The sequence below is a fragment of the Anolis sagrei genome, chromosome Y (genome assembly GCF_037176765.1).
Source record: "Anolis sagrei isolate rAnoSag1 chromosome Y, rAnoSag1.mat, whole genome shotgun sequence".
NCBI classification, from domain to species: Eukaryota; Metazoa; Chordata; class Lepidosauria; order Squamata; family Dactyloidae; genus Anolis; species Anolis sagrei.
Genome location: NC_090035.1, coordinates 64731724 through 64875902, shown reverse-complemented (window position 1 = coordinate 64875902; position 144179 = coordinate 64731724). Strand labels below are relative to the sequence as shown.

General features: G+C 41.5%; 6 protein-coding genes and 1 pseudogene across 7 annotated transcripts in view; 4 read left to right on the top strand and 3 right to left on the bottom strand.

Moving 5' to 3' along the window:
- Positions 1 to 3026, top strand: part of LOC137095655 (synapse differentiation-inducing gene protein 1-like) — a 4420-nt gene extending 1394 nt beyond the window's left edge. Inside the window, exon 2 of the mRNA XM_067462418.1 lies at positions 2850 to 3026. Coding sequence (XP_067318519.1) covers positions 2850 to 3026 — 177 coding nt within the window. The remainder of the gene's footprint in view (positions 1 to 2849) is intronic.
- Positions 3027 to 7810: 4784 nt separating this feature from the next.
- LOC137095654 (dispanin subfamily A member 2b-like) lies at positions 7811 to 15827 on the bottom strand. Its single transcript, XM_067462417.1, has 2 exons — positions 15531 to 15827; positions 7811 to 7972 (listed from the first exon to the last, which is right to left on the bottom strand). The coding sequence occupies exons 1-2, from the start codon at positions 15825 to 15827 to the stop codon at positions 7811 to 7813; spliced, it is 459 nt and encodes a 152-aa protein (XP_067318518.1).
- A 35558-nt stretch (positions 15828 to 51385) lies between these two features.
- LOC137095314 (transmembrane protein 91-like) lies at positions 51386 to 54977 on the top strand. The gene is made up of 2 exons (XM_067461792.1): positions 51386 to 51858; positions 54487 to 54977. The coding sequence occupies exons 1-2, from the start codon at positions 51505 to 51507 to the stop codon at positions 54682 to 54684; spliced, it is 552 nt and encodes a 183-aa protein (XP_067317893.1). The 5' UTR covers positions 51386 to 51504; the 3' UTR covers positions 54685 to 54977.
- A 7246-nt stretch (positions 54978 to 62223) lies between these two features.
- On the top strand, positions 62224 to 96540 carry LOC132780244 (potassium-transporting ATPase alpha chain 1). Its single transcript, XM_067462123.1, has 23 exons — positions 62224 to 62235; positions 66542 to 66676; positions 69536 to 69595; positions 70325 to 70528; positions 71488 to 71601; positions 73156 to 73290; positions 74485 to 74602; positions 75183 to 75451; positions 75893 to 76091; positions 78156 to 78265; positions 78835 to 78969; positions 80586 to 80778; positions 83121 to 83296; positions 84128 to 84264; positions 85184 to 85334; positions 87090 to 87258; positions 88311 to 88465; positions 90551 to 90674; positions 91038 to 91183; positions 91361 to 91494; positions 93942 to 94043; positions 95633 to 95724; positions 96149 to 96540. The coding sequence occupies exons 1-23, from the start codon at positions 62224 to 62226 to the stop codon at positions 96175 to 96177; spliced, it is 3099 nt and encodes a 1032-aa protein (XP_067318224.1). The 3' UTR covers positions 96178 to 96540.
- Positions 95046 to 95152, top strand: LOC137095741 (U5 spliceosomal RNA; annotated as a pseudogene).
- A 2909-nt stretch (positions 96541 to 99449) lies between the features above and the next one.
- Positions 99450 to 109938, bottom strand: LOC132780243 (BOS complex subunit TMEM147). Of its 2 annotated transcripts, none has more exons than XM_067462134.1 (8): positions 109837 to 109938; positions 106179 to 106336; positions 105545 to 105614; positions 104938 to 105003; positions 103545 to 103681; positions 102372 to 102456; positions 101363 to 101484; positions 99450 to 99755 (listed from the first exon to the last, which is right to left on the bottom strand). In XM_067462134.1, exons 2-8 carry the CDS (start codon positions 106253 to 106255, stop codon positions 99635 to 99637), a joined length of 678 nt encoding a protein of 225 aa, XP_067318235.1. In that variant the 5' UTR covers positions 106256 to 106336; positions 109837 to 109938; the 3' UTR covers positions 99450 to 99634. The 2 variants fall into 2 exon arrangements, with proteins under 2 accessions (XP_067318235.1, XP_067318236.1); XM_067462135.1 differs by having other exon boundaries at positions 109749 to 109837.
- Positions 109939 to 122443: 12505 nt separating this feature from the next.
- Positions 122444 to 143963, bottom strand: LOC137095168 (glyceraldehyde-3-phosphate dehydrogenase 2). Its single transcript, XM_067461518.1, has 11 exons — positions 143916 to 143963; positions 134986 to 135189; positions 133421 to 133517; positions 131167 to 131273; positions 128936 to 129026; positions 128597 to 128715; positions 127411 to 127492; positions 126128 to 126279; positions 125183 to 125345; positions 124676 to 124773; positions 122444 to 122859 (listed from the first exon to the last, which is right to left on the bottom strand). Exons 2-11 carry the CDS (start codon positions 135012 to 135014, stop codon positions 122784 to 122786), a joined length of 1014 nt encoding a protein of 337 aa, XP_067317619.1. The 5' UTR covers positions 135015 to 135189; positions 143916 to 143963; the 3' UTR covers positions 122444 to 122783.
- Between the last annotated feature and the right edge of the window lie 216 nt (positions 143964 to 144179).

Here is a 144179-nt window from a genome sequence, read left to right as displayed (position 1 = left end):
TTCCACAGATATATAAACCCCACTTGTTTAGTTTCCAACAGACCTCACAATCCGGCTACCAGCATTAAATCTGGCTACCAGTATTAAAAAAATCTCTAAAATTACAACAGCAAAACAACAGAGAGGAAACAATCAGGGACAGCTAATCGCCTCTCAACAAAAGATTCCCCCAGGCAATAACAAGCCACACCAAAAAAACTGCCAGGCCGTCAAATGCTAATCAAGGTGGTCCGTTGAAACATTCACATCTAGCTCCAACAGACAAGAGTTCTTTGTCATTCCACAGATATATATAAGCCCAATTTTCCTAGTTCCAACAGACCTCACAACCTCTGAGGATGCTTGCCATAGATGCAGGTGAAACGTCAAGAGAAAATGTCTCTAGAATATGGCTATATAGCCCGAAAAACCTACAACAACCCAGACCTCGCAATCTCTGGGGATGCCTGCCATAGATGCAGGTGAAACATCAGGAGAGAATGCTACTGGAACATGGTCATACAGCCCAGAAAACACACAACCACCCAGGGATTCTGGCCATGAAAGCCTTTGACAATACATAGCCTTTGACAATACACAATGGGGCAAAAGTATATGAAATATACATAAGAACTGGAGACAAAATAGTAGAAGTGAAAATATTTATATGGCTATTTATATGAAATATTTATATGGCTTATATACAATATTTATATGGCTATACTGGCAGCCAGATTTGAGAAGCCATTGAAATCCACAAGCATGCGGACAATTTCAACAGAAAGGAGGAAACCATAAAAATGAACAAAATCTGACTACCAGCATTAAAAAAAACCTCTAAAATTACAACAGCAAAACAACAGAGGGAAAACAATCAGGGACATCTAATCACCTCTCAACAAAATATTGCCCGGCACTGCCAGGCCATCAAATGCCAATCAAGGTGGTCAGTTGAAACATTCAAACCTAGCTCCAGCAGACAAGAGTTCTTTGTCCTACCCTGGTCATTCCACAGATATATAAACCCATTTTCCTAGTTCCAACAGACCTCACTACCTCTGAGGATGCTTGCTATAGATGCAGGTGAAACGTCAGGAGAGAATGCCTCCAGAACATGGCCATATAACCCGAAAAAAACCCTACAACAACCCAGTGATTCTGGCCATGAAAGCCTTTGACGACTCTAATAATGGTCAGAAGTAATTAACACATTTAAAACATATCATACAGTTAACAATAGGCCATCAGGATGAAGGTAAGTGTCCATGAGCTGAGTCAAATTTAGATAGAATGCTAACCCTCCTCCTCCCCATATGTTTGAGTACACAAGTAAGTTATGTAAGTTTATATCAATCCTCTTGATCTTCAGCTATAATTCTGTTCTAGTACTTCCTTAATTTTCAGCAGTAGTCTTTACAAATATATCAGTAGTCATTACAGTGTTCATATTTTACAATTTTTAATGTTTGTTTGTTTTTTTACTTTGAATACATTACAAACACATCCCACAGAGGCACACCTAACAAAACACATAGATCTTTCACAAAATATATACAAAGTATATATTTAACAAACTAACATATATACTAACGCGTATACTAAGAACATATTTTTTATAAAAGGTGACTTCCCGCTTTCTTACAGAAAAGGTAAATATATGATTAATCTAACTTTCCATAGCTACCTAGTGCTCTGTGAAACCCCCAATTTATGTGTTTTTTCTTCAAAGTCCTTTTAAAAACTAATTTAGTCTGCAAGCATATTTGTCTCCATACATATTTGCCCCTGTACAACAGGAATATGTTTCAGCATAACATAAGACTAGTGATAAACTGTGCATAGTTGCAATCCTCTACAACAGTGGTTCCAAACTTGCGGTCTATGGTCCACCACAACTAAAATATGGTCTGTGGCCTCACTGTTACTACACCGTTGCAATGAGAGCAACTGGTCTCATGAAACCCTCTTAAAGAGCCAAGGTTTATTAGATACGGTTTTTTGTGGGTGAGCAGATGGCAACTACTGGATGGCATATGTTCTGTATCAGAAACTAGAGCTGATGTGGTCCATCCAATGCAGTTTTCTGAATCAGCACCCCAAATAACCAAACCAAATCTAAAGTTGACCAAAAATTGATTCGCAATCCTTTTGGTACTAACATTGGAGAGTGGTCCCTGGTCAAGTGGTCCCTGGGCAAAAAAAGGTTGGGAACCACTGCTCTACAAGGATGAAGTAGTGCAACCAGCATAGGGTGGTGCAGTGAGTTTTACTACACAACCCCAACCTAACATCTTGATCAAAATCTATCCAAAATGACAACCAGAAACAATCTTGTGCCATTTCTTGTTGCCATTTTGTGAAGGACAATGGCGGATATATTTGGGGTGTTTTGAGGTTATGGAATATGTTTTGCATGTTTGTGGGACTCCATGTAGTTTGAGGTTGACACTGGACAGGTGTGAAAACTGATGCAATTTGCTTGTCCTTTTGCCCCAAAACTGTAAAACCTTCAAAATATGCAACAAAAGCAAAAAATAAAAGCAAAAAATGAGGGCTTTGAGGACTCTTGGAGATTGACCGGGAAGGGGGGGGGGGGGTTCAGTACACTTAAAAATAGAGTTTAGAGATAGCATGTGGCCTACAAACTGCACTTTGCTCTACCTTACTTCAAATTGGAATTGGGAAAGTTGTACTGTAATACTGTTAATGAGAAGAATGTTTGACATATTTCAAGCAAACTTGTAGGTCTATGTCTGCACAGAAATACTGTATTTTTCAGTTGCATTCCTCTCTCACACACTGTCTTTCTCTCTCACACACACATATATATACACACACATTAATTCATCACCTAATCTCTTTCTCTCTAGACCCGAGAGGCCTACCAACGTGGAGACATTGCAGCTGGTCAACGAAACAGCAGGCTTGCACTCATCTTGGCCACCACAGCGCTTGGGGTGGGGCTTGTATTTATAATTGTGTACATTGTCTTAGTAGTGATCATGGTTAATAAGATACATAATCAACAACCACCTACTGGCCAATGAAGGTTGCACTGCATGACCAAAACCTGAAGCATATCCAGCTCTTCTAGTCCTTCAACCTGCAGAGACTTTTCTACTTGCCATTTTTTTAATTATCCAATAATGGGATGTACTACAAAACTAGATTGATGTATGTGGGAATATTTTACGAAAAGATTAGCAAGGGGATGTATAATCTACAAAGAGTTGGCATTTCTGGCAACATCTCTTGATCTGAATACTCAACTTAGAAATAAAAATATAGGCAATGTCTCACCTGTGTCAGAAGGTGTCATGTACGAACCAGCTCTACAATACGGAATTATCCCAAATTAAACTAAATTAAAATTAAGGACTGGTAATGAAAGTCCTACAGGAAACACTGGTCTATGCATTCACTGAGAAAGTCGATTTTATTTGTCTTAATGCTGACGGTAATCAAAAGTCAGGATTTATCTTCACATGATGAGATGGTTTAGAGCAGGAATGTTCACAGTCTGGCCCAGGGGTCAATTGCAGCATCTGTTCAAATTTTCACTGGCCTCCTATCTCCAAGCCCCATTCCCTCCCTTGCGTCATTCCTTCCTCCCTCCCTTTACATCTTTCTTTCCTCATTTTCTTTAAGTCCTTCTTCTCTTCCTTCCTTCCTTCCTTCCTTCCTTCCTTCCTTCCTTCCTTCCTTCTTGGGGATCAGGGCCCTGGAAAAGGCAAGTTCCTCACACAAGGAGAAAAAGTGCAATGGTAGCCTCTTGTGTACCTTCACCCCAATTAAGCATCACTTGGGTGGCTCCCAGTGGCTCGCCCTCTGTCTCTCTCTTCCCTTGTAATGTTTATTTCCTTGCAAAGGAAGCCTCCCCAATTGCCCGGCTTGCCCCAGGCACTCATTGCTGCTGCCATTCCTGCTGCATCACAGTTGCCTCAGAATCCAACAGACAGGGAGATGGCTTTTCCCTAGTTGTCTCATAGCAACCCCAGATAAGGAGTTGGGTGGGTGAGAAAGGTCACCTGATAACACACCTGCCGTTAGCAGAAATCTTAGTCTTCATATTAGGGAAGAAGCAAGCAAATTAAGAAAGTCACAGAGACTGTGAGAAATCTCACAGGCAAGGCAGGTAAGGTCACAGGCATGACTTCATGGCTTGTGGACCTCAAATCAGAGAATTTTTCCCTTTAGATCAAGCAACGCTACAAAGTAGTGAGGATCTTGAGCCATGTTTCCAGTTCATGTTTTGAGTCTAAGATCTTGGGCATTTGAATTCATGTTTTAAGAAGTTTCTATAGTCTTGCTTTTGAATTCATGTTCATGTTTTGATTCTTGTTTTCCTGGATTGTGCTCATGTTTTGATTCCAGTTTTCGTGTACCTTGTTTTATGGAACAGATTTGAACTGTTTTGATTATTGCCTTTGGGGTGTTTTCCCCTATTGCTGGTTTCGATTAGCCTATTACTTCAGTTCTTGTGGGTTTTTTCGGGCTATATGGCCATGTTCTAGAGGCATTTCTCCTGACATTTCGCCTGCATCTATGGCAAGCATCCTCAGAGGTGAGGTCACCTCTGAGGATGCTTGCCATAGATGCAGGCGAAACGTCAGGAGAAATGCCTCTAGAACATGGCCATATAGCCCGAAAAAACCCACAAGAACTGAGTGATTCCAGCCATGAAAGTCTTCGACAATACAGCCTTTTACTTGTTTACTATTTTTTCCCATTACCTATTGAATTTTGCCTTTCTTATTTCTTAAAGCAACTTTTCCTTTTTATATGTACTTTTCTCAATAAACTATTTTACCATTCCTTTTGGATTCCTGGCTGGCGTTGAGTGCAAGGTGAATTCTGGCTGGGGTACAACAGTACACATTTCGACTTTCCTTTCACCTCTGTATGGAGGCCCTATCACAGCTCCACTGTGCAGTATCCTAACTACATTTAACACTCTTACTGCCACACACATCTATTTTACTCTAAACTGAAATCAGTTTGGAAAGCCTCATGGGATGTCCAGCATATAACCACATCAGAATAAGGCATTAGTTCAACTATTTGTTCGTCATAGTGATTTATGGTTAGTCATATGACAACCAACTGCCAAAGCTGCAGGGAGATTGTTAGTTCCAGCCATACATGCCCATATTGAAACAGCCTTTCTGTTTTTATTGACATTCATATCTGACCATGCACCTCCATTCCCATGGCATTGGGTGCCCACGTTGCTGGATACCTCAATTCTCACATGTGTTCCTTTTGCTACCTCTAATTTGCACAAATGTCAATGACACACGCAACCAAAGTGTCTACAAAATTGCAGTCCTAGTAGATGCATGCAATGTATGTCTGGATGACCTTGGACAAGTCACATACTCTCTGTCTAAGGAAAGCAATGTCAAAGGTCTTCTAAATAAATATTTCCATGAAAATATTTGCGTGGGGAGGTGTTGCCATAAATCAGAGTTGATTTGAAGATGCATCAAATCAAAACCCAAAGTGTGATTAGTAAAAACCCTCTGGTTAAAAACTGTAGTTCAAACCTAGTGATTAGTTTTACTAGGAATCAATGTAAAATAACCAAGTTTGGGCCAACAATGATGATGGAAGATGTGGTTTGAGGGATTTGACTCAGAGGCCGCAATACTTCAGAAATGAGGAAAACAGGTCACGTAGCATCCTCTCCCCCTCCCTTCTTTAGCTACTTTAGTTCTGATTTTAGAGTGAAAAGGTGAGATATAAATAAATATAAAACTATAATAATCTTCCCTTTCCCTCAGCAACTTAACACCCTGGCTGACAACAGGGCAAATGACAGAGAGCTCTTAGGTCCCATGTAAGACCAAGGGATGGGAACACCTTCATTGTCAAGACATCTGTATCAGCTTTGCACCTCTCACTTCCTCGTTCTTTTTTCCTGGGATGTGAAACCCAAATATGTTTTCCTGACCACAATTCAAATCAAAGGAATTTCTTAAGCAGAGAAACACAGAGGTCTGTTTTATGAAGCCTAAGGATCAGCAAAAGATGCTTTGCCATCACAGTAACAATATCTCTATGGCCCCTCTGGATCAGGCTCCTACAAGGGTCCAGCCCTCCAGCTTCCACAGACAGTCACAATCCACCAGTGTGCTTAATTACATGGGCTACTCCATCTTCACCATGCTTTGTTGCCTTCACCTGGGTATTGCAACTTTGGTGCACTCTATACAGGTATGTCTGTGGGTGAAAGGAAAGAAGGACTGAGTTGGATGCAAGTGGTCAGATAGTGCAATGTAGAGAATGGGTCTGCTCTTTTTTTTCTAAATGCAGACTTAGCAACCATTGTTGAGCAGTCAAGGGAATGGCAATAATTTGGCTAGAATTTGGAGAGTATGTAACAGAACAATTGGCTTGCTGGAGCATGTGATCCTTTTGGGCAGAAAAAAAATATGTATGCTCTATTGCTATGGGACTTCATCCCATGGGCTTCAGGCTCCGTCTCCATGCGCTTAGGAGCCCCACAGAGGCCATGACATGACCTGAGGTCACTTCTGGTGGGAATTCATGGGGCTCGGTTTCTGCAGCTCATGTAAATGCAGCTTGAAGTCCAGCTTCAATTCTGACTCCAAACGGCTTCCAGACAGTAGAAAGTGGGGAAAAGATGGGGGAAATATGAGTAAGGACATGGGATGACTGTCCATCCCTCAAAATGGGAAAAGACAGGAGGGAATAGGTTAAGACAGTTCCCTCTGCTATCCCTGCTTTCCCCCATTTTCTCCTCAGTCCTTCGGATGAAATTCCACTAGATCAGGGATGTCAAACTCATTTTTATCAAGGACCACATTGGCATTATGATTGTCTTCAAAGGGCTGTTTGTAATTGTAAAACTGTATAAATGGTCACTACTCCTTGGCATATTGTTAAATAACCCAAGGTACAATATCAAAACCCATATCATTCATTGATCATGTTCAGAAGATAACAACAAACACAAAATGTTGATGTGAAAATACTGCAGTCCAGTGGCAGAATGCAGGATGCAGTTACAGAAGTTTTGAAGGAGGCCATGGAGCTTGGCTATATGCACTATAATGGTGTTAGTTTGTAAAGCTTGAAAATGAACAAAATCTGGCTCCCAGTATTTAAAAATTCTGAAATTACAACAGCAAAACAACAGAAAGGAAACAATCAGAGACTTCTAATCACCTCTCAACAAAAGATTGCTCCAGGCACTAACAAGCCACACCAAACAACTGCCAGGCCATCAAATGCTAATCAAGGTAGTCAGTTGAAACATTCACACCTAGCTCCAACAGACAAGAGTTCTTTGCCCAACCCTGGTCATTCCACAGATATATAAACCCATTTTCCTAGTTCCAACAGACCTCACTACCTCTTAGGATGCTTGCCATAGAGCAGGCAAAACATCTCATTTGCTGTGAAAGACAATCTTTGTAACCTGAGCCACGACACATCAGGAGAAAATGCCTCTAGAACATGGCCATATAGCCCAAAAAAACCTACAACAACCCAGTGATTCCGGCCATGAAAGCCTTTGACAATACTATTTCTGTATTGTAGGGCTGGAACACACATGTTCCCCACTGGGCATGAAAGCGCAGTTGCGTATCTTTTTTCTTTCTAAGTTAAACAATCAGATCACGAGAACTTGCCTCAAATGCAACATGTTCACTTGCTGATCACCATGTCAAATATTTACATGAGCACTCACCCATAAACCAGCCCTGCAGTACATCTCATTATTTATTCAAAAATGACAACATGACAAAGTGGGACTTCTCTGTGTATTGGGGGACACGGAGAGTTGCAATTATATAGTGTATCTTCACTGGCCAATACGTTTCAGATTAGCATAAAGCACGATTATGCCAACATACACAATTATGTATACAGCCCCCGTCCCAAGGGCTAAATCGGCCAAGATGCGTGCAGTTCTGGAGTGTTGTCCAGCAGCTTCATTGTCTCCACGGAGGTTGGCTTGTCGAGTCTACACAGAAAGAAAAAAGTAGATGATGGATTAGTGCAGGGGTAGAGGGGAACAGAGGCAACTGGAGATTATCTGTTTGTAGAAGTAGGAGGTTGTGAAACAGCTTGCCCCAATTTCTGATGGCTTCCAGGTTTATGATAGATGGATCTGCCTTGGATGCTAGTTTAAACTGTAAAAAAAATTTTTACATGTTTCTGAACCTATTTGGGTGATGGGCTTCATCCACTGAACCTCAACAGAACACAAAGTGGATCCACTGCTCAACTGACTTCGAAGCCACAAGCTGCCATAAGGTGCCCCTATGCTGGCTGTCAAGGGAAACTTCGGTATGGGACACACTCACAAAACACAAGAGGGGAGCCTTTCTTTCCCAGCTGACACACCTGTCATACCTCACTGTGCCTCCATGAAGGCAATTTATTTATTTATTGTGTCAGAAGCCGAGTTGAGGGTACAGTTAAAATTCATTTAGAAACAAAGTTAAAAAAGAACTTGGCATTATACTAAATGTCCTTTGACCAGAAGCTGGCCACTTGGGAGTGCCTCTGGTGTTGCTGTGAGAAGGTCCTCCATTGTGCATGTGGCAGAGCTCAGGTTGCATTGTAGTAGGTAGTCTGTGGTTTGCTCTTCTATTATTATTATTATTATTATTATTATTATTATTACTTTATTTGTACTCCGCTAGCATCTCCCGAAGGACTCGATGCGGCTTACATGGGCCAAGGCCTCAAAACACAACAATGAACATCTAAAGCAAAATTAAAATTAAAATTAAAACAGATTAAGCAGTATAAACAACAACAATAAACAATAACATCGGGACACTATAAAACTGGGCCGAGCCAGAGTAAAGGGTACAAGATTAAAAGTGCTGATATGGCAGGAGGTATGTAGGATTATAAAGTAAGTGCAGTGTGCAGTGTGCAGCAGTCTTAGTTCTACTAAAGTGCTTCTGGGACTTGGTAATGGAGATTCCTAATCTGGGAAGGCACATCGGGACAGCCAGGTCTTCAAGTTCTTTCTGAAGACTGCCAGTGTAGGGGCCTGTCTTAGATCTTTTGGGAGGGCGTTCCAGAGTCGGGGGGGCCACCACAGAAAAGGCCCTGTCTCGAGTCCCCACCAAGCGCGCTTGCGACGCAGGTGGGATCACGAGCAGGGCCTCTCCAGATGACCGAAGTGAGCGTGTGGGTTCGAAGATGGAGATGCGGTCACGCAGGTAGGGTGGTCCCAAACCATTCAGGGCTTTGTAGGTAAGCACCTGCACCTTAAATTGGGCTCGGGAGATAAACGGCAGCCAGTGAAGCTCCTTGAACAGGAGGGTTGACCTCTCTCTGTAAGGAGCCCCGGTTAACATCCTGGCCGCTGCCCGTTGGACCAGTTGGAATTTATGAGCCGTTTTCAAGGGCAGCCCCAAGTAGACCGCATTGCAGTAATTCAATCTAGAGGTGACCAAGGCATGGCCTACCCCGGCCAGATCAGCCTTCGCGAGGTACGGTCACAGCTGGCGCACAAGTCTCAATTGTGCAAAAGCCCTCCCGGACACCGCCGACGCCTGAGCCTCAAGCGTGAGTGATGAATCCAAGAGGACTCCCAAACTGCAGACCTGTGGCTTCAGGGGGAGTGTAACCCCATCCAGCACAGGTTGCCACCCTATACCCCGATCCGGCTTGCGATCGACCAGGAGGACCTCTGTCTTGTCGGGATTGATCTTCAGCTTGTTCCTCCTCATCCAGATAGACACAGCGGCCAGGCACTCATCCAGCACCCAAGAGGCCTCCTTGGAATTAGGTGGAAAAGAGTAGTAGAGTTGTGTGTCATCTGCGTAAAGATGGCACCCGACTCCAAAACCCTGGATGACCTCGCCCAGCGGTTTCATGTAGATGTTAAAAAGCATGGGAGGCAGAATAGAGTCTTGCGGGACCCCACAGGTCAAAGGCCAGGGGTCCGAGCAGGTGTCTCCCAGCTTCACCATCTGGGTTTGTCCCTCCAGGAAGGACCGGAGCCACAACAGAACCGTGCCCCCGAGACCCATCCCAGAGAGACGACCCAGAAGGATACCATGATCAATGGTATCGAAAGCCGCTGAGATGTCCAAGAGACCCAACAGAGTCACATTCCCCCTGTCCAGTTCTCTACGGAGGTCATCCACCAAGGCGACCAAGGCTGTCTCGGTGCCGTGACCAGGCCTGAAACCAGACTGTGACTGATCCAGGTAGTTGATGTCATCCAAAAAGCCCTGAAGCTGGGAGGCGACCACCCGCTCCAGCACCTTACCCAAAAAAAGGGAGGTTGGAGATTGGTCTGTAATTGTTCAGCACCGTGGAGTCAAGGGAAGCCTTTTTGAGGAGTGGGTGGACCACAGCCTGTTTCAAATTAGATGGGAAAATCCCTTGCTCCAGCAATGCATTAATGATCAACCCAAACCAATCAACCAACCCCTCCCTGGCCGATTTAATTAACCAGGATGGGCAAGGGTCTAGAGCCGAAGTGGTCGCCCTCTGCACTTGCATGTTGTGGACTCCACTTTGTAGCCTCATTTCTTAAGGTTAGCTCTGCGCCTTGTGCCAGAGCACAGCCTGTTCAGAGCCTTCCAGGTCATCCACACTTCGATGTGCCCAGGAGGGAGTTTCTCATCCGGTCTCAGCCACTGATTGAGATACTGGATTTTAGCCTACCACTTTTGGACTCTCAGTTGCTGAGGTGTTCCTGCAAGTATCTCTGTAGATCTTAGGAAGCTATTTCTTCTTCTTTTTTCTTTTTTTTAGGATACTTGAAACCAACTTTTATTGAAACGCACAAAACCAAGAACTCTTTGCAATTCATTAGATACACAAAAGGACTTTTCCCCATTTGCCAAACTTTTCCCAGACTTCAGAATGTTCAAGTTGGACTCTCTTCTTCTTCATCTTCTTGCAAAGCCCCCCCCCCCCCCCCCAAAATTAAACTTGAAGGGAAGCCGAACAATACTGTCTTTTTCACTAGGGCTGGATCTATATTCCCATATCATGGAGTGACACTGACAAGCTCCAAAACTTATATGGTGGTTGTGTATCTGGGCTTTGGAAAGTGTCACTCCAAAAACTCTAAAGTCTCCAAAACTTAGTACTCAAACTTAGATGGGGGTTGTGTATCTGGGAAAACTTAGATGGTGGTTTCTGGCTTTGGAAGGGGTCACTCCAAAACCTCAAAAGTCTCCAAAACTTAAACTTGGATGGTGGTTGTGTATGTGGCTTTGGAAGGTATCAGTCCGAAAACTCAAAAGTCTCCAAAACTTAGGATTCACATCAAAAGAAGGTATTTTAAGGTCCCCAAAAACTCAAGTAGACTCAAAGGAACCTATTTCTTGATTTAAGGCTTTGGCTGATATCCGAACAGAGGATCGGCCGAAGATGTCTCTGCCTGGGTTCTTTCACTATTGGCTGCTACTTCCCAGCGGATGTCAGGTCATGCAACACCAGCTAAATAGTATAATTTCTCCAGTGGTGTGGGGCGTAGACATCCTGATGGAGGCAATTAATATTGGGGTACAGTTGATGAAAACAGAATCTGTGCATTCAGACCCAAATTACACAGCTGATTCCAAGATCTCATTGGAAGAAATGAATGGATGATTTCAGCCCTTGCTCTTAAACCTATGTTGTTTTGTACACAAATATTACATCTTTGTGTGAAAGAACAGAACTGTTTATAGCATGGAAAGTGCAGTGGGGTAGGGTAGGCATGCTGGACTGGAACTGATGGGGTGCAGGAGAAGTATCCAATCTGCAGTCTGTTGTGGTCAGAAAAATGTTACTTACTTAGGCGATCCCTCGTTGCATGATTAAGATTGTCCTCCACGTGCGGTGTCCTGGCGGTGGGTACATAGGTCACTATGGAGCCCTATTCTTGACCTGAATGTTCTTCAGCAGTGAGGGCATTGGTTTCCAGGTGGAAGGTGGTCCCGGCCTTCCTCTTTGCAGATTTCTCTCTTTCACCCTCCATTTGTGCCTCTTCAAATTCTACAGCACTGCTGGTCACAGCTGACTTCCAACTGGAGCACTCAAGGGCCAGGGCTTCCCAGTTCTCAGTGTCTATGCCACAGTTTTTAAGGATGGCTTTGAGCCCATCTTTAAATCTCTTTTCCGGTCTTGAGTTCGGAGTTGACTAACTGCTTTGAGAGATGGTGATTGGGCATTCGGACAACGTGGCCAGTCCAGTGGAATTGATGGCGGAGGACCATCACTTCAATGCTGGTGGTCTTTGCTTCTTCCAGCACACTGACAGTTGTCCACGTGTCTTCCCAAGAGATTTGCAGGATTTTTCGGAGGCAACGCTGATGGAATCGTTCCAGGAGTTGCATGCGACGTCTGTAGATAGTCCACATTTTGCAGGCATATAGCAGGGTTGGGAGGACAATAGCTTTATAAACAAGCACCCTAGTATCCCTACGTATGTCCCAGTCTTCAAACACTCTGTAATTCATTCAGAAAAATGCTGCACTCGTAGAGCTCAGGCGGTGTTGTATTTCAGTGTCAGTGTTGACTTTTGTGGAGAAGTGGCTGCCAAGGGAGCAGAAATGGTCAACATTTTCTAATGTTATACCATTAAGCTATATTTCCGACATTTAGATGGATTGGCTGGTGGAAGATCACTTTGGTTTTCTCAATGTTCAGTGACAGGCCGAGCTTCTTGTATGCTTTGGCAACGGTGTGGCTTGTAGGTCTTCTTTTGAATGCACACAGAAAAATGTATTTGTGTTTTCACAGCACAAGAAAAAGGAAGCTGCATTGTCAACTTGACAATAAGAGTGGAAAATGCTTTCCTCTTCCACATTGCGAGGGATGGATAAATGCACTGGGAAAAACACACTGTTTGGCTTTGCTTTTCTCTCTTTTTCTCTCTCTCCATTTCTTTCTTTTTCTTTCTTTCTTTCTTTCTTTCTTTCTTTCTTATCTAGTTTTTTGTCATATTACCTGTATTTATTCACAATTTCTACCAAGTCTTGGGCAGGTGTGCATTCGGAAACGGAACTAGTATGACTGTCAGAAACCAGAGTGATTGATTGGTGTAAAGAAGCGTTTAAATCTCTGAAGCGCTAATCCCACTAGATGCCACCAAAAATGTAACGAAGCCTCCCAGCTGCTGGCACCAAATTATGTAAAGAAGTACTATTTCCACTGAATGTGAGGAAGTACTAATTTTCCTTGATGCCAACAATATTTGTAAGGAACCTTCTTTTAGATATCAATTAAGCTGCCACCAATATGTTTAGAGACGCTGGTTTATGTCTCTGTTTATCCTTAGTTGTGTTGTGAGGTGACGTTGGTAGTGTGAAATGCACCAAGCATAAAAGAAATGGAGGAGGCAGGTTTGAAATACAAAGAGAACAAGTTTTATTGTTAACAGAACGTAATTGTTGCAGTTTTGAGAATTTGAACTTGGCACAAGGCTTGATGTTACAAAATGGTTGGTTTGAGATACATTCAAGCTTCTGATGTTACAATTCTATAAACTCCTTCTTTAGTGAAGTGCTTTTATTACTTCAGAGTTCCCTATTGTGAATATTCCACACTGTTTGTCCTATACTCGGATCAAACCACTGATCACCAGTCTTTCCTTTCTGGCGATCCTTAAAACCCCTTCTGTTAGATTCTTTTAACCTAAGCAATCTAACAAGGTAACACCTTCAGCTCTCTTGCTGAAGAAATATTCACAAATCCTAAGAACTAACTGAATTCTCACAGCTTCACAACCCAGAGCCCTAACTGACTCTGATCCTCTTCCCCGGGTCTCATCCACCGGACTGAATATTAACTGTCGCTTTCAAACCTTTTATTCCTTAAACTCCGCCCACCTCCTCTGAGGCCTTGTTACCATGGCAACCTATCTCTTACAGTTAGGCCATAGCAACTAATGTAAACCCTAAATACAGTTTAAACACAGTACATTAAACACTCTATAATAAACATTTCTCTACAATTGGCATCACCAATCCAATCATTTAGGAAGGAAATTGCCCCCATTAACTCTCACAGCTTCAAGACATGTAAGAATCCTACTAACATTTTGGAACATTTCCAAAATGTATTTATTTTCTACTAGAATGACATCCTTGCTGTTGATTTAAAAATATTGTGTGTATGTGGACAGAGCCATCACACTAACGCCATTAGGTTTCTGCCCTCACTTGATGCACTGAAAGTTTGTTTTTAAAAGAGAAAGCACCCTTTTTGTTTCCTTCACCATAAATGCTGGTCTGTTTTGTTTGGATCCCATTGCACCCTAGAGTAATAATAGCAGCTATTTTGGTCATAACCAAAGAAACTGGTAACAGATATTGGTGTTATCAAGCTTATCCCAAATTAGTACCTGACTGAAAAGATCAAAATCAGTAAAATGAACAAGAAAAGTTGAGAACAATCTTTTTGGAATGTTCTGTACTGCCAGGTAATGCACTTCAAACTTCATTATTTGGCAACATGGAAGAGGGTTTGGAATAGGGTTTTTTTGTGACACCATGGTGCAAAATAAAATATTATCACAATGATTTTTTTAAAAAAAATGTGTCAGAAGTGACCTTTGAAATTTCCGAGAAGAGACCAGAAATCGCTTCTGGTGTGAGGGAATTGGCCATCTGCAGGGACGTTGCCCAGGGGAAGCCCAGCTTCTGCCAACCTAGCAGTTCGAAAACATGCAAATGTGATCAAAAGGTACTGCCCTGGCGGGAAGGTAATGGCACTCCATGCTGGCCACATGACCTTGGAGGTGTCTACGGACAACGCCAGCTCTTCAGCTTAGAAATGGAGATGAGCACTAACCCCCAGAGTCGGATACAACTGGGCTTAATGTCAGGGGAAAACCTTAACCTTTACCTAGACATTCTATTAATCATGTGAGTCATCTTTATTCCCTTTTTCATTTTTACATATCTTCACTGCTATGCCAGAGGAGCCACCTAAAGATATATTGAAATCAATTGCATTTGATTTTTATTATGTTATTTAGCACTGTTTATTTTATTTTGTTACATTATGTATTTTGTTGTGTTTAATTTTCTGTTGTTTTCTATCTTATTTTGCTGTACTATTTTTGGGCTTGGCCTCATGTTAGCCGCCCCGAGTCCCTTTTGGGGAGATGCTGGTGGGGTATAAATAAAGATTATTATAATATTATTATTATTATCTTTTACAATTTGGCTAGAAAAGACACCCATCATTCCATATTTCCTTTGAATATTTCTGGAAGTAAAATCCAAACATCATCAACCTGTAGTCGGCTAAAAATAGTTGCTTTAAGTAGGCTTCAGTCATGCCCCTGAGCCCTGCTACATGCACGATGGAGGACCTTCTTGCGGCAACACCAGAAGCACTCCAAGTGACCAGATACTGGTCAAAGGACATTTAACCAACTACCAAGTTTGCAAAATCTGTCTGTTTTTTTTCCTTTTTTCCTTTTTCTTTTTAATCTGTGTGTTTGTTTTGTTGTGTTAGAATTGTAACACAATAGTATGGTTGCTGATGACACGATAAATAAATAGTCATGCCCCCCCCCCCCCCGCCCACTTCATACACATGCTCACCTGTATGGAGAAAACCAAGGCAACAGCTCCCAAAGGAAAACAACAGCAAAGCATGGTGAAAATAGAGTAACACAGGTGATCAGGTTCTTCATCTCCTTGGAGGGGAGATGGAAGCTCTGGAGTTTGATTGGATCTTGCTCCAGGTGTGTCATAATTAGGCCGATATCCAGGTGGTATTGGAGTAGTGGCCCCATAGCCCATAGGATCTTGTAGACCAGCATGATGTTTCAGTGGCTCAATCTCTTCGTAAGTGGGAGACTCATTGTCTTCAAGCTCATAATATTTAGATTTGTTCATGGTACTGGTCTGCTCTGATGTCCTCCTGCCTTACAATGTTGCAAGTACAGCCTCAAATCCGTTTCCAGTTGCCCACATTCTTCTTTTATGGGCATGTGTGACACTTGTTCTCTTTTCCCAGTGGCCCATCTGCATTTTCTCTGTTCTTTGACATCCTCTCCTTGTGGACTTTGTCCAAATTGTTCTTTTATAATTTATTTGTCCAGAAGTTCTATATTCCTGCTGCTTTGTTTGTTTGGATCACGTGTCTCTCGTGAGTTCTTCCACCACTCAAAGAAGGCAGCTTCCCTTTCTGTTAGCCCAGAGAAAGAAAGACTTGGGCAATGAATTACCAAGCATGTTGATTCTGGCAAGGTAAGTCAAGGTAAGAATTATATTTCACTTGTTCTCACCATAATAAGAAACACAATGGATACTGACATGTACACAGTAATAAACTCTGCCTTCATCATTCTATGGTGAAGATGGGGTGTATATTGTTATATACACTTCAGACTTTGGACTGGAAAGCATTGATAGATCCAAAGGTATTGTTACTTACCCTCCTGCACTTCACAACTGAAAACTGGGACACAAATGGATGAACCAAATGAATTATTTATTGGAAATTCCATAACCTATTGGAAATAAGTGCACCATAACCTTATCGAAAAGGTAAAAAAGATGTAAATGTGAATCTCCCTGAAACCACTAGTCAAGAAAAGCATGATCTTGTTAGAAGTCAACTCTTTGAACAAGTGATATTCATAAGCATTCATGTAATGGCACACAGGTAACTCAGCTGTTAAACTGATGGACCATGTCTTTAAACTGCCAAGGATAAAGACATGCCACTACAAAAATATATTGCTTAGCAGAGGATGGTTGTTTGTTTGAATTAGAATTTGGGGTTGCAATTGCCCAAAAGATATACACTTCCTTGAATCCTTTTAAGATGATAGTATGATAGCTGGGTCTGGAAACTCCGAGTGTTAAGTACATTCTGCAACGGTGGTTGTGAATAAGGGAAGGGGAGAGCGGCACACTGAGGATGGGAATATACTTCGTAGTTGCATTTGGTGGAAGGATAGAAAGGAGGGGAGGGTTAGGGTAAGGTTTAGGGTTAGGTTTAGGGTAAGGGTTAGGGTTAGGGTACATTTTAGGTAAGGATTAGGGTTTGAGTTAAGGTTAGGATTAGGGTTAATGGTTAGGCTTAGGGTTATGGTAAGGTTTAGGGTAAGGGTTCGGGTAAGGGTTTTACCATTAAAGAACTCTTACATTCCTTCTATAATATCTGTGTTCCATTCTGCGTTGCACAAACAGCGATTCCGAAGGAGTGAAGCAGAAACAGCATAACGCTCAGAGCTTCCGGACCCAGCTTTCATACTATTACCCCTTTTAGTTTAAAACATACACTCATGAAACAAAAACAAAGTTTGTTGTTGTTCATTCATTCACTCGTTTCCGACTCTCTGTGACCTCATGGACCAGCCCACACCAGAGCTCCCTGTCGGCCGTCACCACCTTCAGCTCCTTCAAGGTCAATCCAGTCACTTCAAGGATCCCATCCATCAATCTTGCCCTTGGTCGACCCCTCTTCCTTTTTCTTCCATTTTCCCCAGCATTCTTTAAAAATAACATCTCAGGTTTACTAATAAACTTCCTGTATATATTCAGCATGCAGGCACATTTCTTATTAGAGTTCTGTTAGAAAAGATGTAGTTTCTTCTCTGTGTTATATGCACAGGGTATGATAATCAATTGTCCATAGTCTTTAAGTATAGCTGTATTCACTGAAGTCTGAAAATAGACAAACTGCATCCACCTCCATTGAAATCTAAAAGCATATTACTCTACTAAAGTCCAAAAGGCAACATGCATCCACCTCCACTGAGGTCTGATGCAAAATGAATACAAAATGGAGTCCTGTGTGTACACTCAAACTGGCAAACCAAAGTGTACGTACAATTTAGGTTAACAATTATACACATTTGCAAACAGTTAGTGGAGGCTTGGAAAGTTGCTATTTCCAACATTATTTAAGTTGTTAGTGAGAAATAATACATAAGCGAGGTGAGGCTAACCGTTTTTTATTGTCTGAAAATATTAGCCAAACTCAAATGCTAAAGCAAAGAATTTAATCCAGTATTATCTAATACAGGAAATTAGCTTTTGGGCTTTTGGCTAAGATCAAGTTTAGTATCAAGTGTGTGAAAGTCAGTGAAAATCTGGCTGCATCTTTCATGTCAGCCTGAGAAGGAAACAGATACTTTTGTATGTAAACAGATAAATACCTGCATGATGGCACTCAGGAACCACACTTCACAAGAAGAAGACATCCACTATCTCTATTATTAATTTCAATTGGATAATCGCTACAGCACACCTCAATTGTGGTTTATTTCAATTGGCCAACTAATTAGGTGTGTGGGAGTGAGGGATAATAAAAAGAAACCCAAAAGAAGCCAGGATCAGGCTGCCTTTGGCTGACTCCATTGCAGAAGGTGCTGTCCAGCAGACAGCTCGGCTGATAGTCCAGTATTTAGGTGAGTGGTTCCTAAGCTGTGGCCCATGGATCACCAGTGGTCCACAAGAATGAAAATATGGCCCATGGCCTCACCATTACTACACCATTGCTTCAAAACCATGCAGCAATGAGAGCAACTGGTCTCGTGAAACCCTCTTATAGTTCTAAGGCAACTGAGATGTTGGGAGGGGAAAGGCTGACTACACACAAAAGATAACTACTACCACATTAGCTCTAGATTATTAAATATGGTTGACTGTGAGTAAGCAGATGGTGACTTCTGGATGGCATGTTCTGTATCAGAAACTAGAGCTGATGTGGTCCATCCAATGCAATTTTCTGAATCAGCACCCCAGATAACCAAACCAAATCTAAAGTTGACTAAAACTGATCTGTAATCCTTTTGGTACTAATGTTGGAAAGTAGAAACAATGGATCACATAATCAGCTGCTGCAAGAAGATTGAGCAGACGGACTATAAGCAGAGGCATAATACTCTTGCTCAGATGATCCACTGGAACTTGTGCAAAAAATGCCACCTGCCTGTGACAAAAAACTGGTGGGATCACAACCCTGAAAAAGTTCCACAAAATGAACATGTCAAATACTCTAGGACTTAGAATCATAGAATCATAGAGTTGGAAGAGACCTCGTGGGCCATGCAGTCCAAACCCCTGCCAAGAAGCAGGAAAATCACATTCAAAGCACCCTCGGCAGATGGCTACCCAGCCTCTGTTTAAAGGCTTCTAAAGAAGGAGCCTCCACCACACTCCAGGGCAAAGGGTTCCACTGCTGAACAGCTCTCACAGTCGGGAAGTTCTTCCTAATATTCAGGTGGAATCTCTTTCTTGTAGTTTGAAGCCATTGTTCTGAGTCCTAGTCTGCAGAGCAGTAGAAAACAAGATGACAGAATTTTGAAGCACAATCCTCCTTACCTCACGATCATGGGAAAAAACCAAATTATGCATTGACGATGTTGCAATTCCAGGTGACAGCAGAATTGACAAGAAGCAACTGGAAAAGCTTACACAATATGAGGATTTAAAGACAGAACTGCAAGGATTCTGGCACAAGCCAGTCAAGGTGGTCCCAGTGGTGATTGGCACACTGGATGCAGTGCCTAAAGACCTTGGCCAGCACTTAAAAACAATTGTTGCTGACAAAATTACCATCTGTCAGCTGCAAAAGGCCACGCTACTCAGATCTGCACTCATCATTCGCCAATACATCACAGAGTCCTAGATACTTGGAAAGTGTCTGACATGTGATTGAATACAAAAGCAAGCATAGTGATCTTTTGCTGTGTACCAATCTTGTTATGTATCTAATAATAATAATAATAATAATAATAATAATAATAATAAGAAGTATTATTATAATAATAAGTATTATTATAATTGCAAAGACTCTGGCACAAGCCAGTAAAGGTGGCCCCAGTGATGATCGACACACTGGGTGCAGTGCCTAAAGACCTTGGCCTGCACTTAAACACAATCGGCGCTGACAAAATTACCATCTGCCAGCTGCAGAAGGCCACCTTACTGGGATCTGCACACATTATTCGCTGACACATCACACAGTCCTAGACACTTGGGAAGTGTTTGACGTGTGATCCAATACAACAGCCAGCAGAGTGATCTTGTCTGCTGTGGACTCATCTTCTTTTATTTCAAATAATAATAATAATAATAATAATAATAATAATAATAATAGCATTCAGCCACAGCAATGTCAAGCTAGAGAAAACACATGGAGCAAAAATAAATCGGTCACCAAAACTAAGGCCAATGCTCAGAAAACTAACCACAGACAACAAACTACTGGTTGCTGCACTAACATTTACTAGAGAGGAACTGAAAACTACATTGTAAGCTTCTCCCCTTGCCTCTTTCCCTCCTGTTTTTGTTTCATGTCAATGGAAGCTCACACATACTCACCACAAAAATGATGTGAGAGGCAGTGAAGTGGATGGAAGCAGCATAGACAACAGGAGAACATCTCGTATCATTTCCATTTCAAAATGTCGCAATATTACAGTAAGTTACAGTACCTTGGAAATGTTTGGACTAAGTATTTTTTTTAAATGGACACAATTAACAATCTCAGAACTGGTTCCAGTCTGTAAATTGTACGAAATGCTTAGCATGCGTTTGGGAGAGGTGTTCCCTAATATGGTGAAGGGCATCTCCTTGTCTTTACATATGTTTATCTTCCACAGTGTCTTTTATTTAAGAACTTTCTTTTGCAGTTAGTCATCCAAACATTGGTTTCATTTTGAAAGTGTGTTTATAGAGGAAACCCAGTGATAAGAGAAAAAAATAACATCTGCTTCAACTTTCTGCCCTTCCCTCTTTCCAGTCCATGCTCTCAAGCATTCTCTCTCTCTTTTTCTCGACTCCCTCTTCTGACTTAACTCAAGTGCATACAGACACCACATGATACCCAGTTGACAATGGTGCCTTTTGTGATGTAACATAAGATGTGATGTAACTCTACATGGGTCTGTGTCACTGCAAAGTAGATTTACGTGGTGAAATAGGCACAGAGCTGTATCTGAAATGATTGAAAGAGCCTTTGCATGTGTATGTGGAGTAGCTGAAAAAAGGTATATGAAGAGAAGGTATGATTTGAAATATTATATTATATCAAAGAGGATATTGTGGATTATCTGCCTTGATATTCTGGATTATGTGGCTGGATTATACTCTACATTGCCATATAATCCAGTTCAAAGCAGATAATCTGGATTTTATACAACTGTGTAGAAGGAGCCTATGTTCACAGTAAAGTTCTCCTGTCCCAAAATCTAAAGCAAAATGAGATGTGATGGATAGCAAGTGGGAGCTGACAAAATGCTATCATCTGTCTTTCTCTGCAGAGCAGTTGTATGGAGAAGGATCCATGAACTAAGGGCACATCCAGACAGCTCGCAAAATTCAGAAGCTCCTGCGTTTTTACCTGAGGCGTCCAAATGATGCCTCAGGTAGAAGCAAATTAATTTGACACAAAGCAGGAAAACCCAGGCCAACCTAACATACTGGGGGGGGGGGGGAGAGGGGAGAGATGAACCACCCCGCATGGGAGTGGTAGTTCACCCTACATCCAGAGTTATCACCAAACTTCCCAAAACAAACATCGCCAGGGCCCCAAGCTAGTTTATGATTAAAAAAAACTCCAAGGGGTATATTTCTAACAAACTTTCTGACTCTTGATTCTAAATGCTTCTTTTTGAGCAGAAGATTTAATGATTCTATTGGATGGTTCCATCACAATTAAAAGGGAATTATAGTGCTTTTATTGGGTAGTGTGAAAGGAATCCAATAATAATAATAATAATAATCATCATCATCATCATCATCTGTGGTCAGCAAATGATACATTCAAAGGGTCAGAAACATTCTCAAAAGCAAGCTCAATGGAGGCAATACCATCAAGGCCATAAACACCTGGGCCATACCTGTCATAAGATATACTGCTGGCATCATAAACTGGACACAGGCAGAGCTGGACAATTTGGACAGAAAAACATTCATAATTCACTACATACTTGCAGTGATGTTGACCGGCTCTATCTGCCTAGAAAATCTGGCGGTAGAGGACTTTTACAAGTAAAACAAGCAGTCAAAGAAAAAAATATATACCCTGGCAGAATATGTGAAGGAAAGCCAAGAACCTGCTTTAATTGAATCAGAAACTTCTCAAAGCACAGCAGACAAAGAATCAGTACAAGAAAGCTGCACTCCAAACCAGAGCTAACAGCTGGCACAACAAAGCATTGCATGGGCAGTTCCTTGACAAAATTGAAAGAAAAGTTGATAAGGAGAAGACCTGGTGATGGCTCACGAATGGAACCCTGAAGAAAGAGACAGAAGGCCCGATTCTTCCAGCCCAGGAGTAAGCCATCAGAACCAATACAATTAAGGCCAGGATTGAAAAATCAGCTCATGACCCAAAATGCAGACTTCAAGGAAGCTGATGAAACCATTAATCATATCCTCAACTGCTGCAAGAAAATCACTACAAACAGAGGCACAACTCTGTGGCCCAAATTATTCACTGAAACTTATGTCACAAGTACCACCTGCCAGTAGTAAAGAACTGGTGGGATCATAAATCTGCAAAGGTAATGGAAAACGAACTTGCAAAAGTACTGAGACTTTCGAATTCAGACTGACAAAGTTTTGGAACACAATACGCCAGACATCACAATTGTGGAAAAGAAAAAAGTTTGGATTATTGATGTCGTCATACCAAGTGACAGTCACATTGAGGACGAACAATATGAAAAACTCAGCCTCTATCAAGACCTCAAAATCGAACTACAGAGGCTCTGGCATAAACCAGTCCAGGTGGTCACTGGCACACTGGGTGCCGTGCCAAAAGATCTCAGCCAACATTTGGAAACAATAAGCATTGACAAAATCATGATCTGTCAACTGCAAAAGGCCACCTTACTTGGATTTGTGTGCATCATTCAAAAATACATCACACAGTCCTAGACGCTTGGGAAGTGTTCGACTTGTGATTTTGTGATATGAAATCCAGCATACAGATCTCGTTTGCTGAGACATACTGTGTTTTTGTGTCAGAATAATAATAATAATCTTTATTTATTTAGGGGGGACTCTTGAGTGGATTTCAATATACAATGGCCAACATTCATTGCCACCATAGAACAAACAAGTAAGGTAAAGGTTTCCCCTAACATTAGGTCTAGTCATGTCCAACTTGGGAGGTAGTGCTCATCTCAATTTCTAAGCCAAAGTGCCGACATTGTCCGTAGATATCTCCAAGGTCATGTTGCCTGCAGGACCGCATGGAGAGCCGTTACCTTCCTGCCAAGGCAGTACCTATTGATCTACTCAAGTTTACATGTTTTTGAACTGCTAGGTTGGCAGAAGCTGGGCTTAACACTGGGAGCTCACCCCACTCCCCAGATTCGAACCGCCAGCCTTTTGGTCAACAAGTTCAGCAGTTCAGCAGTTTAACTTGCTGTGCCACCAGGGGGCCCTTAGAACGAACAAGTACCAACATAATAATCCCAGAAAAACAACATTAGAACCTAACATCAATAAATTAAACAATTGAATTAATGACTATAGCAAGTATTGAAAGGTTTTAAACAGTGGACTATGCAGAGTCTAGCCGTTTCATTTCTGAAGTTGCAGAAAGTGTGGAAAGTATGGGATTGAGTGTTGCAAAAGTGTTTGCATCAAACCACAACCAAAAGCGGGGAAAGTGAAATTGCAGCATTCTACTGCTGGGAAATGATTTTTCTCATGCCTCGCATTTGTGCATTGGGTTGTACATTGCTTCATTTCTACTTCTGCTCTCTCATTTCCTCAGCTTTCTTTGAACGTTCTCTGTTCAGAAGTCCCTTAAGAAGACAAGGAAGATAGAACAAGAACCTCCTACAAGAAGCTTCCAGCCCTCAACACCACAATTGTGTGCAAAGGAGGGCAAAGATAAAGGGTAAAGAAAAGACTGAAGGTGAAAAGGAGTATTTTGGGAGAGAGAAAACCTTCAAAATACTGAGCTAATAATCCAGGCAGCCATAGGGAAGAAGCCTACAGAGATCAGAGAGAGGGAGTGAAGAAGAAAACAAGGAGGAGAAGTGGGCCTGGGTATGAATCCAACTTGAAGTCGCCATGGAGAGTCCTCCCCCTTATTCTGAGAGGCGCAGTGATGTTCCTAAAGCATGGAACCCTCCTCCTCGGTCACCACCTCCCATGGGCCCTGGCAGACCTGGCCCTATTCCACCACCGTACCAGCCTTATTATGGCCCACATGGTGCAGTATACAACCAAGGTCCAATCATGCATCCACCACAGGCCATCTTTATTGCCTCAATCCAGCGTGTAGAGGAACCTGATTATATGATGTACTCCCTCTTTACGATGGTGTGCTGCTGCCTACCTCTTGGTATTGCCGCTGTGATTTACTCCTGTAAGGTGAGTATATGTGTAAGCGAGAGGAGGGGAGCAAGTTCTGTTGGTGCACAGTTTAGTTGTTTCTCTTCTTGAATCCCCTTCTACACTGCCATATAATCCAGATTATCAAAGCAGATAATCCACATTATTTGCTATGAACTGGATTATATGAGTCTGAGGGTCTGATTCCATCGGGGCTCCTATGGTCTCACACATTCCCGACCACTGATGAGAATGAGTGCTGTGACCTGATTGGTGGCTTCCCTGAGCTGCGGTTCACTTGACCTTCCTTCCCACTGCCCAGCGTTGACCTGGAGAGGTTGGTGCAGCAGAGCTGCTCTACCATCACCACCATTTTCCATTACCATGTCATGTCTATGTGGTTATGTAATTTTAATTAATATCACTGCTTAATTTTTATGTAACGGATTTTATATTGCTGTTTTATATTGTTGTTTTGATACTGTTGACATTGAATAGTTGCCTGTGTTAGCCGCCCGGAGTCCTCCCTCGGGGGTGAGAAGGGCGGGGTAGAAATGGTCTAAATAAATAAATAAATAACCGCGCCACTAGCTAGCCATACCCCGAAGTTACTTCAAGCCACTGATACCTTATAGTAGTGTTTCTCAACCTGGGGGTCAGGATCCCTGGGGGCGTCACAAGGGGGTATCAAAGGGGTCACCAAAGACCATCAGAAAACACAGTATTTTCTGTTGGTCATGGGGGTTCTCTGTAGGAAGTTTGGCCCAGTTCTATCATTGGTGGGGTTCAAGGGGCTCTTTGATTGTAGGTAAACTATAAATCCCAGCAACTACAACTCCCAAATGTCAAGGTCTATTTTTCCCAAACTCCACCAGTGTTCACATTTGGCCTTATTGAATATTTGTGCCAAGTGTGGTCCAGATTCATCATTCTTTGAGTCCACAGTGCTCTCTGGATGTAAGTGAGCTACAACTCGAAAACTCAAGGTGAATTCCCACCAAACCCTTCCAGTGTTTTCTGTTGGTCATGGGAGTTCTGTGTGCCAAGTTTGGATAAATTCCATTGTTGATGGGGTTCAGAATGCTCTTTGATTGTAGGTGAACTATAAGTCCCAGCAACTACAACTTCCCAAATGACAAAATCAATCCCCCCCAACCCTACCAGTAATCAAATTGGGGTGTATTGGGTATTTGTGCCAAATTTGGTCCACTGAATGAAAATACATCCTGCATATCGGATATTGACATTACAATTCATATGAGTAGCAAAATTACAGTTATGAAGTAGCAACAAAAATAATTTTATGGTTGGGGGACACCACAACATGAGGAACTGTATTAAGGGGTCGTGGCATGAGAAAGGTTGAGAAACACTGCCTTAAAGTATGGCAATGCTGGAGAATTTTACCAATCATCCCCACTTTGACCATCAACTTAATACTGAAACTGGGCTTGAATTATAGCATCATAGAGTTGGAGGAGACCTTGTGGGCCATTCAGTCCAACCCCCCTGCCAAGAAGCAGGAAAATCACGGTCAAAGCACCCCCAATAGATGGCTATCCAGTCTCTGTTTAAAAGCCTCCATAGAAGGAGCCTCCACCACACTTCGGGGTAGAGAGTTCCACTGCTGAACAGCTCTTACAGGCTTGGATTGGGGCCGCTGACTTCTCTGTGGATGCTCAACTTTTGACTCTGTTCCTCCTGAGCTTTAGTGGGGACTTTTGTTTTTATTTTGTTTTATTTTCAGGTTTTATTTTATTTATTTTGTGGAGACTTTTCCAGCTGGCCCATGTCTATCACTGATGTCTGAGCTTAGCGAAATATGCTATTTATCTAATTGATGAGTCTCCACAATAATTGTAATTGGTTTTAAATGTTTCTAATGCTGGATATTTATTTATATCTTATTTCCAGATGTTATTATGCTTTGTGTGATTTTTGCTTTGTATTTTATGTTAAATGTGCTTTCATTTGTATTAGATTATATTTATAAAAGGTAAAGGTTTCCCCTTTCAAAAACTGTCAAGAGTGAAGCCTTTACCACCAAACACTCTACACTTGATAAAGTTAAGTAAAAGTAAAGGTTTGTCCTTGATATTAAGTCTAGTCATGTCCAACTCTGGGGGGAGGGGGGTGCTCATCACAATTTCTAAGCAGAAGAGCCGACGTTGTCCATAGACTTCTCAAAGGTCATGTGGCCAGCATGACTTCATGGAGCATCATTGCCTTTCCGCCAAGGCGGTACCTATTGATCTATTCACCTTTGCATGTTTTCGAACTGCTAGGTTGGCAGAAGCTGGCCCTAACAGTGGGAGCTCACTCCACTCCCTGGATTCGAACTGCCATCCTTTTGGTCAGCAAATTCAGCAGCTCCGTGGTTTAACCCGCTGCATCACCAGGGTATTATATTTATACACTGTGTATTTGCAATGTGACACTGAAGTAGTCAACCAGACTCCCCTTTGGGGTGAGAAGAACAGGGTAGAAATATAGTAAATAAATAAATGAGTCTACACTGCCATATAGTCCAATTCAAAGCAGATAATCTGGATTTTATATGGCAGTGTAGAAGGGGCCTGTGATATTTACTTACTTACTTACTTAGAATCATAGAATCATAGAATCATAGAATCAAAGAGTTGGAAGAGACCTCATGGGCCATCCAGTCCAACCCCCTGCCAAGAAGCAGGAATATTGCATTCAAATCACCCCTGACAGATGGCTATCCAGCCTCTGCTTAAAAGCTTCCAAAGAAGGAGCCTCCACCACACTCCGGGGCAGAGAGTTCCACTGCTGAACGGCTCTCACAGTCAGGAAGTTCTTCCTAATGTTCAGATGGAACTCCTCTCTTGTAGTTTGAAGCCATTGTTCCGCATCCTAGTCTCCAAGGAAGCAGAAAACAAGCTTGCTCACTCCTCCCTGTGGCTTCCTCTCACATATTTATACATGGCTATCATGTCTCCTCTCAGCCTTCTCTTCTTCAGGCTAAACATGCCCAGTTCCCTAAGCCGTTCCTCATAGGGCTTGTTCTCCAGACCCTTGATCATTTCAGTCGCCCTCCTCTGGACACATTCCAGCTTGTCAATATCTCTCTTGAATTGTGGTGCCCAGAATTGGACACAATATTCCAGATGTGGTCTAACCAAAGCAGAATAGAGGGGTAGCATTACTTCCTTAGATCTAGACACTATGCTCCTATTGATGCAGGCCAAAATCCCATTGGCTTTTTTTGCCGCCACATCACATTGTTGGCTCATGTTTAACTTGTTGTCCACGAGGACTCCAAGATCTTTTTCACACGTACTGCTCTCGAGCCAGGCGTCACCCATTCTGTATCTTTGCATTTCATTTTTTCTGCCAAAGTGGAGTATCTTGCATTTGTCACTGTTGAACTTCATTTTGTTAGTTTTGGCCCATCTCTCTAATCTGTCAAGATCGTTTTGAATTCTGCTCCTGTCCTCTGGAGTATTGGCTATCCCTCCCAATTTGGTGTCATCTGCAAACTTGATGATCATGCCTTCTAGCCCTTCATCTAAGTCATTAATAAAGATGTTGAACAGGACTGGGCCCAGGACAGAACCCTGCGGCACTCCACTTGTCACTTCTTTCCAAGATGAAGAGGAAGCATTAGTGAGCACTCTCTGTGTTCGTCCACTTAACCAATTACAGATCCACCTCACCGTAGTTTTGCCTAGCCCACATTGGACTAGTTTCCTTGCCAGAAGGTCATGGGGGACCTTGTCGAAGGCCTTACTGAAATCCAGGTACACTACATCCACGGCATTCCCCGCATCTACCCAGCTTGTAGCTCTATCGAAGAAAGAGATCAGATTAGTCTGGCATGACTTGTTTTTGATAAATCCATGTTGACTCTTAGCGATGACTGCATTTGTTTCTAAGTGTTTGCAGACCGCTTCCTTAACAATCTTTTCCAGAATCTTGCCCGGTATCGACGTGAGGCTGACCGGACGGTAGTTGTTTGGGTCATCCTTTTTTCCCTTCTTGAAGATTGGGACCACATTGGCCCTCCTCCAATCTGCTGGAACTTCTCCCGTTCTCCAAGAACTCTCAAAGATGGTTGCCAATGGTTCCGAAATGACTTCCGCTAGTTCCTTCAATACTCTGGGGTGTAGTTGATCTGGCCCTGGGGACTTGAACTCATTAAGAGCGGCCAGGTATTCCTGGACGACTTCTTTCCCAATTTGGGGTTGGATGTCCTCCAATCCCTCATCCACTCCATCTTGCTGAGGTTGAAGACTCTCTTTTTGTGAGAAGACCGAGGCAAAGAAGGCATTAAGTAGTTCTGCCTTTTCCCTATCCCCTGTTAGCATTGCCCCATCTTCTCCGCGAAGAGGTCCTATCGCCTCCTTGTTTTTCCTTTTTCTACTGACATAAGAATAGAAGCCCTTTTTATTGTTTTTAATGTCCCTGGCAAGCCTGAGCTCGTTTTGTGCTTTAGCCTTGCGGACCTTTTCCCTACAGGTGTTGGCTATTTGTTTGAATTCTTCTTTGGTGATTTCTCCCTTTTTCCACTTCTTGTGCATGTCTCTTTTGTGTCTTAGCACAGTTAGAAGTTCTTTGGACATCCATTCTGGCTTCTTTGCACTTGTCCTATTTTTTCTCTTTGTTGGCACGGTTTGCAATTGCGCCTTGAGTATTTCACTCTTGAGAAATTCCCATCCATCCGTAACTCCCTTGTCTTTTAGTATCTGTGTCCACGGAATGCTGCTCAGCGTTTCCTTCATTTTTTGGAAATCAGCTCTCCTAAAGTCCAAAATGCGGGTTTGACTTGTCTTAGTTTCGGCCTTCCTTTGTACCTCAAATTGCAGGAGCACATGGTCACTTGCCCCTAAGGATCCTACCACTTCGACCGCATCGATCAGGTCCTCCGCATTTGTTAGGATGAGATCAAGAGTAGCCAATCCCCTTGTTGCCTCTTCTACCTTCTGGACCATGAAATTGTCTGCAAGGCAAGCGAGGAATTTGTTGGACCTTGTACTCTTGGCCGAGTTTGTTTTCCAGCAAATATCGGGATAGTTGAAATCGCCCATGACTACTACATCTCTTCTCTGTGCCTGTTTGGTCAACTGTTGGCAGAAGACTTCATCAAGTTCTTCCTCCTGGCTTGGGGGTCTGTAGTAGACGCCTACAACAACATCTTTTTGAGTCCCAGTTCCCTTGATTCTTATCCAGATGATTTCAAGCTGGTTTCCCAGATTGCTGTCTTGAATCTCTTCTGCAGCATAAGAGTTTTTGACATATAAGGCTACTCCGCCTCCTCTCCCCTTTGTTCGGTTTCTGTGAAAGAGGTTATACCCCTCGATATCTACATTCCAACGATAGGAGTCATCCCACCAGGTTTCAGTGATCCCTATGATATCATATTTGTGGTGTTGTGCTAAAAGTTGGAGTTCGTCTTGTTTATTTCCCATGCTCTGTGCATTAGTGTAAAGACATGTGAGCCCCTGGGATCTTCCCTTAAGCTGTTTAATTGGGATTATTGTGCTTTTGGTACTTGGTCCTTGTTGTGTTTGTGCAGCCCTCCGTTTAGCCTTCTGGCGATTCCCAGACATTATGGGTAAAGTAGTGTTCGCAAGGCTGTTGTCCCCCTCCCCCGGTGGACCTAGTTTAAAGTGTGTCTAATGAGGTTTGCGAGTCTGTGAGCAAAAAGGTGTTTTCCTACTTGTGTGAGATGCACCCCATCCCTTGCCAGTAGGCCATCCTCCTGGAAAAGCAGGCCATGGTCGAGGAAGCCAAAGCGTTCCTCCTGACACCATTTTCTAAGCCAGTCATTGACCTGTACTATTTTTCTGGCTCTTGTGGGTCCGTGTCTTACAACAGGGAGGAGGGATGAAAAGACCACCCGTACATTACATTCTTTTAGCTTTGCTCCTAGAGCTCGAAAATCATTTGTGATCTTTTGAAACGTATGCTTTGCAGTATCATTGGTTCCTACATGAATCAACATGAGGGGAGGACGGTGATAGGGCTTGAGGAGCCTGGTGAGCCTCTGAGTGATATGGTGTATTTTTGCCCCCGGTAGGCAGCATATTTCTCAAGCCATCCCATCCGGTCTGGAAATGACAGCTTCCGTTCCTCTAAGGAGGGAGTCGCCTACTACCAAGACCTGTTTACTTTCAGGAATGACAGGGCCCCTTTTGTGCAATGTAGTGTGTAGGTCTCCAGAAAAGTGATCCTGTTTGTGTGAATTGTGTAGGTGAAAAGTGTTGTCCTCCTCCTCAACATCCCCGGTGCATTCGTCAAGGACAATCCATTGAGATTCGTCCAAGAGCCTATGGTTCTCCTGTATGTGTTCCTGTTGCTTCTGGTCTATGGTTGGGGATGGTACACCTGCAGGATTGTGCAAGTGTGAATGTTGTGAAGTGTTGTCCCAGTCAGGGCTATCCCCTGCACACTGATCAAGGATGAGCCACTGATCAGTATGTATTTACATATGGTATTTCTCACCCCTGGGCTCTGAGTAACCTGTTTTTCCCAGTGCCTTATTTTTAAGGTTGACCAGGTGATTGTCAACTGGAAATCCCTCTTTAGCACAACTGTTAAAGGTACTGGAGCAACCCTACTTATTTTATGTCACCTGGCAACCCTACTTATTTTGTTCTTTATTCAAAGAAGGTATTTGACTCCCTAACAGGGGTGAAGAGTCCTTTCTGCTATACAACAAGGAATTCCATGCTGATTTGAAAACCTGCCATTGCTGGTGGAGAGTAGAGGGGAATGGAGACCTGTCTGGCTGTGTTTCGATTGCCAGATTTACAAATAGGACATTGTCCATCAGGCCTCTAGAGGTCACCAGTGGATCTTGATAGAAGGAAGCCACTGCCAGGTATTTCTCCAATCCCTGCAATCCATCATTTGAAAATCTCCCAAAGGATGGTAAAATATCCTGGTGCAACCTGGGCAACGCCCTTGCAGACAGCCAGTTATCTCACACCAGAAGCGACTTGCAGTTTCTCAAGTTTTGAGAAGTTTTCCTGACATGGGGAAAAAAACCCTCCCCACCTGGTTTTGAAAGCCTTATGAATGACACCAGTTGGAAACCTCTCAAGGCTGGTAAGTTTGTCAACTTTGGTGTGATGTAGGGACATGGCTTTGGCCTGACAGAGGGGTACAGGACTGTGTTTATATGCACAATTCTATCTTGCCATTTAATAATAATAATAATAATATTAATAATAATAATAATAATAATAATAGAGGCATAACACCATTGGTCAGGTGATTCATTGGAACTTGTGACACAAGTAGCATCTGCTAGCAACAAAGAACTGGTGGGATGAGAAGCCTGAAAAAGTTACAGAAAATGAACACGTCAAACTACTCTGGGACTTCCACATTCAGACTGACAGAGGTTTGGAACACAATACTCCTGACCTCACAATCCTGTTAAAAAACCAAGGATGTTTTACCATCCTGTGGGAGACTTTCAAGTGATGTATTGCAGAGATTGGAGAAATACCTAGCAGTGGCTACCTTCCATCAAGATCTACTAGTGACCTCTAGAGGCCTGATGAACAATGCCCTATTTGTAAATTTGGCAATAGAAACACAGCCAGACAGGTCTCCATTCCCCTCTACTCTCCACCAGCAATGCCAGGGTTTCAAATCAGCATGGAATTCCTTGTTGTATAGCAGAAAGGACTTTTCACCCCTGTTAGGGAGTCAATGTTGCAATCCCAGGTGACAGCACGATTGCAGAGAAACAACTGGAAAAGCTGACACGATACGAGGATTTAAAGATCGAACTGCAAACTCTGGCACAAGCCAGTCAAGGTGGTCCCAGTGGTGATCGGCACACTGGGTGCAGTGTCCAAAGACCTTGGGCTGCACTTGAACACAATCGGCGCTGACAAAATTACTATCTGTATCGCGGATACATCACAGTCCTAGACACTTGGGAAGTTTCCGACATGTGTGACAATACAAAAGCCAACATAATGATCATGGAATCATAGAATCAAAGAGTTGGAAGAGACCTCATGGGCCATCCAGTCCAACCCCCTGCCAAGAAGCAGGAATATTGCATTCAAATCACCTCTGACAGATGGCCATCCAGCCTCTGTTTAAAAAGAAGGAGCCTCCACCACACTCCGGGGCAGAGAGTTCCACTGCTGAACAGCTCTCACAGTCAGGAAGTTCTTCCTCGTGTTCAGATGGAATCTCCTCTCTTGTAGTTTGAAGCCATTGTTCCGCGTCCTAGTCTCCAAGGAAGCAGAAAACAAGCTTGCTCCCTCCTCCCTGTGGCTTCCTCTCACATATTTCTACATGGCTATCATGTCTCCTCTCAGCCTTCTCTTCTTCAGGCTAAACATGCCCAGCTCCTTAAGCCGCTCCTCATAGGGCTTGTTCTCCAGACCCTTGTTCATTTTAGTCGCCCTCCTCTGGACACATTCCAGCTTGTCAATATCTCTCTTGAATTGTGGTGTCCAGAACTGCACACAATATTCCAGGTGTGGTCTAACCAAAGCGGAATAGAGGGGTAGCATTACTTCCCTAGATCTAGACACTATGCTCCTATTGATGCAGGCCAAAATCCCATTGGCTTTTTTTGCAACCACATCACATTGTTGGCTCGTGTTTAACTTGTTGTCCACGAGGACTCCAAGATCTTTTTCACACGTACTGCTCTCGAGCCAGGCGTCACCCATTCTGTATCTTTGCATTTTATTTTTCCTGCCAAAGTGGAGTATCTTGCATTTGTCACTGTTGAACTTCATTTTGTTAGTTTTGGCCCATCTCTCTAATCTGTCAAGATTGTTTTGAATCCTGCTCCTGTCCTCTGGAGTATTGGCTATCCCTCCCAATTTGGTGTCGTCTGCAAACTTGATGATCCTGCCTTCTAGCCCTTCATCTAAGTCATTAATAAAGATGTTGAACAGGACCGGGCCCAGGACGGAACCCTGCGGCACTCCACTTGTCATTTCTTTCCAAGATGAAGAGGAAGCATTAGTGAGCACCCTCTGTGTTCGTCCACTTAACCAATTACAGATCCACCTCACCGTAGTTTTGCCTAGCCCACATTGGACTAGTTTCCTTGCCAGAAGGTCGTGGGGGACCTTGTCGAAGGCCTTACTGAAATCCAGGTACGCTACATCCACGGCATTCCCTGCATCTATCCAGCTTGTAACTCTATCGAAGAAAGAGATCAGATTAGTCTGGCATGACTTGTTTTTGATAAATCCATGTTGACTATTAGCGATGACCGCATTCGTTTCTAAGTGTTTGCAGACCACTTCCTTAACAATCTTTTCCAGAATCTTGCCTGGTATTGACGTGAGGCTGACCGGACGCTAATTGTTTGGGTCATCCTTTTTTCTCTTCTTGAAGATTGGGACCACATTGGCCCTCCTCCAGTCTGCTGGAACTTCTCCCGTTCTCCAAGAACTCTCAAAGATTATTGCAAATGGTTCTGAAATGACTTCCGCTAGTTCCTTCAGTATCTTGTTTGCTGTGTGCTAATCTTGTTATGTATGAAGTAATAATAATAATAATAATAATAATCTTACATCCCACTTCCATCTCCCCGAAGGGATTTGGGGCATCTTACATGGGGACCAAACCCAATATAAACAAAGGTTACTGGTGGTGCAGAGGGTTAAACTGCTGAGCTGCTGAACTTGCTGGCTGAAAGGTCAGCGGTTTGAATTTGGGTAATGGGATGAGCTCCCACTGTTAGTCCCAGCTTCTGCCAACCTAGAAGTTCAAAAACACGCAAATGTGGGTAGATCAATAGGTATTGCTCCGGTGGGAAGGTAACAGCGCTCCATGCAGTCATGCCGGCCACATGACCTTGGATGTGTTTACAGACAACACCGGCTCTTTGGCTTAGAAATGGAGATGAGCATCAACCCCCAGCATTGGACACAACTAGACTTAATGTCAGGCGGAAACCTTTACCTTTACCTACAAACTAACACAATTTAAAACATATAACAATAAAATGCATTAAAACAATAACACCAATATAATGTAAGACATCATAAAACATGAGCCAAACATCAAACAACCAGAAGCCAATAAAAGTGGGCATATGCAGATTTGAGAATAATAGGGCAGGACAAGGGCTTGTGCAAATGCAGACTGTAGGGCCGGGACTGGAAATAAAGTGCTGGAGATCCAACCAGAAAATGTTCCAACCAGAAAATTAAGGCTAGGCAGATTTAGTAGCTAAACCAATCGATGCACACTTCAATTTTGGCTTTGTAATTTAGGCAAAAAAGCTACACCTTCATCTCAAATATGGTGCGGCACACAAGAAGCAACAATTGATCTGCTTATATATTGAAATGATATAGGATATATATATAGAGAGGGGGGGGAGATAGGAGCCCCCAGTGGCGCAGTGGGTTAAACCACTGAGCTGCTAAACTTGTTGAACAAAAGGTTGCAGGTTTGAATCCAGGGAGCGGTGTGAGCTCCCACTGTCAGCCCAACTTCTGCCAACCTAGCAGTTTGAAAACATGCATATGTAAGTACATCAATAGGTACCTGTAAATATGCGTAGAGATGCCACCAATTTGTAACGAGACAACTAATTTGTAAAGAGCTTTTGTAAAGGAGCCACCACTTTGTAAGGTTTATTAACTTGATAGTGTAGCTAATAGCTAGTGATATTGACTTGGGCTTTCTTTAATGTGTAGCGTGACTTAACTTGGAAAGGAATTGTAACAGAGACAAGGCTTTAGGAAGAACAGTAACAAGTTTATTGAAATGTAGAAGGAGTCTGATGGTTTCAATGTTTCTTACTCTTAGAGGCACATATCTTCAAAGATTACATTTATAACATTCCCTAAACAACTCTGGAAAGGACTCTTCCTTCCACTAAACAGGTTTCAAAACTATTTTTCTTCAAACTGTGTTTTTTTCCTTAATAGGTTGCTCCAGTTACAAGCTTATTCTTTCTTTGTGATGTTTCTGTTGCAATGGAGATAATCACTGGGTTTCTCTCACCCTTTCTCTCATACACTAATTATTAATATAAATAAGTCAATTCGATTTATTTAAACTACACAGGCAAAAAGCCAAAACCTTCCTGATTCTCACTGCTATAGAAATCAGAAACTCCTACAGTTCACAGACTAACCCACTGGTCCTCAACATCCACTAGAACCAGCCTCTCCTGTAGTTCACTGACTACAGACTAACTGTTTTAAAATGGCTACCCTGCCAAGTGGCAGTTGGCTCCGCCCCTGTTTCCATGGTAACTCAGCTCAACATGAGTTGAGCTGGTCACCAACCCCCTTAGTTATGCAATTTTAAATTTGTTGTTGTTCATTCGTTCAGTCGTCTCCGATTCTTCGTGACCTCATGGACCAGCCCACTCAGAGCTCCCTGTCGGCCGTCACCACCCCCAGCTCCTTCAAGGTCAGTCCAGTCACTTTAAATACCTACCCTTTAAAACATCTATCTATAATTATACATAACTGCAAGTTAAAAATTTACACTTTAGCACAGTACCGCTCTGGCAGGAAGGTAACAGCGTTCCATGCAATCATGCCACCCACATGACCTTGGAGGTGTCTATGGACAACGCCAGCTCTTCAGCTTAGAAATGGAGAACACCAACCCCTAGAGTAGGACATGACTAGACTTAATGTCAGGGGAAAACCTTTACCTTTACCTTATGTTGAAATGTGTCAGTGGTCAGATTTGCACCACTGTTCTAATAATATACAAATTGAAAATTTGGTTTAAATTACTGAATGTCTTTCCTTGTCAACATGTAACAGTGCTTAAGACCAATCACTTGTATATAGGAAGTATTCTCTGTGTGCCCTTTAATGAAATAATCAATTTTATCTGTCTTTTTCTCCAGACCAAAAATGCCAATAATGCTGGAGATGGCAGAGCAGCTCGGCAATACTCCACCCTAGCACTTGCCTTTGCCCACACAGCGCTTGGAGTGGGCATCCTGATCATAATACTTGGGAATATCTTGAGACTAATACTTGCAAAGAGATCCCCTCAGTACAATCCCTAATAAGAATGCAGTAGAATTGGAGAAATCCTGGTCTGACTTTATTCTTTTACGATCTATACAAAAAGGGAAGTCCTGTGGGTTGAGTCAGAGGGTATGCGATTTGTATAATTACCTTGCGGATAATATATGTGAAATAAAATGTGCCATTTGAACTGGTATTATTGCAATATAAAAATTCTGTCTAGGATTTATGAAGGACTTGGAAAAGTTACTTCGTGGAACATAGTCCTAGGGCTCTTCCATACAGCTTATGTCTCAGAATATCAAGGCAGTCAATGTCACATTACCTGCTTTGAACTAGAATATATGGCAGTGTGGACTCAGATAATCCAGGTCAAAGCACATATTGTGGGCTTATCTGCCTTGATATTCTGGGTTATATAGTTGTTTGGAAAGGTCTCTAGAATCCCACAACTATGATTCTAGAAACAAGCATTTGAATCCCACTTGGCCATGGAAACCCTGGGTAAGTCAAACTGTCTCAGGGCCCTTCTACACTGCTATATAATCCAGAATATTTATTTATTTATTTATTTATTTATTTATTTATTTTGTGCATTTTTATCCCATCCTTCTCAACCTTCACAGAGGGCCTCAGAATGGCTACCAATCAGCACAGTACCGTGCCCACACACAACAAAGCAGAATATAAAAACACGTTACAATAAAACTATATATATATATATATATATATATACACACACACACACACACTTTAAAAACTGTTTGCCGATTTCATCCTAAAAGCAGTCCATCAAAGTCCATTAACCAATGTCTATACAAGCAAATCAGTCTATTCTGGAAACGCCTGATCCCACAACCAGGACTTCGGTTTCTTCTGGAAGGTCAGGAGTGTTGGGGCAGATCTGATCTTGTTTGGAAGGGAGTTCTACAGCCAAGGGGCTACCACCAAAAAGGCCCTGTCTCTCGTTCCCACCAAGTGCAACTGCAGACGCTGGAGCTGCAAGCAAGGAAACTGGAGCACAGAAGCACTAAGTAGAACGGTTGCTGCCAGCATTGTCCACTTTCTTTACTGCTGATTTATAGCCCTCAGGTCCCAGCACTGGTGTTTTAAAGCAAGGTCTGATTGCTCATCTTCCTTGCAGCAATTCTAGTTAACCTTCTTCTTTTGACAGCAGGATTAACAAGAAGCAACTAGAATAGCTGACACGATACAAGGATTTATTGATCAAACTGCAAAGACTCTGGCACAAGCCAGTCAAGGTGGTCCCAGTGGTGATCGGCACACTGGGTGCAGTGCCTAAAGACCTTGGCCTGCACTTAAACACAATTGACGCTGACAAAATTACCATCTGTCAGCTGCAAAAGGCCACCCTACTGGGATCTGCACGCATTATTCGCCGATACATCACACAGTCCTAGACACTTGGGAAGTGTTTGACATGTGATCCAATTCAACAGCCAGCAAAGTGATATTGTTTGCTGTGTACTACTCTTGTTGTGTTAATAATAATAATAATAATAATAATAATAATAATAATGATGATGATGAGAAGGAGGAGGAGGAGGAGGAGGAGGAGGAGGAGGATCTACCAGAATGGTATGACAATCTACTGGTGTACTAATCTTGTTGTGTTTCTGATGATGATGATGATGATGATGATGATGATGATGATAAGAAAATAGGATGTACCAGAATGGTATGAGAATCTACTGGGAAAATTCTTATTGTCTCTTTTTCTTATAATTTCTGTAATATGATTGTGAAATGATATTATCCACTTATACAACTTAATAAATTATTTTTTTAAACATGGGAGGGAAAAGAGAAAACTGGGTGGAAAGCTACTAGATGCAATTCAACAGAGACAAATGCAAAGTCCTTTATGAGGGACAAACATAATAATCAAATGCCCATGAGTCAGCAGTATACTGCAAAATAAATAAGAATAATGTGATTATTGGCACTCTCAACAGAATTCCAAATCTCGCCAAGTGATATTTCTAATTTATTGTGCACTCTCATTAGAGTTCCTTACCACAGCACCAACGTCTAGTGTATGCATGCCTAGACTCTTGATAGCTCTCTTTCCACCCATTTCTTCTTCTGCACTGTAAGACACTATGAGGCCACTCTGTCCAAGTTCCAAAACAACCGATGTCAGCCCCTAAATCAAATAAGCTGAGAAAGAGAGCAGACAAGTCTCTCTAGCCAAAAGAAGATTCAAAGTAATTGGCTGATGACCGTTGAAGGAAGAAGGCAAAAAGTGAAAAACAGAGAGGGAGCAAAATGCTCAGGAATTAACTGTAGTCATAGGTGAAAGTGGGAAAACATAGAAAGAAGGATAACTGGCTTTCAAACACCTGCAGATTGAGAGAGAGCGGAGGATAACAGACTGGCATAATGAGCAGCCTGGACTATGGGGAGATGACAGCAAATGCTCCTGCAACAGATGAGTCAATTCCTTTCTCAGAAACACAGCCCTACCAAGAGTCTGACCCACTGAAGCTTCCTGTTAGATCACCCCCACCCAGTGGCTATGGGGCAGCCCCACCACCCCCATCATACCAATCTTCTTATGGGCCACCTGATGCACAGTTCAGCCAAGGACCAGACTTCCAGTCTCAGCAGACCATCTTCATCACACCTGAGCAACCTACCAAGGAACCAGATAACCTCATCTTCTCCATCTTTACTATGCTTTGCTGTTTCTTCCCCTTGGGTATTGCTGCCTTAGTTTTCTCTATAAAGGTAAGCCTAAATGTTTCTGGGTATTGAAGTAATTGACAATGTTATAATAACAGAATGTTGTCTTATCAAGATGAGGTATTTTATAGATAATGCAAAGATCTAAGGCTACAGCAGCATTTCTCAACCTGGTGGTCAGGACCCCTGGGGGGGTCACAAGGGGGTATCAAAGGGGTCACCAAAGGACCATCAGAAAACACAATATTTTCTGTTAGTTATGTGGGTTCTGTGTGTAAAGCTTGGCCCAATTTTATTGGTGGGGTTCAGAATGCATTTTGATTTTAGGTGAACTATAAATCCCAGAAACTACACTCCCAATTGTCAAGGTCTATTTTCCCCAAACTCCACTGGTATTTGTATTCGGGCATATTGAGTATCCGTGCCAAGTCTGATCCAGATCCATTATTGTTTGAATCCACAGTGCTCTCTGGATGTAGGTGAACTACAACTCCAAAACTGAAGATCAATGCCCACTAAACCCATACAGTATTTTCAATTGGTCATAGTTCTGTGTGCCAAGTTTGGTTCAATTCCATTGTTGGTGGAGTTCGGAATGCTCTTTGATTGTAAGTTGACTATAAATCCCTGTAACTACAACTCCCAAATGACAAAATCATCCCCCACCCCAACCCACCAGTATTCTAATTTGGGCATATCAGATATTTGTAAGAAATTTCATCCAGTGAATGAAAATGCATCCTGCATATCAGATACTGACATTACAATTCATAACAGTAGCAAAATTACAGTTATGCAGTAGCAATAAAAATAATTTTATGGTTAGAGGTCACCACAACACAAGGAACTGTATTAAGGTTTCACTGCATAGGAAGGTTGAGAAACACCTATCTAAAGCTACAGAAAGATGGCACTTTAATATTTTATTAGAGTATTTTAATGACGAGAGTGTCTCATAGCACTTTAACAATCACACTAACAGTAGTATCCACCTGAATTGCCAGAACATTATTGCAAACAGGAGGGAGGGGTGCACCAAATAACATGTTACAGAGGAGTAACATGTCAAAGAAATTGTCTGTCTTACTTCTTGGCAAGATGACTGTCTGTATCCTCTTGTCAAGCAGTAAGAAGTATTGTTCCTTTCCTTTGAATTTTTGGGACGGTTTTCCACTTGACACAGTTCACTAGCCACAGATTACTTAATGTGCAAATCTTTATCTCCATGTTCAGTGCATTGAGGTTACCATTATGTAAGGAGGGTTTGGGAGCTACAGAGCCTCATCATTGGCAATGTTACAGTTTCGGCATTTATTGTGTCCCCAAGAATACGCCCATAAGATATCAACAGACCAGTTCTAGCATTTTCCCTCTTCATCAGAAATGAACCTGTTGTAAAGATAATGGCTCGTAATGGTCCAGTCAAGGCCAAGCACTTTGCTTAGTAATGAACTTTTGCATTGTCATCACAGCTCAAAACAATGTTTATTAGAAAAGCCTATTTTAACAGTCCAGTCCCCAACTACTCTGAGAAGTGCAGCTAAATTTGTAGGGGACAGATTAGTGTTACAGATGATGCAACTGATACCATTATCCCTACTAACCCAATATGTCCAGCTTTTTGACCATGCATCCCTTGATTCCATGATCCCACTACAATCCCCATCTAGCAGCCATGCTCTCTGCTTGTTCAAGCACTGCATGAAAGGACTCAATACACTTGTTGATTTATTTATTTATTAAAATACAAACTGGGCACATCTTATTCCAAATTCAGAAATCCAAAATGCCAAAGATGTCTGTGTGGATGCCCAAGATAATGGCAATATTGTTTCCTAGGGGTTCAGTGTACCCAAGCTTTGTTTCATTTACAACAATGTTTAAAAGCAATGCTTTTGATTTTGGAAAGAGTAACTGTTACAAGAAACGTTGCCCAGGGGATGCCTGACTGTATTTACTCAGTCTTCAAGGAGGCTCTTTCCATGTCTCCCAGATGAAGATGCAGAATGCACCTGTTGATAAACTCTACAAGCTAGCTGGCAATGTCGATGTGCAATAGGAAGTTGGTGCTAATTGTGAGAGAAATAAGGTTGAAAACTATGAAAGCTACCCACTGCATGGTTATCAGCCTCCTCCCAGTAGACTCAAATCAAGGGAAAGCTTCATGAGAACCACCACTCCTCTTAACGTCCCCTCAACAACAAGAGTATCCCTCTCAACAGCTCAACCAGGAAATCCCAGTTGAATGCCCCCCCATGAGGGTCTTCCTCATCAGAAAACCAAGAATAGGCAACTTGGAAGTCCCTGAACAGACTCAGAAGCAGAGTGGGCAGATCAAAAGACATCCTGGCAAAATGGCACTACCTAAAAGAATCCCCCACCTCGTGTGGCTGTGGAGCAGAACAAACAACTCTGCATCTGTATGCCTGTCCACTATGCCCTGCCTCATGTACAGAGGAAGAATTATTGGAGAATACAGACAGTGCCATTGCTGTTGCCCATTTTTGGTCAAAATATATTTAGCTGTTTGTGCTCCTTCTATTTTTATCAGTTTTATACTAATTTATGCAATGCTTTTTATATGAAATAAATAAATGTGCAACAAATATGGTAAAAACTGTGAATAAAATTACCTTCAGACTTTGTGTATAAAGTTGATTTGAGACCCCAACATGGGAAGCCTCCCGTATTGGGAGGAAAGCGTCCAGTGATGGGCTGGGCTTAAGCAAAACGGGTTAAACCACCAGCTATAGAAAATTTTACCAATAGAAAGGTTGACAGTTCAAGTCCAGATCGGGGTGAGCTCCCACTATCAGCCCAGCTTCTGCCCACCTAGCAGATTGAAAACAGTTATGTGAGTAGATAAATAGGTACCACTTTTGGTGGGGATGTAGTAAAAGGAACCCATAAGAACATGCTGGCGACTTGATCAGAAGGATTATCTACAGACAACAAAGCTCCTTCACGTGGAAGATGGAGCGACAGCACCACCCCGTGATCAGAGTCGAGCACAGCCTCCAGATGCCGGAGATTTATTATTTATTTATTTAAAGCATTTATATTCTTCCCTTCTCACACTGAAGGGGACTCAGGGTGGAGCACAACATATAAATGGCAAACATTCAATGCCAGGAGATAAATAGAACATACTCATACATGAACATCATGTGATGTTGGAAAAGATGGGAAAGCCTACCTCTGTTTATATATTGTCTGTCCTTGTTAATAATGGCAATTAATGTTTGCCGTATATGTGTTCTATAATCCACCCTGAGTCCTCTTGTAGAGATAGAGCGGAATATAAATCAAGTATATATTAGATAACATGGCACTAAATTCACCCCATCTGATGAGGTCATACATAGACAGTGTAGAATATAGGAGGTCATTATTACAAATTGCACTATCACAAAAGACAAATAAACAGGACAGCAGAAGATGCTGAATCAGTTAATGGCTAGGAAATGTCAAAGTTAAATAAGTCAGTTAGCGTGATCGTCAGGGCTTGACTGGTGTATCACAGAGGGGAGGCTGTTTCAGGGGACTCTAGTTCCAATTTTTGCATTTACCCGTCACTTCTCTCTTTCTTTCTCTGCAGACCCAGGTAGCCAATAATAATGGAAATGTCCAATCTGCTCAAAAAAATTCCAGGCTTTCAATCATCATGGCCCGTGCAGCTCTTGGATTGGGAATCGTGGTCTGGATTTTGTATATCATCATTTTGATTGTATGATGCAACACTCTTAATCCAAAAGTTAACCCCTCCACAATGAGCCACTCAAGGAAACATGCTTTGACATCATCCTCTTTAGATCACTCCATAAAGAGGTGGTTCAGATCACCCCCTTCGCATGTGGCCATGGAAAATGCACAGTGCAAAGCATTGTATTTGCAAGCTGTCTAAAACTCTGCTTAGCAATGGCCCATCTGTATCATATGATGAATATTAGATGAGATCTAGTGCTGTGCTGCAAAATTATCGTATGCCAGGTCAACAAAAGCCCAAGGATCATATATGAAAAACAAACCTCTGTAATGACTGGACAATATCCATACATTCAACAGGATTAACTTCTCTATTTTAATGTTGTCGATAATAAAATTCCATCAATAGATTGGGATGGATTCTTTCCAGGGGTAGCTCTGCAATCTCTTTCTTTACCCAGGTATTCTTTCTATTGTTGAACCCTCTTCCGTCCTCTCTTTTGATCCAGCTGCCTTTGAACCCTGCCTTTCATTGGTCCCATATCTGCCAGTGTATCACATATGCTAACATATGCTAACATATGTGAAATTATGTGATACATAATTTCTTAAGTCTGTATTATGAAAGTGATTGGCCAATACAGAATGACAGTCTTCAGTTCAAGCAGAGTTGTAGCTAGAGTGTCACTGCACACCAATGCCCATTTATGCATAGAAGTGCATTGTGCATTACACATGAACCACACAAATGTTTGTGCATTTGATTGCAACTTGGTGACTTGATTGCAGTTTGGTACCATTGTACACAAGGATGGGGTGACACAATTAACATATAACTATGCATATGTAAATATACACTGAAAAAGCCTAATACATGAACTCAGCCACTTCTATATGTTCTATGTTCTTATCTTCAGAACACAAATTGTTAACTAAGTTTTGCCCAACTTTAACCATTGAGACTTTGCACAACTTTTATTGGGATCACTTATCCTGTAAGGGATTGTTTTCAATCTTGAGATTGTGATTTCCATTTTAATAGAAAGATCTATGAGGGAAACATCATTGCTCTCCAACCTATGTTCAGCAGTTCAAAATGCATGTTGAATGGCAGACTGCCTGCTATAGGACAGGGTTACCATATATACTTGAATATAAGCCGAGTTTTTCAGCCCTTTTTTAGACTGAAAAAGCCCCCCTCAGCTTATACTCGAGTTATTTATTATTTTACATTATTATTATTATTATTATTATTATTATTACATTTAAATCATTTTTCTATTATTATTTTTCATTATATTTATTTATTTATTTATTTATTACATTTAACCCATTGCCCCGGTGGCGCAATGGATTAAACCCCTGTGCTGGCAGAACTGAAAACCAATAGGTCGGAAGTTCAAATCTGGGGAAAGGGTGGATGAGCTCCCTCTGTCAGCTCCAGATCCCCATGTGCAAACATGAGAGAAGCCTCCCACAAGGATAGTAAAACATCAAAACATCCAGGTGTCCCCTGGGCAACGTCCTTGCAGACAGCCAAATCTCTTACACCAGAAGCGACTTGCAGTTTCTCAAGTTGCTCCTGACACATAAAAAATTATTACATTTATTATTTTACTCTATTTATTATTGTTATTATTACATTTATTATTTTCCACTATTACTATTATTACATTTCTATTATTTTTATTACATTTATTATTTAACTCTATTATTATTGGAAGGATATGTAAGCACATTTACATTGAAGAAAGGTAGAATAATGGTGTAATCAGAGTTGGATGGTCTTATCTTAAATTACAGTTTTATGTAAATATTCAAAAAAAATATTTATTTATTTATTTATTTATTTAAAACTTTTGTATCCCGATCTTCTCGACCTCTGTGGAGGGACTCAGACCGGCTAACAGCAAGTATTCAATGCTCACAAACAGACCTTTAAAACATCATATATAAACAATAAGTTAAAAATACATATCAAAAAAACGCATAAGGTTAAATGCATAATGTAATTTTATTAGCATCTGTTTTTATTTTGAAATTTACCAGTAGCTGCTGCATTTCCCACCCTTGGCTTATACTCAAGTCAATACATTTCCCCCAGATTTTGTGGTAAAATTGGATGCCCTGATTTATATTTGGGTCAGCTTATACTTGAGTATATACAGTACTGAACATTGACACTTGTGCCTTTTGCTCCTAATCTTTTGCTTGAATGTGACTGCAGTGGCTTTGTGATGTGAAGCAAATAAAAATTACATGGCTACAGCATGTTAATGTATGGTTTATTCCTCTGCGAATTCCTCTAGTCACTGGCATTGGGAATGGAAAACAGAATAATGGTGCTAAAAGCAAAATGAAGGAATACATCTGATGACAGCCATTTATTAGTATAGTGATCATTGCAGATTTTAAAAAATCAGAGATTTATCCTAACATGAGTACATCCTAATATTGCAGTGGTTCTCAGCTTGTGGGTCCCCAGATGTTTTGTCCTTCAACTCCCAGAAATCCTAGCAGCTGGTAAACTGGCTGGGATTTCTGGCAGTTGTAGTGTGCCATCGCGCTTGGGGGCTATTATTCTTAATGAAGGAGGGATGGACGTGGCATCTTTCCCCCAAGGGATTGCTTCTTGCCCTCCTATAGGAAACTGGAACTCTCAAAAACCCAAAACGCTGTAAATAACTCAAAATAAGTTTTATTGATCACAAAGAGTTATTTCTTTAAAGCAATGAGCTGGAAACTTCAGAGAGGTGAAGGAAAATATACGTTACAGTCTCAATTAGTCCTGGATCCAAGGGGTTTGAAGCGGAGAAGCCTCACCAAGTTTCCTCTTTCTTCAATGGCTGTGAATGCCGGAGAAAAACCACAACCCCAGTTCAGATGGCCTATGTTTTGAAGACTCAGGATCTTCCTTTGGTGCCAAAAGAACCAGTTTGAAGGCACTTGAGACTTCCAACGTCGTTCAGGTTGGTCTGAATGTGAAGCACAAGTCTCAAGGGTAAAAAACCTCAGAACTGGTGCTAAGAGGTAACTTAAATCAGGGTTTTTTTAAGAGTCAAGTCTCTTACGTCCATATGGTAGGAACTCTGATAGCAGAATGAAAAGAAAGGAAGCACTCCCCTCCTGCAGGAAGAGGTGGAGCCAAACAGTACTGATTGACAGCTATAAGTAACCAATCCATACAACTATACATAAGCAGGGTAAAAGGGGCAGGATTAAGCATGATACAACAGTTTCAATCTTGCAACTAACAGTTCTATACATAGGTGGCGCCACTCACGCCGTCACATGTAGGTCAAAACACCCAGGGGCCCACAGGTTGAGAACCACTGAAATATTGAGAACCAGTATGGTGTAGTCATTTGAGGAATGGGCTTTGAGTCTAGAGACCTTTGAAAACTCACTGGGTAGTTTTAGGGGAGTCACACATAGCTCCATACTATGCAGTCCTGGGAGTTATAATTTCCCAAGGTCCACATCCTTCACTGGGTGCATCTGCACTGGAGAATAAATGCAGTCAGGACCCACTTTAAATGGCATTGTTATTATTATTATTATTATTATTATTATTATTTATTTATTATTATGTCATGTCTCCATGCTGTGCAGTCCTGGGAGTCATTCCAAGGTCCATACCCTTCTCTGGGTGCAACTTCACTGTGAAATGAATGCAGCTGGACCTTTCTTTAAATACCATACCTCCATATGATGCAATCCTGGGAGTCATGGTTTTCTAAGGTCCATACCTTTCTCTGGGTGCAACTACACTGTGAAATGAATGCAGCTGGACCTTTCTTTAAATACCATACCTCCATACGATGCAATCCTGGGAGTCATAGTTTTCTAAGGTCCGTACCTTTCTCTGGGTGCAACTACACTGTGAAATGAATGCAGCTGGACCTTTCTTTAAATACCATAGTTCCATACTATGTAGTCCTGGAAGTTATAGTTTTCCAAGGTCCACACCTTGGGGCACATCAACACAATCACCATAATCAACTTGCATTCTCTGATGAATATCCTTTGGGGTGACACCTTCTGCTGTCAGGAATTCAATGACTGCATGTTGCATAAGTCGCATTGACCGACTGTCCATACTTTGCACTTTAATAACACAACCGTTCAATGCTAAGGCTTCCTGCCAAAATGGAACTGTAGAGGAGAGTCTACTGAACAAGCCAGTACCTGCCGCATACCAGTACTGCCATCTGTTGAGGAGTTATGAAGGTGGAGGCATTACTTTTCATTCAACCCTCGTATTAACTATTTAAAATTGGGGGAAATGGCTAGAAGAGATGATGTTGGCTGAAAAACTGGGGGATGGCAAGATCTTTTACATGCAATGAGAGTATTTGTTCAAAAGGAGCGGAACAGAAGAATATTAATGGACCACAAGGGAAAGCCAAATATCCATTACATTAATGGCTTGGCTAGCACTTGTCCACTTATTTTTTGTTTCAATAGCAAACATAATGGAGCAATTGCCACTGGAGATGCAGTCTAGAGCATTCAACCCTTCCCATCCCTGTCATCTTCCCAATGAATAATACCTTCCCTCGCCCTAAACACAATTAACACTCGCTGGGAAAGGTTGACATTCAATGGAAGATTTCAGCATCAAGAGGGAGAAGTTTTGTCGGAATTGTATTGTCGAAGGCTTTCATGGCCGGAATCACTCAGTTCTTGTGGGTTTTTTTCGGGCTATAGGGCCATGTTCTAGAGGCATTTCTCCTGACGTTTCGCCTGCATCTATGGCAGGCATCCTCAGAGGTGAGGTCTGCTGGAGCTGGGAAAAAGGGGGTTTATATATCTGTGGAATGACCAGGGTGAGACAAAGGGCTTTTGTAAGTTGGGCTAGGTGTGGATCTTTCAACTGCCCACCTTGATTAGCATACAATGGGCTGACTGTGCCTGGGGCAAACTCTTCTTGAAGGGTGATTAGATATCCCTGCCTGTTTTTCTCTCTGCTGTTTTTGCTGTTGCAATTTTAGAGTTTTTTAATATTGGAAGCCAGATTTTGTTCATTTTCATGGTTTCTTCCTATCTGTTGAAATTGTCCACATGTTTGTGGATTTCAATGGCTTCTCTGTGTAGCCTGACATGGTGGTTGTGAGAGTGGTCCAGCATTTTTGTGTTCTCAAATAAAATGCTGTGTCCAGGTTGGTTCATCAGGTGCTCTGCTATGGCTGATTTCTCTGGTTGGAGTAGTCTGCAGTGCCTTTCATGTTCCTTGATTCGTGTCTGGGCATTCCTGCGTTTGGTGGTCCCTATGTAGACTTGTCCACAGCTGCATGGTATACGGTAGACTCCTGCAGAGGTGAGAGGATCCCTCTTGTCCTTTGCTGAACGAAGCATTTGCTGGATTTTCTTGGTGGGTTTGTAGATTGTTTGTATGTTGTGTTTCCTCATCAGCTTCCTTATGCGGTCAGTGGTTCCCTTGATGTACACTTTTCCTCTGGGTGGATCTTCATATTGACTCTCGTGGCTTGTTCTTGGTCTTGCAGCTCTTCTGATGTCTGAGGTGGAGTATCCATTGGCCTGGAGAGCCCAGTTGAGGTGGTTCAGTTCATCTTGGAGGAGGTGGGGTTCACAGATTCTTTTTGCACGGTCTGCCAAGGCTTTAATGGTGCTTCTTTTTTGACTTGGGTGATGGTTGGAGTTTTTATGTAGATATCTATCAGTGTGTGGGGGTTTTCTGTAAACGGTGTGACCCAATTGTTGATCTGGTTTGCGGATGACTAGGACATCTAGAAAAGGCAGTCTTCCTTCCTTTTCTTTTTCCATAGTGAACTGGATGTTTGGGTGGATGCTGTTAAGATGTTCCAAGAACCTGTTGAGTTCTTCTTCTCCATGGCTCCAAATGGTGAAAGTGTCGTGAGTGCCATTGGATCCCCCACATATGACTTAGCCAAATTTCTTGCTGCACAGTTACAAAGCCACATTGGGCTCACAACACACTACATCAAGGACTCAGCCCACTTCATTGAAAAAATCAGCAATATCAAGCTAAATCCAAATGACAAACTGATCAGCTTCGATATGGTGTCTCTATTTACCATGGTCCCAGTTGCAGACACCATGGCACTCATCAACCAGAGGTTCCCAGAAGACATCACGGCGCTGTTTCACCATTGCCTCACCACCAGCTATTTTCAGTGGGACAATGAATTCTACGAACAGAAAGATGGAGTAGCTATGGGGAGCCCTCTCAGCCCAGTCATAGCTAACTTCTACATGGAACAATTTGAAAAACAAGCTCTTGAAACAGCAACCAAAAAGCCCACGATATGGTTCAGATATGTGGATGACACTTTCACCATTTGGAGAACATGGCCATATAGCCCGAAAAAACCCACAAGAACTTTTGTCGGAATTGTCACAAGCATAAAGCTTCCTTCCAAACTCTGCGTCATCCAGCTCAAAACTGTGAGCTCGTATATTTAAAAAGCCAGACATGACTCCAAGTCAATCAATTAGACTAATGTTTATTTTGACCTGAATGGACATAATTGATGCAAGTCATTGTAATTCACTCCAATAAATTCCAGATTCTGCACTACATCAAATATCTGTCTGAGGAGCTTGCCTTGTCTGATCAACTCTAATGCCCTGATGAAGTCATTGCCATCTTTCCAGGGCTGGTCACTGGCACCAAAACATAGTCTAAGGGCAACATAATGTTTTTCTTCTTTTAACTATGATAGAATCATAGATTCATGGAGTTGGAAGAGACCTTGTGGGCCATCCAGTCCAAGAAGCAGGAAAATCACATTCAAAGCACCTCCCAACAGATGGCCAGCCTCTGCTTAAAAGCCTCCAAAGAAGGAGCCTCCACTACAGTCTAGGGCAGAGAGTTCCACTGCTGAACAGCTCTTCTTGCAGTCAGGGAGTTCTTCCTAATGTTTAGGATTGTTCCACGTCCTAGTATAAAAACACACAAAATAAATGCTGAAATGTGAAACTCAAGAGAGCACGTTCTACCATATGTGGTGGACATGTAGTAAAAGAAAGAAATGCTGGAAAGAAATTCAAGAAGCATCCCAAAAAAATACTCAACATTAAAATACAACTGAAACCAGAATATTTTTTATTGGGAATAACAGATATCTATATAAATAAAACTATAATGTTCGTTTGTGGGATTAACCTAACTCAAAAACCACTGGATGAATTGCCGTCAAATTTGGCCATGAGACAGCTACTAACCCAAGGAGCGACTATCACTAAAAAAATGATTTTGTCATTTGGGAGTTGAAGTTGCTGGGATTTATAGTACACCTACAATGAAAGAGCATTCTGAACTCCACCAATGATGAAATTGAATCAAATGTGGCACACACAGGACTCCCATGACCCACAGAAAACACTAGAAGGATTTGGTGGGCATTGACCTTGAGTTTGGGAGCTGTAGTTCACCTACATCCAGAGAGCATTTTGGACTCAGACAATGATGGATCTGGACAAAACTTGGCACGGATATTCCATATACCCAAATATGAACACAGATGGAGTTTGGGAAAAATAGACCTTGACATTTGGGAGTTATAGTTACTGGGATTTATAGTTCACCTACAATCAAAGTGACTGGAGTGACCTTGAAGGAGCTGGGGGTGGTGACAGCTAACAGGGAGCTCTGGCGTGGGCTGGTCCATGAAGTAACGAACAGTCGGAAATGACTGAACGAATGAACAACAACAAAACAATCAAAGAGCATTCTGAACCCCACCAACGACAGAATTGGACAAATTTCCCACACAGAACCCCCATGACCATCAGAAAATACTAAAGGCCATCCAGTCCAACTCCCTTCACCAGGGCAAGAAAACTTAATCAAAGCCCTCCTGACAAAGAGCCATCCAGCCATAGATATAGATAGATATGATTCACACACAGAGAGAGATAGTATCATAGATTTGAAAGGGACCCCTAAAGAAGAACAATTATATGTTGCAGAGTAGGCAAACCAGACAATCTCCACATCAACACTGACAAAGATACAGCAAGACGTACTGTTTACCCACAAGCATAAAGACATTACATATATTAGAAAACAACATTTTCTCAATACTTTATTTTCCAGATCACCAGATTGGGCCACAGCAATGCATGGCAGGAGACGGCTAGTAGAATCATAGAATCATGGAGTTGGAAGAGACCTCATGGGCCATCCAGTCCAACCCCCTGCCAATAAGCAGGAAAATCGCATTCAAAGCACCCCCAACACATGGCCATCCAGCCTCTGTTTAAAAGCCTCCAAAGAAGGAGCCTCCAGTACACTCCAGGGCAGAGAGTTCCACCGCTGAACAGCTCTCACAGTCAGGAAGTTCTTCCTTTGTTTGTATGTATTCCTATGAGAATAGATACAAACAAAGACAAACATACATCCTCATTGGCCATCAATAAACTTCCACTTTCTAACGTATCTGTGTCTGATTTGGCCTTCTGAATAAGCTAGGCATGCCGGGTTTCTGAACCCACAGTGCAGCAGTAGCTGATATCACTCAACAACAAGTCCATTGCCAACGTCGAGCACTTTGTTAAATGAAAATGGCTGCCTTCTTGCTGCAGTACCCACACCCAATGCCAATCTATATCCCTTTGGCCTCATCCAATATTTGGCTGATTCCTCATTCCATTGCACAATATATGAGAATCTCTTAATCACATCAGCAGTGTGGCCAGAGCTAGCCAATTTGTCAGGCAGGCAACTCAAGTAAAAAAGAAGGTTCAGAATGGTCGGTTGAGTACAGCAAAAGAAGGAACGTGAAAGGTAGGGAACAAAGAGGGAGAAAGACACTTAGAAGCTCATTGTCTATCCTGGAAAGCTAAGAAAGAGCATCCTTAAAGAACTGGAAAGAGGGAGAGAAGACCAGACCTTCAGAATGAGCAACCATAACTATGAGGAGATGAAAGGCAATGCTTCTGTTACAGACCATCCAAGCTCTCACTCAGAAAAACATTTCCACCAGGAGTCTGACTCACTAAAGCTTCCTCTTCGACCACCACCACCCATGAGCTATGGGGCACCTCCACCCCCTACACCTCCATCATACCAATCTTCTTGTGGGCCACCTGATCCCCAACTCAGCCAAGGACCAGAGTTCCAGTCTCAGCAGGCCATCTTCATCACACCTGTCCAGCCTACCAAAGAGCCAGATAATGTGGTCTACTCCATCTTTACCCTGATGTGCTGTTTCCTTCCCCTTGGGATTGTTGCCTTAATTTATGCACTAAAGGTAAGCTGATATATGTATAAGACTGAAAGTTATGTATTAATGTTCTAGTAGAAGTGCATCTTAACTTGTCCCTCTTAGCAACTGTTTTGTTTTTTTAATATGTTAGCAAAGACTAAACCAGGTGGGTGGAAACAGACAGAATTTTATGATTTGGTTAAGACAGCACCCCCTTCACAGATCAAACACTTCCCAACTGAAACACAGTTCCCTGTACTGTAACGGAGACACAATAAAGAAGAAAAAGATAAAACATGAGGTGGAGAATAGTTGAGATCAGTATTTATTCGAAACAAGCTGCCCGTAAGGCACACATAGCCAGCCAGTATAATACTTTGATATGCTTTGGGGTTTGGTCCCAAGATCCTCTGTGGATACCAAAATACATAAATGCTGAAATCCCATAACTTACCATATATACTCAAGTATAAGCTGAGTTTTTCAGCCCTGTTTTTAGGCTTATACTTGAGTCATTATTTTACTCTGTTATTATTATTATTATTACTTTATTATTACATTTATTATTTTACTCTATTTATTATTATTATTATTATTATTATTATTATTATTATTACATTTACATATTTTACTCAATTATTATTATAATTATTACTACATTTATTATTTTCTCTATTTATTATTATTACATTTATTATTTCACTCTATTATTGTCCAACTCTGGGGGTGGGTAGTCATCTCCTTTTCTATGCCGAAGAGCCGATGTTGTCCGCAGGCACATCCAAGGTCATGTGGCCAGCATGACTGCATGGAGCGCCATCAGAGGTGGCCCTAGGTAATTTTCAACGGTAAGCAAACAGTATTTTGCCCCCCCCCCCCCAACCAATTATTGATATATATTTTCTGTTTGTTGTGGGAGTTCTGTGTGCCATATTTGGTTCAATTCCATCATTGGTGGAGTTCAGAATGCTCTTTGATTGTAGATGAACTATACATCCCAGTAACTTGCCGCACTTGCTCCCTTGCCTGGCCCGCTTTGGGTCCGGAGGCGTGCCTGAAGACCCTGGCATGTGCACCAAAAGTCACCTCTTCTCCTGACTTTCTCCTCAGCCATTGGGACCGAGAGAGAGAGAGAGAGAGAGAGAGGTGGAAATGCCCACCTTTCCTGAAGGTAAGCGCAAAAACAAAGGAGGGAGCGGAGGTGGGAGATACTTCCAGCTGGAGGGGATCTCTCTCTCTCTCTCTCTCTCTCTCTTGGTCCCAATGGCTGAAGAGAAAGTCAGGAGAAGAGGCGACTTTTGATGCGCACGCTGGGGTCTTCAGACATGCCTCCGGACCCAAAGCGGGCGAGGCATGGCGGCTCCGCCCCTTGGCCCACCCACAGATTGGGGAGAGGAGAGGAGGCGGGTGGAGCGCCGGGGGATCGGGAAAGGGAGCCGGTCATGGGGAAGGGATCAAACGCAGAGAACGATTGAGCGCCGGCTCTGCTCGTGCACCCAGTGGCCAGATGGAGCAGGAACGAGAGGGGTGAGGCGAGGCTCAAGGGCCCGGCCCCTTTGGGAAGAGGATCGCCCGGCAGCGAGGCAAGAAAGCCAAGGCTCCCCCCGGACTGCTAGGGCTGTTGTGAGCTGAGGGGACACTCCACAAGTGGCGGTTGAGGGGCATTTACAGAGGCGCCTCTGCCTCTGGCAAAAAAAAGTGTTCTGTGACCGCTTACTTCGCGTAATGGACGAGCCGCCCCTGAGCGCCATTATCTTCCCGCCGGAGTGGTACCTATTGATCTACTGACAATTGCATGTTTTCAAACTACTCGGTTGGCAGAAGCTGGGGCTCACAAGGGAAATTCACGCCGCTCCCCGGATTTGAACCTGTGACCTTTTGGTCAGCAGCTCAGCGGTTTAACCCACTGTGCCACCGGGGGCTCCCTGGAAGCTATAGAATGATCTAAATTACTCACACACATACAGTTCTAGCCTTTCTCTAAGGCAGATGAATCAACTGACCTAAAACACTGTTTTAGAACAGGTTACTAGGTACTTAGGGGCTGTGGTGGTGCAGCAGATTAAACCACTAAGTTGCAGAACTTGCTGATCGGAAGGTCAGCGGTTCGAATCCACAAACGGGGTGAGCTCCCATTGTTAGCCCCAGCTTCTGCCAACCATGCAAATGTGAGTAGATCAATAGATACCGCTTCAGTGGGAAAGTAACAGTGCTCCATGCAGTCATGCTGGCCACATGACCTTGGAAGGGTATATGGACAACACCAGTTCTTCAGCTTAGAAATTGATATGAGCGCCACCTCCCAGATTTGCATACGGCTAGACTTAATTTCAAGGCAAAACCTTTACCTATTAATTTCTTAATATGTGGTTTTTACTCCTTACTAGAGGTGCTTGGAATTTCTGTTACAACTCAGTATATACTTTGACCTGAGGGGGGGGGGGGTGATAGTGTGGGATGTTGGCAGCAAAATGTCAAAACTATTTACAAAAAATGATGAACAATGAAAGTTTATAAAATACAGGAATTTAACAGATTATATGATAAGGTTGGAAACAATTAGTTAATGAATGGAATAAGCCAGGGTCAATTACTCTGTCTCCAATAGATGTCAAAGCACATGGATGGGAGAATTCTTGCAATTTTTCAAACTCTCTTTTCCTTTCTCTTCAGACACAAGAAGCCAACCACGATGGAAATGCCACGGTTGCTCAGAAATATTCTAGACTGTCGCGCATAATGGCCCATATAGCATTTGGGTTCGGGCTTCTGATCTGGACTTTGTATATCACCAAACTGACCATCATTTCTAGGAAACATGATGAGACAACAGACCAAGATCTGGCCAATCTATCAACAAATAATCCCTGAAGATGCATTGTGTGAGGCTTAAATCCTCAAAGACCCTTCACTGTCCTGTGATTCTCAAATGACAGAATGACTGTTTTGATGTCGTATTGTTTAAGGCACATATTATGGGGCTGGCACAGTTTTCAATGCACACCACGTGATTTCTGTACATATAGGTTTGATATTTCTGGTGGCTTATATATCCATTATGTGATTATATTATACTCTGGGCTTTTGTTGAAGCTTTGAAAGAACAATTTAAGGCCCTGGATCCTATTCCCGAAACAAATTCATAGAATCATAGAGTTGGAAGAGACCTCCTGGGCCATCCAGTCCAACCCATGCCAAGAAGCAGGAAAATTTCATTCAAAGCACCCTCGACAGATGGCCATCCAACCTCTGTTTAAAAGCCTACAAAGAAGGAACCTCCACCACACTTCGGGGCAGAGAGTTCTACTGCTGAACAGCCCTCTCACAGACAGGAAGTTCCTCCTAAAGTTCAGGTGGAATCTCCTTTCCTGTAGTTTGAAGCCATTGTTTTGCATCCTAGTCTCCAGGGCAACAGAAAACAAGCTTTCTCCCTCCTCCCTATGACTTCCCCTAACGTATTTATACATGGCCCTCATCATGTCTCCTCTCAGCCTTCTCTTCTACAGACTAAACATGCCAAGCTCTTTAAGCCTCTCCTCATAGGGCTTGTTCTCCAGAGTCTTGATAATTTTAGTTTCCCTCCTCTGGACACATTCCAACTTGTCAACATCTCCCCGGAATTAAACACCGTGTGATTCCAGGTGTGGTCTGACCAAGGCAGAATAGAAGGGAGCATGACTTTCCTGGATCAAAACACTAGATTCCTATTTATGAAGGCCAAAGTCCCATTGGCTTTTTTAGCCAAAGCATCATATTGTTGGCTCTTTTTTAACTTCAGCACACTACATAACTCTTTTTATGCTGTTTAAATTCAGCACAAGACATAGCTCCTTTAAGTTCAAGCCCAGAGTAAATTCATCCCTCCAATGACACAGAAGATGTCAACCACCTTTCCTTAATGATCAACAACAAAGCTTTACATTTACAAAAGATCTGAGTTCTCTTAGCAATGTGATAAACATAAAGTATGATTCTGCATACAAATATCCCTAACTAAAAATAAAATGGCGGGCAGGGATCTATCGGTTGATCTAACTAATGGCAATAATATCATCATGATTCATTCCGTTTAATTTTAGTGAACAAGCACGTAAAATCAATGTAGGTCATCTCCTTCCAAGTGCATCTTCCTTCTCTTTTTCTTGATTTTTTTTGTGTCAAGAGCAACCTGAGAAATTGCAAGTCGCTTCTGGTGTGAGAGAATTGGCAGTCTGCAAGGACGTTGCCCAGGGGACAGCCAAATGTCTTACCTTCCCATGGGAGATGTCTCTCATGTCCCCGCATGAGAAGCTGGAGCTGACAGATGGGAGCTCACCCCGCTCCCCAGATTCAAGCTACCAACCATGGCGCCACTGGGAGCTCCTTCATGAATCTATACCAGTTTCTCTTGACCTTCGTCTTTTGCTCCCTCTTCTGATCACTTGCTTTTCTGCTTCATCTTTCTTGGTTTTCTGGCCATTCTCACCCATATTTCAGAGTTGAAAACAAATTCATGTTTGCAACACCTCTGTCTCATAGTACTAATAGCCACACGGGTCTTTCAGAATTTGGATACTTTGCATGTTTAGATAACATTTTCCCAAACCCCCTATCCAGCATGCAAATCTAATCCCCCAAAGCCACCTTTTCAAGATATTGTGGGTCAGTGTAGATCTACCCATGAAGGTGATGGAATGTCCTAACATATACATGTTCCCATATGTCAAGGTCATGTATACAATGCATGGTGAGTCATGTAAACCAAACTCTTAGTCTTACTTTACTTCACTTTATTAAACTTTTGTCCTCTTGTAACTGGTTTGCGTATGTTTGCTGTGCACACAGACATTTCCTCTTGCAAGCAATGCCAGCTTAAGTTTGTAATTGTGCAGAACTGAACTAAGTTGCCAGCAAACATCTCCAATTGGACCTAACAATAAGAGACTGAGGGCCCTTCCACACAGCCATATAATCCAGAATATCAAGGCAGAAAATCCCACAATACTGGTTTGAACTGTGTTATCTGGTCGCTTCTGGACATGTCGCATTATTACGGGGTGTCTGCATCCTACACCACTGGAGAAATTATACCGTTTAGCCAGTATTGCACCATCTGACATCCACCGGGAAGTAGCAGTCAATACTGAAAGGACCAAGGCAGTGACATCTCCGGCCCATCCCCTGTTCAGATATCAGGCAGCACGTCAATGCCTTAAATCAAATAGTTTTCTAAGATCTATAGAAACACTTCCTGGAACACCTCAGCAGGCAAGAGTCCAAAAGTGGCAGGCGAAAACCCAGAACATCGCTCAATGGCTGATACCAAATGAGAGACTCCCTCCTGGGCACACAGAAGACTGGGTAACTTGAAAGGCACTGAACAGACTGCACTCTGACACCACGGGATGCAGAGCCAACCTTAAGAAATGGGGCTACAAAGTAGAATCTACGACATGCCAGTGTGGAGAAGAGCAAACCACAGACTACCTATTACAATGCAACTTGAGCCCTACCACATGCACAGTGGAGGACTGTCTTATAGCAACACCAGAGGCACTCCAAGTGGCCAGCTACTGGTCAAAGGACATTCAATAGTATGCCAAGTTTGCAAACTTTGTGAGTTTTTTGTTTTGTTTTTTGTTTTTAAACACAGTACAACTGTTTGGTTTGTTCCTGATACAATAAATAAAATACTGGGTTATCAGAGTCCACACTGCCATACATTTTAGTTCAAAGCAGATAATGTGGGGTTTTATATAACTGTGTGGAAGGGGCCTGAGTAACCCTAGTCAAGTCATACACTCTCAGCCTCAGAGGACCACAATGTCAAATCTTACCCAAAAAGGTCATAGGATCACCATAGATTAGAAACAACTTGAAGACATGCTAATAGTGATCTGTTTGCACAGGTAATCCCGGCACCACACATTATGATACAAAAACATTCCCTGCGCTGTATCACTTCCCATCAGTTCCATTGACCCAAAACAAGAATATCTGCACCAACAGGTTGTTGTAGGTTTTTCGGGCTGTATAGCCATGTTCTAGAAGCATTCTCTCCTGACGTTTTGCCTGCATCTATGGCAGGCATCCTCAGAGGTTGTGAGATGCCTGCATAGATGCAGGTGAAATGTCAGGAGAGAATGCTTCTAGAACATGGCCATGCAGCCTGAAAAACCTACAACAACCCAGTGATTCCAGCCATGAAAGCCTTCGACAATACATCTGCACCAACATTTCACAATCAAATATGGCAAAGCGTGTTTTATTTTTTATTATTTACTGTATTTTATCCCGTTCTATCTCAATCCCGAAGGGGACTCAGAACGGCTTCCAAATTAACAATGATTTAATGCCACATTACAGCATAAACACATATAAAATACAAATATATTCTGCATTTTAAAGCAGTTGTGTTTCTCAAGTGTGAAGGGCAAGGAGGTTGGATGGTCTTATCCAAGTCGTTGATTGCACATTTAATGTCATAAATTTCCTTGTATGCCTTTGTTACGTTAGAATACGTTGGGGTTGACAAATGTCCGTGTATACCCATGCGTCCATCTCTCTGTTCATGTGCATACAATGGCCTCATGTGCGTCAGTCAATGCGGCATTTTGCTATTCTGCAAATCTATGGTGAAATTATTTTATCTCCAAGGTTGTTTTCAGCTCTCTGGCATTGCTCCAAAATGTTCAACTGCGATAGAATTCTACTGGGTGGGTGAAACATTCTGACTGACATCCAAGAAGGCAAATTAGCAGCATGTTTGTCTTTTTTGCTGTATGTAAATGGTCCCAGAAAGTGTTACTCCTTCTGCCTCCCTATCTCACCTACCTTTGTATAAGGTCAACAGTTGATAAGCCTGGAGAAAGGTATACATTTGCAAGGAATTCATGGTTCCATGCCATAGGCAACGCTAGAAGCAGCTACAAACGCTATGCAGGACCATTTTAGTTCAAGGTTCCCTCAAGGTCCTAGTAAGAAAGGGAAGCAATGGCAAATCAGTGCTGATTGGTGATTAGCGTACAGAACTGCGACTTACGAGGGCCAGAAAGACCCTGCTGTTCCTTAATCTGTGCACTCTCTTTCAGTCCAACCTTCCTTGATTTTTGTGACAGAATTGAGGCACATGTATGTTTATGACAAAAACATTATGGAACATGAAGAAAGCTTGTGTCCATTGAAAATTGATTTTAAAAGTCCACAGACAACATGAAGACAACCAGGAGCAACTTCTGGGCCACTTTGGTTTTTGTGTCTGGGTGTAGACAAGCTCACAGTGATATTCTGTTAAATCAATTAAGGGAATAAACATTATTCATTCACCATAAACACTAGAGGCGTGCAAATGAATCGGAAGTGTTCGTTACTCAGAAGTAAATCGTATATTTTGTACTTTCAATGCAACTTCTGATGCGCACATGTGGTACGTGCCCAACATTAAGAAACTGAACCTTCTCATTGTTTTGATTCTTAAGTTTAGATTCCTTTGTAACTAGCTGCAACGCAGTTAAAATTCACACAACTTTGGTTAAGTCAAGAGAACATAAAGTGCTTAAAAAACAATTATTTTACATTGGAGTTTTGCCCAATTATCACCATGAGGAAAATGCTGTGGGCGAAACTAAACTTAATGGAGACTGAGAACACAACCATTTTAAATATAGTTTTGGAAAACGAGGCCCCCCAATGGCAGGTAATGCAAAAGGCCCTGCCGTAAACTACATTTCCCAGAATGCAGTTCTGCTCAAGACCCAAATGAGGGTTGAAGGACCCAAATAAGGGTTGAAGGACCCAAATGATAGCTGGCACTGCAGCTGCTGTGGTCTAGAGTTAGAATAATAATAATAATAATAATAATAATAATAATAATAATAATAATTAAAATTATTGAATCTGAAAGGAGGATTAAAGGAAGGAAGCATTAAGGAACTTTGGCAAAGCCAAGAGAATATAAAGGACTTTCAAAATTCTTCCTTTTACTTTGGACCATTGCTGTAAGAAAGACACTGTGGGGGGCAGCCAGCCAGCTATTTAGAGTCACTAATACATGAAAGTATTGAATCTGCAAAGAGGACTAAAGTAATAGTATAAATCTGTGCTAAGTTAAAGTTCTGTGGTTGTGTGTCATAAAGGCAGACGGACATTCAAGGGGATTGCTGTGGTCACTTTTGGGAGGATAAACTGTTTTGATCTAAACTTTTAAAAATCTCCAGAAATCTGTAGATGTGTGAAATTTTCTGAAACTTCTGGGAATTGATGCCCTGGTTATCTTGTGTACTGTATATAAAATTCAAGTAGTTTATAAAATCTTTGAAAATTTGCCACAAATCCATGGATAAGCAAAATGTTATGAAACTTGATGGACAAAGAGTGGTAAATGTGTTCTACCACTGTAGCAAGTTTCATCCTAATAGCTTTAAAAATGAGAGTGATAGAAGCCCCTGAAGTTTCCCCACTGACAGTGATGTTTTCCTTATTGTGCATGCACAATTGTCATTAATGAAGTAATTATGAAATTTCATTAGTCCTGTTAGAGTTCCAAAAATTACACCTCCAAAACATTAGAAACACTTTAGAAATGATGTGCCAGCACCTTCTAGATCCATGCCTAATAAACATGATGGATTGCCACCTTGTCGTGGTGAGGGGGTTTGCATGTGCCAATGAACATGCAGGCGTAACCACCGGAGTCATGCACTCCCAGGAGGAGCCACAGGGGAGGTTCCATACCAAGCACAATCTGAAGATCTGAAGACCTCAATGGTGGATCAGGTGGAGGATAGCATAATACATGTTACAACGGCTGTGAAGGCGGAAAAAGGCTGCAACAGATTGAAAAGTCACTGCCGTGTTAACCATGCCACTGATTGGGACCTCCCTTTGTGAAGACTGTGTGTTGATCAGCTATGCACCGACCTCCACACATTAAAAAAACTCACGCACAGGCATCTTCCTAATAATAATAATATCAAGATCTCAAAATCAAACTGCAAAGGCTCTGGCATAAACCAGTGCAGGTGGTCCCAGTGGTCATTGGCACACTGGGTGCCGTGCCAAAAGATCTCAGCCAACATTTGGAAACAATAAACATTGACAAAATCACAATCTGTCAGCTGCAAAAGGCCACCTTACTTGGATCTGCGCGCATCATTCAGAGATACATCACACAGTCCAAGATGCTTGGGAAGTGTTTGACTTTTTTGATACAAAATCCAGCATATAGATCTCATTTGCTGTGACATACTGTGGTTTTGTGTCAGTAAAATAATAATAATAATAATAATAATAACAACAACAACAACAACAACAATAATAAAAACATACAAAGGAAAGCTGTATTCTCTGCAGACCTATTGAAAAGTGAACATATAATCTGATTCAACCATAGGCTTCTTCTGTTCAGCGTCATTTTTATTTTTTTTGTGATGTCAGACACTTTATGACTGGAAGGAGAAGTGAGAGCATGGAAGACAAGGGAAATGACAGCAGTGTTTATATTTCTCAATAAGAGAAAGATGAAAATGCTACAAACATTTAATTCTGAATTGGGAGAAGGACAGTGATGTAAGTGTTCCTGGGGAACAATATCCTTATTTTGTGGAAGGAGGTGAGCCAAGACACTTAAGCTCCAGAGAACCTTTAGCACAGGAAGCTATTTATCATAACAAGCTTGGTTGAGACTGCTCCCCATACTGAACCAATTAGAGTAGCTTATTTCGTCATACTTCATAACTTGCAATGATAGGTTTCCAAGCTATGCAACGATCCTTCCTCAACATTGCTTCTTCTTGGTTGCCATTTTGGCTCTTCAATCCTTCCCAAACATCCATGCATCAGAAGTAGTGCATTAACAGAATCTGGCCATCATCCTGATTCTGGGTAACACTTTTGGAATACAATGCTCTACAACCGAACCTGCGCATGCCTCCATGTGCTCCACAGCAACATGGGCAAGCATCCTTAAATATAATTGTCTTTTCAATGTCTTCCTATTAAATAATTGTGCATACTACTTTCCAAGTTCTGTGAATGGCCTCCTCTGTGTCCTTTTATACTAAGGGTTCCTCAAGGTCTTTAGCTTGAGTATCTGGGTGAGTTTGCTCCAGGGTGAGATAACAAAGAAGGAGCACTTCAAGGTGAGGGTTTTTTTTTCTTTTCACTGGCTGTTTGTTTCCTTCTTTGCAGGCCTGTCACCTCCTGGTATCTGACTACAAAAAGCACGTAAGAGGACCCAGCTCGGTGGCACTTAGAACCACCCCTCATTCCTGGGAGAAAGTAGCACCTCTGGGAATTTATAAAAGGAGGACATCTAGGAAGGGTCACCTTTTAGCTTGCTGTACTGTGTAGCATTTACAAAGCCTCAAATACGCAAGACCCATTTGGGTCTCTCTTCTTGGCCTCAAAAAGGATCAGGACCAAGAAAACAAGATGGGGAAGGCGGTAAGGGTCTTTCTTTTTGCATCTGTATGTATCCCAGTAAAAAGGGAGGTTTAGGCTTTTTTCCATCACTGCTCGGACATGTTCTGTAAGGTAGTATCTGTTATCATGTGCCTTCAAGTAATTTCTGATTTGTGGAGTCCCTAAGGTGAATATATCATCGGATAGTCTTTGCAAGATTTGTTTAGAACCCTTTTCCAATTGCCTTCAAAGCCCAAAGTCACCCAATGGGTTTCTGAGGTTGAGCAGGGACTGTTGTTATATTGTTTTCCCAGTGTCAATCCACTATCCTACAATGGCGTCTTCAACTTTGCCTCTTTCACTCTAGTTATGAATATTTTGATTGCTTTCCTTCAGCACTCCTATTTATTTTGAAGACAGAAGGGCTAGCCAGATCCCTGGGATTGTTGTGTTGTTCTGTTTAGTTAGCAAAAAAATAATAATTTTGTAGTCTTGTCTAGTAAGGGAATAGAACATATTGAACAGTTTGTGAGGAGTTAAATTGAGTCTGATGTGAGAAAACCATCAGAGATCGGGAATAGATATTCAGATCTACCCATGTTTAATAGTTTCATGATACACATACTTCTGTTAAAGGTGGCTCACATCTCTAGTGTAAACAGCAGAAGCTTTTATGGATAGACAGAGAAAGTTTTCTATTACTGTATATAATCGAGTATAAGCTGATCCAACTATAAGACAAGGCAGCTAATTTTACCACAAAAAAACTGGGAAAACATATTGACTCGAGTATAAGCCAAGGATGGGAAATGCAGCAGCTACTGTTAAATTTCAAAATAAAAATAGATGTCAATAAAATTACACTAATTGAGGTATCAGTAGGTTAAATGTTTTTGAATATTTACATAAAACTGTAATTTAAGATAAAGACTTTCCAACTCTGATTAAATCATTATTCTAACCTTCTTCAATGTAAATGTGCTTACGTATCCTTCCAATAATCACCATAGTTTATTTGAACTATACATTTTGGGGGAAATAATGTGTGTGTATGAATAAGGAAAAGCGGGAAAGACTGGAGCCAAGAGAGAAGGAGAGAAAAGTGCATGCTGCACTGATAGAGGAGGGGAGGAAGGTGTGCACTATGTGAGAGGAGAGGAAGGAGAGCTGGGTTGCTTTGTGAAGAGGTGGGGATCCTGGCAGGAAGGCGTGGGACTGAAAGAAGCCCTTATTTAAGCCCTATGTCTTCCCACCAGAACCCTCACCCAATTATAAGCCGAGGGGGGCTTTTTCAGCCTAAAAAGTGTTGAAAAACTAGGCTTATACTCAAATATATACAGTATTTATTTCGTATATTTTTGTCCTGCTGTTGGTGGGAGCTGTTGTGGCACAATGGGTTAAACCCTTGTGCTGGCTGAACCTGAAGGTCAGCGGTTCAAATCCACAAGATGGGGTGAGCTCCTGTCTGTCAGCTCCAGCTTCCCATGTGGGAAGCCTCCCACAGGATGGTAAAACATGTGTCTCCTGGGTAACGTCCCTGCAGATGGTCAATTCTCTGACACCAGAAGCGACTCGCAATTTTTCAAGTGACATGAGTGAGGGGAATAACAAGAAAACGGGGAAATGGTTTTGCTCCTTCAATCCACCCTCCACCCCATAAAGTGGACTATCCTTCTCTCTCTAGCACCCCCTTGTGGCCTCCACACAGATAATGGAACAGAACCTAAAATAATTTGATATATCTATTCCTGACTTATCGATTTGATTGGTTGTTTTGAGTCATATCTTATGAAGGTTTTTCTTGTTTGATCACTTGCCATGGAAACTCTTTTGGTCTTGGTACCCTGCAACCTATCTAATTATTTTTGCATCATCATGTATAAGTCAATCGCATACATAAGTTGAGGGCATGTCTGGGAGCCAAAATTATGGATTTCAATATGAACTGTGAATGCATTGAGGGTCAATTTGCAGAGGAGAAAGCACCAACTGTGCCTTAAAGGGAGAGAAATAGTTATTGTTACTATTATTTTCCTATCCAGTGATTCAAGGCTTGGTATAATGCTAGATAAGTAATATTTCTGTTGCTTTGTTGTGTCTTTGTTGTTGCTGTTCTTCTGGGGCAGACTAAGTGAAAGAGTGAGGAGGAGGTGACTTACTCATGAGTAAACAAGTGAACCCCTTTTGCTAACTTCACCACGGCAGGAGGAGCCCCTGGTGGCACAATGGGTTAAACCCTTGTGCCACCAGGACTGCTGACCGAAAGGGGAGCGAGGTGAGCTCCTGTCTGTCAGCTCCAGCTTCTCATGCGGGGACATGAGAGAAGCCTCCCATAGGATGGTAAAATATCTGAGCATCCCCTGGGCAACATCCTTGCAGACGGCCAATTCTCTCACATCAGAAGCGACTTGCAGTTTCTCAAGTCATTCTTGACATTAAAAAAAATGGCAGGAAAGCACCAAAAAGCTACTGCCAACACGAGCATTCTTTTCAAGTGAGCATTATATGGATAAGGTCAGAGGACAATTGCATTGGCCTGGGCATAAGTCAGCCTAAGTTTTGGACTCATGTTTAAAGTATATATGGTATGGATACTTTAAAAGGGAATGACTACGGGAACAGCACCATGAAAGAAATAAGGTGCCATAGAAATCATTGCTTCAAGCTAGCAGATGTTGCCTGCTGTTCCTCACTATGATTGTATGAGCTTGAGGAATGAGCTACCACTATTGTAACACACCAAAACAACTTGGCCTTTGTCTTCTGCAGTTTATTTATTTATTTATTTATTTATTTATTTACTATATTTATATACCGCCCTTCTCAGCCCACAGGCAACTCAGGGTGGTTTACAGTCAACACCAAAAACATAAAATACAATTAAAACAGTTAAAATACATTTAAAATAGTTCCAAGAGCCCTTTCTGCCTTGGAAGGTAAAGTGACCTTCAGCAGATCATAGAATCATAGAAACATAGAATCATGGAGTTGGAAGAGACCTCGTGGGCCATCCAGTCCAACCCCCTGCCAAGAAGCAACAAAATTGCATTCTAAGCACCCCCGACAGATGGCCATCTAGCATCTGTCTAAAAGGAGCCTCCACTACACTGGTGCATCGATCAGATATTCCTCTTCTGATTGATGCACCATGAAACAAGCTTGATTGCCTATTCTTTCTCTTTAGACCAGTGAACTGTGAACTGTGGAGTCACTTTGTCATTTGGCAGGTCATCTGTATCTGGTTTAGGGTCTTTATCATCCGTTTCTGGGACTGTAGACTCTCAACATGTGGGCAACGTTGTTGTCCCAAACAAAACCTCATTTTTTAATACAAATCCATCCAGTTATTTATAAGGAAACTAGGCATTTGTCCAGTCAGGATTCCCACAAAAGTGGATTTTGTATACACCATGTAGTCTAGTTTTCACACCAGATCACTTCTTCAGATTTGGTGCTAATCCATCTAGTTTTATTCGTGTGATGAGGTAAACATAAACAACCATTACTTTTATTTCCATAGAGTTCATTTTGGCTCTTCATATTTTCTTCTTCTTGAAAATGGTTGTAAATATTTTATATTTACATGAAATATCATAGAATCATAGAGTTGGAAGAGTCCTCATGGGCCATCCAGTCCAGCCCCCTGCCAAGAAGCAGGAAATTTGTATTCAAAGCACCCCAACAGATGGCCATCCAGCCTCTGCTTAAAAGCCTCCAAAGAAGGAGCCTCTACCACACTCCAGGGCAGAGAGTTTCACTGTTGAACAGCTCTCACAGTCAGGAAGTTCTTCCTCATGTTCAGATGGAATCTCCTTTCTTGTAGTTTGAAGCCATTGTTCCACGTCCTAGTCTACAGGGAAGCAGAAAACAAGCATGCTCCCTCCTCACTATGACTTCTCCTCACATATTGACACATGGCCCTCATCATGTCTCCTCTCAGCCTTCTCTTATGAAGCCTAAACACACCCAGCTCTCTAAGCCACTCCTCATAGGGCTTGTTCTCCAGACCCTTGATCATTTGGGTCACTCATTTGGGACACATTCCAGCCTGTCAACATCTCTCTTTAATTGTGGTACCCAGAATTGGACACAATATTCTAGATGTGGTCTAACGAAGGCAAAATAGAGGGTAGCATGACTTCCCTGGATCTAGACACTAGACTCCTATGTATGCCGGCCAAAATCCCATTGGCGTTTTTAGCCACCGCATCACATTGTTGGCTCAGTAACAAAGGTTATCATGTTTATGTTTATTCTATGTCGCAGATCACACATTGCTGGAAGGAAAAATGTCTTAAAATAAAGAAATAATCATGCAAATTCCTTGGGGTTTGTTTTCCTGTTTCAGGACAAGTATGATATGTACTCGGTGGAAATGGAGAAGCACTCCGGTGGGGAGATGGATGTGAAAATCAAGTCGAAGAAGACCAAAGGAGCAAAGAAGAAGGAGAAGCTGGAAAATATGAAGAAAGAGATGGTTGTGGTGAGTTGCTGGCTAACAATTGTTCTGAGACACTTTCAAAGGTGTAACATGATTGAGGGAATGGAATCCTCTCACTTTCATTTCCAGGATATTTTATTTATTTATATATTAGTGTATTACTTCATAATCTCTTCCACCATTCACCAAGCAGGTTGTCTAAATTTTCTAAATTATTCAGCCCCCGGTGCCGCAATGGGTTAAACCCTTGTGCCAGCAGGACTGCTGACTGAAAGGTCGGCAATTCGAATCCGGGGAGCAGATGAGCTCCAGTCTGTCAGCTCCAGCTTCTCATGCAGGAACATGAGAGAAGCCTCCCAGGGGATGGTAAAACATCTGGGTGCCCCCTGGGCAACATCCTTGCAGACAGCCAATTACCTCACACCAGAAGCAACATGCAGTTTCGAAGTCACTCCTGACATGAAAAAAAAATCTTTTTGAGCATGCTATATACTTATCTGATTAAATATTTAACAGAAGCCTAATTGCTTAGTGTTTTAAATCCATTGTAAGGGAATGTAGGCTTAAAAAGAAATGGAGAGTTGACTTCCTGATATCACAAATACTAGGCAATCAGTGCTGTTTGCACCCAGTAAACATCATCAGGAACAGAAAAACATGCCTTTTCACAATAGCCCCTAATTGTTCTTCGACTGTTTAAATTGCATATCTCTTAAACTATGGGTGCTTCTATACTGTAGTATTAATGCAACTCAACACCACTTTAACTGCCATGGCTCAATGCTGTGGAATCATGGGAGTTCTAGTTTTCCAAAGTCTTTAGTCTTCTCTTCCATCAAACTACAACTTTTAGGATTCCATAGTATTGAACCATGGCAGTTAAAGTGTTTTGGAAAAATGGCATTCATAACCTTTTTGAAATGCATGACCTTGTTAGAAGTCAACCCTCTGAAAAAGTGATGTTAACATGCTTTCATGTTTTGGCACACAGGTAAATCAGTTGTTAAACTAATAAACATTGTCTTTGAACTGCCAGGGACAAAGACATGCCACTGCGCACAAAAAAACATATACTTAGCTAGCAGAGTTTTGAAAATGTTTCTTTGAAGTTGAAATTGAAATTGCAGTTGCCCAAAACATATACTCTCCCTTGAAACCTCTCAATTTAAAATATGTACCCAGAGACAAATAATAATAATAATAATAATAATAATAATAACACTTTATTTATTTTCCACCCTTCTCACCCCGAAGGAGACTCAGGGCAGGTCACAGTACATACACACGGCAAACATTCAATGCCACTTTGTATAGACTATACACAGAACAGAAGGAGGTGCCATGGAAAGTTGGGCTTAAGTCCGGGGGGTGCTCTTGCTCTATCCTCTATGATGAAGAGCCATCAGGACTTCCTCCTTTCTTTTGGTCGCCCAGCATATTCTGATCTTTTTTCTTTATGCGTCGTAAAACACCTCCCCCGCTTTTTAAGCGGTCCCTAATATTTCTAATCACAGCTAAAGCTGTTTTCGAATTGCTTAGGTAAACAATGAGCTAGTCTGACTGTTGGCAGCTCATGCTAACCTGGGGGTTCAAACTTGCAACCTTTTGGTTGATAGATCTTATAACTGCTGATAATTTACCAGCTGTGCTAAACCTCCGGCCTGGAGGTTTAGCACAAAAAAACATACCTTGTTTTCTCATAAATATCTTGTATTAATTCAGCATATAGGCATATTTCTTGTTAGAGTTCAGTTATAGATTGGATGTTGTTTCTCTGTGTTGAGATCACAGGGCATCATTCTTAATCCATAGTCCATAGTCCAAAGTCTTTACATATACATCTTATAAAAGTCCAAATCGTATAACTGTACTCACTGCTTCTCAAATCAAACATATAGTAAACTGTTCCTGCATAAGTCCAAATGACATCTACTTCTATTGAAGACCAAAAACATGCCTGCTTTTGAAATGGCAGGGAAATAGGTTTTGAGGAAAGGAGAGATATTTACCAAGAGACATCCTTTCTGGAGATCAGAAAAGGTACGGGTTTATTTCCAGCTGGCGACTCTGGTGTGGAGTCAACTCCCAAAACCACCAGAGCCCCGATCAAGGTGTGGACTGGCCTTTTATAGTCTCCAATCGGAATGAAACAAAGAACATACATCTTCATACAATCATCATCATCCCTACGTCATCCTGGCATCATAAGAATATCAGGTTCCAACCTCCAACATGCAAAAAGCATGTCTGTGTGTCTAGCTGGAGAGCAAGCATGTCTGTGTCCCCCCTCCCTCTTGGCTGTGCTTACAGTCATCCATCAAAGGGGCCCTCTGACTTGTCAAGAGGCTTCTTACTTAGAGCCTAGATGTACCAGCCTGTGTCTTATCTCTCTTCTGGAATGCATGCCCCCCTTCCTCTTCAGCCCCTTTTGGAGACAAGCCGCTTGCTTGCCTGTCAGCTACACAGAGGGAACTAGATTTTCCTATACATTTAAAGTACATATGATTTTTATGCATAAATCAATCAATAAATATCCATTTTTCCAATATCTCCTCATCACTTTCATTAAAGTCCAAAAGCATACTGATAACAAAATGGAGTCTTGAGTCTGAACATGCTCAGTACAATCACATGTCTGTAGCCCCTGTCAAACTAGCAAATCAATATATACATACAATACAGGTTAGCAAATATATACATCAACAAACAAACAAACAAATAGTGAAGGCTTGGAAGGTTGCTATTTCCAACAAAGTGGTGTCGAACTGCATGAATTCTGCTGTGTAGTTGCACCCTATGTTCTTTTACCTGTGCCATTACAAATCCATTGATTTTACAGAAACATGTAGTAATACACAACCATTGAATCTTTTCATCTTGTGCCTATTCTGCTTTTTTTAGGATGATCACGAATTGTCTGTGGAGGACTTGGAGCTGAAGTATCGAACCAGTGTCACGAAGGTGATGCCCTCATTTAAAAGGGTTCAAATGATGGGGTTGTCCACATTTATTATTAGGAATGGAGAAATTTAAAAATCACATTTTATTGTATGGGCCAGCACAATTTAATAATATGCTAGTTTTGTCCCAGATCCATGCAAATTCTTTTCATCCCTGGAAAAAACCCGTACATACTTTTCTGTGCATTTATATGTTCAATAATTTCTCCATTGAATAGGTTGGGGAGTTTCAATGGTATCAGAGACATCTACAGGGCTCATGGTGGGCTGCAATCCTGCTACCAAATATCTGTTTGAGAGATGTCCAAACCTGAAAACCAGGCCCTCACTTCCAATTTCTTAAAAATAACTTCATCCTTTTGATGAACCGATAACATGGACTTTGTGATAGAGGGAAAATGTAAACACTAAAGTTTCCAGCTTATTCTGACTATTAAACAGAGCTTTGATGAGATAGGAATCAAAGCAAAGGAGGACTCACATGCAACCTATGGTCCATGTTTTGCTGCTCACAAAGGACCCCTCCAGACAGGTCCTATATCCCAGGATCTGATCCCAAATTTTCTGTTTATCCCAGATTATCTGGCAGTGGGGACTCATATAAGCCACTTCAAAGCAGAAAACCTGGGATCGGATCCTGGGATATAGGGTCTGTCTGGAAGGCCCCAAAGAGGAGCATTTTAGAAGAGGATTTTCTGATGGTCCTGTCTGCATTTTTCTTTGTTTCCAGGGCTTGAACAGCACAGTAGCCGGGGAGATCTTTCTTCGTGATGGTCCCAATGAGCTGAAGCCCCCCAAGGGTACTCCGGAGTATGTGAAGTTTGCCCGTCAGCTGGCTGGAGGGCTACAATGCCTCATGTGGGTGGCAGCTGCTATCTGCCTCATTGCCTTTGGCATCCAATGCGGGCAAGGGGATCTTACTAGTGCAGACAATGTAAGTACCAGAAGAGGACCATGAAAGAAGCAAAAACAGTGGCAAGGGATCCACCTTATCAACCTTACAATTAGTAGCATTTATGTCCTATCCGTCAGCTGATCTCTTTCACCAGTTTTACATAACAGTACCTCCATGAAGTTAACCAGGCATGGAGGGCAGTGACAGGTCCAAGGTTGCCAAGTTTCACTCATGGCAGATCTCTATTTTTTAAGTTGCCTTAAGGTGGTTATTAAATTAATATTTTTATCAATGTAATATTTCGCTTTGTGGGTAGATTTTGTACTTTTAATACAAACATGTCATTTATCTATGATCACCAAAAAAACTCATGGCAAAGCTCTAGTCCTTGGAGACAATACTTTGCTACTGACAACAATAAAAAGGACAAAACTGGTGAGGGGTGTGGGCAAGTAGGAGGCCAAAATCAAAACAGTAATTGACTACTATCCACTGCTGGAAGTCATAAATCAAATGATGTGTAGTCTGCCAGGAGGCTCAGAACCCTAAACCGATCTCTACCACAACTGCCTCCCCCTCCCTTTAAGGTAAAGGTTAAGGTTTCCCCTTTACATTAAGTCTAGTTGTGTCTGACTCTGGAGGGTAGTGCTCATCTCCATTTCTAAGCTGAAGAGCCGGCGTTGTCCACAGACATCTCCAAGGTCATGTGGCCAGATTCGAACCACTGACTTTTCAGTTGGCAAGTTCAGCAGCTCAGTGATTTAACCCACTGCCCCACCGGAGGCTCCTCTTCCCTTTACCAAGGCACTCGTGTCTGGTGCTATACCAATCTGGCATGAAAGCCAGCTTGGGTTTTCCCAACAGCACAAAATGATTCACATACTCCAAAAATGATATTTGCAGATAGGCAGTGATAGGACCTAGCTGGTGCAGTATGAAAAAATGATAGACTGACAGTAACTTTTTGCTTCTTTGTCCATCTTTGCCGATTTATGTAGCTCTACCTGGCAATTGCCCTCATTGCTGTGGTGGTTGTGACTGGCTGCTTTGGGTATTACCAAGAATTCAAAAGCACCAACATCATTGCAAGCTTCAAGAATCTAGTGCCACAGGTAAAGACAAAACCCCGAGTACTCGCACACTGGCAAATGAATGAAAGATAGTGTTAAGAAATGGGTGGGTAGGGACAGCAAGAGTGGATTCAGCTATAATACTTGTTGTAAAGTAGTGCAGTCTGAACATAATGTTAAATTTCAAAAAGTTTTTGAATACTAGAACCAGTTGTAGAAACATCTACTGAATCTTTTCACACTGGGTGCTCATGTTGCACTCCCCAATTCCAAAGGTCTGAGAAAAGATATCCTGGGAAGTGGGATTGTGGTTTTTGCTCTAGAGCAGAAGTCCACAAAATAAGGTCGATGGGCTGGATGTGGCCCTCCAAGGCCATTTACATGGCCCTTGCCTTAACCTTTAGACCAGTGGTTACCAACCTGTGGTCTGTGGACCACCAGTGGTCTACAAGAACTAAAATATGGTCCATGGCTTCACCGTTACTACACAGTTGCAATGAGAGCAATTGGTCTCATGAAACCCTCTTATACACTTATAGTGCCGAGGCTTATTAAATATGGTTTTTTGTGGGCAAGCATCCTATAGAGCAGTAATTTCCAACCAGTGGTCCACAAGAACAAAAATATGGTCTGTGGTCTCATCATTACTGCACTGTTGCCTTGAAACCATGCAGCAACGAGAACAACTGGTCTCGCAAAACCCTCTTATAGTGCCGAGGCAACAGGGATGTTAGAAGGGAAGACTACCCATGGAGATTACTACCACATCAACTCTAGATAATTAAATATGGTTTTATGCGGGCGAGCAGATGCCGACTACTGGATGGCATATATTCTGTATCAGAAACTAGAGCTGGTGTGGTCTATCCAATGCAACTTTCTGAATCAGCACCCCAAATAACCAAACCAAATCTAAAGTTGACCAAAAACCGATTCGTAACCCTTTTGGTACTAATGTTGGAGAGTAGTCCCTGGTCAAAGTGGTCCCTGTTCAAAAAGAAAGGTTGGGAAATACTGCTTTAGACTTAGGGTCATCCTAAGTCTGAAATGAATTGAAGGCACACAAGAACAACAACAACAAACTATCTTAACTAGTTTGACTATCTCATCAGCCAAAAGCAGGCCCACACATCCCATTGAAATACTGATGTTTATGTTGGTTAAAATTGGTCTTCATTTGAAATATTGTATTGTTCTTTCATATTTTTTTGCATTACAAATAAGATATGTGCAGTGTGCGTAGGAATTCATTTACATTTTTCTCAAACTATCGTCCGGGCCCCACCGATGTGCCCTGTGAACTGGAACATCTGCTTAAAAGGTTTGAGGACCCCTGCTCTAGAGTCTTCTGTTGCTTTGTAATGAGACCAGGAATAAGAAAATCAACACAATTATGTTGGATCCCTTACCTATTTTGTAGCTAAACACACTGTTTTGTCATGCAGAACAATTCCCAGATTGAAACCTTGGTTTTAAGTGTTGCCAGTCAAAGCAGACAATATTGCTTTGGATGGAGACATGAAGAAAACACCTTTTGTGCCAAACCCCAAGTGACTGTCTGTCCCCCATTATTTTTCTTCTTTCTTCCAACCACAGCAAGCCACAGTGATTCGAGATGGGGACAAGTTCCAGATCAATGCCAATCAGCTAGTAGTAGGTGACCTGGTGGAGATCAAAGGGGGAGACCGGGTGCCAGCAGACATCAGGATCATCACTGCCCAAGGGTGCAAGGTAACCAAGTCCTGCATGGGGAAAACCGATGTTCATGATATTCATTGCATCATAGTGTGAGAAAATGTGCTGCCATTGCCCTCTGCAGGAAGAACATTTTGTGAAAGGAGAGAAGAGATTCTTTAGGAAAGCAATTTATGTCACTTAGTTACTAGAAGCCCCCTGTGGCACAATGGGTTAAACACTTGTGCCGGCAAAACTGCAGACCAAATCCAGGAAGCAGGGTGAACTCCCATCTGTCAGCTTCAGCTTCTCATCCAGAGACATGAGAGAAGCCTCCCACATGATGGTAAAACATCTAGGCGTCCCCTGGCAATGTCCTTGCAGACAGCCAATTCTCTCATACCAGAAGTGACTTGCAGTCTCTTGAGTCTCTCCTGACATTAAAAAAACTAAGTTACTTGGTATACAAAAAAGCTAGCTATCCACATATTATCAATATTTACATCTGCATCACATATACATTCCCAGCTAACTGTTCACAATGGCTACGATAACAACATAAACAACATTTATTATGGTTCACAGACCCAGCAGTGAACACACTTACGCACTATATTCATATAATGAATATAAAATTATGTGATAGACAACTGTATAGCAAGCTCTCTGTCTATGTATATCATATCATTCTATATTGTTATATAATATTCAACTCAAATTTAGGGAGTGGGGTGATCTCCCTTATGTCAGCTCCAGCTTCCTATGCAGGGACATGAGAGAAGCCTCCCACAGGATGGTAAAATATCTGGGCGTCCCCTGGGCAATGTCCTTGTTTTTAAGGTTGGCCAATTCTCTCACACCAGAAGTGACTTGCAGTTTCTCATCGCTCCTGACACAAAAAATATAATAATATTCAACAGTGAGGGGGAACAAGTAGTACTCCAGGTATTATTGAACTATCATCTATTATAGTTAGTGGTGAGGATGATGAAAACCGTATTCCAACAACATCTAGAGGGCTTTACAGTCACCCATTCATAATACACAGTATACGTCAGATTGAGTCCTGATCTAGTTATATGTAGAATGACTTCAATTGTTCCCTATCAAGGGAGTGTATTTTGTTTGAGAATGAAAACCAAAGCCATATGGAAAACTCTTCTATATGAAGGGATGTGTGTGTGCGATTCCATTGGTTACACATGAATTTGGCTTTAATGTATGTCTCCTTTGGGTTATTTCTTTCCCCAGGTAGATAATTCCTCTTTGACAGGAGAATCAGAACCTCAAACAAGAGCCCCAGAATGCACCCATGAGAGTCCCTTGGAAACCAGGAACATTGCCTTCTTCTCGACCATGTGCTTAGAAGGTAAGAAGGAGTGATTTCTGTAGAGAGAACGCTGGATTCATGTGGGAAGCTGGTTCATGGTCACCCCCAGTCCCTGTGGATCCACAGACAAAGTTTGCAGGGGAGAAAATATGGAGACTTAAGGTGCAAAGGATTTGGATGGTACCATTTTCCCCTTTGGCAGGAAAGCATTTCTTTGTGTGTGTGTGGGGGGGGGGGGGGGTGATGAATAATGAATATTCTTCATGTTCCTAAGATGGAAATCCTCCAGCCTTGTGGACCAAACTACACAAGACACCTATTTTTTATTTGGATTTGCCATTTACAAATGCACCTGTGTGTCCTCCAACTTTGCCAAAAGTGAAGCAAAGGCCCACAATAAACACCAGAACTCAATGAATGATGTGGAGACATCCAGCAGTAAATTCAAGATGAGTCCAAGTTGTCCTGCCCATGTTGACTTGCCCTTGGTTGTGTTTTGTATGAAACTCATCCCATGCTTTGAAATGTAGTTCCCCAAAGCAAAATGTGAAAAATTCTCCTGCATATTTACTATTTTTGTGCAGAATTAGGCAACCAATATCCTTTTTTCCATCCTTAGGCACAGCTACAGGCATCATCATTAGCACTGGTGATCGCACCATCATTGGACGTATTGCTAGCTTGGCTTCAGGAGTAGAGAATGAGAAAACGCCCATTGCCATTGAGATCGAGCACTTTGTGGATATTATCGCTGGCTTGGCCATCTTTTTTGGTGCCACCTTCTTTGTTGTTGCTATGGTAATTGGCTACCCCTTCCTCAAAGCCATGGTGTTCTTCATGGCCATTGTGGTGGCTTACGTCCCTGAGGGTCTTCTGGCAACGGTCACAGTAAGTATTGCTCTCCATCAGTTTAGGGTCCTTTCCAGGTGACAAAAACATCATGTACTAGATCAGTGGTTCTCAACCTGTGGGTCCCCAGACGTTTTGGCCTTCAACTCCTAGAAATCCTAACAGCTGGTAAACTGTGTTGTTGAATGCTTTCCTGACCGGAATCCTCTGAGGATGCCTGCCATTGATGCAGGCAGAACATCTGGACAGAATGCTTCTCAAACATGGCCATATAGCCCAAAAAACTTACAGTAACCCAGCTGGTAAACTGGCTGGGATTTTGGGAGTTGTGTGGCAAAACACTTGGGGACCCACGGGTTGGAAACCATTGTACTAGATGGACAAGTGACCTCAAAAGACAGCTTCATACAATCTTTATATCATATGATATATTCATCCCAAGTTACCTCCCCCCCTTTTTTTTCTTTCTTTCTTCTTCAGGTGTGTCTTTCCCTCACAGCAAAGCGTTTGGCCAGGAAAAATTGCGTAGTAAAGAACCTGGAGGCTGTAGAGACGCTGGGCTCGACTTCCGTCATTTGCTCTGACAAAACTGGAACCCTTACACAGAACCGTATGACAGTCTCCCATCTTTGGTTCGACAACCACATCCATACAGCAGACACGACAGAAGACCAGTCAGGTATAGAGCTATATTTAGCAAAGAGAGTCATGCCACAAGGACACGAGACAGAGCTGGCTGTTGAGGCAACATAAATCTTACTTACTTACTTAGGTTATCCCTTGTTGTCCAAGTAGGATAGTCTTCCAAGATCAATGTACTGGTGGGTCCATAGGTGACTGTGGAGCCCTATCCTTAATCTGCATCTTCGCCTGCAGTGAGGGCATTGGTTTCCAGGTGGTTGGCTTGATGCGCCTTCCTCTTGGCACGTTTCTCTTTTTTGCCCTCCATTTGTGCCTCTTCAAATTCTACAGCACTGCTGGTCACAACTGACCTCCAGCTGGAGCGCTCAAGGGCCAGGGCTTCCCAGTTCTCAGTGTCTATGCCAGGGTTTTTAAGACTGGCTTTGAGCCCATCTTTAAATCTCTTTTCCTGCCCACCAACAATCCGTTTTCCATTCTTGAGTTTGGAGTAGAGCGACTGCTTTGGGAGATGGTGGTCGGGTGTCTGCACAACGTGGCTGGTTCAGCGGAGTTGATGCCGGAGGACCATTACTTCAATGCTGGCGGTCTTTGCTTCTTCCAGCACACTGACATTTTTCCGCTTGTCTTCCCAAAAGATTTGCTGGATTTTCCAGAAGCAGTGCTAATTGAATCGTTCCAGGAGTTGCATGTGACGTCTGTAGACAGTCCACGTCTCACAGGCATATAGCAGAGTTGGGAGGACAATAGAATCATAAACAACATAAATCTATCTAAACTGGAAAAGGAGGGAGGCTTTTTATTTTACCCTAATACTCTAAAATAGTGGTTCTCAAACTGGGGTCTCCAGATGTTTGTGACCCACAACTCCCAGAAATCCCAGCAAATTTACCAGCTGTTAGGAATTCTGGGAATTGAAAACCAAAAACATCTGGGGAACCCAAGTTGAGAAACTCTGCTCTAAAAGCACCAGATCCTCCCTGATCTTGGAAGATAAATAAGGTCAACTCTGGTTAGTACCTCTAAGGAAGTAACTGGAGAAGCCACCTCTTGAGTATTCTTTACCTTTAAAAAACCTTATAAAATTAGTGAGGTTGCCATGAGGAGCGGCTTAAGGAGCTGGTCATGTTTAGCCTGCAGAAGAGAAGGCTGAGATGAAACATGATGAGGACCATGGATAAACATGTGAGGGGAAGTCATAGGGAGGAGGGAGGAGGCTTGTTTTCTGCTGCCCTGGAGACTAGGACGTAGAACAATGGCATCAAACTACAGGAAAGGAGATTCCACCTGAACGTTAGGAAGAACTCCCTAACTGCGAGGGCTGTTCAGCAGTGGAATTCTCTGCCCCGTAGTGTGATGGAGGCTCCTTCTTTGGAGGCTTTTAAACAGAGGCTGGATGACCATCTGTTGGGGGTGTTTTGAATGTGTTTTTCCTGCTACTTGGCAGAGGGTTGGACTGGCTGGACCACAAGGTCTCTTCAACTTTATGATTTTACGATTCTATATGTTGACAGGTGACATGAAGGTGTGTACACACATACTTTGATTCAGAGCCTTATTCCCTGAAGTATATAATGTATAACCTCAGAAATAACACACGGGCCATAGGTGGAACAAGACTTAGTGAGGATTTGAGCCACTTCTTTCTCTCTCATATTTTTACCACCCCCTATCTCTCTGTCTCTGTCTCTGTCTGTCTCTCTCTCACTCCCCCCACCCCAACACTCTATTCATTCTCTTCACTAAAACTTGGGAGGAATATCTTGGTATTGATAGCTCCCCCCCCCCCCTCTTGTTGGAGAATTTTTGATTTTTTTGAGGTTGGAGGACTGCATTTCCCTGAAGTGGTGTTTGCATAGGAGCTACCCAAGCAGTCCAAGCTCTGTGAATACCCAGCACTATTCACAACTAATATACAAAAACTTGGGCAGAAATAATATGGCCCTCCAGATGTTGCTGGGCTGCTGTTCTTGGCATTCTTCACCACTGACTATATTCAGCGGGGATAAAAGGACTTGGTGCCCAATAAGTCTGGAGGGCTGTATGATTCTACGCTCTTTCATAGAACCTTGTTAGATACCACAATTCTCTCTTTCACTTCCAGGACAGAGTTTTGACCAGTCATCAGAGACATGGCGAGCTCTCTGCAAAGTGGTGAGCCTTTGTAATCGGGCCTTCTTCAAGTCAGGCCAGGATGATGTACCCATTCCAAAGGTAAGGAATATCCAAGGCATGTCTTCCTATCTTCAGACAATGCCTTTAGTTCCTTCTTTGGAGGCTTTTAAACACAGGCGGGATGGCCATCTGTCAGGGGTGCTTTGAATACAATTTTCCTACTTCTTGGCAGGGGGTTGGACTGGATAGCCCATGAGATCTCTTCCAACTCTATGACTCTATGATTCTATAATTCCATGCTTTGGCTAAAGCTATTTAGACATGGATCTAGTCAGCACCTGTCTGGGAGAACAAGACCCACAACCTTGACTTCAACTACCCATCCTCCCTGATGACCTAAATTGTGTCAGGTTTAAGATGCCTCTTATTATCTCCACCACCACCCCAAGAATGGGCATCATATTAATATATTTTGGAGTGCTTTTTTACATTTAGATGTCCTTCATGAACAGAAAAACTATGCTTTGTTCGGTTTATCTATGTGACAGTGCATGGAGGCAGAAGTCTACAAATTTTACTGTGTTTACCCCATTCATGCAAAATACAAAAGGTCAGAATTTCAAGAGTAATCACCAGTGTCTTTGTTGTTGTCCTTTTCCAACCCACAGAGGATTGTGATTGGAGATGCCTCTGAGACTGCCCTCCTGAAATTTTCTGAAATCACTCTTGGCAATGTGATGGAGTACCGGGAGCGCTACAAAAAAGCCTGTGAGATCCCCTTCAACTCTACCAACAAGTTCCAGGTTAGCAGCTGCCACTCCCTTCCCTGGGTTCCATGAGCTGGACCAACTTCTGAGACCAATGGAAAGCCCTTTCACTTTAGATCATAATTCACTGGAAAGGCAAAGAAAGGACAACTTGGGTCTTCTGAAGTAATTGCATCTGAACCATTGGCAGGGATGCTTGAGGAATTTGATTCTAGTCAATTTTCATACAAGCAAAGCCAATCTGCAGCTCACCATCTAAGATCCTGGCTGGAATATAAGGCCACTTTATTGCTACTCTGACCTGAATAACTGCATTGAATCAGTCAAATTTACATAAGCATGTGGTCACTATTGAGTAGTTGGCACAGTGTGCCTATTCCAGTTGGGAAAATGACCAGAAAGAATTGAACAAAATTATACTTTTCTGAATTTCTCAGAGCTAAACTAAAAAAAAAAAAAAAGGTCCAGAGATAAAGTACATTTTAATATGTATTTTAGGATGAAATACATATATGGAAATGTACAGTAGAACATCCCAACTGAAGAGCACTTTGAGTTAAGAGCTGTCACTCGGCCTGAGTTTCACTTTGACAGAAGAGTTGCATTTTGAGTTAAGAGCTAGCACCAGAGGAAGCGCTAGTACGAGAGTACAGGGCTTTAGGGCTTCAAGGGAGCAACCTCTGTGCCTCGTGGCCACTTTGGGAAATTTCTTTCTGCTTTGCTCTTCTCTGCTTTGAGGAACTTTGGGTTAGGTGATTTTGTGTGGTTTTTATTCCTGGTATGGTTATTTTGTGTGGGTTTTTTCCTTCATGAAGAGGGAGAGAGTGCAAGAGAGGGAAGGAGGGAAGCTGGAATGAGTACAGTATGAAGAAAATGATGCTTCTGCCTCTTCACTTTGTGCTTCATTGCCACAACATTGTGCTTCTACCATTTTAAAATTGATCTTTCTTTTTATTGTTTCATGTGAATGTACATGTATTCATTCTTGGGAATTTATAAAAATGTTATAACAAAATTGGGGGGGGGATTTGGGGGTCAAAATGGATTAATAGCATTTCAATGGGAAAATCCACTTTGAGATAAGAGTAATTTGAGTTAAGAGCTCAGTCATAGAGCAACTTGGACTCTTAAGTCAAGGTATCACTGTACTCTATGAGATAAAAAAAGTTTTTGCTAGAAATCATGCTAAAAACTGTTTAATAGCAATTACACTGATAAATAATAGTAACCAAACAATCGTATGGAAATGTTGTTTTTGGCATTGGGAGTTATAGCATTTATTCATGTGGAAATGGGAAGGAATAGACCTGAATGGACACATGCAGTACTGTCAGAGAACAGAGGACAGCGTGTCAGTGAAAAGTCATATCTTTGAATATTTTTACAAATTATTTTTTGAAAGAATTCGTTGTAAATTGAAATTTAGTATAACAAGAAAAAGACGTTTTCTTTCCTCATTTTGCACTGGGAGTATGTTTTGGCTTTATGTTTTGAATAGAGTGAGTAACCAAAAATGTATGTAGAGTCCTATCAGGTTGGGATTTTATCCTCTCCCTGGGCTTCAGTTTTGCACCACTCAGATGGCCATTACCACAAATTACCTATTTTTCTAATTACTTCTCATGCACACCCATGTTTTCATTTTATTGCAGCTCTCCATCCATGAGTTAGAAGACCCTCGAGACCAACGCTACTTGCTGGTGATGAAAGGTGCTCCTGAGCGAATTTTGGAACGCTGTTCCACCATCATGATCAAGGGTCAAGAGTTACCCCTTGATGAGCAATGGAAGGAAGCTTTCCAAACAGCTTACATGGACCTTGGTGGACTGGGAGAGCGTGTGCTTGGTAAGTGGAGCAGGGCCATGGCAAGGAGTGAACTGAGGACTCCACAATGGGAAGTCTGTGTTCTGGCAGGGCTGGCTCAAGACTCGAAAGAGCTCTTGCTAAAGGAGGGAGCCCTCCTTTATTGAGTTCCCTTCTGGGCCTATTTGGGAACAGCAATACTCTGAATAGCACTGAGCCAGCTTTTCAAATGCTTCATAATTCTTAGAAGGGAGGCTAACATCAGTAGCATTATAGAAAAATCTAAGAGACAGCCTCAAGTTCCCTTGCCCTTGTCCTGATGGTTAGTACAGTATGACTCCCATAACTTCAGGACTGATACTTGTAGTGTCACCTACAAACATCTAACAGAATAAAACTTTCTAGATCTTTCAGGTATGATATGCTTTTGCTAGATGTTACCTTTCTAGCAAGACTCTATGGTAATTTCCAGCAGAAGTAGTTTCAATACAGCTTGTTATTATCCATGGTTTCCTATTTCATGATAAGTTCAGGTACATATTCCTCATGGATATGGAAGTCATACTATACTATAACTCAGTGGTTCTCAACCTTGCTAATGCTGTGACCCCTTAATGTCGTTCCATATGTTGTGGTGACCCCCAACCATAATATTGTTTCCGTTGCTACTTGATACCTGTCATTTTAATACTGTTATAAATCGTAATGTAAATATCCGATATGCAGGATATATTTTCATTCACTGGACTAAATTGAGCACAAATACCCAATATGCCCAAATGTGAATGCTAGTGGGTTTGGGGGGAGGGGGGGAGAATTGATTTTGTAATTTGGGAGGTGTAGTTGCTGGGATTTATAGTTCACCTATAATCAAAAAGCATTCTGAACTCCACCAGCGATGGAATTGAATCAAACTTGGCACAAAGAACTCCCATGACCAACAGAAAACACTGGAAGGGTTTGGTGGGCATTGACCTTAAGTTTGGGAGTTGTAGTTCACCTATATCCAGAGGAGCACTGTGGATTTATGCAATGATGGATCTGGACCAAACTTGGCACGAATACTCAGTATGCCCAAATGTGGACACTGGTAGTCTGGGGAAAATAGACCTTGACATTTGGGAGTTATAGTTGTTGGGATTTATAGTTCACCTGTGGAGTTTGGGGGAAATAGACCTTGACATTGACACCTACAATCAAAGACCATTCTAAACTCAGCCAACAATAGAATTGGGTCAAACTTCTCACACAGAATCCCAATGACCACCAGGAAATACTATGTTTTCTGATGGTCTTCGGCGACCCCTTTGACACCCCCTCATGACCCCCGCAGGGGTCCCAACCCCCAGGTTGAGAAACACTGCTATAACTGGTCCAGGGAATCAGCCACCAGGATTTCACAAGATGATGCCATTAAGCACCCACCATGTTTGTTTAGAGCATACCATTCAGGTAAAAAATACCATGCACAATACATGTGTCAAATAACACTTTGTTGGGCAAATGGGATTATTAAAAAAAATCTTCCCCATTAATGTATAGCAGCATGACCCAGCACCAGCAGCCCAAAGTGATAAAAAGAACAAAAACACACAGACCAATTTTATCTCTTCCTTAGGAGTCTTTTCTTTGTAGTAAAATAATATGGTCACACTATTTTCAATAACAAGGTTTCCATAACACAAATAAAGTTCTTTATACTTCCTTCTTTGCTTCCACACTGGGCTACGTTCTCATGCAGATAAACAGCTTCACTCTCACAGAGCTTCTTCTCAAACTTATGGTGTGAGAAGAAGCTGGAGCTTCACACATGAGGCCTTCCACTTGGGGCTTCTTTCGCCAAAGCTTCTCACACCAGGCCTTCTCAAATTGAGGCTTACTAACACTGAGACCTACCTCATACTGAGGCCTTTCTCCCACTGGGACCTGCTCAAATTACCTCAGACTGACACCTCTCTCACACTGAGGCAAACTAACACAGAGGCCTACTAAGCTAGAGGCACACCTGTTTATATTGAACTGCATCTTTTGCTGAGTCGTTGCATCCATTTAATTCGTTCAGTGCTTATCTCACATTTTTGTGATTAAAATAATTAATTTTTAATATTTCTGACACACTTCTCATGGTAATTATCTTGGTTTGAGATTTGCCTATGAACTGGAGACAGGGGGCAGATCCTAAGATTCACACCCAGGTCCTGAGATCTGGTGACCCTAAGCAAGGGTGGCTGTGAACCCAGGGAGCTTGAGAGGAAAGGATACTAACACATAGTAGCACAAGTTCAATGGTGTACTATAGCAGCAACACTGAATAGTAGCAGAAGACTCATGGTGGGATTTAAGGCAAGGAGTAGATCTCACCCTGTTCTCTCTTTTGCCCACAGGATTCTGCCACATTTACCTTCCTCAAAATGAGTTCCCTCGTGGCTACAACTTTGACTGCGATGAAATGAACTTCCCCACCAGTGGGTTGTGCTTTGCAGGCCTCATCTCCATGATCGATCCACCTAGAGCCACGGTGCCGGATGCCGTCATGAAATGCCGCACCGCCGGGATCCGGGTATGCTGGTGTCTGTTCTGAGAAACTTACATTTCTAAGGCAATCCCTCCACAGGAAACTCATTAAGAAAAACTACCACAAAGGCCTAAAAACACCTGGGGGGAAAAAGAGTTGTTCCCACTTCATTTCACTATGTGTTGCATTAGGAATGGAAGCCTTTATAAAAACCTGGTTGAGACTGACTGGACTCATTGTAAAATTCTCAGAGGAACCAAGTATGTTGCTGTAAGTTTTCTAGGCTGCATGGCCATGTTCCAGAAGTATTATTTCCTGATAGTTCATTTGCATGTATGGCAGACATCCTCAGAGGTTAAAAGGTATGTTGGAAACTAGGAAAAAATGGGGTTTACATATATGTGGAATATTCAGGGTGGGAGAAAGATGCAGGCAAAATGCCAGGAAAGAATGCTTCTGGAACATGACCATACAGCCCAGTAAACTCACAGCAGCCCAGTGATTCTGACCATGAAAGCCTTCGACAACACATGGAACTAATTGTGTTCACCTCTTAAATTTTACAGGGAATTTTGCTCAACCATATCCTCACATTTGCTCCTAAGTGACTACTTTTTGCTACAATTGTAATGTGAAAGATCAGCTTCTTGGGCCAACAGTCTGATTACTAAATTATATTAACTATTTAGTCAGGCTTATTATATATATATGCAGGCTACACACACACACACACACACACACACACACACACACACACACATATATATATATATATATATATATATATGCAGATGAATTGATAACTAAAAGTAGCATCCTACCCAGCTTTAAGAAAGATTCTTAATCCTCTTGCATCCTTCCACCTTCCATTCCTAGGTCATCATGGTGACAGGAGACCATCCCATCACTGCCAAGGCCATTGCTGCCAGTGTGGGCATCATCTCAGAGGGCAGTGAAACAGTTGAAGATATTGCTACTCGGCTACGTATTCCTGTGGAACAAGTCAATAAGAGGTAAGCATCTCAACATGTAGTCATCAAGTTTTAATACAGGACCCAACTGCAATGTCACGGCTGTCATTAGAGTCCAAGTACCAGGGCTTTTTTTAATCAACTGGGGTGGCATGCCGTCCAATTGTCTATATTTGGCAGGGAAACTTAGATACCCTAAAGACACCAGGTCTCTTCTGATCTTGAAACTAAGCAATGTTCACCTTGGTGCTGCTTTGGACTATGCCCTCATAAACCTTTACTGTTGGTCATACTGGCTGTGAATTCCAGGAACTGAAGTCCAAAATGTTTGAAGAGACAAAATTTATTTACCCCTCTGCTGTCTATACACACACACACACACACTTTATTTATATTCTGCCCTTTCTCCCCAAGGGGACTCAGGACGGAATACAGTACACATATATGGCAAACATTCAATGTTCTACAATTAACAAAAACAGACAGTACATAAACAGAGGTAAAGGCTTCCCATCTTTTTCTGTCTCCGGCATCTGGAGCTGTGGTCGACTCTAGTCACAGGGAGTTGTTGTTGCTCCATCTTCCATGTTGTCCTTAGACGTTCTCCTGATCGAATCTCCAGCATGTGCACATGGGCACCTTTTATTACCTCCCCGCCAAAGCAGTACCCATTTATCTACTCACATTGCTGTTTTCTAACTGCTAGGTGAGCAGAAGCTGGGCTGACAGGAGGAGCTCACTCCAACCCGTGCTTGAACTGTTGACCTTTTGATCAGCAAGATTTTCTGGTTAAAGATATTAACTATCTTTCTGGATTATTAATAACCCTCAAATATGTTACCAGAGAACATGGTACAACCAAGAGAAAGAGGGATAGCACTATATCCGTAAGAGTGTCATAGCAAGGTTACCATTTAATATATGAGTCTGAGGCCCTCACTTTCTCTGCTTCCATATCTAGGGATGCCCGAGCATGTGTGGTCAATGGGGGTCAGCTGAAAGACATGGAGACTGAGGAGCTGGTGGAGATCCTGAAGATGCATCCGGAGATGGTCTTTGCTCGTACCTCTCCTCAGCAAAAACTCATCATTGTTGAAAGCTGTCAGAAATTGGTAAAACTGGAGGGAGAGCTGCGTGTGTTGTTTATTTTATCAGTTCCTTCTTTCTCATACTTTTTTAGTCAATTGATTTTTCCAAAAAATATTAGAATGCATGACCCACAGTTTTATCCTTATGACACTTTACCAGAGTAAAATGCCAGCAGAATCACTAAAATTTTAGATTTTCAAAAATGCTTTGAAAAATTAAATGATAATGAGGATGGATGGATGGATAGTGACCAAAATGTCTCAGTAAGAACCAAGCATCCTTAATGGGCATGGATTGATAACTGAATGTTAGTGAAGAAAAATGAAGGAGGAAATGGCGCATCTTGAAAGGAAGGAATGGGTGAGTGGGTGAATAGATTACAAGTACCCTTTGGCATTCTATAGAGCAGTGGTTCCCAATCTGTGGTCCGTGCACCACCAGTGGTCCACAAGAATGAAAATATGGTCTGTGGCCTCGCCATTACTACAGTGTTGCCTTGAAACCATGCGGTAATGAGAACGACTGGTCTTGCAAAACCTTCTTATAGTGCCAAGACAACAGGGATGTCAGAAAGGGAGAGGCTGGCTACCCATGGAAGATTACTACCACATCAGCTCTAGATTATTAAATATAGTTTTATGTGGGCGAACAGATGGCGACTACTGGATGGCATATGTTCTGTATCAAAAACTAGAGCTGATGTGGTCTATCCAGTGCAATTTTCTGAATCAGCACCCCAAATGACCAAACTGAAGTTGACCAAAAACTGATTTGTAACCCTTTTGGTACTACTGTTGGAGAGTGGTCCCCGGTCAAGTGGTCACTGGTCAAAGTGGTTCTTGTTCAAAGTGGTCCCTGGTCAAAAAAAGGTTGGGAACCACTGCTATAGAGGTATTCCTTAGTTAAGAAAGATATGTTCCCAGTTATTATTTCTTTAACAGTAACCTTGGGACCAGAAGCAGCAATAACAAGGCAAGGGAAAGGAAGGGTTCCTACATCACCAAAAGAAGAGCAGTTTAATAAGCTTCAGTAAAGTTTTTATCAAAGTAACAATATAGATGTACGAAATGGAACAATCAGCTCATGTCTTTCATAAGTAACAAAAATCTTTTTCTCCATCTAGAGGCCACTTGAAAGTTTCCTCTAAAATGCACCCAGGGACTTTTTTCTTCTTCATTAGCCTCCACCTTTCTTCTGATTTTCATTTTGGTGGCCGGATTTCTAGATCTGAGCTGGGGAGGGGAGTTAACATGCTGCAGTAATTCCAATCTGTGGTCTGTGGACCACCAGTGGTCTGCAAAAACTAAAATATTGTCTGCGGCTTCACTGTTACTACACCATTGCAGCAAGAGTGACTAGTTTCGCAAAACCCTCTTATAGTGCCATGGCTTATTAAATATGGTTTTCTGTGGGTGAGCAGATGGCTACTACTGGATGACATGTGTTCTGTATCAGAAACTAGAGTTCATGTGGTCCATCCAATGCAGTTTTCTGAATCAGCACCCGAAATGACCAAAATGAATCTAAAGTTGAACAAAAATTGATTCATAACCCTTTTGGTACTAAAGTTGGAGAGTGGTCCCTGGACCCTGGTCAAAGTAGTCCTGGTCAAAAAAGGTTGTGAACCACTTGCATTCTGGGAGAAGTTGATGAAGCAGGCTTATCTGTTCATGAAAGCTTAGTAAGGGATTCTAGAGGGAGCTGCTATTGACCATGCCTGTATTTTCTTTTACATTTCACTTTGTATATCAAAAGAAAATCCTTCTTCTTCTTTGCAGGGTGCAATTGTGGCTGTAACAGGAGATGGGGTCAATGATTCCCCAGCATTAAAGAAAGCTGATATTGGTGTGGCAATGGGCATTGCTGGCTCTGACGCAGCTAAGAACGCAGCTGACATGATCTTGCTGGATGACAATTTTGCTTCTATTGTCACTGGCGTTGAGCAGGGTCTGTTGTTATACTATACTATACTATACTATACTATACTATACGGGAGCATGGAAGCTATGGGAAGTGTTTTGTGTGTACTGCTGACACAAAATGCATAAATGAAAAAATGTGTAGTCTGAAAACTGATGATGCAATTGAAGAAATGAGAGGGGGGGGGAGACACATGACGTTCTGACAGTATAATTTAAATGAGGCAGCAGGATGATTATGTTTATTATCATCATCATTGATTGATTGATACAGTGCCATCAAATATACTTGGCACTTTACAATAACACAAGCAAAAATAATGGGTGCTATTAGAAGCATACCATCTAAAATATGTATGTGTATGAGGGAAGGAGGAAAAATAGAACTATACAAAACAATTGCAAAATAAATCATCTAGATAAAATGTCAATTAAAAAACACAAAAAGCACACTGACAGACATGTAATTATAATATACAAGATGACAGTGGAAATTCAAGTCGCTCCTGACACAACAAAAAAAAGTGGAAATTGCACTTGCATTCAAGTAAGTGACACTGAATTGAGATCTACACTGGTGCCTGAGCCATTGGTTGCTGCCTTGAGATGTTAATGAACTAAGGCAGATCAATAAATAAATTCTTGCTGCATAATAAATAACAACTATTAATGCTGTGAAGCATCTGCCATTGATACAAAACAAAAGCAAAACATTGTGTTTGTCTATTACTCTACTTGTGTGTGTGTGTGTCAGGAGTAACTTGAGAAACTGCAAGTTGCTTCTGGTGTGAGAGAATTGGCCATCTGCAAGGACATTGCCCAAGGGATGCCTGGATGTTTTTATGTTTTATCATCCTTGTGGGAGGCTTCTCTCATGTCCCTGCATGCAGAGCTGGAGCTAACAGAAGGAACTCATCTGCGCCCTCCCCATATTCAAACCTCCGACCTGTCAGTATTCAGTCCTGCTGGCACAGGGGTTTAACCCATTGCACCATCATGGGCTCATATTACTCTATTATCATGGTTTATCTCAGTAACCTGACATGTTCTGATTTTTTCTATTTCTTTCTTTTTTCTTAGGGCGTCTCATATTTGACAATCTCAAGAAATCAATTGCCTACACCTTGACCAAGAACATCCCAGAACTGACACCATACCTGATCTACATCACTGTCAGTGTGCCCCTTCCTCTTGGTTGCATCACCATCCTCTTTATTGAACTCTGCACAGACATTGTGAGTGAAAGTTTCATTGCTCAGAACTTCAAAGAAGCAAGAAAGGGGAATAGGTCTTCTGACCCTTTCAGTTGAACCCAAATATAGTTTTTAAACTAAATGTTTCAGAGTGTTCCTCTCTCTTGGATCATCTCAAGTGTATTTACTATTTATTCAAACTATTTATGCTGCTTTTCAGCCATGTTGGCTCTCAGAGTAGCTCAAAAATTATTACTATGACAGTTCCATGTTCTCAAGCTTAAAACCCAAAGATGGAGCAGAGAAGGAAAAATAAGTGGTAGTAGGAAAAGGTATTTCTGCTGATGCTTCCCTCTCCTTGAAGCCAGAGCAGTGACATTTGGGATTTTTTTTGGGGGGGGGGGCTTCATAACTTTCTGCCTTATGATCACACAGATAATATAATAAAGAAAACGAGGAATTATTTTGGAAAAATGGCATTGTGACGTTCACAAGCATCCATGTAATGGCACATAGGTAACTCAGCTGTTAAACTGATAAACCATGTCTTTGAACTGCCAGGGATAAAGACACACCACTGCACAAAAAACATATACTTAGCTAGCAGAGTTTTGAAAATGTTTCTTTGAAGTTGCAGTTGTGCAAAACATATACTCTCCCTTGAAACCTCTTAGTTTAAAAATATGCACCCAGAGACAAAAAAAGGTCTTATTTAAAAAGCAACATATCTTGTTTACTCATAAACATCTTATATTAATTCAGGCACATTTATAGACAGGATGTAGTTCCTATGTATTGAGAACACAGGGCATCATCGTTAATCAATAGTACATAGTCAAAAGTCTTTTAGTATACATGTTATCAAAGTCCAAACTGTATAACTGTAATCACTGCTTCTCAAAGCAAATGTATAGTAAACTGTTCCTGCATCAATCCAAAATGACGTCTGCTTCCATTGAAGTCCAAAAGGATACTGATAACAAAATGGAGTCTTGAGTCTGAACAGGCTCAGTACAATCACATGTCTGTAGCCCCTCCCACACCAAAGAGGTCAGTCAAACTGGCAAATATATATATAATACAGGTTAGCCAATACATATATTAATAAACAAATAGTGAAGGCATGGAAGGTTGCTATTTCCAACAAATTATGCAAAAGGCAAAGAAAGAGGAGCTTTTTGCTCCCAAACATGGGGAGCCTCCACAATCAAATCCATGGGCAGAAAATTTAACACAAATAAATGAGGCTTCTTCATTCAGCAATGATAATTCATATCTTAAATGTGTGGCCAAAATAGTTGGGTGCATTGGTTAAATATAATTGAAGATAGAGGTGGAAGCATAATTAGCAGAAACGAACAATTGACGGACAGAGAATTTGTCTAGTGTCTTATAATTTTGTAATAAAAATAATGAAAGATAGATCTGATTTCTTTTTTTAAGTGACAGAACAACCAGGATCAGAACCACTGTGAACATTTCCCCACATATAGATTCATGCACACCAGCCCATACACAAAAGCATTAATCCCTTAATTTATTTTTTTATTTATTTTATTTATTTACGTCACTTTAATCCCTCCCATATCAGCCCGAAGGCGACTCAGGGCGGTGTACAAATTGGCACAATTAGACGCCATATAAAAATACATACATTGGTTAAAACCAAAAAAAAATCACGTTACAATACATTTCAAAACCGTAAAAGGAATAACAATAGAAATTATAAAAACTATGTCTTCTTGTTCAAATCCTCAACCTTTCCAGCATCTTAGCCATTCCTAGTTCATATTCCAGTTTGAGTTTATATGGTCATGCTGAAGTTCCAAATGCTTGCTCAAAAGGTCAGGTTTTCATTCTTTTTCAAAAGGTCGTTACATGCCATGTATCAGCTGTGAACTGACTAGGGTTGTTCATTAAGATAGCAATGAATTGCACAAAATGTTGATTGGTTTCTTTAATGGTTTCACCCCTGATTTTCGATTGATCTATGGAACTTCTATCCAAAGGGACCATTTGCGGTATGCAGTTGTCCCTGTGGGAACTGAAACCAGGGCTATAGATAAAAAGGTTCTGCAGAGACTTCTGCCTTATTTCTGACTTCTCCACTCCTATTTCATTCCTCAGTTCCCTTCTGTGTCTTTGGCCTACGAGAAAGCAGAGAGTGACATAATGCACCTGAAGCCGCGCAACCCGCGACGGGACCGCCTGGTCAATGAAGCCCTGGCTGTGTATTCCTACTTCCAGATTGGTATGTATAATTAAGAGTTGAAGATAGAAGCTGGTACTTAGAGAAAATAGAGGGAGGATACATTTGCTGGGATTTGTCCCTATTGCTGTAAGGAAACAGCAATTTAGCTTAGTCCCTGAAACTACCCTTAAACGCTTGTTCCTCTTCTATCATCTCCCATTTGTAATGGCAGTGGTGCCATTAGGGTAAGACTTTGAGGCAGAAGGCTTGAGTTCCTTTCAACAGAATGAGCAGCACAATAAAAGTTCTGAAATGCTGCAGTATGCCAACTTTTGATATGTGAAGTATAGCTTTAAAGCCCCCACTTCATTTGGGATTGGCTAAACTCAGATCCAAATCCACCTATGTTTCGCCACCAACCAGGAGCCATCCAGTCATTTGCAGGCTTCACAGACTACTTCACCGCCATGGCCCAAGAGGGATGGTACCCACTGAAGTGTGTGGGCCTTCGCGCCGACTGGGAGAATGATCATCTCCAAGATGTCGAAGACAGCTATGGGCAACAGTGGGTGAGTAGAGAGACCACTTCTGACCTTCAGACATGTGGTTCCCAAAAAGGAAACAGGAGATACCACTTCTCCACTCCAAAAAGCATTGCTGTCCCTAGATATGGATCTTATGGGGAAAAGAAGTAGAGAAACTGAGAAAGGATCGCTCAATGCATTGACTGTTTTTCCCCCTTGCAGACATTTGGGCAGCGCTTATACCAGGAGTATACATGCTACACCGTCTTCTTCATTAGTATTGAGATGTGCCAGATTGCTGATGTCCTCATCCGTAAAACACGACGTCTTTCTGTCTTCCAGCAAGGATTCTTCCGGTAGGTGGGAACACCAAAAAACTCTATCAAACCCTACTTGCTCCAAATGTCTGACCACCCAGATTTTACAAATTCATAAAATTACTGTATATACTCGAGTATAAGCCTAGTTTTTCAACCCTTGTTTTAGGCTGAAAAAGTCCCCCTCGGCTTATACTTGAGTCAAGGTTATTTATTATTTTACTCTGTTGTTGTTGTTGTTGTTGTTGTTACATTTATTATTTTGTTCTATTTATTATTATTATTATTTTACTTTATTATTATTACATTTATTATTTTATTTTATAATTGTAAAATTAAATGGCTCAGCTTATATTTGAGTCAGCTTATACTTGAGTATATACGGTAACTGACTTTTTTCCTTTTTTCAAGTGAACTCTCTAGATAATAATATTATAATGTAATACAATATAATACTACTAATAATAATACATTATAGTAATTGTATATTATCTATTACATTTAATATTACTGATAATATTGCAGTATAGTGGTATAGCGGACTACAGTAATATATAATACTAATATTGTGCTATGCTAATAATATATTATATATACCTATAATATTGATCATACTATTATGTAACACAATATAATACTAATGATAATACAATATAACAATATAATAATTATATATTATATATTACATGTAATATTACTAATAATATTGCATTATAGTGATATAGTACAATATAGTAATATATAATACTAATATTGTGCTATGCTAATAATATAATATATGTACATATAACATTGATCATAATATTTTAATGTAGTACAATATAATACAAATAATAATACAATATAATAATATAATAATTATATATTATATTTTGCATGTAATATTACTAATAATATTGCATTATAATGATATAGTACAATATAGTAATATATAATACTAATATTGTGCTATACTAATGATATAATATATTGTATATATTTGTAAACCGCTCTGAGTCCCCTTTGTGGTGAGAGAGAGCAGGGTATAAAAATAGTAAATAAATAAATAAATAAAATAGATCTAAAGCACACCTGACATGCTGACTATAGGACTCTGGGACTTTTAGCTCATAAAATAACTTTCCATAACATTAAGCTTTTCCATAACATAATCTCTTAAGAAGTCATAGGAAGGAGGGAACAAGCTTCCCTTCTGCTGCCCTGTAGACTAGGACACAGAGCAATGGCTTCAAACTACAGGAAAGGAAATTCCACCTGAACATTAGGAAGAACTTCCTAACTGTGAGAGCTGTTCAGCAGTGGAACTCTCTGCCCTAGAGTGTAGTGGAGTCTCCTTCTTTGGAGGTTTTTAAGCAGAGGCTGGATGGCCATCTTGTTGCGCAGCAAGCAGGTCTTAGCCGCGTCTCATGCACAAGACTCACAGACAAGAGTACAAATGAACAAAAATTCTTTACTATTAATAGCAGAGATTAAATACAAACTTGCAATGTTGCATACAAAAAAAAAAACAGTGCAAGAAACTTACATAGTCTTTGTAAGTAACACAAAATAAGACATCTTCATCTTAATTCAAGTGAGAAAGCAAAATATAAACCTTGAACAAACAGCTATTCCACCATAGCCTCCTTTAGAGCAGCATAATGGCTTCTCTCCAACCTGTTCCTCAGAGCAGAGCCTTTGAGCATAAATCTCCTCAGAGAAATAGCTCTCGAGAACTGTATTCTAAAAAACCCATACAATTATACCCTATTGGGTGTGGTCCCAGATTGCTGGTTGACCTACATTACCAGCTGTACATAATAATTACCACCACAAGGTTTTTCAATACACACACACTTAGTCCTGCTACAACTTACTGTCAGAGGTGTTTTGAATGCAATTTTCCTGCTTCTTGGCAGAATGGGGTTGGATTGGATGGCCCATGAGGTCTCTTCCAACTCTGTGGTTCTATTCTATGATTCTATGATCTGTCCAAATGTATCTCTCTCTATGAACCACCTTGGAGATTTAAGATCATCTGGGGAGGCCCTGCTCTTGGTCCCACCTTCTTCGCAGGCACGACTGTTGAGAATGAAAGATCGGGCCTTCTCAGTGGTGGCCACTCAGCTGTGGAATTCCCTCCCCATTGACATTAGATCTGCCCCCTCCCTCCTGGCCTTCAGAAGGAAAGTGAAAACATGGCTTTGGAATCAGGCCTTTGTTCAGTAAAGGGAGCACTGCAATAAGAGACTATGAATTAACATTGACGACTCTGACTGGTCCTGGATGATGACTTGGATTGTGTGATTTTAAATTGTTGTTTAATGTGATGTTTTAAATTGGTCAGTTTTTAATGTTTTAAAGTGTTGTTTATTTATCGATGATATGTGCATATGTGGCATCAAATTGTTGCCTTTGTAAGCCCTCCCTGAGTCCCCTTCGGGTTGAGAAGGGCAAGATATAAGTGTGATAAATAAATAATAAATAAATTCCTTTCCTTTTTTCAGAAACAAAATCCTGGTGATTGCTATTGTGTTCCAAATTTGCCTGGGCTGCTTCCTCTGCTACTGCCCTGGTATGCCCAATATCTTCAACTTCATGCCCATACGGTAAGAATTGAATTTCCATTGAGATTGCACTTAGAAAAGACCCAGTGGTACCTCCAAATCATTAATCTAGGATGGCTGCTTCATCGGAAAAACCCAATTACTTCCTCTAGCATTGGTTCTCTGTAGGTCAGTCTGAGAAAATGGCAATGGCCCAAGTTTGTTGAATAAGTTTCAGATCTTAATCAAGACTTGGATTTGGATGTTATGCATTCTAGTCAAATGTTCTAACCACACCACACTAGCTCTCATCTTTCTCTACCCTTGTTTCATGACATATCTTAGGAGCCACAATGGCTCAATGGGTTAACTCTTCTGCTGACTGAACTGCTGACTTGAAAGTTGGTGGTTCGAGTCTGCAAGACAGGGTGAGCTCCTGTCTGTCAGCTCCAGCTTCTCATGCGGGAACATGAGAGAAGAATAGCAATACATCCAGGTATCCCCTGAGCAACATCTCTGTAGAGTGTCAATTCTTGCTTCTGACACGATAAAAAACTGAATTATCTTTCTACTGCCTTATCCCTGTAATTGACCTTCATCCCTCCAACCCTCCTGTCCTCAGTAGTAAAAAAAAATCTCCCTTAAATGGATCTGCCTCTAAACACTGTCTTATGTCTTCCTCCATCATTATCTTTAAATCCTTCAGAACATAGCACATTTTATACCAAATCTTTTAAAAAAAAAACAAACCCTTAGTTTGCAACTTAAACAGAAAATTCCTCTAATCACTAGATTTCCATTTCCCATCTCCTGTTCAGTTGTCATCCCCTGTGAAATCTTGTATTCCAAACTTATTGAGAAAGGGATTTTGTCTCATACACCTTGTGAGACATTACATAATTATAAAATTACTATAGTCTTAAGATGTTTACTTTTGCTATGTAATTATTATGTATAGTGATTGTGCTACAGCTTAGCCCTCCCTGTCCCTATCCAGTATCAACAATGTCTAAAGAGCTATATACTGCCCATATTTTTATCTAGTACGCCATCCAGTACAGCTTCATACACTGGTTTCTCTTCAGATCGTATAAATCTTTCGCTTTTTACTAAAGATTTCCGTGGAGCTTCAGAATTGTGTATCTTAGGCCTTACAAATATGCATTTTGTGGCCCTCTGGATGCTGTTGGATTGTAACTCCCATCATCCCTTACTTTTCATGTAAGGTACAGTCCAGCAACTTGTCTGATAGGCCTAATATTGCTCCAATATGTCATTCAGCACCATGGAGAGCAATCATAATAGCCTGGTGATCTAGAGACTAGAAGTGGTTCTCAACCTGTGGGTCCCCTGGAGTTCTGGCCTATAACTTCCAGAAATCCCAGTCAGTTTACCAGCTGTTAGGATTTCTGGGAGTTGAAGGCCAAAACATCTGGGGGCCAAGAGGTTGAGAACCACTGGACTAGAAGAAAGCATTGGGCTGCCCATCTCAAGCATCCTAGACTACAATTTAAGATGAAAGCCTGGTTCTTGCATTAATGATACTCAAATATTTTCCATCTAACACAAAACAGTCATAATTGAACAATCACCCAGATTTTTATAGCAATGTGCATCAAACTAATTTTCTTCCATTACCTGGACCTTTCTAGATTCCAGTGGTGGCTAGTCCCCATGCCCTTCGGCATTCTCATCTTTGTCTATGATGAAATTAGAAAACTGGGAGTCCGAAGACATCCTGGAAGTAAGTTATTGGTGGAAATGGAAGGTGAAAAAACGAACAAAGGATTGGTCCCCCCATGTAGATATAACAACTGCTGCTTCAGTACACCAGCACAACAGTGGCATCCAGCCTAGGCCCCTAAATGTTGTTGGGGGCCAGCTCTTATCCGGGGGCCATGATGGCAGTTAGAAGATGCAGAAGCAAAGGAAACCCAAATTAACTGATTAACTGAATAAGCAGGTCAATAATATAGGAAAATCCATCCTTCCAGCAAGTTCTCTGCCTTTGTCTTTTCTCAGCTTCAAACTGCCAAGCTAAGGTAAAAATGCACGTATTTTCTAAGACACTGGATAGATGTTAAAGATGGCAGAGGCCTATTCACTCAAGAGTTCTTCACCACTTTCTATGGCTCTGAATTCACCCCATTCATTCTGTCTTCTTCCAGGTTGGTGGGACAAAGAACTCTACTACTAAAATGTTATGGACAATGCATTTCTTCCTGGTGTCAACATTTCCCCAGGGCAAGAGGCAAGAAACAACAAGGAATCAAGGATGTGGCTCTGTCGTTGATTTTCGGCCGTGTCCAGCTTGCTTCATCTTTTACCTTTTTCAGAGATAGCTTTATTTAAAAAAACTGTTTTGAGATTTTAGTGTGCAAAGGAGGAGGGGGAATTAACAGGATTCTGTGTCTGCTAATGTGGCAGCCAAGTTGGTCCTGACCACAGAATTCTGCATTATGAGAATGTCTATGACTTATAAAAATAATTATTAATAACCAAGTTAGTTAACTCAAGACAAAGATTTAAAAATTCAGCAAAATGGATGGGAGAGTGGACAAGACTGAGCCTTACGTAACTGCATCCTTCCCTAGGAAGAGCAGAATTAAAAATAAAATTTCATGACACAAATGGTTGCTGTTTAGCCTCATTTATCACAGAATTGGAGAGTTGGAAAAGAGAACAAGGGCCATCCTTGCAGGAATACACAAAACATTCCTTAAAAATAGTCAGCTTTTGTTTACATACACCTGAGTCACAATTAATTTCACAGATGCAGTAATATAATGAAGTCGACTGAATGAAAATGAATCCATAAACAAGTCACTAGTGTTCAGCTGCTGAATTGATGATCAAAAGGTTGGAGGTTCGAATCCAGGGAGTAGGGTGAGCTCCCACTGTTAGCCCCAGCTTCTGCCAACCTAGCAGTTTGAAAACATGCAAATGTGAGTAGATCAATAGGTACCGCTTCTGCGGGAAGGTAATGGTGCTCCTCGCAATCATGCCGGCCACATGACCTTGGAAGCATCAATGGACAACGCCAGCTCTTCGGCTTAGAAATAGAGATGAGCACCACCCCCAAGAGCCAGGCACAACCAGACTTAAAGGGGAAACGTTTTCTTTTTAGGCATGTGCAATCCATTAAAAAATGGTTCTAAACTGTGTTCAAAAGTAGGGGTGCTAGCACTTCATTTCTAAATTTTGGGAGTAAAAATTTCAGAACTCTAATGAAACTTATGAATCTTCGTAAGTACTTTGTTAGTGGCAGTCACGCATGTACAATAGGGAAAACATCACTGTCAGTGGGGAAACTTGAGGGGCTTTTCTCTCCATTTTTTGAGCTATCCTGATAAAATTTCCTACAGTAATAGGACACATTTACCGCAGTGAACTCACCAGAACATTTGACTTATCCATGGAATTTTGGCAAATTTTCAAAGTTTTCATAAATAACATTTTTTTAAAAAAGCTATTTCATCTACTTGAATTTTATATACAATGCACAAGATAATGAGGGCATCAATCCCTGGAAGTTTTATAAAGATTCACACATCTACAGATTTTTGGGGATTTTTAAAAGTTTAGACCAAAATAATTTATGCCCCCAAAAAACGTTAACAGCAATCCCCTTGAATGTCTGTCTTTATGACATACAATCACAACTTAGCACAGATACTATTACTCACTTAAGTCCTTTTTGCAGATATTTATTTTATTTAGACTAACTCTAAACGGCGACAGGTGAGGCCAGCCCTCCTTGGGTCCTTCAGCCTCATTTGAGTCCTAAGCAGCTTTGCATTCTGGAAAGTGTAGTTTACGGCAGGGCCTTTTGCAATTCTCTACAATTGGGAGCCTGGTCTTTTCAAAGTACAGTTAAGGTGGCTGTGATAAGTCACACCCACAGATACCTTCTTTATGGCAGCGCCAACAAAGATGGGAGGGGGCAAAGAAATAAGATTTATGTTATTTTGGCTTTTCCAAAGCTGCTTAATGGTTATAGTGAAAATTAGACTGACCTTGGGAGACATCCGGACATTATAGAAAGCTGAAAGAGCAAGTAGAGAGTTGGTTTTAAAATCTCTCTATTTGCTCTATCTGCTTTCAGTTTAAAGACTAGGCATGACTTGGAGCAAACAATTCACTTTCTTGTTTTTGTCACTTTGTGGAATAGGGCTGACTGCTATCTGAAGCCATATTTTCCATGATCCCTGGGAGTAAGTCTGATTTGCAAAGAGCTGACCCCACAAAGTGTGCCAATGTGATTTTCTCTTGAAAGGGCAGCACTGAGCCCTACCGATCCTCCCCAGGGAAGCGCAATGGACATGTTAAGACAGGGGTCCTCAAACTAAGGCCCGAGGGCTGGATACAGCCCTCCAAGGTCATTTACCCGGCCCTCGCTCAGGGTCAAGCTAAGTCTGAAACAACTTGAAAGAACACAACAACCACAACAATCCTATCTCATCATCCAAAAGTAGGCCCAGACCTCCCATTGAAATACTAAGTTTATATTTGTTTAAATTGTTCTACATTTTAATTATTGTATTGTTTTAAGCGGTTTTTTGCACTACAAATTAGATATGTGCGTGTGCATAGGAATTCATTCATGCTTTTTTCAAATTATAATCCCGCCCTCCAACAGTTTGAGGGACTGTGACCTGGCTGTTTAAAAAGTTTGATGACCCCTGTGTTAAGACATTGGCCAAAGTAACTTTACATTTGGGAAGTCTGACTTGGCAACGGTGGTCCATGCTCTGGCTACATCCTGTTTTGACTACTGCAATGCTCTCTACGTGGGATTGCCTCTGAAGACTGCCCGGAAGCTGCAATTAGTCCAATGTTCAGCAGCCAGATTACTAACGGGAGTGCACAATTCCTTTGTTGTGCCAGCTCCACTGGCTGCCAATTAGCTTCCGAGCACAATTCAAAGTGCTGGTTTTAACCTACAAAACCCTATATGGTTCCGGCCCAGTTTACCTGTCCGAATGTATTCTCCCCTATGAACCACCAAGATAATTAAGATCTTCTGGTGGGGCCCTGCTCTCGGTTCTGCCACTTTCACAATCACGTCTGGCGGGAACGAGAGACAGGGCCTTTTCTGTGGTGGTCCCTCGGCTATGGAACTCTCTCCCGATTGAGATCAGACCTGCCCCCTCCCTCCTGTCCTTCAGGAGGCTGGTGAAATCCTGGCTATGGAAGGAAGCATTCCCAGAGTAATGGTTGAAACCGGCTACAGAAAAAAGTTATCGACCACACATACGGACTGAGTTGGACATGATTTTATCTTGGCGATTTGGCTTACTTGTAATTTTAATCGATATGTATTTTAACTCATTAATATATGATGTTTTTAGATTGTACTATTAGCATTGAATCCTTACTGTAAGCCGGTCTGAGTCCCTCTACAGAGGTTGAGGAGATCGGGATATGAAAGTTTGAAATAAATAAACAAATAAATACATTTGCAAACCATAAAAAAACAAACACTATTTTATTGTCATTATTATTAATGCTGTGCTTGAGACTAAACGCCCCATTAGAATTGATCTCTCGACAGGCAAGATGAAACTGTGTGTCCTCTTGGCAACCACGACTTGGTTGTGCAGCTCCAGGACACAGAGCTCTTGGAAAGAGGTGGAAAGAGGAAAGATCAACCCTCAGTTACTGTGCACCAGGGTGATAAAGAGAGTCAGGGAGCTCAAGGAAAGGAGGCCGGTGATCACAGCTTTAACTAAGAGGGCTGTCCAGCTGCCCAGGAGGAAGACGTGGACAAAAGATCTGTAAAGAAAGGAGAGAAGGAGATGCTGATAAGGATGTGAGGGGAGAAGGAAAACACAACAAAACTGGAGATGGAAAATCACCACATTTGAAAGGTTTGTGTCAAACCAGAAAGGCAATCTAAGATATTCAATATGGGTCAATATAGATCTCCCAAAAATCAAAGCCAGCATGGCCAATGGTGAGGAATGGTGGAAGTTGACATTAGAAGCATCTGAAGGGCCAATGGCTCTCCCTCTTGCTTTAATGGGAGATTTGAATCTAGGCTATTTTACACAGAGATACTGCAATGTGCAGGGCCCCAATTTGGATTCCAGCCATCCAAATCTTACCCAATCCAGCTTTCCAACCTCAACATCCCAAAATATCTGACAGCATTCTAGAAACACCAAACACATGCTCATTCCTAAGCAGAAGCTTAAAAATTCAAAGAATATCTTGAACAGCAACAAATTTAGTGAAGCTTGAGAACTGTGGTTCTAAGTGGGATTTTCCTCTTCTTATAAGAAGAGGTGGCACAGTGGGTTAAACCCTTGTGCCAGCAGGACTGCTGACCAACAAGTCAGTGGTTTGAATCTGGGGAGAATGGGTAGAGCTCCCCTCTATCAGCTCCAGCTCCCCATGTGGGGACATGAGGGAAGCCTTCCACAAGGATGGTAAAACATCAAACATCCAGGCATCCCCTGGGCAATGTCCTTGCAGACAGCCAGACTTGCAGTTTCTCAAGTCATTCCTAACACATAGTAGTAGTAGTAGTAGTAGTGGTAGTAGTAGTAGTAATGGATTGAAGAGGAACAACTGGAAAAGCTAACACGATATAAGGATTTAAAGATCGAACTGCAAAGACTGGCACAAGCCAGTAAAGGTGGTCCCAGTGGTGATCGGCACACTGGGTACAGTGCCTAAAGACCTTGGTCTGCACTTAAACACAATCAGCGCTGACAAAATTACCATCTGCCAGCTGCAGAAGGCCACCTGGCTGGGAACTGCATGCATTATCTGACGATACATCACACAGTCCTAGACACTTTGAAATGTCCAGCGTGTGATCCAATACAACAGCCAGCAAAGTGATATTGTCTGCTGTGGACTCATCTTGTTGTGTTTCAAATACTACTACTACTACTAATAATAATAATAATAATAATACTCTATTTATAGACCCCCCCCCCAATCCCCAAGGGGATACAGAGAGATTTACATAGAAAAAGGCAAATAATCAATGCCATAATCAAATTCACATACATCAAAATAATACACAACAACATTAGTAAACTTAAAACTAAAAAGAATTAAAAGTAAAATAATTAAATGTAACATAAATAACACATATTTACACTAATATAACATAATTACCCTAAAAACATGTGCCTTAGACAATTAAACAGCTAAAATGCATAAAAAATGCCTAACATCAGTGATGATTTAAAATATACCGTAGCAGCCATAACAAAACCTCAAAGTTACCCCTAATATACCATGTAAACCACAATATCTGTCTAACTAATCCACTTGTTTTCCATATTTTAAGTGGGCAATGCCCATCATCTGACAAAAGCTACAGCTGCCCCCCACCCCCAGCTCCTTGTGCACTCCCAGTCACTCACTCCATGAAGAAAGCCTTGTAAACACTGATTCCCAAGAGGAAAGTAAGAGGCAGTCGGTAGTGTTTGGGCAGATCGTAGCGTGTGAACATCCACACCAAGGCAGCCATGGCAATATAGTGGACCTAGAGGCAGACAAGTAGCAGGAAGGAAGGGGGAAATGGAGTAAACAGAAATGAATGATCTCTATGGTTTTTATGGCAATTCTATTAAGCAGTGTATTTTGGACTCTAGTCACAAGAGACCCCCTCACGAAAAAAAAAACGTAAAATTGAGCATCCCTGTTCAAGATTACAAAGGCTCAACCAACTTCAATTTACTGGCCACCTTCTCTGGTTTTCTTCCCCATCTACTATCATTCTGTAGCAAACAACCATAGTTAACCTTTAGTGGTCTTCCTTATTAAAGCATAGCTTCCCACTTATTCCTCCTTCCCTCTTGTATGCTGTTTTGGCTCCACCCGGAACTATGCTCCAAAAATCAAATTATTCTTAGCATATAGGATTACAAATCCATTTTCTCCCAAAACTCCCCCAAAAACCACTTTGAAAAAATATAGTGAACTGAAATAATAATAATAATAATAATAATAATAATAGACGAAAAGCAACTGGAAAAGCTTACACAATATGAGGATTTAAAGAGAGAACAGCAAAGACTGGCACAAGCCAGTCAAGGTGGTCCCAGTGGTGATAGGCACACTGAGTGCAGTGTCTAAAGACCTTGGCCTCACTTAAAAACAATAAGCGCTAACAAAATTACCATCTGTCAGCTGCAAAACACCACCCTACTTGGATCTGCACACATTATTCGCCGATACATCACACAGTCCTAGACACTTGGAAAGTGTCTGATGTGTGATCAAATACAAAAGCCAGGGTAGTGATCTTGTTTTTATGTACTCAAAGGAGACCCCAAAGAAATAAAACTCAAGCCTTTATTTGTTTTCTCCCCATCAGCTATGATCATACTTTAGGGACGTTCACAATAAACAGTAAGAATTGGAACTTACCAGACTGATATTGGAGTCAATGCTCATCTGGATGTATTTCCAGTCAAATTCAATGCCACGAGCTCCTACCCACAGCGGGATACATCTGCCAGAGACATGAAGGTTATCAGGAACAGATCTTGCCATGCAAACACATTCCCACATCCAAGAACCCCCCTCGGCAATCAGTATACTACAGGTAAACATCTTCCCCAATTCAAAAAGAAACACAGACCATTAATCATAAAGGCTCACTAAATTTTAGCCACCTCTTTCTAATGTACAAGGTACAGCTTGTGAGGTTGCAATATAGTGAAGTATCCCTGATGATGTGACCTTTCCCTCATCAATAAATGACTATAAGCCAAAATGTGTGGGGCATTCTGTGAAAACCTTGGTCTTCTAACACAGGACTGAATTCCAGCATTCAATCATCGAATCATAGAGTTGGAAGACACCACAAGGGTCATCCAGTCCTGCCTCTTGTCATGCTGAAACATAGAATCAAAGCTCCCACAACAGATGGCCATCCAGCCTCTGCCTAAAAACCTCCAGAGAAGAAGCCTCCACCATGCTCTGAGGCAACGTATTCCACTGCCAAACAGCTCTTACTGTCAGGAAGATATCTGGATACTGCTCTTGGCCACTGGGATATGAGCTATTCCTCCCAATGTGGTGTCATCTGCAAATTTGATTTTTTTTTTTTTGTATCAGGAGTGATTTGAGAAACTGCAAGTTGCTTCTGGTGTGAGAGCATTGGCCATCTGGAAGGATGTTGCCCAGGGTATGCCCAGATGTTTTACCAGCTGTTAGAAATTGTGGGAGTTGAAATCCAAAACACCAAAGGCCGAAGTTTGCCCGTGCCTGGTATAGGCCCATATCCACAGGGGGTATGTTCCAAACCCCTCTGTGGATACATGAAAATGTGAATAATAGCCAACTATATTTTGACCACACTTGGGCTGGAAGCATCCATGGAATTGCACTGGAAGACCTAGAAACCCACAAACACTTCCCGGTTGGGGGTGGGGGTGGGGGAGGGACACTTTTTGGAAGGAGGATAGGGGAAAACATGGATTGTGAATCTATGGATAAGAAGGTCATACTGTAGATGACTAAGTATTGGTTAGTTCCACCCATACCACATTCTCAGGTGGCGCTATCTGAAAACCTCCATTGTTTCTGGCAACTCACCGGGACATAATGAGCTCTGCTGTGGCCCACCCCATGGCCGCCACCATGATCTTGTACTCCCCTTTGCCTGCATTCCGGGACATCACCAGGTGCAACCCCACCAGGTCAGCCAAATCCACAGTGGCCTTCATGAATTCCTGGCACAAGACAAAAAAGGTCAGGGCAGCAGCCCAAAAACTTTCCTTTATTTGCCATTCTCTATTGCCACCACCAACACCACCTACAAAACTTGTTGTTGTTATTGTCATTTGCTGCCAAGTCAGCTGTTAAAGAGAGCCCTTCAAAGGATCCTGATTACTATAACAGTTCAGGTCTTGCAACCTCTGGGCCATGGTTTCCTTCACTGAATCAATCCATGGGCAAGGAAGTCCTTCCTCTTTTCCTACTGCCTTCTACTTTACTGTGTATTACTGTATTTTCCAATGAGTTATCTCCATTCTTTCACTTTAATCATTTCTAGTGAGAATTCAGGCTTGATCTGTTCTCAAATCCACTTATTTGGCTTTTTAGTATCCATAAAAATTGCACAACATCACATTTTATATTCTTTGATTTTCTTCCTTGCAGCTTTTGTCACTGTCTGGTTTTCACATGCACACATAGAAATCAGAAATACTACAGTACGCATGATTCTCACTTTAGTTTTTAACAACTTCAAGAGATATTATATCCCCTAGTGTGCCAACATCAATGCTTCCATATCTTCTGCACTGTCAGTCAAAATGTAAAAGCTCTAGCAAAGTATCAGTATTACTTATTTAGACTAGTACATGATGATACATGTAGGAGAAATACATTAGGAGAATATTTTTTCTGTGGATGATCCAAGGGATATGTCTGCACTTTCAAAAAACACCTTTCTCCCCAAGGTTCAACCCTTGAGTTGGTAAAGCAAATGGAGCAGTTATGAAATCACAGTGCTATCCGATTATGCTATTTAACCTGAAAAGGAATGGAGCTGCAGTGGCACAATGGGTTAAACCCTTGTGACGGCTGATCTGCTGACTTGAAGGTCAGTGGTTCAAATCTGCAAGTCAGGGTGAGCTCCTGTCTGTCAGCTCCAGCTACCCATGCAAGAACATGAGAGAACAACAACAATCTTTATTTATATTCTGCCCTATCTTCCCTGGGGGACTCAGAGTGGAAATGGATTGAAGGCATGCAACAATAAGACAAACTTACTGTTAGAATTTTCCATTACAATTTTCTAGGGTGTCCCTAAATTTTTGTTATTGGTCCCAACGGGACTGTCCTTTGAGTTCATTAGACAGCAAAAAGGGAGTATGCCTATATCAAAATAATTCTCAGCACCCAATCTTTTGCACCCTTGTTCACACAGAAGGTGTAAACAAATGATTGCAGACAATTGAAATATTGGCAGAGTTGAACTTACCCCGACGAAGTCATAGGCACCTGCACCCCCCTCCCAGGTTGGAAAGAAGGTTGCTAAAAATAGCATCTGTAAAAGAGAAAGCAAGAGAGAAAGGCAATTACAACACTGCTTTAGAAAAGGTAACTTATCACATAGGCAAGATTGTGGTCACAAAGTGTTCTGGACTAGCCAAGTTTATATATCTGAAAGTTTCTGAAATTTGAGGGGAAATTAGTCTTGTATTTAAGCATTATGCAGATCACCACAGATGATCATGAACTCAATCCAGTTAAGTAGAGAAAAGGATGGATTGGAGGAGGGGCTGACCACTCTATTCACTCTGTACCATTGTATTTGATCTCCAGTCAAGCCTCTGAGGAAGAAGAACCTCTATGTTCCATGACAAGCATGGCTATCTGTTCAATTTCAGCAGTAACTCTCTCCTGATGTTTCACCCACATCAGACCCCTCAACCTCTGGGGATGCCTGGGCAAAACATCAGGAGATAATGCTTCTGGAACATGGCCATACAGCCCAGAAAACTCATAACAATCTAGGGATTCCAGCCATGAAATCCTTTGACAACACAGTACTGTCAATGTTCCAAAGACAGAAAAGAAGCCAATACCTTACAAAGCTGGACAAATAGATAAGTGGCTCCGGCTTGTACACATCTCCAGAAAGCATTATACTCTGACCTGAAAGAGATGAAAACACAGAGAGGTATAGGTCAGAGAAGAAATACTCTTATAAAGTGCTATATAAAATTTCCCTTTTCACAAAGGCCAGGAATCGCTGCATCTCTAGAATTTGTTGGACTCCAACACCCATCAATCACAGCAAGCATGATCACAGGTGAAATGTTTATTTATTTATTTATTTACAACATTTATATGTCGCCCTTCTAACCCCAAAAGGGACTCAGAGTGGCTTACAAGAAATATCTAAACACAATATTTTATATTATTACATTATTAATATATTAATAATTATTAATATATTAATCTTAATATATTAATTATGACAGAGATGTTCACCCAACATCATCTGAAGTACCATGTGTTGCCAACTTTGGCTTTATTTGCGTTCCTATCCTCACTTTTCTTGCATTTTGCTAGTTACTGATAATGACGGTATCTCCAGGAGGATCATCATGTTGTTCTTCAGCTCAGGTCACAAAACATCTCTGATGAAATCAACAAGCAAGTCAAGCCTACATCAGTTGCAACATCCTTCTATCACAACACCACAATAAAACTCACAGGCCACTGCATTTGTAGGTGATGAAATAAGGGAAATATGCCAGAGCAAAACAATTCCCAAAGTGGAAGAGGGTCATCGTGGTGCCAGCTTGAGGAATCGAGGCTCAGGACACGGAGAGGGAAGGTAATGGCTGCTTTCTTGCAAAGCCAGGATGTTCCTGAGGGAAAAGAAGAGCAGAAAACAGTAAAACAAAAGTATACCAACTCAAAGTATACCATAAATACTAGCTTTCCTGATAACTCGGACCAGCAGGACAAGGAATCTTATTTATTTATTACTTTACTTTATTTGTATACCGCCTCTCTCAGCCTTCCGGCGACTCGGGGCGGTTTACAAGGCAAAATTCAATGCCACAAAAAACACAGTACAATTTAAAAACATTAACAACAATAAAATCAAAACAACAGCAGTAAAAACATAAGTCAATAAATCTTCAATAAAAGACATTGTCCAATTCCATTGTGTAGTTGTTATGTTTTCCTAGGTCCTTTACTCAATATTTGCAAATGCTTGCTCGAACAGCCATGTCTTAAGTTTTTTCCGAAACGTTAGGAGCGAAGAAGCCGATTTCATCTCCTTAGGGAGGGCGTTCCATAGCTGAGGGGCCACTACTGAGAAGGCACTGTCTCTCATCTCCACCAAACGTACTTGTGGCGTAGGTGGGACCGAGAGCAGGGCCTCCCCAGACGATCTTAATGTCCTCGATGGATCATAAGGGGTACTTTGGGCTAGAACCGTTTAGGGCTTTATAGGCCAAAGCCAGCACTTGACTCCCAATCCAATACTTGACTCCCAATCCAATACATGATTCCCTACCAACCTCTTGGCTACAAGTCTGTCTATCCATCTATCCATCCATCTATCTAACTAACTATCTATCTATATCAGTGGTTGCCAACACGACAATGAGAGAGACTGGTCTCACGAAACCCTCTTATAATACCGAAGCAACATTATTATTATTATTATTATTATTATTATTATTATTAGGGTTATTATTAAGGTATTTGGTCGTATCAGGAGTGACTTGAGAAGCTGCAAGTCGCTTCTGGTGTGAGAGAATTAGCCGTCTACAAGGACGTTGCCCAGGGAATGCCAGGAAGTTTTGATATGTTATAATCCTTGTGGGAGGCTTCTCTCATGTCCCTGCACGAGGAGCTGGAGCTGATAAGAGGGAGCTCATCCGTGCTCTCCCTAGATTCGAACCTGCGACCTGTCAGTCTTCAGTCCCTGTGCAAAAAAGGTTAGGAACCACTGGTATACATGGACATTTGTCTACCCCAACGTATTCTAACATAATGAAGGCATACAATGACATTAAATGTGCAATCAGTAGCTTGGATAAGGCCAAATTATTGCCAATTTGGAAGCTGCTCTAAAGTCCCCTTCGGGGCTGAGTTAGAGCAGGGTAAAAATACAGTAAATAAATAAAAAAGAAGACCATCTCAACTATATTCGATTGTGAAACATTGGTGCAGATGGTCTTGTTTTGGGTCAATGGAACTGATACAGCACAGGGAATGCGGGAGTTGAAGTTCAAAAGACATGGTGGGCCGAAGTTTGCCCAGGTCTGGTTTATCCTGATTACAGCTGCTGAACAAATCTGTAGAGCTATAGCACTATTTTATCAGTGAGTCCCAAACCCTGGTGGTCCAGGTATTTTAGACTCCAACTACCATAATCCCCTAACCATTGGCCAAAGTGGTTGAGGTTGCTGTGAGTTGCAGTGCAAAAACCTGAAGGTCAACAGCTTGGGAATCACTGGGATCCATTTCCTCTATATGGTTAGGGGATTCTGGGAGTTGGGAGTCTAAAATACCTGGACGACCAGATGTTTGGGAATATATATATATTGTATTCCTAGGAATACAATCTATATGAATAAAAATGTAATGTTTGTTTGTGAGATTAACATAACTCAAAAAACACCGGACAAATTGACACGAAATTTGGAGACAATACACCTAACAGTGCAACGAGTGTCCATCACCCCTAAACACACACATACGCAAACCCCAGTGGAATAAACTTAAAAAAACCCAAAATATATCATATATACAGATACACATACACTCATATACATATACACATGCATACCTTCATACACACACACATATATATGCACAAACACACACAAATATACACATATACACACATACATATACATACACACATATATACATATACACATGCACACAAAAATATACATATACACACATATATACACATGCACACATACATATATACATATACACATGCACACATATATACACAATGTGCATATACACATATAAACACACATATACACACACATATCTATACACACACAAACACACATATATACACAAATATATACACACACATAGACACATATAAACACACACAAAATACATGTACACAGACAGGGCCACAGCAATGTGTGATAGGGGACGGAGGGTGTGTATGTATGTGATGGATAGTGTATGTATGTATATGTGTGTGTGTGTGTGTATATATATATATATACATACACACACACACACTAGCCGTCCCCTGCCACACGTTGCTGTGGCCCTGTTTGTGTACATGTGTTTTGTGTGTGTATATGTGTCTATGTGTGTGTGCATATATTTGTGTATATATGTGTGTTTGCATATATATACGTGTGGGTGTATATATGTGTGTATATATCTGAGTATTTGTGTGTGTGTGTCTATATCTATATATACATACATACACTAGCCGTCCCCTACCACATGTTGCTGTGGCCCTGTCTGTGTACATGTGTACATGTGTATGTATGTATGTGACCGCATCTCCGTTTATGAACCCACGCGCTCCCTTTGTTCATCTGGAGAGGCCCTGCTCACGATCCCACCTGCGTCGCAGGCGCGTTTGGTGGGGACGAGGGACAGGGCCTTTTTTGTGGTTGCCCACCCTCCCCAAAGACATTAGACTAGCACCTACGTTGGCAGTCTTTAGGAAGAGCTTGAAGACCTGGCTATTCTGATGTGCCTTTCTGGAGTAGGATAACCTCCAGCACTCTGTCCCAGAAGCACTTTATTAGAGTTTAAGACTCTCTGCACATTGCACTTGCCCAGAAATCCAACATACCACCTGCCACACCCAGCACTTTTTAACCTGTACCCATCCCTGGCTCGGCCCTGGTTTTTATTCCGTATGGTGTAATGTTTTGTTATTGTTTATATTTTAATTGCTGCTTATGTTTTAATTTGTTTTGAATTGTTTTGCTATTGTTGTGTTGAGGCCTTGGCCTTTGTAAGTCACATCGAGTCCTTCGGGAGATGCTAGCGGGGTACAAAAAATGTTTAATAATAATAATAATAATAATAATAATATGTATGTATGTACTGATAGATAGAAAGATATACATAAACACATGTACACACATATATATATACATACATACAGACATACATACACATATATTATTTATCTATCTATCAATCACTGGGATCCATTTCCTATATATATATATAGGAAATGGATCCCAGTGATTGATAGATAGATAAATAAAAACCCCAGTACTAGAACCCAGCCTCCTCCCAAGCGCCTCACTTTGACCTTACTCCTTCGAAACTCAGCGACATTTCCCTACTCCTCCTTCCCTCAGGCCAGAGCCCTTTGGCTTCAGGGCCATGTCTCCCTGGTACTCACTGGGCACACGGCTCCTTTTCCTGCTCCTTCTACGCATGCGCAAAGAGACAGGGTCTTTGCCTCGGCGTCCTGTTGCATCACGGGGCTTGTAGTTCTTTCCTTGGAGGCTCTCCCTCCACTCCCCTCGAGCGCGGGAGAGCCAAAGAATACAATCCCCACAGTGCTTCGCGGCGGAAGGTCCCTCGCCCGACGGGAGCCGTAGTCCTTCATTGAAAGAATGTCGGCTTTGGTGAGATTCGTCAGAGTGAAGGGGAGGAGAGAGGGAAGGCACTGGGAATTGTGTGTGGGAAGGCTTTCATGGCCGGAATCACTGGTTTGCTGTGACTTTCCGGACTGTCTGGCCATGTTCTAGAGGCACTCTCTCCTGACGTTTCGCCCACATCTATGGCAGGCACCCTCAGAGGTTGTGAGGTCTGTTGGAAACTAGGCAAGGGAGGCTTATATCTCTGTGGAATAATGTCCAGGGTGGGAGAAAGAGCTGCTTGCTGCTTGGGGGAAATCCTTTGTGGGGAGGTGTTAGCGGGCCCTGATCTACATGAAGCCGCTGGGTGAGATCATCCGGAGTTTCGGGGTGCGGTGTCATCTGTACGCAGATGATGTCAAACTCTGTCACTCCTTCCCACCTGCTACTAAGGAGGCTGTCGAGGTCCTGAACCGGTGCCTGGCCGCTGTGACGGTCTGGATGAGGGCGAACAAACTGAAATTAAATCCAGACAAGACGGAGGTACTCCTGGTCAGTCACAAGGCCGAACAGGGCATAGGGTTACAGCCTGTGCTGGATGGGGTCACACTCCCCTTGAAGGCGCAGGTTCGCAGCTTGGGTGTGACCCTGGATTCGTCGTTGAGCCTGGACCCCCAGGTTTCAGCGGTGACCAGGGGAGCATTTGCACAGCTTAGGCTCGTGCGCCAGCTGCGCCCGTACCTTGGGAAGTCTGACTTGGCCACGGTGGTACACGCTCTGGTCACATCCCGCCTTGACTACTGCAACGCTCTCTACGTGGGGCTGCCCTTGAAGACGGCCCGGAAGCTCCAGCTAGTCCAGCGCGCGGCAGCCATGTTACTTACAGGAGCGGGACGCAGGGAGCACACAACGCCCTTGTTGTTCCAGCTCCACTGGCTGCCGATTTGCTACTGGGCCCAATTCAAGGTGCTGGTGTTGGCCTACAAAGCCCTAAACGGTTCCGGCCCAAAATCCCTGTCCGACCGCATCTCGGCCTATGAGCCCACGAGGGCCTTGAGATCGTCTGGGGAGGCCCTTCTCTCGATCCCGCCTGCCTCACAGGCACGCCTGGCGGGGACGAGAGATAGGGCCTTCTCGGTGGTGGCCCCCCGGCTGTGGAACACTCTCCCTGTAGACATCAGACAGGCGCCCTCCCTTATGTCATTCCGCAGGAGCCTAAAGACTTGGCTATTTGAGAAGGCGTTTAACTAAGTGCTAAAACAATTGGTAATGACGACTGGAACGGAATATGGACTACGAGATGGGTTTATGATTCTATGAAGAGACGGCGCGGATGATTTAGTGTAATTATTTGATTGTTGTATTATTGATAGTTGCTGATATTTTGTTATGCTATTGCTCTATTGTAAACTGTGTTTTGATATGTTGTACACCGCCGTGAGTCGCCCTAGGGCTGAGAACGGCGGTCAACAAATGAAGTAAATAAATAAATAAATAAATAAATAAATAAATTTATTCACCCAGGCAGCAACCAGTCAGGCTTTGAAGCTGCAGGGCCATTAAACGCTAATTAAAGTGGCCAGGCATGTAGCCGGGGGGGGGGGGGGCTTGAGGGGCTTCAGCCCCCCCCCCTCCCCCGAAATTCTCATGGTGGTTCGCGAAAAGGCCTTACTGGTGCATTATTTAAACTGTTATGTTTATTCCTATCATGATCTGATCACTATGCTCACGACAAATAAATAAATAAATAAATGGGGGTATTGGGGTAGTGATACAAAAGGTTTGCTAGGGTAGACCCTCTTTCACTCAGACTCAGCCCCCCCCCCGAAACTCAGCCCCCCCCCCAACCCCCCTGAAAAAAAAACTCACCCCCCCCCCCCCCGAATCAAAATCCTGGCTACGGGCCTGAAAGTGGCCATTTGCAACATTCACACTTGCCTCCAACAGACATGAAGGTTTTTTTCCCCACCGTGGACATTTATTTATTTACGGCATTTATATGCTGCTCTTCTCACCCCGAAGGGGACTCAGAGCGGCTTATAAGATATATGTTTTCATACAATATATTATATTATTAGCATAGTACAATATCAGTAATATATATTACTATATTGCACTATACCATTATATTGTAATACTATTAGTTTTATCACATGTAATATAAATATATAATTATAATACTGTATTATTATTACTAGTATATTGTATTACATTATAATATAAATATATGTATATACAATATACTATTAGTAAAGACAAGATGGAACTGTCTTCTGCTTATTATTCCACAGATATGTAAACCTCACTTACTTAGCTTCCAATAGAACCCTCAACCTCTGAGGATACCTGCCATAGATGTGGGTGAAACGTCAGGAGAGAATGCTTCTGGAACATGGCCATGCAGCCTGCAAAACTCACAGCAACTCTTCACGATTGCCCTGCAGTGTCTTTTCCCACTGCCCCCCCCCCCCCCTTTGTTACTAGATTCCAAATCAACCAAGCCTGGGATTCCACAATCCTTTCACACAATCTACACACATAACAAAATCATCCTTCTTGGTCCTATAGAAACACTCTAGACCAGGGGTCCTCAAACTAAGGCCCGAGGGCTGGATACGGCCCTCCAAGGTCATTTACCCGGCCCTTGCTCAGGGTCAACCCAAGTCTGAAACAACTTGAAAGCACACAACAATAACAACAACAATCCTATCTCATCAGCCAAAAGCAATGCGTGGCCTCTCTCCCTTCTGTTTGCCCGCAAGTCTTTCCAAAGTTAAAGGCAGCTCAATCCAGCCAGATATTTTGCTGCCAAAGCCACTACAACCTGGATGGGATCCTCTCCCTCTTCCTTGGGCCTAATCCCATTACATAATGGGAGATTATCTCTGACCCTGTTATTAAGGAGGAGGAGGGTGGACCGAGTGGATTGGACATGGATTGGTATAAGGGCTGGTCCTTCTCCTCTATCTGCTTTTCCCAGCCACTCTCCATGCCTGCAGACAATTCCACACAGAAGACCCCTTTCACGTGGTTTTTAAAAAATATTTTAAAGAAAATACTTCCTTTCAACACCACCAGCCATGTGACAAAACAGCCAAGCAGGCGCTTTGTTTACAGAGACTATGAATTCAAAAAGGACTGATTTCATTTTAATTCCAAATTGTATTTGCTTTGAAGTGCATGGTCCTGCAAGAAACGCAGGATATAAATACAAATATTGATGGTGGTGATAATTATTATAATTGCTAAAGGACCCATTTACAGCAGGTGGCAGTGGTGAGATTTCCGAAACAATGACCATGTTATCAGACTAAAACACAGTATTTTCTGTTGGGGTTCTGTGTGGGAAGTTTGGCCCAATTCTATCATTGGTGGGTTCAAGGGGCTCTTTGATTGTAGTTTGAACTATAAATCCCAGCAACTACAACTCCCAAATGTCAAGGTCTATTTTCCCCAAACTTCACCAGTGTTCACATTTGGGCATATTGAGTACTAATGCCAGGTTTGGTCCAGATCCATCATTGTTTAAGTCCACAGTGCTCTCTGGATGTAGGTGAACTACAACTCCAAAATGCAAGGTCAATGCCTACCAAAACCTTCCAGTATTTTCTTTGGTCATGGGAGTTCTGTATGCCAAATTTGGTTCAATTCCTTCATTGCTGGAGTTCAGAATACTCTGTGATGTTAACATTTGGGCATATTGAGTACCAAGTTTGGTCCATATCCATCCTTGTTTGAGTCCACAGTACTCTCTGGATGTAGGTGAACTACAACTCCAAACTCAAGGTCAGTGCCCACCAAACCTTTCCAGTATTTTCTGTTGGTCATGGAAGTAATGGGGGCCAAGCTTGGTTCAATTCCATCGTTGGTGCTTCAGAATGTTCTTTGATTGTAGGTGAACTATAAATCCCAGCAACTATAACTCCCAAATGGCAAAATGAATCCCCCCACAACCCCACCAGATTTGGGCCTATCGGGTATTTGTGCCAAATTTTTCCAGTGAATGAAAATACATCCTACATATCAGATATTTACATGACAATTCATAACAGTAGCAAAATTACAGTTATGAAGTAGCAACAAAAATAATGTTATGGTTGGGGGTCACCACAACATAAGGAACTGTATTAAGGGGTCGTGGCATTAGGAAGGTTGAGAAACACTGGACTAGAGGGTATTACAAAGGAGATCCTCGGATTGTTGTCCCTAGTGAATATACTTTCACTTTGTGACTATTTATATGATCTCTGGCCTCACAGGGCCTTGCCTTTAGAGGAATAAAGTATAATTAGGTTGCTAATCACCTAATCTGCTCCATCAGCCAAACAGGATGGTCAGCTGAGGATGCCTTTGTCTAGTTCACTGGTTGCAATGTTCACACACATGGATCACGAGCATATTCTGCTTGTAAAATCAGCTGCTCCACTTTCGTGCATTTATCTCCCTGCTAAAGGATCCTGTCCTGCTGACGTAATCTCCTAAGTGGATCATGTACTACCGCCACCACACTCCTACATAGAGCCCTAAGATGCTGCACTGCGACCTTGAGGAGGTAGATAGCTTCATCTGTATGTGATGATAATGCCAGCCTCTAGTCGGCACTATGGGGAACGTTTGGGTGCTATGATCTAGCCACAGATGACGGGAAGGCTGTAATGGACTCATGGGCAATTGCAATTAGTACAGAAGGAAACACAGGAGGAAAGTGTGTATGCTTGTATAGAAGAGAGAAAGAAACTGGTTTATTAATTCTTCATTTCTTCTTAGACAAATATGGAATTGTGTTGTTGAAGGCTTTCATGGCTGGAATCACTGGGTTGGGTATTTACTAGAGCTAGGTTTTTCTAGGTTTCTAGGTTTACTAGGTTTTTCAGGCTATATGGCCGTGTTCTAGAAGCATTCTCTCTTGATGTTTTGCCTGCATCTATGGCAAGCATCCTCAGAGGTTGTGAGGTCTCACAACCTCTGAGGATGCTTGCCATACATGCAGGCAAAACATCAAGAGAGAATGCTTCTAGAACACTGCCATATAGCCTGAAAAACCTACAGCAACCCTATGGAATTGTGATTGTACAGCTTTTCAAATGTGTTGCCAAGTCCCAACAGCCGTAGCCACATCTGAGGGTCAGGAGTGCTGGGCATTGCAGTTCAACAGCATCTGAAAGCTTGTATGAACCCAACACATGCTCTAAATTTAGTCTCCAAATTATCTTGCTTCCCACTTCTGCTGATCAGACCATCATAACTGTGTTCCTCAGTCCTTGGAACTCTCGGCGATGAAATGTTGGACTTCCTCTCCCAGAGTCCCAAACTGGCTAGAGCTCTAGTAAATACCCAACTCTATGTTCAGAGTTGTAGCACACATGGAGGGAATTGCCCTTCAACTGTGTCTTTTTCCCACTTTACAATGACTAACCGTTGTCAGAATAGACACCCCGTGTCCCTTTAGATCAGTGGTTCCCAACCACCAATGGTCTCCAAGAACAAAAACATGGTCTGCGGCCTCACCATTACTACGCTGTTGCAATTAGAGTGTCTGGTCTCGTGAAACCCTCTTATAGTGCTGAGGCAATGGGGATGTTGGGAGGGGAGAGACTGACTGCCAAGCTATTCTGCCCGGAAGTGGGGACACCTTGGTATCTTTGTTTTTAGGTCTATTCCTGGGGTTATTTGGGGTGCTGATACAGAAAATTGCATTGGATAGACCACATTATTAAATATGATTTTCTGTGGGTGAGCAGATGGTGACTGCTGGATGGCATATGTTCTGTATCAGAAACTAGAGCTGATGTGGTCTATCCAATGCAATTTTCTGAATCAGCACCCCAAATAACCAAACCGAAACTGACCAAAAACTGATTCATAACCCTTTTGGTAATAATGTTTTATATGCCAACCTTAAAAACTGTGTCATAGACACCGAGAACTGGGAAGCCCTGGCCCTTGAGCACTCTAGCTGGAGGTCAACTGTGACCAGCAGTGCTGTAGAATTTGAAGAGGCACAAATGGATGGCGAAAGAGAGAAATGTGCCAAGAGGAAGGTGCGTCAAGCCAACCACAACCGGGACCACCTTCCACCTGGAAAGTGATGTGCTCGCTGTGGTAGAACACTCAGGTTAAGAATAGGGTCCCACAGTCACCTGCGTACCCACCGCTAGGACACCGAACTTGGAGGACAATCTTACTTGGACAATGAGGATCACCTAAGTAAAGTAAGTAAAGGTAATAATGTTGGAGAGTGGCCCCTGGTCAAAGTGGTCCCTTGTCAAAAGAAGGTTGGAAACCACTCCTTTTGATGCTACTGAATTACAGCTCCCAACATATATTGCTTTTACCTATGCTAACTAACTCTTATGAGCAGTTCATTCCAACAACATCTGAAAATTCATGCGGTCCCTACAACTACTCTAATGGCAACTCAAACTAAGAGTTTCAGATTGGGAACTTTCCCAATCGTACTTCGATGAGCCACAGTTGAGCCAAGACCTACCACTTGAAAAGAATGTTATCAGCCACCGAGTCTTATCATCAACTTCATTCTGTTATCTGTATATTGTATTGCTTGCTATATTAACACTGTATTTATATAATTTAATGTTCTACTCTTGTTCTCTTATCTGTGTATCATACAGTCATGTTATTTCATACTACATATTATGAACTGCATACTGTTGGAAGGCATATAGTACAGGCACAAGCAGCAACCTCCTTTGCCCCTTTCTTTTCTGCCTCATCTGACCTGGTCAGCTAATTCCTTCCTTGCCTTCCTTTAAGCAGACTCCCATCTGAGCTTATCCTTCTTGGACATGATAATCTAATAGAGTTTTTTTACTCTTGAATTCTCTCATTTGTCAGCAGAGTTCTTTTTAATAAGAAAAATATTCTGTAAGAGTTGAGAATATGTTAGGCTGCTATAACAGTTCAGGAAGGGAGGTGGGATTCCAAACCACCCAGGTCCTTTGTTCCTTTAATGCAGGCCCACCCTAGATTCTTTGAAGTCTTGGTGTTAAGACAACACCCTTTTCTTTTGAATAACGGTTCCAGGCTTGTAATATGTGGTAATGTTTGTTTGTAGTCCAGGAAATCTAGGCAAAGGATATAATAAACTGCAAGAAAAGCACTCAGGATTTTTTTTAAAAAATTGCTGCTAAAATACATACTTTGCAAAGTTTGGGATTACAACTTATAGTACGAGGGTTGAATAAAAAGTAATGCCTCCACTTTTGTTATTTGGGTTTGGATGGGAATATTTTAATAAATCAAATGCAGAAATAATCCTTAGAATGTGCTCTTTAACTACCACTATTCACTTTTCCACATAATCACCAGACAATTGGATACGTTTCTGCCAACAATGGACAGGTTTTCTGAAGCCCTCATGTAAGAAGTCGACACTGTTTCCGCAACCAGCGTCTCACAGTTCTGTCCCTGCAGATCATCTTTCATTATCGGGAACAGATGGAAGTCAGACAGTACTAAATCTGGACTGTATGGAGGATGTCGTACAGTGGTGAGATCCAGTCTCTGAAGTTTCAAGTCTGTGCATTTTCATTTCTGGCGTACCCATCGTGCACAGATCTTCCGATAGTCAAGCAAAGCAATAATGTGACTCACACGTCCTTGTGAATTGCCAATTATGCTTGAAATTTCTCTCTGATTGATACGACAATTGTCCTAAATCAATCTGTCAACCGTTTGCTTGTGAAACTCGGTGGTTTCTTTTGCAGGACGTCCAACTCTTTGTTTGTCACACAAGTCAGATATTCCCACCTCAACACCTTTAAACTTACTCGTCCAATGACACATAATACTCACATCAACACAATCACTATAAACAGCTTGCATTCTCTGATGAATCTCCTTTGGGGTGACACCTTCTGCTGTCAAGAATTCAATGACTGCACGTTGCTTAAGTCACATTGACCGACCGTCGGCGCAGGGTTCCATACTTCACACTTTAACAACACAATTGTTCAATGCTAAGGCTTCCTGCCAAAATGGAACTGTAAAGGAGAGTCTACTGAACAAGCCAGTACCTGCCGCATACCAGTACTGCCATCTGTTGAGGAGTTACGAAGGTGGAGGCATTACTTTTAATTTAACCCTCGTATTTTCAGTTGCCGTGCCCAGTGGCCATACTGATTTGCTGAGATGTAGCCTCAACAGTAAGTTTCCATGCTCCATTACAATATAGCAGAGGTGGGACTCATGCCACTTTCCATAGACATTGGACTGCAACTTTCATAATTCTTTGCCTTTGGCAAGGCTGGCTGGAATTGTGGGGACTCCAGTCCAAAATCACCTTGGGGAAACAGTTGTTTCTTACTCCAGACTGAGCCATAAAGCAGTTTGATCTTAGTAGAAGAATTTTTATCAGGTTACTTAGCAAATGTACAGTAAACTATACAATGATAATAAGTTGAAATTAAATCCAGACAAGACTGAGGTACTCCTGGTCAGTCGGAAGGCAAATCAAGGTGTGGGGTTACAGCAGCGCCTACACCTCAAGATGCCACATCTGGCCATAGTAGTCCATGCCTTAGTCACACCCCGCTTGGACTACTGCAATGCTCTCTATGTAGGGCTCCCTTTGAAGATAGTTCATAAGCTTCAATTGGTTCAGAGATTGGCGGCCAGATTGCTAACAGGAGCTCCATACAGGGAGAGATTCACAAACTATGAACCAAGTTGTAGATTAAGATCTTCCAGGGAGGTCCTGCTCTCGGCCTCACCAGCCTCACAGGTGTGGCTGGTGGGGACGAGGGACAGGACCTTCTCGGTGGTGGCCCCATAGTTGTGAAACTCCCTCTCGAGTGAGATCAGATTGGCCCCCTCCCTCCTGACCTTTAGGAGACAAGCGTTCAGCCCATCATAGGAATATTTAAAGTGAAAGTTGAAAATGCAGTGACCCAGGACTGTTTACAACGGCTATGTCTCTGTGTGATAGGTGATGTTATTTTATGTGATGTTTAATAATGTTTAATGTTTTATTAGGGGTGGGTCGATTTTAATGTTTTATACTGTTTTTATAGATGGCATTGAATTGTTGCCAACACTGTGAACTGCCCTGAGTCGCCTTCAGGGTTGAGGACGGTATACAAATATCGCAAATAAATAAATAAATAAATAGTGTTATAGCAGCCAGTCTGCTTCCGGACTAAAGTGCTGGTCATTGCCTTTAAAGCCCTAAACGGCTTGAGTCCAAGCTATTTGAGTAATTGCATCTTCTCTTACAAACCTGCCCAGGTGCTGCAGACCCTGCTCTTGGTCCCACCCCCATCCCTGGTGGAAACGGCTGGTGGAAACAAGAGAGAGGGCCTTCTCCATGGTCGTCCCCCACCTCTGGAACTCCTTCACTAAAGAAATAAAGATGGTCTCCTCCCTCCTCTCTTTTAAAAACAACTGAAGACCCAATTTTGCTCACTGGAATATGGAGAGTAGGAGGATTAGATGGTTGAGAGATAAGTACCGGGCATCTGGTTGAGAACTATTCATACTGGACTTTCCTGGTCCACACCAGCCCAATGACCTCATTTGACTATATAACCAACCCACACCGTTTTGTGAACCCTTGCTGACTGTTGTACACTTATGGTTATATTTTGTTTAGATTTTATGTTATTATAGAATTTTGTCTGATTACATGTAGCTTAATTTATTGATGTCAGGTTTAATTTACTGGTGTAAGGTCTTAATTTGACATTATGCTTTAATGTTATTTTTATATGTGGGGGATTTCTGGGATTTTATGTTAGTATTGTGTGTTTTATGTAGGCATTGAATGCTTGCCATTGTTATACTGGAATCCGCCCCGAGTCCCCTCGGGGAGATAGTGTATATATATAGTTGTTTTGGTGGTCAAGTTGCCTCACATACTTAATTCAGCATCAGAAGCTGTAAGAGGCAGCCTTTCTCAATAAACATCTTCCCAAACTTTCAGATTCTGTTAGAGAGCAATGCCAATGATAGAACTGCATCCTTCTGACAAGAAAACCATTTTTGAGTTATTGCTCCTTTCTGGAATATTGTTAAATGCCAAGTTCATGTTCTTAATAGGATTTACAACTGAGATCTGAAGTCAGCATAGGATGCCTGAAAGCCAACCATATGGTCCTCAGGACTATTCAAGTGTAAGTGTTCCTATTCCTACCCAAGTACAGCCAAAGCTTGGTGAAGGAGATAATTCTAAGTGTAAATCCATTGTTGCCATTTTGTTCTTCAATTCATGCATTTGAATGGCATTGTCAAATTCCAAAGACTTTATTAAAGCCCCAGGGGAATAGGTCTTGTACCACTGCTTCAAAACGCTTTTTATAGTCTGACATAACTAGAAGCTGCTTTCTAAAGTTTTAGACGGTTCAACACTAGTTCACCTGATGTTTTGAACTTTTTTTTCATGTCAGGAGCAACTTGAGAAACTGCAAGTTGCTTCTGGTGTGAGTGAATTGGCAGTCTGCAAGAACGTTGCCCAGGGGACACCTGGGTGTTTTGATGTTTTACCATCCTGTGGGAAGCTTCTCTCATGTCCCTGCATGGGGAGCTGGAGCTGACAGAAGGAGCTCATATATAACTTCAAGGTGTACCTGCTGAAAATCTTAGACATTCTGTTTTTCATACTTTTACAGCCATACTTGTGCAGTTTCATTGTATAAGGGTCAAGTTTCCAGAAAGCATTCCTTCCCGTATCAGAGGCATTTGCCAGAAGCATCAACTTCTGAAGCAATAGAAGAGCTCAACAATGGATTCTATTGAGGAAATGACAAAGGAAATCGTTCTGGCCAAACCAAGAATTTGAGATCCTCTGAGGCTGAAATGTCTTGGCGCTTTCAGATAACCCAAACTTCTGTAGATGTAAGACATTTAGGCACATGTTTGGTCAAATTTAGTTGACTCAATGCTTCCATTTTTGGAGTTTGGGGCTTTTGAGGTTCAAAATGGGGTGCCAAGGAACACATACACCACACTTTTCCTACCCTGTTGCATAACTTGAGTTTGATGTTCAAACTTGAAACTTATAACAAAACTATTTATGTGCCTTGTGCCATGACTTAGATTAGTTTTATAAATAGATAAATGTTCAGAAATGGGTTTCTTGTGGATCAAAAGCACTTTAAATCAGCTAGGTTTGGGTTGACAATGACAAACTCCCTTTTGGAGTTATCCAGCCCAGTTGTACATGAAGATATATGAATAAGGATATTATTATTTCTTCCTGCCATGGGAAACATATCTCAGGCAGCTGTTCTGCAGACTTTCAAGATCAAGGATTCCTCTCAATAAAAACTGTATCCAACAATGCTTTTGACCCATTAAAAAACATTCCGCAGAGTGAGAAACCCAATTTTGCCAATTCCTCCCTACTACTGTTATACTCCATGCACTTCAAAGGTCCTCCAAACTTTGAAGACCTTTTCAAATGGTATGGAGCACAGCAATGGATCTGCAAAGATCAATAGTGTCTCCTTGCTCAAGCATTAGGTGCATTCTGTTTGCAAAAAGAAGCAGTTGGATACAACCAATTTCTTCCAATAAGAAACAGTCCTCCAATTAGATCAGTGGTTCTCAACCTGTGGGTCCCCAGGTGTTTTGGCCTACAACTCCCAGAAATCCCATCCAGTTTACCAGCTGTTAGGATTTCTGGGAGTTGAAGGCCAAAGCATCTGGGGACCCACAGGTTGAGAACCACTGGATTAGATCATGTCATGTCTCCATAATTAGTACTCAATGAACATACTAAAGCTTACCAGATAGAAATCCTATGTTTCTCTGTGTCACGGCAACTCATTAAAGAAAACACTTTTTCATGTCTTGTGATACAATTTGTCTAGACCAGGATAAAAGGTTACCCTGACATTAAGTCTAGTCGTGGTGCTCATCTCCATTTAAGTCTAGTCTGGGAGGTGGTACTCATCTCAATTTCTAAGCCGAAGAGCCGGCGTTGTCTGTAGACACCACCAAGGTCATGTGGCCAGCATGACTGCATGGAGTGCCGTTACTTTCCCACAGAAGCCTTTCCCACCTATTGATCTACTGACATTTGCATGTTTTCAAACTGCTAGGTTGGCAGAAGCAGGGGTTAACAGTGGGTGCTCACTCCGCTCCCTGGATTTGAACCACCAACTTTTTGGTCAGCAAGTTCAGCAGCTCAGCGGTTTAACCCACTGTGCCATCAGGGGGCCCAGTTACTAATCTTCAGTTCCTTGGGTTCTTACAGCAGTAAACATTTTACTTAAAGCGCTAAAATTTTGGTCTTTTTTCCATAACATGGAACACTGAGATTCAAAAGTTGTTGGGGAACAGCATTTTGCAAGGCATATGGCATTTCACAAAGATATCAACACTGACTTGTCATAGAAAGAGACATATTTGGTGTAATAAAAATGTGAATTTCTGGATTTTCGACAGGTTAAGAGACTCAGAAGTGCATTTCTTGTTCACATAACTTCAGTGGTTTTATTTTAACACTTAGAAGATCTCCTGGACACTACAGCCACACAAACCAACGCGCAACCCCAGAGGATAAACTCTTTTCTCCAGGGGAAATTTGGTGTAATTTGTCTTCACTACAATTTTTAAGCTCATACAAGCTGCTGTGGAAAGCAGGAGTCACACTCACATGTACACACAAAAAGCTTTACAGTGACACATAAGGTGCAGTGTTCAGGGTCCTGTGGTTGAAGCAAAGAACGGGGCCAGGAGATCAAACCTATTGACTAAAGGAGGTGAGGCCACTCTGTTAGCCTGGAATGTGAGGTGTGGGCAGTGTTCAGTGTTCCTCCCTGGTGTACATGTGCTTCAGGAGGTCTGCTACACGGCAGCTGTAGCCATATTCATTATCATACCTATAAGACAAAAATAAAAAGTTAAGCCATTTTCTCATTCATACACGCAAAACGTGCCTTAGCAGCCCCCAGCACAGTGATTCTCCACCTTCCTAATGCTGCGACCCCTTAATACAGTTCCTCATGTTGTGGTGACCCCCAACCATAACATTATTTTCATTGCAACTTCATAACTGTAATTTTGCTACTGTTATGAATTGTAATGCAAATATCTGATATGCAGGATGCCTTTTCATTCACTGGACCAAATTTGGCACAAATATCCAATACGCCCAAATTTGATTTTGTTATGTGGGAGTTGTAGTTGCTGGGATTTATAGTTCACCTACAATCAAAGAGCATCCTGAACTCCAGCAATGAAGGAATTGAACCAAATTTGGCATACAGAACTCCCATGACCAACAGAAAATACTGGAAGGTTTTGGTGAGCATTGATCTTGCGTTTTGGAGTTGTAGTTCACCTACATCCAAAGAGCACTGTGGACTCAAACAATGATGGATCTGGACCAAACTTGGCATGAGTACTCAATATGCCGAAATGTGAACACTGGGGAAGTTTCGGGGAAAATAGACCTTGACATTTGGGAGTTGTAGTTGCTGGGATTTATAGTTGACCTACAATCAGAGCCCCTTGAACCCACCAACAATAGAATTGGGCCAAATTTCCCACACAGAACCCCCATGACTAAAAGAAAATACTGGAGGGATTTGGGAAGAATCAATGGTAATTTAGGGGAGAGCATGCCTGCTCTTCCCTCCCCTTGGCTGAGAGGCCAGTTGAGAGATCAGCCAATCACAGCAGGAGGACGGCTTTTGGTGGGAGGATTCACTGTCTGCTTCCAAAAAGGAAGAGAAGGACAGGCAGAGAGATCTTCAGCCTTCTCTGTCAAAGGGGTTCCTAAAACCATCAGAAATATGCGTTTTCTGATGATCTTTGGCAACACCTCTGAAAGCCCCTTTGCAACTCCCCCTCAGGGGTCCCAACAACCAGGTTGAGAAAAACCGCTCTAACACAAGGTACTTTGTAGGTTTGGTGGGAATCTAGATCAGACTCCTAAATGATGGCAAATTCATTGAATAATGTGTCTCTCTCCCTCTGACCTATAGCCAGACTTTCTTATTCTAGTAGTTTTTTTGCAATCAAATTACTCAGCCACTTGATCAAAAAGAATGACAGGCCATCTTTTCACTGAGGTAACACTGCTACTCAGAAAAACAATTGTAGTTTGTTTCCAAAAGGAATTAAATTTTTTTAAAAAACCCTGAAGAATGAGTTTTCTGGATAGAAGTAGACTATTATGTAAAGATCTAAATTATCAGAATGTATCGAATCACTGAAGCAGAGCATTTGGAACAATGGCTTCAAACTACAAGAGAGGAGATTCCATCTGAACATGAGGAAGAACTTCCTGACTGAGAGAGCCGTTCAGCAGTGGAACTCTCTGCCCCAGAGTGTGGTGGAGGCTCCTTCTTTGGAATCTTTTAAACAGGGGCTGGATGGCCATCTGTCAGGGGTGATTTGAATGCAATATTCCTGCTTCTTGGCAGGGGGTTGGACTGGATGGCCCATGAGGTCTCTTCCAACTCTTTGATTCTATGATTCTATGATTTTATAGCAAAAGAGTGCATATCCTTAGCACATTTTTCTTCAGTTCCTGTAAAATCTGTTCAGATGGATTTGGTACCTTTTGGAGACAAGCCCCACAATTGTATGGATTCCCAAGTCTCCTCTTGGAGAAGGATTTTTGGGTAAGACGCCAACAAAGTTTCAGTGTTGAAGAAGTGAGACAAAGGAAATAACCTTGTTCATTCTTACCAAGAAATGAGCTTCACAAAGTTATCATTCAGGGAGATCCCTGCTCCGGCATCAAAGATGGAGGAACGATTGTCACCAAGGAAATCAGTAGAAACAACCTGAAAGAAAGCCGATAGATTTCACTGCATATAAAGGAAAATTAAAAAAACTTCCATATGTGTGTCAAGTCATCACTCCACAATTCCAAGGTCAAGAATTTGCCAAAATTATTTTATACACACACATCAATCACAAAAGGTAATTGACAATGCTATGGAGATTATGATATTCTGTGTTTTAAAGCATCTGTAAACATGTGGTTTCAAACAAAAAAAGCCTTTGCTAAGTTAAGAACACAGATCAATTTAGAAACATCAATTATGTTCCTCAAAAACGAAAAATCAAAGGCTGCATCCCTTGTTTCTGATAAACTATAAGTCAGCTGAATTCTACATACAAGTTCACTGGTGTGCTTTGGGTGTTTACCATTCAACTCATCATGTCCACCTGAGAATATCACCCACTTACCTCATCTTCTGTATATCCCAGGATTCCTGCCATCGGCCCCTTAGATGCCTTCTTGACAGCTTCTTTGATCTGAGCATAGGTGGCTGGCCTGGAGAGGCGGCATGTCAGGTCAACAACTGAGACATCACATACTGGCACACGGAATGCCATGCCAGTGAGCTTCCTGTTAAAAAATAAATTTAGTTATTAAGGAAATTGGACCCGGATATTAAACTCACCCTTCAAGACAACTGAATACAGTGGGCAATACATCTTCTTAAGGGCCTCAGCACACTAGAGAAAAAATCCACTTAAAATGCAGTTCTTGCCTTCTGCAGATTTCTGGGGACCGTAGCTTAGGGAGGAGCCTTTAACAACCTCACTAAACTACAAACTCCAGAATTCTGCAGGAGACATAAACCGGATTTAAGTGGATTTTTTCTCTAGTGTAATGAAGTAGTTAGTAAACTTGGACATCATGCCAGAAGTACCGTTAGCTGTCCTACATAAATGCATTTTTATGTCAGACAATGAAGTAAACTCCAGTGCTTACTCAATTCTCCAGAGCTCTTGTCAGAAAGGCAATGGAGGAAAAATAGAGAACAAAACGCTCTGCATATTTAGTGTAAATGTCTTAAATATGCCTAGGTGTGGAATCCATGGCAATACGTTGCTTCCCAATAACAGGAAAGCACTACTAGAGATAGCTTACAACTTGTAAAGGTGTTTCTGCGATATCACACAACTAGGGCCCCTTCCACACAGCTGAATAAAATCCCATATTATCTGCTTTGAACTGGAATACATGGCAATGAGGACTCAGATAACCCAGTTCAAAGCAGATATTATGGGTTATTCTGCCTTGATATTCTGGGTTAAATGGCTGTGTGGAAAGGCCTGGGATGACTTAAAGACCAAAGCAGACAGCCTCCTTGGTGATGACCAAAGATAAGCCATGTTGCATACCCATTAAGCTCAGGGATGACCTTGCCCACTGCTTTGGCAGCACCAGTAGAAGCTGGGATAATGTTCTGGTGGGCCCCTCTCCCATCACGCCAGGCCTTGGCAGAGGGACCATCTACAGTCTTCTGAGTGGCAGTATAAGCATGAACAGTGGTCTGCAACACAAAAAGCAAGCTTGCTCAGAAATAAACATAGACATTTTGTAGAAGTGTTGTTTCTAATTTAAGAAGACATGTCTCAGGTTTCTATGGAAATCTGACAGTTTTCCATTGCACGTAAAGATCGATAGAATTTATAAACAAGAGTTAACATGTTTTGATTAAAATTAAGTCATATATTCGCTGATATGAAACCAGAAAACTGATTTATATGCTAAAGTACTAGTAAAGGTGCCTGCTTTGTCTTTTTGGATATTTCAGTAGACAAAATGCAGAAACAATACACATAAACCCCACTTGCCTAGTTTCTAACAGACCTCACAACCTCTGAGGATGCCTGCCATAGATGTGGACAAAACGTCAGGAGAGAATGCTTCTGGAACATGGCCATGCAGCCTGGAAAACTCACAGCAACCCAATACACAAAACATTCCCAATCTGTTGCTCTCAAAATGTTTTAGACTCATATCATCTCCAGACAACAACATCTAAATAGTAGTAGCATATAGCCACACAATAAGACTTAATCCCATGTTATCTTCATGTACAAGGTTGGCATTTAAGGACTGAAGACAGTTCTAACTGTGTTGCTCTGAAGGGTTCAATCATTATTTATGTCTATATTGGTTAAGGAAAAGTGGGGATATGCCCCATTGTTTAAGATGTTCAGCATCCTCTTATTTAAATGGAAGCCCAGGAAAGAGAGAACCCAGGGTTTTTCAGGAAACAAAAGGCCCACTCCTGGATGCAAACTCTGCTCCCACAGGAAATCTTAGCTAGATGATGATGATGATGATGATTATTATTATTATTATTATTATTATTATTTTAACCCACCCTCTCTCCCTGAAGGCACTCAGAGCGGCTTACAAAGACAAAAACAATATAGAAATAAACAACAGTAAAAAAAACCCAATTAAAACAAGCAATTAAAATTCACAAATAATAATTGTTAAAGCCAGTAATAAGTTCCAGAAATAGCATAGTGAATTAATAGAGTCAACATGAGAAATGGAAACATGGCTGTGCAATGAGTTAGGGCAATATGTTCTCAGTCAGCCTCATCAGGCAGAATGGAAACATAAGAAGTTAATAAAAGCTAATCATCCTCCTCTACGAAGTTCTTACCATAAGGCCCTCCACAATGCCAAAGTTCTCATGAATGACTTTGGCCAAAGGTGCCAGGCAGTTAGTAGTGCAGGAAGCATTGCTGAAAAACAATTAGTGCACATTATAACTTTATTTCTTGAACAGTCTTTCATAAAGCGGCACTTGCAATACAGGAATAACTCACCCAGCTAGCCAACATGAAGACTGGAACTTTGGTTTTATGCTAATCCACACACAAATATAAATGAAACTTGCAACATAAATATCTATGTTTATCACTGCTTATAAACATAGATAAATATGAACAGAATTTTTATAGGCTAAACTATGTTGTCAATGTTTGTTCCATGAACAACTTTGGTTTATAGTCCTCTCTTCTGGACTTCGAGTTTTAGGTGCCTGGTTTGAAAACTTTCTCGGAACCCAGCCAAATTTCAATTTTCTACATAATCAAGACTTCCCCAGCCATTTGGAGGGCAGCTACAGCTGACTGTTGTATATTCTGGACCCATATACACAGCTTTTTGCTTTGTATAAGAATAGTTTGTGGAGCAAAAATAATAAAAAGGAAGACTTTGTTCTCGTGTAGCATTACTTTCTCCACTATCATATGCTATGTCACAAACAGGTTGAGATGACCTGCATCCATGTTGTGTGCATGACCCATTTCAAATGAAATGGGTCCCCTGGAGTCTGACCTTAAAGTGATATTAAAGTAAAGCATTTCATTAACTCTGGAAAGTGTCCAGAGGAGGGCGACTAAAATGATCAAGGGTCTGGAGAACAAGCCCTATGAGGAGCGGCTTAGGGAACTGGGCATGTTTAGCCTGAAGAAGAGAAGGCTGAGAGGAGATATGATAGCCATGTATAAATATGTGAGAGGAAGCCACAGGGAGGAGGGAGCAAGCTTGTTTTCTGCTTCCTTGGAGACTAGGATGCGGAACAATAGCTTCAAGCTACAAGAGAGGAGATTCCATCTGAACATTAGGAAGAACTTCCTGACTGTGAGAGCCGTTCAGCAGTGGAACTCTCTGCCCCGGAGTGTGGTGGAGGCTCCTTCTTTGGAAGCTTTTAAGCAGAGGCTGGATGGCCATTTGTCAGGGGTGATTTGAATGCAATATTCCTGCTTCTTGGCAGGGGGTTGGACTGGATGGCCCATGAGGTCTCTTCCAACTCTATGATTCTATGATTCTATGATTCTTACCTCACAATATTCATGGAGGATGGATCATACTTCTCATGATTGACTCCCATAACAAACATAGGAGCATCAGGAGATGGTGCGGTCACCACTACTCTCCTGGCTCCACCAGACAGATGAGCCTACAGAAGAAGAAAAGCTTTAAGTCAGTCATGTTCTGAAGATCAAACTATGCTACAAAAAATAGACATTAAGAGTAAGATGGAAATATACTGCATGGTCAGAGAGCCTATAATAGACTGCACTCTCTGATACAGCAGACATCTCAGCCCATTCATTTAAAAATCAATTGTTTTAAGAATTTCTGGGTAAACTACATAGGTGAAACTTCCAAATACTTACTGAAGCTTTGTCAACACTGAGGAAGACTCCAGTAGACTCCACTACATACAGAGCTCCTGCATCTCCCCAAGGGATCTCAGTTGGTTTCATGCTGTGAAATATAAGATCGTAGCACTATAAGGATAAGCTATGCAATTGATTTCTACTGAAGCAAATTTACTATAAGGCAGTGAATCTCCCAGAAATGACTGCAATTAAAATACACATGCTGCTATAAACATCTAGTACAATGTACCATATATGCACAAGTATAAGCCAGCCCGAAAATAAGCTGAGACATCTAATTTTACCACAAAAAACTGGGAAAACATGTTGACTCGAGTATAAGCCAAAGATGGGAAACACAGCAGCTACTGGTAAATTTCAAAATAAAAATAAGATACTGATAAAATTACATTAATTGAGGCATTAGTAGGTTAAGTGTTTCCAAATATTTACATAAAACTATAATTTAATTTAAGACAGTCCAACTCTGATTAAATTGTTATTCTAACCATCTTCAATGTAAATGTGCTTACATGTCCTTCCAATAATAATAGAGTAAAATAATAAATGTTATAAAAATAATAGAGAAAAATAATGTAAATGTAATAATAATAATAATAATAATAATAATAATAATAGAGTAAAATAATACATGTAATAATAATAACAACAATAACAGAGTAAAATAATAAATAACCTTGACTCAAGTATAAGCCAAGGGGGGCTTTTTCAGCCTAAAAAAGGCTGAAAAACTTGACTTATACTCACGTATATATGGTCAGTAGAATCAGAATCATAGAACAACATAGTTGGGAAAATAAATTTAAGATTTTTCTTCCACTTTATATCCAGCAAATTTTTTTACTTTTGCTTACTCTGGAGACAGCATTTTATGTCTCCAGACCAGTACATAAAGTCTTTCCCTTTCTCTTAAATTTATATTGATAAAATGGTTTCCATTCTTCTAAGAATCTGTCCAATGACTTATCCTTCAATGACATTGGTAATTTGTCAATTTCTATTATTTCCTACATCTTTACTATCCAGTCTTCTGCAGCTAGTATCTCTCCCATTTTCCACTTTTCAGCATATGATATTCTTGCCACTGTGACAAAACTTACATTAGTGAGGGAATTGATATACCCAGTGAGAACAAAATGATAACACTCCAGCTTAACAATCTCTTGTAAATCAGCAAGTTCACATCAAACTAGACAAAAGCCAAATTACCACTGATTTATTTCTATGACAACGAGGAGTCTATTCACTGCATTTTTATCCTGTTCTTCCTCCAAAGGTCAATTTGTCTTTTCTTCTAATGCAGTGGTTCTCAACCTTCCTAATGCCGTGACCCCTTAATACAGTTTCACATGTTGTGGTGACCCCCAACCATAAAATTATTTTCATTGCTACTTCATGTAATTTTGCTCCTGTTATGAATCATAATGTAAATATCTGATATGCAGGATGTATTTTCATTCACTAGACCAAATTTGGTACAAATACCCAATACATCCAAATTTGAATACTGGTTGGGGGGGGGGGGGGCACTGGTTTTGTAATGACATGGGAGTTGGAGTTGCTGGGATTTACAGATAACCTATAATCAAAGAGCATTCTGAACTCCACCAATGATGGAATTGAAGCACTCTTGGCACATAGAACTCCCATGACCAACAGAAAATACTGGAAGGGTTTGATGGTGATTGACCTTGAATTTTGGAGTTGTAGTTTACCTACATCCAGAGAGCACTGGGGACTGAAACAATGATGGATCTGGACCAAACTTGTCACGAATACTCAATATGCCCAAATGTGAACACTGGTGGAGTTTCAGGAAAATAGACCTTGACATTTGGGAGTTGTAGTTGCTGGGATTTATAGTTCAAACTACAATCAAAGAGCATTCTGAACTACATCAACACTGGAATTGGGCCAAACTTCCCACACAGAATCCCCATGACCAACAAAAAAATAGTTGTTTCCTGATGGGCTTTTCTGATAACCTCTCGCAACCCCCCCCCCCCCGGGGTCCCGACCCCCAGGTTGAGAAACACTGTTCTAATGGTTCTGTGAGGAATCACAATATAAGTTTCTACTCTATGCTGGCTGCTCTATCTTTCACATGTACAAATTCAATGCTCTCTTGTGGTCAGTTGAGAATTAGTGACACAGTACTAGCTAAAAATCTCAGGGACTTTCTACTCAGGTTCGATCAATACTGTGCCCTTTTTATCTCCACTTACCATTGGAATACAGATATTTTTGAGCCATTCACTACTAATTTGCCACCATCAGCCTTCACCTCTCCTTTGAAACGTCCATGAGTGGAATCATACTTGAACATGTAGACCTAAGCAGAAAAACAGGAATCATAAAAACATATTAAACTAGATATTTTTATTGTGTTGTCAAAGGCTTTAATGGCTAGAATCACTGGGTTCCTGTGAGTTTTCTAGGCTCTATGGCCATGTTCCAGAAGCATTCTCTCCTGATGTTTCGCCAATATCTATGGCAGGCATCCTCAGAGGTTGTGAGGTTTGTTGAAAACTAGACAAGGGAGGTTTATATATCTGTTGAAGACCAAGGGTGGGAGAAACAGACAATGGGCAAGAGTTCTCCCACCTTTGACCTTCAACAGATATATAAACCTCCCTTGTGTAGTTTCCAATATACCTCACAACCTCTGAGGATGCCTGCCATAGATGTGCGTGAAACGTCAGGAGAGAATGCTTCTGGAACATGGCCATACAGCCTAGAAAACTCACAGCTACCCACTGTTTTTATATTATTTATTTATTTGATGCATGTGTCTGGCTTCATTTCAAAAAGGGAGCATTATCTCTTGACCTTTTTAACTAGAAACAAGAAGTCTATGCAGACAGTATTGGGACTGTACTAGTCACCCTACAACAAGAGGTTCTCAACCTGTGAGTTCCCAGGTGTTTTGGCCTACAACCCCCAGAAATTCCAGCCAGTTTTCCAGCTGTTAGGATTTCTGGGAGTTGAGGGCCAAAACATTTGGGGACCCACATGTTGAGAACCCTACAACACTATGAATCGGATATCCATGCACTGGCATAATATTTCCATAGGGCTTTATACATATTGAATCCAATTTGTACTTTGTTATTTTGAATCCAATTTCATATGCTTCATACTAGGGGTAGGAAATCACTTCAGATACTGGTAATTGCACTGGTTTTCTGCTTGGTGACAAAAGGACAATGCCTCACATCACATATCTGTGCTTCACCCATTTTCCCCCAGTAGATTATGTATTGGTGGAAAATTGCACACGCACATGAGGGAATCATGATAGATTTCTGCCATTTTGTAAGGTGTCTCTGACCTACTTTTGCCCAAGAGATGCATATTGTTTTTCAAACAGAAACTTTATTTATTTATTTACAGCATTTATATTTCACCCTTCTCACCCCGAAGGAGACTCAGGGCGGATCACAGAAGACACACATGATAAACATTAAACAGACAGATAGATGTATTATGTGGGCATTTTCCCAACTTCAACATCCTGGAGGTTATGCTCAATTCCGGCCACAGGGGGGTGCTGTTGCTCCATATCTATGGCAAAGAGTCTTGATCACAGACTTCCTCCTTCCTTTGTACACCAGCATTTTTCTGGGATTTTCTTTATGGTGCCATAAAATACCTCCCCACTTAAGCGGTGCCTAAGTTCTCTACTCACAGCTCACAGCTGCTTTTGAACTGCTTAGGTGGAATGTAAGCTGGGCTGAAGGTCAAGTACTCACCCCGACCCGGACTTCAAACTGGAAACCTTTTGATTGATAAGATCTATTGCTGCTGGTGATTTACCAGCTGTGCTAAAGCCCAGCCCTTTAGCACAAAGTGGTTCTTGTTTAGAGGAGGAGGCCCTCCCTTGTTCCAGAACACCTTGAGAGGCAAAAAATTGGCAAAATCCCCACCACCCCAATGGCTAACAGATTCACAAAGGTTTTTAACTTTTTTTTAACTTAAGCAATAAAAAGGACCTGTAGCTTCTCCCACATTAAGGTGCTGACATAAAATAAAGACAAGGAGATAGGCAGGAATGAACTAGAGGGGATTCTTGGGTGTCTGGAATGTAAGTTCAGTCCTGATACTTTAAATAATTTTTACTGTCTGTGAGTTCAGTCCCTTGTTCATTTATTCCAAGAGTATGATCTCCTGCCTTTCCAAATCTATTATTATGCACCTGTCTCTGACTGGAGAGAGAACCTTGCGATTCTAGTAAAAACCAAAGTGAATTCCATAGGCCTAAAGTGTGCCTATTGCTGTCTCAATCTATCTTTTTCCAGTAGTTCATCTCTATGTCATGATGTTGGTGTAAGACAGTTTGGTTTGCTTGTATAAGAACAAGCTCGCAGGAAGGACATGTTACAATGACTAGGCTGTTAAGTATTGTATACCCAGAGATAAAGAAAGTACTTTATTATCAGATGTACTATGATCAATGCAACTCTGAATTCTGGACATTACCATATAGTTGAGGTCAATGAAAGGGTCATTGATTGCTACCACTTTGATTCCCTTCTCGACGCAGGCTCGGAGCACCAAGCGCCCAATGCGTCCAAATCTGCAGAAAAAAGGAAGTCAATCTACCAAAACAGAAAATGTCACAACAAACTCCTTCTACATAATTATGAAAAACAGAAAAAGATTACTTCAACATGTCTTAGCCAAGAAATTATGAATGGTAAAATCAAGGTTTGCTTTTTGTATTTTTAAATATATATTTTCCAAACCATGAATAGTAGAATCCGTGGATACAGAACCCATGGATTCAAAAGGCTGATTGTATTTTTATGGCTCCCTTTTCCATTCCCAGAATTAGGTATAGAAGAAAAATGTCTATTGGTAGAGAACAGGATGATAGAGGATGTACAGCTGTTAAGGTGTTTAAAAGGAGAAACAAAATGTCTCACTCATTATCCATCCCAAATTAGATTTTCTGATTTGCAGGAATTCAAATATAGACCTCTGTTTGTCTAACAAGGTAAATGTAAAGGTTTCCCCTGACATTAAGTCTAGTCATATCTGCCTCTGGGGGGTGGTGCTCATCTCCATTTCTAAGCAGAAGAGCTGGTGTTGTCCACAGATACCTCCAAGGTCATGTTGCCAGCATGACTGTATGGAGCGCCATTACCTTCCCGCTGAAGCGGTACCTATTGATCTACTCGTATTTGCATGTTTTGAACTGCTAGGTTGGCAGAAGCTGGGCCTAACAGTGGAAGCTCATCCCACTCCCCAAATTCAAACAGCCAACCTTTTGGTCAGCAATTTCAGCAACTTGGCGTTTAAACCGCTGCACCAGGGGGGTTTTGTTTGTCTAACTAATTTATCCTAAAGTCTTGTTAATGAGTTATAAGAGGAAATGGGCCATCCCTCCAAGCTACTATTTGGAACTTAGTTCTAACTGGTAGACTTCATAATCCCGGTGCAAAAAAAAAAAAAACCTTTAGGCTTCAGTAGCAGTGTTTACATGCATGGGCAAGTCTTGTCCTCTAGAAGTTGCTGGACTGCAACTACATTTTGCCATTAGCTATCTTCATTAAGGCCATGGGAAGTTGCAAGCCAAACACATCCTGAAGATCCCAAGTTGCCCACTCTAATAAGGGTTCCATTAGGGGCTTGGGTTAGGGTTAGAGTGGGGCTCTTCAATACGAGACAGCACAAAAAAATATTCCTTGATGGCTAAAGAACTCAACGTTCAGCACATATGCTTTCAGCCATGTCCATTTACAGCTTGCCAACTTCGCACTGGTGCTTAATATGATTTCAGCCATAAGTTTCTGGTTGCAGAGTCTCTTCTGATTTAAGTCAGCTAGCTATATTCCAAGTACAGGTTTGGAGAACAGGTTCCATTCCGTCTTATACAGCTTTGTGATAAAAAAAGTAATAAAGACATTCTTTTTATTTTGATAAGTGAGGTGACATCATCAGTAAGAACCCAGAATGGGTTTCAGAGACTATTTGTTAGCCAAGAAGCATATTTTTAAAAAATACACATCCAGCTCAAGCAATAGAGAAAAAAATAACCTTACCCATTGATTCCAACCGCGAATTCAGCCATTCGTTTTGGAGGTGGTGGTGGAGGTGGAGGAGGTGGTGGTGGTGGCGGAGGAGGAGGAGGAGGTGCTTCTGGTTCGGGCTCTGGGGTGGGTGGTTGTGGTTCTGGCTCTGCTTCTGGGGTTGGTGGCACAGGCTGAGGAGAGATCTTTGGAGGAGAGCCTTCGCTGATCTGGAGCCTGCAAGAAGTGAGAAAATAAGCACCTGGCATGGGCAGATATAGTTACAGAGCATACTATTCAACATATTTAAATTGGTTTAATAAATTCCTCTTCCCCAAGAAACTTCGACAAATCAAGGGACTTGGGATTTCTTTATTTTTAACACCTTCCCTTTACGCTTTTCAAGGTGGAAAAAGTATCATGAAAATGATATGAGTGTCACATAGACTATTCCACATATGATCTTGCCATTATTTTCTCAAGTATTTTCAATCTGTCCCAAGTACACCAACTGCTGAAGTACATTCTGTATTCTCAAGATTTTAATAAGTTATTTTTGTCTATTCTAGATGTGTTCATATCTCTTCCCCAGAAATGTACAAGAGACCTGACTGTTATTTGGAACATCTTAGAAAGTACAATGAAACAGGGGAAACATTGCACTTTATGTCTTAAGAGCATAGTCAACTGATGCAACAATGGCGCTTGGGGTTTTTTTTTGGTGAATTGGAAAGAAATGAAACAAAAAGTTGCATGGTTGACATAACTTTATTTGTAGAATTGTTTTTAAATTGTGTGTTATCCATTATTTTAACTGTATTTTATTTGGAATATATAGTGGGAGACAGATATAAATTCATTTCAAATTAAATAAAGTGGTCACTCTAGAAGCATATTCTTCCGCAGGGACCTCAAAACATGAATGTTCAAATGCGCATTTGAAAATGGTTAGGCCCCTGCCTATGATTGCTTGGCCCTAATTGGCCATCAAATTGAATCTCAGCACTACCCCAGCCCTGGCCCTATAATCTGTGTTTGCACAAGCCATGCCCAGCCCTCTCTAATTTTGATCTGCCCACCATAGTCCTGGTTCTGGTTATTCAGATTGGCTTTAATTTATTCGAATGATGTTTTTATATTTCAATTGTGTAATTAGATTGTCATATGTTTATTGTGTTATTAATGTGCTTTACTTGTCTAACTTTGTTGTTATTGGGCTTGATCCCACTTGTAAGGGGAGGTCCTCTCTCCTTCGGGGAGATGGTGATGGGATATAAAAATAAAGTAACTATTATCAAAACTGTATTAAATCGACTTGCTATCATCACAAATTCAGATCAAAGCAGCTGGCCACTGAGACTTCCTTTGCCTCAATTCAATCCCCAAGGCAGACTTCGAATTGATGTTTTCTTGGGGGTGGAGGAAACTACATGTAGTACTTTTAAAAGCCAGAATATGAAGCACTGAAAGTCAAACCTGATAGAAGACTGACTCAGCATTCTCATCATTATATCTTTTTTAAGAGATGGAAAAATCTGATTTCACTTTGTGAATTAAAAAATCAGCTTTTATGTTGTGTTTACAGCTAAACTTTTCAGATCCATTTATATCTGACATGTTTAGTTCCTTACATGAAAGAATTATAGTGAAAATATTCTTAGTGAGACAACGTAATTACCATTTATCATTATTAATTGGGAGTCAATTAGAGGAAGCAGATTGGCAGCTACTGCTATATTCACATCAATGCGCTATGGATTTCATTGTACCAAGCAACAATATACCAGTAGTAACCGTCTGGATGTTTCGTTTTACACTTCAGCATAAGAACATTGTAACCCTTGAAGCAAGGTGTTCCTATTTTTCCTTGTTAATTCCATGGTTACTAAATAAAATTCTTCAATGTATGTCCACGGATCTGTCAAAGATCTGGATGGCTACAAGATTCCCACCCCAAATTACAAAATGCTTAAAGGTCAAAGTAAAGGTTTCCCCTGACATTAAGTCTAGTCGTATCTGACTCTGGGGGTGGTGCTCATCTCCATTTCTAAGCCGAAGAGCTGGCATTGTCCGTAGACACCTCCAAAGTCATGCGGCCGCCATGACTGCATGGAGTGCCATTATCTTCCCACTAAGGCGGTGCCTACTGATCTACTCACCGCATGTTTTCGAACTGCTAAGTTGGCAGAAGCTGGGCCTAACAGCGAGAGCTCACCCCACTCCTCAGATTTGAACCACCAACTTTTTGGTCACCAAGTTCTGTAGTTTAACCCGCTGCGCCACCAGAGAGCCCTTACATACTAAAAAATGTACTTTAAAAAATCTGAATAACTATCCTTATCCGGGGAACTACTATCAGGAAGATGGTGTGTAATCTACATAAGGGGCTTGGATTTCTCCAGTAGAAATACAGCTCCTGGAAAAGCAGTTCGTAAATACTGTAATGAAAGGCTTTTAATGTAAGTCACTGAGTCTCCTTATTGGAGAGAAAAGCAGGGTATAAATAAACATAATAAGGATAATAAATATACAAGGAATAGGATATTTCTGAATTGCTACACTGTGAATATGCAGGCCTAATATTATGCTTGTATAGTACATCAATGAAAAGATCTTACCAGCACTTGCATTAACTATACTGACTCAGAGAGAAGATAGATATCTTTAAAATCCATCAGAAGCCCTTTGAGATGTTTGCTTACCTGAAAACTTTGACACTAACTGATGTGCTACCACCTTGCTCCATTGGTGGAGAGCCATCGCGTGGGTTCATTTTGCTGGCTGACCTATCTACCGTTTCTCTACCTAGAAATACTGAAATGGGATTTCAAGAAACTTGTTAACTTTATCCAAGGCATTTGTTTTCTATTCAACTAAACTTACTGTAACCATTCTCACAGACCCTTTTCTGTGTCTTTTTTGTTGTTGTTGTTGTTGACGTCCCTTCAAAGATGGTTCTTATGTTGCTCTGATTTAAGACAGTGTAGTCAAGAACATATTTGATATCATAAATATCCAAACATGTTCTACATGTTTTACTGTACTAAACATATGAATATGTTAATTACTTTCGAGGCTAAACATAAATTCCAGTAGCACCAGTAGAAAAAATGGAATAGGAATGAAGGTCAAAATGAATTGGCAGATATTAAATTGGGCTATAATTTGATTCTGAAGAGATAAAGACAGCTTTGTCAAAGGCATCTCTGTAGGGGTTACAAAAATTAGTAGTGTCATATTTTATTGCATATCTGAAATAGTTCATTATTATTTTACATACCTGCAGTAATGATATCTAACAGAGAACATACTACATGAACTGCCATGTTCCCCTATTGTCAAACTTGTGCTTCAACTGTCTACACATGTGCATGAAGTAATGGTGTTTTTGCGCTATGGGATGCAGCAGAATGCTTGACAAGTCTTCTGCTCTGACTCAGAAGCAGTTGTTGAGGTCACACATCAAGAAAGCACATCGTCACTGTTTTCAAAGTAGTTATATAATGATGATCTTTTCATTTTGGATTTCTAAAACTTCTCTGCACTTAACTTTGCTTTATATATTGCTGGTTTCACCTGTGTTCAATTTAAGCTACAGGAATTAATAATGGAAAATATGTGGACTCTTATAGGCAGGTATTTTACAACAGGAGGGCAAAATGGGGCCCTCCAGATGTTAGAAGTCCATGATCTTCTGTAGCACTTGACACTGATAGTGCCGCTGGGAATTGTAGTTCAACATTACCCAGTAGAAGGGGCTTTGCCCCACTTTACAAGTTTAACTATGCATCATTGTACAATACCACGGTAAGATTATTTCACTGTGTTTACTATGACAGCTTCAAAATTTGCTCTTCGGGATTCTAGTTTGCCACCAGATACAATCTACGTCAATAGCCCCAATTATAATTGAGACACCCCACTAAGCTATGAATACCTAATTTACTTCACACCATGTTTCTCTTATGAGGCAAACAAATCTATGTGGTCTATGTGAAGACAGTAAGAAATAACCAAGAAATAACAATTAGGGAAGGTATATCTGTGAAAACAATTTAAGACCTGTTTAATTCCCCTCCCCTGAAATCAGGTAACTTGGTGAAAAACTGGTATCCGATACCTCCCATCCATCATATCTTGCTTTTTGACCTTGAACAAGATCACCTTGCTGTCATTGATCAGCAGCCATTAGCAGACAGCATGCAACTCCAAAATCTCTAGGTCTCATGATGCTCTGCTCCAGTATCATGCCAACTGTTTAGCTTTCTGCCCAAAGTTATAGTGGGTTACTGAAGATCCTAGCTCTAGTAATTTCACAAAGAATTAGCATACCAAACTGTTGCAGTCACATTGTTCCAAACAAAGAGATACAAAGATAAATCAAATCAAAAGACTTTAAAATATTTCAAGGTTTAGTCAAGAGGCTCTTACTTGGTGCTAAAACACTTATTTTCCTCTAATATGGAACATGATACAGTCACTACTGGATGAAGCAGAAGCCATTTTATTTCAATGCAGCCAACTCATCTTCACAATACTGCAGAAATATTTCTAACTAATTTTATTCAAGCACAGTTTTAAGACCCATGGCATACTACATAATTCTGGACCTTAGTTTACAGATGTGGTAACACCGTCCCATAGCAATCCACAATGAAATATAATGTGTACCCATCTTATATTAAATCAAATCAAATAATTATTTCGGTCATAGACCAGCACAGGAAATAGAAATCACATTTTCATACAAACTTGGTATGTTTAGTATATTAAATATATATATATATAACTACTGAAGCACAATGTGGGTGAGGGTTATAAGAAAGTCTTCTGCTCTGACCCATCTTATAAGAAAGTAAAATATCTCTTGCAACAATAATTTTACTTTACAAAACATCTATAACATATGTTGATGTGTGTGTGTGTGTGTGTGTATTCCTCTTGTTTTTCTTGCAGCCTAGGTCTTCAGGATATGTATGTATGTGTATATAATATAATATATACATACACACACACACACACACACACACACATTCCTCTTGCAGCCTAGATCTTCAGATTTAAGAAGCATTAATGATGGTAATCAAATACTCTGTGTGCAACTGCTTGGGGGCAAACAATAGCCATAGTAGACGGGAAAAACAATGACTTAATACTGACTGCTGCTTCATCGTCATACTAACTGTGAAAACATGTAATGGGAAACACTTGTTCATTACCAACAAGACAATGTCCCCATCTTACTGCAAGCATCCAGTTACTGCAGTGACACTTGGTGGCCAGGAGCAGAGTGCCATGTCCACCAAGAGAGCATTAAGCAGACAGACACCACAGTCCAATGTAGCCTCTGCACGTACTCCCATCCTCTGAGCATTTTACAGCCACCACATCCTAGCTGCAGTGGCTATGACCTTGAGAGAAAGAGTGGCCTATTCTAGTCTTTTTTTCCGTTTAGTTGTATCTAGGTTTAGGCAGGTTTAGAGCCAGCAAAATATGCTCCAATTGGAAATTTCTCAGCATTTGCCATCTATAACCATAGTAACAATCAGCATCCAGATTTTCCCTAACAGAACAGGTTTCTTTCTCTCTTTTTCTACTAGGAAAACAAGGACATTTCATTACTCACTTCCCACAAAGCCAAACAAGAAGTCTATTCAATTTATGCTCGAGCTCAAATTGCATATTTTCCTCCTCCTTGTTGCTCGTGGCCATCTAGAGCAAAATAAATAGCTATCTGCTCACAGAAGCAGGACAAAATCCCTTTTTAGTCCCATCTAGAACAGACCCATTGAAATCAATGGCATTTACTGAGGTATGACCAGTAATCATCTCGATGGCTCTACCTTTGAGATTGAAACTGGAGGGCTTTAACTGGAGTAGGAGAGCTTTAACCAGATATTATATACATTGAGAGCTGAAGCAACAGTTCCAAGAAAGGGCAACACAACATGAATTGTGTCGTATATTCTGTGTGTGACCTTCTTTACAAGATGGGGAGGAAATTACTTTATGATGGTACAATGTAGCTGTAGTAGGGGCTCATTCTCCCCAAAAATGCACACTTACAGAACCTGGTCCTTATGGGATAGAGATTGCTACCCCTCCCCATGACGGTATTTCTTGTGAGGAAGTGCCTTTTCTATTACTCAAATCCCTGAGGAGGAATCTTGGACATCTTTCAGATGCTGCTCCTTGGAGCGTGCCTGGCTGCACGCAGCACATCTCTGCCTCCTAATCTCACCGATGCGACAGTCACATGAACAGGACGGATCCCTATAATTGCCAGCTGATCTGAAAGCAAGCAGCTCCCTCACAGGCAAAAGGGCTCTTGCTTTCCCGTCTGCGCAAAAGTAATCCAACTAGACTGAATGCAATTCATGTAAATACCATTGCTTCTTCCTCGCTTGAAACTGATACTGCTAGACTGAGTCCTTTTGCATTTCAGATCGGGGTTATTTTGATTTGTGTAATGTATCTGTGTTGAAATCTATGCCATATCCTTAAATTAGCTTTTATCTCCAGAACCCTGAGATAAAAAGCCTGGGAAATTATATTAAAAATCAACAAAAGAAAATCCTTGGCAATCATGAGTTTAGATCTGTTGGAGTCAAATATAAATATCTGCTGTCTTTAAATCCCTGTAAACAATGGTAAAAAAGGAGGCTCCCTCCCTTATTCAAGAGAGAGAAGGATGAGGTTAGAAACAGAGCATCCAGGCCTTCTATAAAATGGAGATGTTCCGGTCTAGCTCTTGTTTTTTGACGCAGTTGCACTTCTAGAAAAATCCAGGATACTGGAAAGGAAATTCATCAGCTCAATGAGCATCGTCATCGCTTCACAATTCCAGGCCTTCTCTACCCTTTACGAAAGAGGAATATTCAATGCCAATGGCAAGCACTCTTTGCAATTGTGTTGTTAAAGGCTTTCGTGGCCAGAATCACTGGGTTGCTGTGACTTTTCTGGACTGTATGGCCATGTTCCAGAAGCATTCTCTCATGACATTTTGCCCACTACTATGGCAGGCATCCTTAGAGGAATGCCCGGAAAACTCACAGCAACTCTTCACAATTGTCCTGCAGTTCCTTTTGCCACTGTCTCCCCCCACCCCTTTTTTGTTATTGGATTCCAAATCAACCAAACCGGGGATTCCACAATCCTTTCACACCATCCGCACACAACAAAATCATCCTGCTTGGTCCTACAGAAGCCCCCACTTTCCAATGTCCATGTAGTATAACACAGAAATCCGTCTAGAGTAGGCATGGGCCAACTTGAGCCCTCCAGGTGTTTTGGACTTCAACCCCCACCATTCCTAATAGCCTCAGACCCCTTCCTTTCCCCCCACATCCGCTTAAGCGGGAAAAGGAAAGGGCCTGAGGCTGTTAGGAATGGTGGGAGTTGAAGTCCAAAACATCCGGAGGGCGCATGCCTGCTCTAGAAGCCCAAAACCCAGATTCCTATCATCCTTCTGGAATACAAAGCCTATATTCGATGAGTCTTCAATGGGTGTCTCATTCCTCTGGACTTGTTAAATCCCTCATCCTGTTTTGGAGGAAAACTAACAACAATAAAAATAATAGCAACTATAAGTGAAGAGAGGGGGCCAGGGGACAGTTCCATCTTGTCTCCTGCATATATCATCAGTTGGGGATCCCTCCCCCCAGCACCAAGTGCTGCTCTGAGCCAGAGTGAGGGGGGGGGGTGGGGCAGAAGACAGTTCCACCTTGTCTCCTGTGCTGTGCTAATAATATAATATAATGTAAAATAATATACTGCATATACATATAATATTTATAATATTGTAATGTAGTATAATACTACTACTAATATATTATAGTTATATAATTATATTACATGTAATATTACTAATAATATTACATGTAATATTACTAATAATATTACAATATAATGGTATAATACAATATAATAATATATAATACTGATATTGTACTATGCTAATAATATAATATATTGTATGTATATATATATATATATATATATCGTGTAAGCCGCTCTGAGTCCCCCTCTAAGGAATATAAATGTCTTAAATAAATAAATATGCCTTCTCACCAACAACAACAATAATAAATATGCCTAACCCTAAATATTTATAATATTATAATGTACTACAATATAATACAACTAATAATATATTATAATTATGTATTTATATTACATGTAATATTGCTAATTATATTACAATATAATGGTATAATACAATACAGTAATATATAATACTGATATTGTACTAAGCTAATAATATATATTTTATGTATATATATCTTGTAAGCCGCTCTGAGTCCCCCTCTATGGCATATAAATGTCGTAAATAAATAAATACGCCTTCTCACCACCAACAACAATAATAAATATGCCTAACCCTAAATATTTATATTATAATGTACTGCAATATAATACTACTAATAATATATTATAATTACATATTTATATTACATGTAATATTACTAATAATATTGCAATATAATGGTATAACACAATATAGTAATATATAATACTGATATTGTACTTTACTAATAATATAATATATTGTATGTATATATATTCTTGTAAGCTGCTTTGAGTCCCCCTCTAAGGCATATAAATGTAGTAAATAAATAAATATGCTTTCTCACCACCAAAAACAATAATAAATATGCCTTCTCACCAAGAGCATCATCCCTTTTTCAGGTTGCCCACCGACCCACCTTGCCTCCTTTCCTTGCTGGAGAAAATTACTAGACACCACCATATCACAGCATCATCTGTAGTCTATATTGGGGCCTCTTTGTGCCCATTGGGCCCCCCTGTATAAATATACACACAGATAGCATACAGACACACAGATATATACAGATAATATAAACACAGCCATTTTTTTCCACTAGCCCAGCCTCCACCTAAATGTATCTCTTTCCCCTGCCCCCAGTTGGAGGCCTGCACCATCATCATTTTCGGCCGCTGACCTGAGAGACTCCCTTCCCAAACGACAGACGGAGCGAACGGAATGAGAGGAGCAACGGCCGCGCCGCCGCTTTATATACTCGCCGCTCCGCTGCTAGGCAACGCCTCACTCCCCCTCCCTCCCCGTCTCCGAATTGGCCACGCCCCCGCTTCTCCTCGGGCGCGAGCGTTCGTCACCTGTCTCGGGCTGGCTTCTGACGCGCGTGCGCAGTCCGAGCCTCTGCCGTCCGCCAAGGTTAAAGAGCCTCCTCGCCTGCTTCGGCGAC

Coding starts and splice junctions, on each gene's coding strand:
- LOC137095654 (XM_067462417.1), bottom strand. CDS start 15,827: ATGAACAAATCTAAATATTATGAGCTTGAAGACAATGAGTCTCCCACT. Junction 7,973..15,530: donor CCTTGGTTTTCTCCATACAG/GTGAGCATGTGT, acceptor CTTTCTGTGTAG/ACTCGACAAGCCAACCTCCG.
- LOC132780243 (XM_067462134.1), bottom strand. CDS start 106,255: ATGACCCTCTTCCACTTTGGGAATTGTTTTGCTCTGGCATATTTCCCT. Junction 105,004..105,544: donor TATTTGTCCAGCTTTGTAAG/GTATTGGCTTCT, acceptor TCTCTTTTACAG/ATGCTATTTTTAGCAACCTT. Junction 101,485..102,371: donor TTGACTCCAATATCAGTCTG/GTAAGTTCCAAT, acceptor GTCTGCCTCTAG/GTCCACTATATTGCCATGGC.
- LOC137095168 (XM_067461518.1), bottom strand. CDS start 135,014: ATGGCTGAATTCGCGGTTGGAATCAATGG. Junction 129,027..131,166: donor AAAATATCTGTATTCCAATG/GTAAGTGGAGAT, acceptor TATATTTCACAG/CATGAAACCAACTGAGATCC. Junction 128,716..128,935: donor TCAGTGTTGACAAAGCTTCA/GTAAGTATTTGG, acceptor CTTCTTCTGTAG/GCTCATCTGTCTGGTGGAGC.
- LOC132780244 (XM_067462123.1), top strand. Junction 75,452..75,892: donor GTCTTCTGGCAACGGTCACA/GTAAGTATTGCT, acceptor TTTCTTCTTCAG/GTGTGTCTTTCCCTCACAGC. Junction 85,335..87,089: donor TTGAAAGCTGTCAGAAATTG/GTAAAACTGGAG, acceptor TCTTCTTTGCAG/GGTGCAATTGTGGCTGTAAC.
- LOC137095314 (XM_067461792.1), top strand. CDS start 51,505: ATGAGCAACCATAACTATGAGGAGATGAAAGGCAATGCTTCTGTTACA. Junction 51,859..54,486: donor CCTTAATTTATGCACTAAAG/GTAAGCTGATAT, acceptor CTTTCTCTTCAG/ACACAAGAAGCCAACCACGA.